The sequence below is a fragment of the Amblyraja radiata genome, chromosome 46 (assembly GCF_010909765.2).
Source record: "Amblyraja radiata isolate CabotCenter1 chromosome 46, sAmbRad1.1.pri, whole genome shotgun sequence".
Lineage (NCBI taxonomy): Eukaryota > Metazoa > Chordata > Chondrichthyes > Rajiformes > Rajidae > Amblyraja > Amblyraja radiata.
The window spans coordinates 6453177-6597355 of NC_046001.1; the positions used below are offsets into that span (position 1 = coordinate 6453177).

The following is a 144179-nucleotide window of genomic DNA, read 5'->3' on the forward strand; positions in this document are numbered from 1 at the left end:
GAGCATGCAAAAACATTGCTGATATTTTTAATGTTCCAGCCACTACAGTAACCTCCAGTTGTCTTTACTTTCCTGGGACATGTTCGGCACTTTGCCTTTTAATTTTAGCCACCGACAAATATATGTTAGAAAAGAAAATGTGCTGTTGATAGTTTCTGATCTCGACAAACTGAAAATGGACCCTTATAAACAAGGGTAGGTTAGTTAAGAGAGGCTAATTTCAAAACAGAAATGTATGTGTTTCTATGAAGTACAAAAATAAATTGCATTGTGCGATTTTGCTTCCCAAAACTTGCTTCTGCAGGAAATGTGATTGGATCAAGCTAAGCAACTGGGTTCTAGAATATTGCAAGGATTAAAAATGTGTAGATATACATGGCTTAATTTTTTGTACAAGAACCTCTCGACAATTTTTTAAAAATTTCTCTGGTTAAATTGGCAGAAAATTTGCTTTAGCGGTCATGTGAAACAAAGTAACTTTCAAGGGAGAAGCCAATAAAAGTATTTAAATTTAAAATATTCACTCTTCCAAAAAAGTACGGGATAGAACAGCTGGTGGCTATCTGTTTCGGAACTGCCACAGTGGCTTCCTGCTATGTCGTACATCTATTTAAATAACCATTTCTTTGTTCTAAATTTTCTGAAGACATTGCTTACAGGGTTTAATATTTTGTCGATGGTCTGTAGCTTGTAGGGATATAGACTTGCCCTAAAGGTATTGATTAATGCAATTCTCCATCAAATTTACTTGGAGGGCAAATCTTTTCCCTGAATAAACTTTAGAAATAATGAATGAATGAATGAATAATCAATCATCAACACTAAAATAAATAAGGTACATGTAATGTTGCAGAAATATGAAATGTGTGGAAACATGTTTGTTCTAAGCACAAAAATATATCCCCTTTCTCATGTTTAGTTTAGAGATACAATGCAGAAACATGCACTTCGGCCCACCGGGTCCGCATCCCGTACGATCCCTGTACATTAACACGATTTTACACACACTAGGGACATTTTTTACATTTATACCAAGCCAATTAACCTACAAACCTGTACGTCTTAGGAGTGGGGGAGGAAGCCGAAGATCTCGGAGAAAACCTACGCAGGTCACGGGGAGAACGTACAAACAGCCCCCGTATTCAGAATTGAACCCGGGTCTCCAGCACTGTAAGGCAGCAACTCTACTGCTGCGCAACCGTGCTGCCCTGTGCCACCATGTTATCTTAACATGTTATCTTAACATTCCCTACCGATATAACCGGCAAGAAGAGTCCTGTAGGTCAGTGACATTTTTCTGCTGAATACTTGCCATTTATTTAGATTAAGTAAAATTGATAGTGAGGTCGGGGGGGAGTTCCACCCATGTCATCCCGTGCTACCTGCTCCATGGTCGGATAGTCGGCGACTAAACCCGTCTCCCCCACGAGTTTGCCAGGTGAGGAGGGGGGCTGTGGACCCCCAGCAGGACCAAAAACAAGCTCTGTCAAAGCGCGGATGAGCTTCTAGCGAGCCGAAGACCATCCACACTTCAGTAGAAGTTGCGATCACTGTTGTACACGGCATTGTAAGGAATGATGATAAAGCACACACACCAAAACCCTATACTTCCAGTGGCGGAAGTCCGCAGGAACTGGAGGACGGAGATGTGTAGTGCGTCTGTCACCGCTCCTGTTGGAAACCAGCACCACTGCGCCGCTAATGTTTTCAACAATGATGGATGAATGAATGAAATAGTTATTCCCCTGGAAGAAACAATTAAGTCTAATTTTGTTTTAAATAAGGACTTGTTGGGTGAAAGCTGCTCTTGGCTTGATTCGTTGCTGCATATCTTCGCATTTCCCATCTCTGCCCTGATTTAGCATCTTCATTTACCTGCTCTCTCCTCCAATTACTGTCTACTTCAGTTTCTCTGGAGAGACAAATGACAAGGCTTCCCAGCACTTAATGTCAATACGTTTGGTGTGGAATAAATTAGTGAAATGGATTGCTAAATCCTAGTTTTATAGATTTTCTTCAAGTGGGGTATGCATGCTGATGGCAAGATTTTGAGTGAAGACTTGGTCTTGTCAAGGCAAATCTATAATTCGTTGATATGATGTAGAATATTTTGTGTGGGAATGACTGAACTGAAATTGCAGTGTTTCACTGCAGGTCCGCTGAATGTTTTTTTTCTTTCTCTGGATCAATAGCGTTCAGCATTGATTTCTGATGCAACTGAGGCCTGTCCTTGAGCAGTTCCACTGGCAAATGATACTAGCTGTCAAGTGACTACTGGTTCAGCGATTTAAAGGGCCGATAGTGTATGTGGAAACAAAAGTTGGCCAACACCTTGTCTAAAACACGAAAAGAAACTGAAACTAGAGGGGGGAAAAAGAGAAAAGGAAACCCATTTATAAAATGAAACTGACTATTGAACTAATGCCAAATCTCCAACACCTCCTTGATTCTCCCTGTGAAAGAACCATGGTCCCACCACTGAACATTAGGCCTTTGATAATCATGGACTTCCTTTCCTCTGGGGACCATCATCCCACAATCTCGTACAACTCACTCCTATCTCCTCCACAAGATCCACAAGCAGTACTGCCCTGGTAAAACCATTATTTCAGCCAGCTGCTGGCCAGAGAGCTAGTTTCTTCTCCCCTCTTCTCACTTAAATCTGACACCGTTTATGCCCTCCACCACTTGGGGTTTGTTGGTCACAAATTAGCTAATTTTCACCATGAATGTAGTCCATCTACACTTCCTTTCCATACCCACAAAGTCTGAGAGCCCTTCCTTCGCTGCTTCCTTAAACAGACCAACTAGTGCATTTCACCGCCACATATGAGCTTGTTCTCACATTGACTAACACTTCACTCCACTCACTTCCTCCACTCACTTCCTCCAAGTCAAATGTGTAACTCGAGTTCTCTTTTGCTTTCAAGTCAAGTCAAGAGTTTATTGTCATGTGTCCCAGATAGGACAGTGAAATTTGTGCTTGCTGCAGCACAAGAGTATTGTAAACAAAAATACAGAACAGTTCAGTTCAATATACACATAAATAAGCGGAGGAAGTTCCAGGATTTCGACCCAGCCACATTGAAGTGATGCTGGTATCTTGAGCAAAACACAAAGTGCTGGTGTAACTTGGCGGGTCAGGCAGCATCTGTGGAGGAAATGGACAGGCAACGCTTTCTTCCGAGGAAGAAGGGTCCTGACCCGAATTTTGTATGGCTTATAGAAGAACCTGCAGGTGGTGCTGTTCCATGTTATAGCCCTCAGGACTTGATGTTGAATTCAACAAATTCAGATCACCAGCTTTCCCAGATCTGATGAAATGTCATCAACCTGAAATGTTAACTGTTCTTCTCTGCACTCGTGCTACCTGACCTGCTGAGTAGATTCGCCATTTTCCGTTTTTATTTTGGGCGAAGTCATGCTGCTTTCTGTGATTGAATCGGTATTGGCACTGTTGAGGCTCGGATTAATATGGACGAGGTATCGCCTGACCCAATGCCCATGAGTCCTGATTAGAACAAGCTCAAATTAAGTTCTACAGAGCTGCCATATCTTGTAGTGAATAGTGATAGACAATGAAACAGTTAACAGGACATGGAGTGAGGGTGGGACCAGCATGTGAACAATTTGTATGTTCAGCCAGAATGACTGAGTAGAAGGTCAGAGTCAGCTATGCAGCATGGAAATGGGCCTTTTGGCCCAACTCATCTATGCTGATCACATTGCCTAAATTAGCTAGACTCACTTGCCTGTGCCTAACCTATATCCCTTCAAACCTATCCATGTACCTGTCTAAATGCCTTGGAAATATTGTTATTGTAGCCAACTCTACCACTGCATCTGGCAGCTTGTTCCATACACACACCATGTGTGTGCGGTGAAAAAAAAAAGCCCCTCAGATCTATTTTAAATGTTTTTCATCTCTCACCTTCCAGATTTAGGCTCCCTTACTGAGTAAAAGACTGTATCCATGCCCCTCATGATTTTATACACCTATGTCAGATCACCCCTTAGCCTTCTACTCTCCAGGGAAAAAAGACCCAGCCTATCCTTGCAGCTCAAACCTCCAGATCCAGTAACATCCTCAAATATTTTTAGCATCCTTTCCATTGAAATGACACCCCTCCTGTTGCAGGGCGACCAGAACTGTGTACAGTACTCAGTAATTGGTCATACCTATGTTTTTTTTTACACCTGTAACATGACATCCTAACCCTTGTACTCAACACCCTGACTGATGAAGGCAAGCATCCCAAATGCCACCCTTGCCACCTTGTTTACTTGTGTTGTCACTTTCATGGGACTATTTATCAACCCTGAGGTGTCTCTGTTCCACAACAATCCCCAGAGGCTGACCATTTGCTGTGCAAGTCCTGCCCTAGTTTGTCTCACCAAAAGGCAAAGCCCTCATTTATCAGAATTAAACTCCATTTGCCATTCCTCGCCCCATTGATCAAAAATCAATTTGATTTGAGGATTGTCCATGTCCGTGTGATGTCCATGTCATATCCTCAGAGATGTGGACTCCCAGGTATTTAAAGCAGCTTACCCCATCCACAGTATCCCCATTTATCCTCAATGGTTCGGCCGAAGCACTATGGGAACTTCACTCGCCCCTCTGCAGGAATTATACATCAGGAGGTGCAACTCCAGAGCCAGTAAAATCATGGGAGACCCCTTCCACCCCTGCAACGGACTGTTCCATCTGCTACGGTCAGGCAAACGCCTCTGTTGCCATGCGGTGAGAACGGAGAGGTTGAGAAGGAGTTTCTTCCCAGAGGCCATTAGGACTGTAAACTCCTATCTCACCAGGGACTAACCTTACTGAACCACTCTACTGCTTTTTTTTTTAAATTGCTGTTTTTTCCCCTTTTTCCTTCCGCCCACAATATTTAATATGAATTGTAGTTTGTTTGGTTGTTTGTGTTTGTCTTTTTGCACAAAGTCCGCGAGCATTGCCACTTTTCATTTCACTGCACATCTCGTATGTGTATGTGACGAATAAACTTGACTTAACTTGACTTGAAATCTTGGATACTGTTCTTCAATGTCCACTATACTAACAATATTAGTGTCACCTGCAAACTTACTAACCCTGATTCACATCCAAATTGTTGATATGAATAAAGATTTATTCTCCCAATACCTATGGGTCCTGATTATAATGTGCTCAAATGAAGTTCCACAGTGCTGCCACATTATCCTCCTGAGATCCCTGCCATCACAGAGCCAACTTCATTCAGTCCGTGTGAGATCAGGGAATGGATGGCAGTACTGTCCCACCAGAGTTGGCATTTAGGGCATGGTGGCGATAGAGTTGCTGCCTTCCAGTGCCAGAGACCCGGGTTCGATCCTGACAATGGTTGCTGTCTGTACGGAGTTTGTACATTCTCCCTGTGACAGCGTGGGTTTTCTCTGGGTGCTCTGGTTTCCCACGACATCCCAAAGATGTTTAGGTTTTGAATTTCCTTTATTGTCATTCAGACCTTTCAGTCTGAATGAAATTTCGTGCCTGCAGTCATGCATACAATAATAAACAACAGAACAGACAGTAAACACAAATTAACATCCACCACAGTGAGTCCACCAAGCACCTCCTCACTGTGATGGAGGCAAAAATCTTAGGTTCATTACCTTGGTACAAATGTAAAATTGTCCCTAGTCTGTGTAGGATAGTGTAAGTGTGTGAGGATCGGTGGGCCGAAGGGCCTGTTTCTGTGCTGTATCTGTAAACTAAACACCGGGCACAGCAAAGGCTGTGGAACCAGTTAGCTGTCGTAGTGAAAATCTGCACTGCAGAGCTAACTGTGCCTCTAGCAAAACTGTGCCAATGGTTTTGCTAGATCTCTGCCTTGGCCCAACAATGGACCAAAGGGCTGAATTGCAGAGGTGAGAGTGACTGCCCTTGACAGCAAGGCACTCGGTAAAACTGAAGTCAAAGGGGCTTCAAACATTCACGGTTTGGGGAAAAAAAGATTGTGGATGGGAGAGAGCAATCATTCGCAACCCCTGGGCATCTGAGGCTCCTCGGGGTAGTACCCTCGGCCTAACCATCTTCATCTGCATCTGCTTCATCAAATACCTTCCTTCCACCCAAATAGCAAAAGTGCAGATGTTTCCTGAAAGTTGCACAATGTACAACGCGAGCACAACTCCTCAGCTAATGAAGCATGACTAAACCTGCTCTGTACAAATTCACGTAATACCTCCCAGAAGCCAGAACATTTTTACACAGAGGGTGGTGAGGGTATAGAACGAGCTGCCGGAGAAGGTAGTTGAGGCAGGGTCGATCACAACGTTGAAGAAACATTTAGACAGGTGTAGTGATGGGACAGGTTGGGAGGGATATGGGCCAAACGCAGGCAGGTGGGACTAGATGGGGCAACTTGGGCAGTGTGGGCAAGCTAGGCTGAAGAGCCTGTTGCCACGCTGTATGACTGTCGTTGTTCGTGATTTACACATATATTAATACAGCGTGTCCCCAGTTATGCCATTGTGGGCGATTACCTCAAAGTGATAGATAAGCGGGTTAATGGCTTATTAACCGGTGGTGGGCGAGGTACAACGTGCAGCCACGTGCCTGCAGTTTGGCAGTCTGGCTGCAAAAGGGTCTCGACCCGAAACGTCACCCATTCCTTCTCTCCAGAGATGCTGCCTGTCCCGTCGAGGTACTCCAGCATTTCGTGTCTATCTGCCGTCTGTAAAGCCAGGGCGAGCTGGTTGTGATGGCGGCGGCGCCTGGGGAGGGGAAGGGGATTCCCGCGAGTGGGCGGCGCGCGCGAGCTCAGGGCCGGTGGGCGGGCGGGCGGTTGGAAATGGAACGTTGCCCGGTGGTTCGCACCTGCAGCTGAACTCAGCAGCAAACACTCCCCTGAGACCAGGCCGATGGAAATTAATCTTCAACTTGTAAACAGAAGATACAGCTCTCTGCTCCATATGGGAGGGCAACCAGCCTTTGACACATTTATCATGGGCATCCACAACCGCTGCCCAATGAGATTGTTCAACTGATCACCTGCTCCTCGTTTAACTGCTCTATAAGCAGTTTTGCAATGATGTTTATCCTGCATGTTATAGCCCATCGTGGGCTAAAGTTCAAACTGCACATGTGCCCTTTCTGCACTCTAGACTATGCTTTGTCTCCCTGCTGCGTTAACCCATTCAATGTATGTTTACATGAACCAGCATGTCACTTTTTGAAGCTCTTCAAACATTCCACATGGGCGCAGATTGCTTGGGCAACATTGTTTGTTTCCTCAGCTCTCCTGTTGTCCACTTTATTTTTTGACCATAAAATAAATCTAAAGGTATAAGCTGTTCAGAGTTATCGAGCCCCATTCAAGCCTCCAAAATTGGATTCTAGAATCACAACCCAACTCAAAGCAAAGACCGCTTCATAGTGATGAAGAGATAAAGTGTAACGGCAGAGAATTGACTAAGCACCATCAATAAATAGTATACATTTATCTGATAAATGCTTTGCATGTTCTGCTCAATTACTATGCGAGAAAGATCAGATTCAAACGTTGATGTCTTCAGGGCAGGAGGTCTCAACTAAGCACAGTCTCCACAGTGCTGGAAATGGTAACCATTCTCTTAGGTAAATGGTAAAGCAGGAAAGAGGGGAAAAAGAGCGAGAGGGGAGAGAAAAAAAAGAGATAATTTCATTCATTGTTCTTTATCTCTCCACATCACCATCTATATCTCTCGTTTCCCTTATCCCTAACCAGTCTGAAGAAGGGTCTCGACTCAAAACAGACTGCATTCCTGGAGAGAAGGAATGGGTGATGTCCCGCAATGTTACTTTCAGTACCTGGATTTCAAATGTACATTATTGTTAAAAAATAAATTTAAGAATAGGTTTGTCAAGCAAACTTTGCCACTCCACAATCAATCTTTCAAAGGTAGATATATCCCAATGTTTTCATTGATTAGCATTGTTTGGTAAGTTCCATCCTTCAGTGGTTCTTGCTCATGTCTGAAGCCCAAAATATGTTTCATAATTCAGTCTTGGTAATGTAGTTCATATTCTGCAATGCCAAGTAACCATATTTTTCTACTCCAGATTCAACATGTGGAAAGTATAGGAATCAAGAAATGAATATTGTCATAACATTCTCTTCTGATAGTCACTTCAAGGTCCTGACATCCTTCCTAAATGATATGCACCAAATTGGTAGGAAGGAACTGCAGGTGCTTGTTTACATCAAAGAGACAAAGTGCTGGAGTAACTCAGCAGGACAGGCAGCATCTCTGGATAGAAGGAATGGGTGACTTTTCGGGTCTTGATCCGAAACATCACCTATTCCTTCTATCCAGAGATGCTGCCTGTCCCACTGAGTTACTCTAACCTTTTGTGTCTATGCACCAAATCGGACTCCACACCGGCTGACAGCGACTGAACCAGCGATATTTTTGTCGAAGATCAGCATAACATCCTTGCTTTTGTACTTCCATGCACAAAGTAAAGGATACTTAAAAAAGAAACCCATTATCAACTAAAACTACCTAAAGACTGAACCCCACAAGGTACACATTGTGCCTCTCATAATTGTATCATATAGTTCATAGTGAGGTGAATCAAGGTAGCTTGGCTCAGCCTCTGTCAAGTACACAAGTCCCAGACCTGCAACAGCCAGATCTGGGAAAGGAGGCTCTAACCTTAGATTCGAATGAGAATTCTCAGCAACGAGCAAGGTAATCTCATCATTTATTTATTTAACTCATTGTTTTAATTGATTGAAAGATTGTTTTAATGTTCACTTTTAAAAATGAAAGCAATTAGGTTAAATGTCCTCAAATACAAGACATTTGAAGATTCTTATGAAAAGCTGTAACAGGAGGGGAGGTTGTGTCCCAACTGTGGCTCCTGTCAAAGGCCACCAGTGTTCTCAGGATACACTTCCTGAGGCTGATGCTGCCAAGGCCCCTCTTATCTCCCAGCTTAGGGGGGCACCTTGTGGGGTCCTCCACATCTAGCAAGGGGGAAGGCTACAAGTAAAAATCCAGTTTAATTTGGTTTATTGATTCGTCCAAATTTCATCCCTTCTCTCCATTAACATGACAGTGAATGACATGACAACAAGATTAACAATGAAAGTCACCTCAAGTTCCCTTTCCCCAGCTCCGAGACTGGTATTGAATATTGAGGAGGAAAGAACCACAGTTGTATAACGATAGTTTAGAATACAGCTTCTTTATTCATCAACTAAATTTTAAATACATGACACATGTCAAAAAGAGACTGGCACTAAGAGGGAGCAGCAATTCTGCTGCCTGAAATGCAGGCCATAATGTACCAGCAGGCCATCAATTGGAAGATTCAAATTCAAACATGCAAATTGGAATCAGTTTCATTTTAATTATTCCCACTGAGCACCAACTTATCTTTCAATTATTGGTCAGGTCCTGGGCTAACAACATTACATTGCTGAAATACCAGAAACAAAATGTTCCCATTGAATCTGTGACATGATCCCTTGCCTCAACATCAAATGGAGGGGTTAATCACAATAATCACACTTCAGCGAGCTGATTCACACTTCACAATAGCTTCCACCCAGGGCACTAAAAGTGAACATGGATGAAATCTTCAGCAAAATAAATGATACTTGATTCTTTGGAGAATGAAAGGGATATGGGGTTTGGCACCAAGGCTTAAGGAGTAATCGAAGTGGTTTATCTATGACCCTGAAAGGCTGTCTAGCCTCTCATCATTTTTTTTTTATAATGATCTGAACAACAGAAAAGTATACAAGCAAAGGCTGGGAGCATTTGATACAAACTAAATTTGAAAACATAAAAACTGTCAATATTCAAAAATCAGCATTACTAGTCTGAAGAAACAAAAAAAGACACCAACTCAATTTGGAAGATACTGCATTTTAACATAGTTCTTGATTTAAAAGGCTCTAGTTGATCTGTGCACTTCATTTTACTACTTCAATTAGAGAATCAGCATTACAGGCATACAATGGGCACAGTCCTAATCGCCATTCATGACTAAAATGAAGCAGATCATAGTGATCAAGCCAGAATTCACCTGTTTGAGAGAATAGGGTTTTTTTTTTAGTTTTTTTTTTTAAAGCAGAACAAAAATTCTACAGATGAAATATGATTAGTGTATGCTCCAAGTCCATCCATTCACAAGGTTGCTTACAGATTTTTCCAATTTGTTCTTTTTGGGTAATAGAGTTTGGAATTTAAACTTCTGTAGTGATGATGTCACCTGTGATCAGATTCCCCTCTCACCTGGGACTTAGTGGATCAAGGGCATGTTGAGACCTGCAGCAGATTATTCTCCAAAGGTTGTGTGTTAAACATTGAGCAGCACCACACACTCCTGCTACCTTGACAGTACACTTTAGAAGGAAATTGTGGATCACTTCAGATGCACAGTGGCAAAAGTGGGTTTACTCTAGTCAGAGCCAAGTGAATGTCTATTCCTATACAGAAACACCATGCAGCCAATACAAGTTAATTCAACAGCACAGATACAACTAAAACTTTCTATCATTCTTATGTGTTCACACATTTTCAATAGCAGTGGAAAGTATGTTTGGCTTCTCATCTACACCACACTAGCAGGATAATAATTTGAAGTCATGGCTGGAACTGCCCCCAAAAGGTGGAAGTTCCCTCATTGTGCCACACTCTGCTTCATGGCTCAGAATTCAGCTTTAGACTACAACGTCACTGTGAATGGAAATCAGTTTACATCTGTCTGCAGTCAAGAGTGGATCGTGATGTGAAGAGGAAGCAATGCTGATTTGGCATCCTGTGGCATGTTGTCTCCAGCACATAAAATACACAGTTGAAAATGTTCACTAAACGGTTCTATCCAAATACATGGCCATTATCAAAAATTCAGATAAAACAATCACGTGCCCTGCTACAATTCATCAGCAATCTCTAGTAGACCCAATGGCAGCAAAGTTTGAAGTTCTTTGGTCCCTTGTTTTATTTTCTAAGTGTAGTCTAAAAAAAACTAAGTGGTTGTGACATATTAAAGATCCAAGGCACTTTCATTCTGAACAGAGAGGTGCATAGTGATTTCTGCTAACTGATTTAGCCATGACAGATTAAGCAACAACGTTTAAAGAACGTATCTTGGGTACAGCTAAGTGCTGCTCCCTCTTCCAGAAGAGATTAACAACATAGAGACACTATCAATTAAAAAAAAAGAACATTTGGAAAGGTTAATCCAGAAATTAAAAAAAAAGGTCATTAGACAAATCAAAGGTGGCAAAAACAAAGTGAATGTAAACTCATTTTGGGGCTTAATCACATCTAGCTGGATGGCGTTGTTGTTGCTGGATGTCAGAATTTTTCAGGAGTTGACAGGAGCTTCATTTCCATCTGATCTTGGCCTACGTTGAGGAAGGGCATTGGCAGGAGCAGAAAGTGAAGAGGGCTGCCTGGAGGCAGAAGCTGTAGCTGTGCCATTGGGAGCAGTAGAATGCACTTGGGTCTTCTCGGTGGTAACGCTCTGAGGTGTGGGATGAGGGTTGCAGGGAGTTTTGGAGTAATTCCTGGGTCCATTGCGGTACCGATTCCTATCATCATTTCTTCCAAAATGGCTTTGGCCACTTATCCCATTCTCTCGAGATCGGTAACCCGATCTCCTGTTACCTTGGGGCACCTGTTTAAGGGAAAACACCTCAATTAATAGATACACTTCATATTTTATCCTTTCTAATAGCCTCACTGGAATCTCCTTTTGTTTTTACTGTCACATTCAATTCCGCCCAGATACATCCTTGGATAGTAATGTCTAGCCAAATGTGAAATGCACTTTCAGCAAGTCTGGACCCCAGATTGCATTGGGATGGGAAGCAGTAATAGGCAACAGGGTTTTTGGATTCAGTGTAGTAAAAAGATTATAACCTCGAGATTCCACTTATACCAGGTGAACTCCACATGGTTATTCCTTATCCATGTAAAACTTCAAGATACACTTCCAATCCTGGAATGAAGTCCACTAACTTGCTGCTCTGCAACTAGCTGCCTATGCTGTAAACCCAAAGATAACAATAACATGCATTTATGAAGTCTTCAATGTGAATAAATGCTGAAGTGCTTTAGTGGTATACCAGAAATTAATGGTTGCCTAAAATATAGTGCTTTTAAATTTCAATCCAACAAACTTTTTGGGCCTGTTTTGCTTTTAGTCCAGAGCCTCGATTTTATTAGTGAGGTTGGTCGAATGTATCTGAATATTCTCCCAGCTGATTATTGGTTATCACAAATAATCTACATGTTTGGATCAATTTGTGGTGAACCTGGAACAATAAATTGATATTTACCCAAGTCTGTGTTTTGTAGGTCTTGGTGGTTTGAAACTTAGTCCTATTTACATTCCTTGATTTTGTACTTACAGATAATGCACTCAAAACAATATTGTTCACAATGGCAGGAATTCACCATCTCCTTTGTTCTAAAGACTTCTTCATTGTCCTAAACTGTACCAAGGCGAAGGCCAATATGTACTTTCCTCACATTCTTTGAATTTACCACTAGGAGACCAATGAAGGTGGTTGAAATCTGCGTTACCTTTTCAGAAAGCAAATCCCTTCAGCTCGATGCTCTCTTCGACACAAATTTGAAATGACTAAATCAAGAGCTGACAACCACACACCAATTTACCCGTCGACTCACAAGTGATTTTTATTCACAGCCGTGCACTAATTAAAAACTATAGAAATACGTTAAACTAAATTTTCTTTGATGGTGGAATTAGTTTGGGGGGTGGGGGGGGGTAAAAACCCCCATAAACATTGGAAGACGACACTAGCAGCACATACCGATCGGTTTGATTGGAAAGTTCGGTTTCCAGAGTTTGTTGTGGCAGTGGAAACATCTCCTGAAGACTGGCTCTTCTTCCCTGGCTTAGTAAAGGAAGGGTCTGTTGCACAGTCAGGAGTAGTTGGTGCTGATGCATCGCTCCGGGTTGTCACAGACATGGATGACACAGAGCCACACCTTGATCTGGCAGAGTAATTGTTCCTGGGATGAGATACTATAAAACACAACATATATTGGAAAATCAGAACAATTAATATCTAGTAAAAAGTCTTGAGATAACTTATCCACTGGACATCCAAACAAGAAGTCCGTCCACATTTACCAGCTGCCCACAACATGCCGGCCCTTAAATGCCCAACTACTGTTTCCTGCTCAAACACCTCTCTCTTTTCTCTTTGATCCTAAATACCCTAAAGCTTCCCCCCCCCCCCCACCCACTCAATCCTAGAAATACTTTGCATACCCTCATAAGTAGCTGTGCTAGAGGGGAGATGTGGGGGGAAAATATGTTTTTGCCCAGAACATGGTTGGTTCTGAAGTGCTCTGCACAAAAAAAGTTTCAAGGGATATGGGCCAACGACAGGCAGGTGGGACTAGTGTAGATGGGGCATGTTGGTCGGCACGGGAAAGTTGGACTGAAGGGCCTGTTTCCACGCTGTATAACTCTGATTAAAGCAGCAGAAACCCTCAATACATTTAAAGAGTCTTTGGATGTGTACTCAAAAACAAATCAGTCACACAATAACTCCACATCTTCCTTCAGGTAAATGGTGGCAGTGAAACAAATTCCCTCTCCTAAATCAGTTTATTGAGAAAAAAAAAAAAAAGTCTTAAGGAAATGTTACTATCAAAGTTTCCATCTGACTGGCCCCCACCTGACTGGCCCTCTGTGCATAATACCTGACCTGCTGGGGATTCCAGCATTAGTCTGATCCTTACTGTAGATTTTCAGCACCTGCCGTATTTAATTTTATAGACAATTTACTTTTATAGGAGTAGGCCATTCGGCCCTTCGAGCCAGCACCGCCATTCACTGTGATCATCCACAATCAGTAACCTGTTCCTGCCTTCTCCCCATATCCCCCGACTCCGCTATCTTTCATTTTATTATGCCACTAGCATAATCAAGGACGAGTCTCATCCTGGTCACTTCCTCTCCGTCCCTTCTCCACTCTACCTTGCACTAAATTCCCTTAATCCTGTATCTGTACACTGTGGACGGATTGATATCATAAATCATGTATAGTCTTTTCACGGAATGTATAGCACACAACAAAAAAGCTTTTCACTGTACTTCAGTCCACATGACAAACTAAACTACTAATTTATGAAAGTACCATTTTTATGCAAAGATGACCCAACCTGACAAAAAAAAATGATACTGCTTTTGGATTCAAAAAATGTAATTGGTCTTTTACTAGTCTTTTTTATACAGCTGTGAAATTATATCCACAGGCAAACAGCCAGCGAGCCTGATACATAAATGTCAACTAGTGGTGATGCTGACAGCAGTGTTATGGGCACTGATTGCTGATTAAACACAACAGTACAGCATTGACGTGTTTGTCCAGTAGTCCTTGAGGCCACCCAAATATGCTCTGCAAACGCACATGCTTATTCACACTCAACAGCGTGTTCGGGTTGTCACAGGTTAGTTTGTGATCAGGTGAATAAAAATCAATTTGCATTTTTCTAATCGCACCTTTTCATAGCCTCAAGATATCACAAAATACTGGGCATGAATCGACAACGGTAACCTGCATGTTACGCAGGCAGCTATGTCACGCATTGGAGGAGCCCACTAACAGCAGTGAGACCAATGCCTTTGTTGGCCTTTTAGGTGGGAAAACTGGCTTGGACTCTTCGGATAGCACTATTGCAACTTCTCCATTCACACGAGCTGACAATGGAGATGTCTGCACATGTGTTTGCTGCTGCCGGCTCCCAACAATGTAACAATCTTCAACAGAAGTGTCAGTGAATATTACAAATCCAGGTCCTTTTGACTTTACTCTGCTCGAGAGCCACTGCTAAATTGAAGGTAATACAAAATTATTTTAATAGCCATCTTAAGTTTATGTCATTCTTCCGAATACTGGAACCTCAGTTTCAGATCCTGCCTTATATTTGATTTGGTTCCTAAACCGTCCGATGAATTTACTTTCCATGAAGCAGGACGGTAATGCTTTCATACTTTTTTCTTCTTATACAGCAGCTGTTTTGTGTCAGGTTACATTTGCAGTGTGGGAATCTCACTGTTTGCTTGCTAGTCTCACCCCCAGATCAAATTTTTGAGAGCAGATGTGTGCAAGACTTAGTGAACATATTGATAACAGTACGTGGCAAGTTTAACTGAATTTTTCATTCTACTTTATTTTCAGCAGTCCATAAATAAATAAACTTGGCCGTGGAGAAGTCTTCCTACAACAAAGTAAAATAATTAAGCGAACCTTGATGTCCAACCAACAGCCTGGCAATTCACAAAGGTAACATTTTTACACACTGAAAATGTCAACATTTGTTCAGCTTGTAAGAAAATCAGCGTAGGCTTGCGTATCCAACATTTCTTATTTACTGCAAAACGTTGCGCAAATCTTTGCGCGCGGAATTTGTGCGCAGCTGTGCGACCGTGGCTTTCTCTGCCGGCTCAAGGTACAATTGCACGTTGCCAAATAATTGCTTCACATCCATAGGGCAGAAATTGTTCATGTAAATCACACAATTGTGAAACAAACGCCTAAATGCAGAAATAAGGAGGGAGGGAAGAAAGGCCAGACGCCTGGAGAACCATTCTAGGGCCAACCAATTCACTTCGCAACTGAAGCAGCAGAGTCAAGAATTCTAGCAAGTCTGAAGAAAGGGGAGAAATCGCTCTCCTCACTGCTTGCGTTTTAAGATGTGACACGTATAACAGATGCTTTGGTGGCCTGCAGAGTGAGATTTATAGTGCAGAAACTTACTCACATGAGGAATCTGTGGGAAGTGCTGTGGTTTTACACAAGATTGTGGAATGTACACACTGGAGAGAACTTCTAAGTCTTTCAACCTAGTTTCCCCATGAAGCTGGAGCTATGAAAGTACACAGCCAAATCCTGGACCTTACCCAGCATATTCATATCAAAGCTGAGGAGCCATTCATTGAACTAAACTCTCATCGTCTTGAACATGCGGTTGCCTCAAATTCAAGCCAGTTTTTACGCCTCCACTTAGCATTCTGCCGCTTCCACTGAAATAGCTCGGAGTCACTTGGCATCTTCTGCATCTGTGACACTGGCAATATCACACTTTGCCACATCCACAGCCATGAATAAAGATGACCACAACATCCTCCTCCTCCACCCTTCCCCTGCCATCCAACTAGCTGGCCCACACTTGACTGCTTTCATTCTCATCCATTAACTCACCCACAATAGCTTCTCTTCCAATGCCCTCTGGTGTTACCCCAGACATCCATCCTTGGCCTGCTCCTATTCCTCATCAATATCTTTCACAACTCAGCATCAAAACACAACACACAATTCCATGTCACAACCCAATCTCATAACATCCACTTATTGCTTCCATGAATGTTACATCCTTCATGTCCTTCAATAATGTTATATTCCCAAGCCTGTAGCCCATCAAAGTTCACTGACTACATTACACATCGTGCTATGCTGCACCCATTTCTGATGGTCAGACATGATCAAATATAACTAATAATAATGAAATTATTATTACACTTATCTGTAGCTTTTCCAGGAGTGGTTTGTCACTCAAGAAAATAACAAGTATTCACAAAGTAATGTGTGCCATGCTCAAATAATTGTTAGCTTTAACCTCCCACCCAGAGGCAGTCAGCCCCTTCCGGGAAGAGCCAAGCGTCTTGCAGCAAATAATATTTCTGATCAATTCAGCTCTTTCCTGCAACAAGATGCATGGATATTGGGTACACACACACACTCTGAGATGGGCTTTATTAAACACCATGCAGGATGGAAAGGTGGAGAAGCCTCGGGACTGAAAATTGGAGTTGAGGGATTCAGAAACTTGAGAACATAGTGTCACATTTGAGGCGGATAAATGGTGGTGACATGAGACCATGGAGAGATAGGAAGACATGAGAATTTTAACCTGCTTCTGGTTAAGGAAAGCCCCACTGTGGTTCACTGGGGTGATGGATGAATGGGACTTGACACATTACCATACAGCCAATGGTGTTTTGGATGATCTCAAGCTAAAGGGTAGAATGAAAGCAAGGAATGCATTGGAAAACTGAATCTTATAAGGAAACAAAGGCATGGATGACAATTCCCCAGTAGTTAGGCTGAGACCTATGCATTATTGATTACACCTCAAAACTGGAGCATAGAGATGGTATCGATATGGAGTCTCAAACTTGTGGGTAAATATGACACAAAGTTTTCAATCAGAATCATTTAACCTCAAACATTTGGCAAAGAGGGGGCTGAAGAGTTTACCAGGGAAGAGTTTGTGGGAGGAAAATGAAGAAAACTACTTAATTATTTCCAATATCAAGTTGGAGGATATTGTTATTCACACAGTACTGAATGCCGGACAAGAAGTCTGATCATTTAGGGACAGCGAAGGGATATAATTGTTATTATTCAAGAGAAGTCAGGAGAATTCACCAAGCGGCACAGCGGTAGAGTTACTGCCTTACAGCGCCAGAGACGCGGATTCGATCCCGACTACGGGTGCTGTCTGTATGGAGTTTGTACGTTCTCCCCGTGACCTGCGTGGGTTTTCTCCGAGATTTTTGGTACCTCCCACACTCCAAAGACGTACAGGTTTGTAGGTTAATTGGCTTGGGTTTGTATACTTGGTATAAGTATAAATTGTCCCTAGTGTGTGTAGGGGATCGCTGGTCGGTGCAGACTCGGTGGGCCAAAGGCCGTGTTTCCGCGCTGCATCTCTTAAAAGTAGTGCTGAGTTAAGCAAGGGTTGTCAGCATGTATGTGGAAAGCCATTGTTACCGAGTAGCAGCACGTAGATGAAAAAATGGAAAGAAGTTGGGATCAAACCTTGGGGAATACCAGAGGTAGAAGTGTGGGATTAGTGGCATTCTGGTGATTCTCCAGCTATGACAGATAAGAAAGCAACCAGGTAAGTGTCCCACCCAAAGAAACGGCCGAACAGAAGCTTCAGAAGATAGCGTGCTCAACCACAACGGATGAAGACAGGTCGAGAATCTCAAAGGATATCACAATCACACAAGACCATCAGAATCTTTGGTAAATCCATAATTAGCAAACTTTTGGCATCTCAAACAGAAGTGGCAGCAATTCATCCTCAGTGAGTACAAACCCGTTCCCACTCTGACACTCGCAACCAGTTCCAATGACTTGTTCCAGTGTCTGCAGCACAAACTATTGAGATTAGAAATGCCCGGTGCCCACTTGTAAGGTAGATGCAAATATCAAACAGGTTTTAATAACAAGATGTTACGTGACCAAGCCTCAGCTTACCTTGTCCAAAGGCTTGGATACTCGCTTTCAGTTCTTCCACATCACAGGTAAACTGTGCGCATCGGCCCAGGTCTTCATCATATTTCCGTTCACTAACAAAGTGCTAGAATAATACATTTTAAAAAACTCTAGCAGGTAAAATCCAAGCATATGGTAGCTTAGCTTTTTAAAAATTATACAATCATGATTCTAACTTGTACAATTGGCAATTTGGATTAATAGAATGGTGTAAATTTCTTGTAAATGATTAAAACTGTGGCAATACTATATCATGCATCTACCAATTCCATTTGCGAACATTAAGTAAACAGAAAACATAAATCAAGGAACAATTGACGGTGTATAACTCCCAGTGACTGTTTAATCAAGCGCACACAATTATAACATGCAAAGCACAAACACCTTTTTCATAACGTTCCTGAAATAATGTCTTGTTATAAAACAACGCTAGTTGTTGATGAATCCTACATCGACAATTTGGCACCATTTTAGCAGAAGGCAAGGCAAGGCAACTTTATTTATATAGCACATTTCATACACGAGGCAGACTCAAAGTGCTTCACATAAAAACATGTCATACAATAAATGAAATAATAAAATGAAATAAAATAGAAGAACTAAAAGAAAAGAAAAGCAAAATTAAAAATGCATTATAAAAAGTGCAAAAGTTAAAAGTGCAATGTAGTTAAGATTTAGCTGAAAGCTAAAGTAAACATAAAAGTTTTCAGTCTTGTTTTAAAAGTGGTCAAAGTTGAGGCAAGTCTTAAATCTTCAGGAAGTTTATTCCAGCTATTTGTTGCATAGTAACTAAATCCTGCTTTCCCATGTTTTGTATTTACTCTGGGAATCACTAGCAGATTGGTTTCAGAAGATCTTAGCGGTCTAGAAGGCTTATATAGTGGAAGCATGTCAGTGATATACTTTGGCCCTAAACCATGTAGTGATTTATAGGTGAGCAGCAGGATTTTAAAATCAATTCTCTGACATACAGGGAGCCAATGTAAGGATTTAAGGATTGGTGTAATATGCTCAAATTTTTTGGTCTTTGTTAGAACTCTAGCAACAGCGTTCTGAACAAGCTGTAGATGCCTGGCAGTTTTTTTTGGAAGACCTGCAAGGAGACCGTTGCAATAATCTAGCCTACTATTAATAAAGGCATGTACAAGTTTTTCTAAACCTTGAGATGACATGAGTCCTCTTAATCTTGCTATGTTTTTGAGGTGATAGTAGGCCGATTTTGTTACTGATTTGATGTGACTGTCGAAATTTAAATCTAAATCCATAATGACCCCAAGATTTCTGGCTTTGTTTGAAGTTTTCAGGGACAGAGAGTGAAGGTGTTGGGTTACTTTAAGCCTTTCTTTTTTAGCACCAAAAACAATTATCTCCGTTTTGTCCTTATTTAGTTGGAGAAAATTTTGGCACATCCAGTCTTTGACTTGCTCAACGCACTGGCACAACAGATCTATGGGGCGATAGTCATTTGGTGATAGCGCTACATAGATTTGAGTGTCATCGGCATAGCAGTGGTGGTCAATATTATTATATCGCATGATTTGCCCTAGTGGGAGCATGTAGATGTTGAATAAAGAGGGCCCTAAGATCGAACCTTGCGGTACTCCACACGTCACGTTGGTTGGTTCTGATACAAAGTCGCCAATGGAAACAAAATAGTTCCTATCTTGTAAATATGACCTGAACCAACTTAAGACTGTGCCTGAGAGCCCCACCCATTTTTCCAACCTGTCCAAAAGTATTGAGTGATCAACAGTGTCGAATGCAGCACTGAGATCTAATAGCATTAATATTGAAACTTTGCCAGAGTCTGTGTTAAGACGGATGTCGTTTACAACTTTAATAAGAGCGGTCTCGGTGCTATGAAGAGGTCGAAATCCTGACTGGAAGTTGTCGTAGCAGCCAGTTGAAGCCAGGAATTGATTAAGTTGCTGGAGGACAACTTTCTCAATGATTTTACTTATGAAAGATAGGTTTGAAATTGGTCTATAGTTGTTAATAATAGAGGCATCTAGGCTCCGCTTTTTTAAAAGAGGTTTAATAACTGCAGTTTTCAAGGCTTTTGGGAAATTGCCTGATTGAAGAGAGCTGTTAACTATTTGCAGTATGTCTATTGCTAGGCAGTCAAAAACATTCTTAAAGAAGTTGGTAGGTAAAGCATCAAGGCAGCAGGTGGATGGCCTTAGTTGTGTCACCGTTTCCACAAGAGTTTTAGAGTCTATGACATTAAAGCATGTCATCATTGCCACGTTACCTTTGCCTAAACAGGGTGGTGATCCAACATTTTTGTTTGAAGCGGTGATATTGATGGCACGTCTGATGCCTTCAATTTTATCTGTATAGAATAATGCAAACTCATTGCATTTCTGCGTGGAATGGAGTTCAGGTGGTAATTGTGTTGGGGGGTTGGTCAGTCTGTCAACAGTTGCAAATAGGGTTTTTGCCTTATTAGTGTTGTTGTTAATGATATTGGAGAAAAATGTTTCTCTAGCACTTTTTAAGTCTAAATTGTAGGCACGGAGGCTCTCTTTATAGATGTCATGGTGAAGCATTAATCTCCTTTATGAAAATGGGCCAAAATTTAACAACTCAAAGCGTACAATACAATACAAGTTTATTTGTGTATTGCAGGTAATTAAGTACTTAAATGATACAAATGTGGGATAGGAAATCTCCATAAAACAATGTTGTGTTTAATTAAGCAAACTTATTCCAGCAGGTTTGCTCCATAAGTTGCACATTACTTTCTTCCAAAAGTGAAACACTACAATGTCAATGAGCAGAATGTCACCTGTTCTGAATAATGAACACAAAACCTATACACTATATTTACTATCACCTCGTCAGCCAAACATTGGGAAGAGGAAAATACAATGTGCACACACACACACACACACAATCCCCCATCAGGTCTGATTTTTATTTTATTAAAAATCCAGTTTGAACAACTTTTGTGCCAGTTCCCAGTGGGCATCTTCTGGCAATGTAAAAACTGTGGCAGGAAATTGTCAGTCTCATTCATGGGCCAGAAAAAAAATGTCTCACTTCAGCACCAGAAATGCCACATCACTGCAGAGGAAGCATTTGGACAGGAGCGAGATAAAATGAGTATGTGAGTCTTCCTTATGGAGCTTTCCACCTGATCTAAGTTGTATTAGACCAGAAATATGCATGCCAGATGTAGAAGTGGAAAAGTAGTAGGAACCAAGAATACAAAAAGAAAACAAAATGGAATGCCTTCAATTACCGACCTCATCAAATTTTCTGAGGTGTGGGGGGGGGGGTGGTGGATATTTGATATAGAGCCTGGCTTCGCAAATAAAGTTTAATGGAACCCAGCTTGGTGTCAGGTTCATGATTATCTAGGAGGCTTGAAGACAAAAACTAAAAAAAACGGTATTCAGCACGGCAGAAAGGGAATTGCATAACAATCAGTTATGTTGGTCACTATAAATTTAGACTCTGGAATAATTTTTTTTTTTTCATTTGTAGATATCACCAAATTGGGGAGATAGTCTACAATGAAAGAATGACATTAATACCTTTGAAGATTGGGCAAATGTGTTATTCCGCATAGTTGAGTTAGGCATCAGATTTTGATGAGGAAAAAATTGTTAAATATTACCTGGAAAAGAAGAATCTAAGGATCGTGGATGACAAATAGACAAATCATTAGAAGTGGTAAGTTTGATAATGTAATTAAAAGAGTCAAATCGTGCGCATTGTTTCTAGAAAGAATGGTATGAAATGTAGAGAAGTTATGGTTCACCAGACTGATTCCTGGGATGTCAGGACTTTCATATGAAGAAAGACTGGATAGACTCGGCTTGTACTCGCTAGAATTTAGAAGATTGAGGGGGGATCTTATAGAAACTTACAAAATTCTTCAGGGGTTGGACAGGCTAGATGCAGAAATATTGTTCCCGATGTTGGGGAAGCCCAGAACAAGGGGTCACAGTTTAAGGATAAGGGGGAAATCTTTTCGGACTGAGATGAGAAAAACATTTTTTACAAAGAGAGTGGTGAATCTCTGGAATTCTCTGCCACAGAAGGTAGTTGAGGCCAGTTCATTGGCTATATTTAAGAGGGAGTTAGGATATGGAGAGCAGGCAGGTACAGGATACTGAGTTGGATGATCAGCCATGATCATATTGAATGGCGGTGCAGGCTCGAATTTTCTATGTTTCTATGCTCAAACATTGGCTGAACGACACTTGGTTTACGGTATGAAATTCTGGTCACCAATGGGTGCAATGGATTTTACAAAGATCACAGCAGATAGATGCGATTACACCCATCACATTAGGTTTCTGTTGAAAGAGAATGCTGTGAGGTGATCCCATTAAAGTTTTTTTTATTTTTTAAGAAATTGGTCAATGTTTTGATGCCATCAATAAGAACAAAGCCAGAAACCATTAAAGCAAAACATTCCCCAAGAAATTAAACAGACAATTTATCCAGACGAAAGAGAGAATGTGGCACGCTACTACAGGAAGCAGTGGAGGTATTAGTATACATACGTTTCAGACAAGATAAGCCTAGGATGGACAAGGCAAACAGAGGATTCTGCTGTTGACTTGGTAACAATGGGAGGAAGCTCAAGGGGAGCATGTGGCCTGCTTGGGCCAAGTGGCTTGTGGACAACCTGTATCTCAATGAGCACCATTTATCAAAGTGAAAAATCGCACTTTTAGTTTACAGCCTAGTGTCTTGACACAAAATTAATTTCAAGCACTTTTATTTACTTTTATCAAGTCATTCACACCATCCCAAAGCAGTCAACATACAATTTTGATGTGTAGAAGTTTCTGATAAGGCAAATGCAGCAGCCATTTTGCGCATTGAAAAATCACCCCAAACAGCAAAATAACAATATATATTGTCCTTGATAGTCGATTCTAGAAGACATTCAGGCCAGAATATTGGCTACTTTTCCAACAAGGTGCTATTTATCATTCACCCAACAGGCAGATGGGCACCATTAGAAGGATACTCAGCCAGCACAGCATACAATCCTTTGTTGAAATGCCCATCTAGAACAGATTAATGTTCAAAGTCCTGGAAAGGGGCCAGAACCCACAAACTTCAATTGAATGCAAACTCCAAATACTGAGACAAGGTAGACAATAAATGCTGGGCAAACTCAGTGGATGAGGCAGCATCTATGGAGAGAAGGAATAGACGACGTTTTGGGTCGAGACCCTTCTTCAGACTGCAGTCTGGACCCGAAACGTCGCCTATTCCCTCTCTCCAAAGATGCTGCATCACCCGCTGAGTTTCTCCAGCATTTTTTGTCTACTTCTGATTTTTTCAGCATCTGCAGTCCCTTCTTCATCTTAAACACCGAGACAAGGTGACAGTTGGAACACAGGGCAGATAATTCAATAGTTCATGTGGGAAGCTACCAGAGATGAGTTTTTATATATAAGAAATAAGTGGTCACATCATAGGGAACTCCTGTACCCACCCTACCACCCCAGTGGCTAGCAGTAAACAACATTTAGCAATGTGCCCGATCCTTTATATTTAACTAAACAATGTTGTGCGATACGCAAGATTAGACGATGGAAGGACAAGATATTCACAAAAAGGATGAGAGATCCAGTGAATAATTAGAAAATGGAAAAACCCAATAGATCAGGTTTGTCCTCACTAAGGATGGAATTGGCAAAATAACATTATTTATGTGGAACTGATGAATATTAGTGTCAACAATATTTAAATTGGCCTGCAGCCCTCAACGAACACAATTACTGGAAGGTAGACGTGGTTTGGTGGTCATTGAGAAAGAGTATACGAAGCTCAGAATAGAATGCAAAGGAGTCATGTACATGTGGCTTGTGGATTGTCAGTTTTATTCGGCATAACAGTTCCACATTCTTCAACAGGTTATTTATATACTGCAACTGATCAGAACAAAACCAGAGCAAAACGTTCCTTCCTAGCAGAACCTGCTTGACAGGTTAAATTCAAATGTTGAAGAGCACCAACTTGGCTAGTCCATATTCTGTATCCAAGAGAGGTTGGCCATTTGGATTTCAAAATGGACTGTAAATACTAAAAGGTGGGCTTGGCTCAAGGGCGATAAATCACACAAAGCTTACTTAAAGTGTTCCACCTTTGTGGTTTTTTTATAATGATGCTTAAGTAAATACAATAAATGTACCTTAATATCAGCTCGAAGCTCCACTAGTTGTTCCTCCGACATACGGACGGCATTGTCTGTCATTCTCTTCAATGTTTCAGCTCTCTTCTGGCGGCTGTCCAGAATTTCAACTAATGGGAAGCAATAGCACATTTAGTGGAGGCTTCCACTAAAGAAAACTAATCCACATATGGTCAGAACCAAGCTAGAATTACAAAACATCAGATTTAAGCAAAACTTGTTAACAAAACAGGTCAGATCTTAATAGAACATAGAAAATAGGTGCAGGAGGCCATTCGGCCCTTCGAGCCAGCACCGCCATTCAATGTGATCGTGGCTGATCGTCCCCAATCAATAACCCGTGCCTGCCTTCTCCCTAACTCTCTCTTAAATCCATCCAGTGATTTGGCCTCCACTGCCCTCTGTGGCAGGGAAGTCTACAAATTCACAACTCTGGGTGAAAACGTTTTTTCTCACCTCAGTCTTAAATGACCTCCCCTTTATTCCAAGACTGTGGCCCCTGGTTCTGGACTCGCCCAACATTGGGAACATTTTTCCTGCATCTAGCTTGTCCAGTTCTTTTATAATTTTATACGTTTCTATAAGATCCTCCCTCATCCTTCTAAACTCCAGTGAATACAAGCCTAGTCTTTTCAATCTTTCCTCATATGACAGTCCCGTCATCCCAGGGATCAATCTCGTGAACTTATGCTGCACTGCCTCAATCACAAGGATGTCCTTCCACAAATTAGGAGACCAAACTGTACGCAATATTCCAGATGTGGTCTTACCAGAGCCCTGTACAACTGCAGAAGAACCTCTCTACTCCTATACTGAAATCCTCTTGTTAAGAAGGCCAACATCCCATTAGCTTTCTTCACTGCCTGCTGTACCTGTAAGCCAACTTTCAGTGACCGGTGTACAAGGATGCCCAGGTCTCGGTGCACCTCCCCCTTACCTAACCTAACCCCACTGAGATAATAATCTGCCCCCTTGTTTCGGATAACCTCACATTTATCTATATTATACTGCATCTGCCACGCATCTGCAGAACTATACACTATCTTTCAACCCACTGTTGAAAAGCTATTCAATCGCGATTGAACTTGTCAAGCAGATTCCCACTTGGCTGGGAAAAAAATCTGACTGGGGACCAACGTCTTAGCAAGAGGTGTTACAGCACAGAGATGCCAGAGGAGTGCTCATTCACTTACTTGGCACAAAGGGGAGCAATGACAACTTTAACACATATTTGCATGAGGAGGATATTTCCATCAAGACCAGCATTTATTTCCTCTAACCTACAGGTCTCAATGTGCTGATGGGGAAATAAATCCTTGAATTACTGCAGTCCTTCCAGTTGGGAGTCCCAGGACGATGAACCAGAGATATTTCCATATCGGGATGGTGTGGACTTGGGAAAGGAACCTGGAGGTGGTGGTGCCCTTGGACACTAGTTGCCCTTGTTTAGTTTATAGATACAGTGCATAAACAGGCCCTTTGGTCCACCAAGTCTGCACCGACCAGTGACCCCAGCACATTAGCACTATCACACACACACACACACAAACTAGGGACATTTTTTACATTTATACCAAGCTAATTAACCTACAAACCTGTACATCTTTGGAATGAGGGAGGAAACTGAAGATCTCGGAAAAAAATCCACGCAGGTCATGGGGAGAACGTATAAACTCCGTACAGACAAGCACCCCAAACCCAGGTCTCTGGCGCTGTGAGGCAGTAGCTGTACTGGTTCGCCACCATGCCACCCTGATGCAGTTGTGACAGGTGCTGCCAGAGTAAGTGGGGCTGGTAACCGCAGTGCAGTCAGTTGACAGTACGTACTGCAGATGAGATTACCAAATATTAAGATGAAAGTGAAAGCAGTTTCTCCAGATATGGGAAGGAAAGTTTTATTCCTGCTGGTCCCCATTTCATCTACTTAAAGAGAACAATCTCACATCAACAATATTTTGCCACGTTGAGTTAGTTTAAGATGTTAAAAACCAAACACAGCAAATTTCCATAGTCCAGCACCCTCAGGACTATATCAGTGCTAGGGTGGCAGATTTTCTGGGCTATTGCATGCTAGACCCATTAATACTCCAACACACTGAAGTTTTTAAAATAAACTTTATGATAAATTTTGCCTGTTGACGACTGCAATATTGACAAACAGGCTTTTGCATACCTCAATAGTCATTTACTTTCACACAAATTCATGAACACCAAACTTGAAATTCATCATGCCAGACTAATCAAAATAGTGAGTTTATGCAGGGAACAGGTAACAACCACCAAGATCAAGAACAAACAAACTTCAGGAAGGGAGCCAACCTCCGCCCCACGCTCACAAGGTGCTCAGTCTACACGGAACAAATGATGGAAAATATTTAATCACACATTTTTCACAGATGCTTTCAAGAGAGTTAGATAGGGCTCTTAAAAATAGCGGAGTCAGGGGATATGGGGAGAAGGCAGGAACGGGGTACTGATTGGGGATGATCAGCCATAATCACATTGAATGGCGGTGCTGGCTCGAAGGGCCGAATGGCCTACTCCTGCGCCTATTTTCTATTTTTCTATGAAATACACTTAGTTTATAATCGCAGAAGATCTGCTTTTCTCCCATCAGTGGGTTTCACGCTACCGTTTGAAATTTGCGCAGCAGTAAAATGCTACTAACAATCCCAGCTACTAATTTAAAACAATTAGAAGTCTTTATCTCTAAGCCAATTTAGTTTTCTCAAGATGCACAATGCTTTCCCTTGACCGAATTGCACCATCTGAAGAGTGTTAATGAATGACTTGGGAGAGGCTTTGGTATAGAGTTTATCCATCCTAGTTGGGTAACAAATGTGGATCTACTTTCTCAGCTCTAAATTAGTTAAGATCTGCAATTTATTGAAGATAATGTTCAATTATTAATAGGTTGCTTAAACTAAAAGCAAAGACTTGTGCTCCAAGATAGACACAAAGGATAGAGTAACTCCGTGGGACAGGCAGCATCTCTGGACAGAAGGAATGGGTGACATTTCAGGTCAAGACCCTTCTTCAGAAGGAGGGTCTCAATCCAAAACGTCACCCATTCCTTCTCTCCAGAGATGCTGCCTGTCCCACTGAGTTACTCCAGCATAGTGTCGATCTTCGGTTTAAACCAGCATCTGCAGTTCCTTCCTACACATTTCGTCTTGCACTTCAATGGCACATTTTACATACCTTTCTAGATGTCGAATATCAGTTTTTCCTTGTCTTTCCTAAGCTAGAAATAGCGTCTTTAAATACATACACACTGAAGGATTGAAACTTAGAATATAGTAAACTTTAGCATGCCTTGGGAAACATCTCTGCATCCATTTGAAAGGGACCACTTCATACACCTTTAACAAGATTGTGAGTTTAACAGCCCAGAAACTTCCCGAGCAATGCACAAATTACCGAAGCAACGACTCTCCTGAAATGGGATATTATAGACTGCAAAATAGTCACTTACATGCTGCTGCTTTGACTTTGTCCATTTCTCCCAAAAGCGCCACCTCCCTGTCCATAAAACTACAAGGAAAGGAAAGAAGATTTATCAACTTCTGTAATTATAAAAGTGAGACGTCACTGGGATGCAGCTCAGTTCAGTTTAGTTTATTGTCACGTGTACCGAAGTACAGCAAAAAGCTTTTTTTGCGGGCTAACCAGTCGGCAGAAAGACAATACATGATTCCGTATTCAATATTTTCTGGTGCCGATAGTCTTCTCAAGGAGCTATCAAAGCTGGGCTATCACAAGCATCTTCAACGCCACCTGTGAAAACTTGATAGTACAATGGTGTGAAAGTTCAAAATCTGGGCACGATGATGAAACTACCACCAACAATTTCAGTCGCAAATGTAATCACAGTATTTTGATATACTACAAAACACTTATCAGGGAGATTTCAAGGCTTAAAATGAAATTCCGTATTCAGACATTAACCTAATACAATTCCAGTAATCACAATCTTGTTGATAAGTGTATACTAATTGCCTAGGACTCCTCTTAACATGAAAAAGCTTTTGTTACATGATATTTGCTTTGATCACAGCAGATCAACCATGATAACAATAAGCAGAAAACACCACTGATATATTACAGCATCTCGGATTTACAATTTTCATGAATCAACACCCATAAATCTACACAAGAGGTTTTGAAAGAAATATTTGCATAATTCCTTTGAACACAGATAAAAATAGTTTTGCAGCAATGAGATATGGACCAGAGCATCATAAATACAGCTGCAGAAGTCACTTTGTTTCTTTTGTGTGCATCAAGATGAGGTCTTTTATTGTAGGGAAATACAACATTGCTCCCCATTTTAAGCACCCAGTATCAGCGTCAAGCATTTCCAGGTTAGACATATCACGGTGGGACGAAGAGCAAAGACCCCTCATCTCTGCACCAACAATCTGGAGAAATCATCCCACTGCAGTAAAACATTGTTCCACCTCCCATACCAATCTGCCTTATCCGAATGAGAATGTTGCCCGTGTCAATTTGAAGACATGCCTACAGGGAACAGAGTCAAATTAATTACGAGCTAGGAAGATTTTCATGCCCTTAAAACACAACACCTGTGACAGCTCCTAATCGAGAGGTATGACAACATAAGCCCTGGGGTCGGTCAACACAGCTTTGTAATTTGCGGTGCCACTATTTGCTTTTTCTTTCTTTGAAGGGTAGGGGTTGGTGGCGTTTGATGGTGCCAAGCAGGAACTGGAAACAAACTGTGACGCACCAATTTTAGATTTTATCTCAGGGCATGGTCATCACTGACTTGCAGCTTCATCTGCAAAAGTGGCCCATGCACACGTGGGCTAGGGTTGAATCGGTGTGTGACTGGTTCATTTTCTGGAAGCAGCACAGCTTTTAACAAGTTCAATTTCACTCCACGTTGCTAGCCCAGTAACCTAAACTCTGAGCTACAATCCCATCAATCATGCACACAAATGATGCTCGCCCACTTACTATAGCAAGAGGGGTGGACATTTCAGATCAGACTCACCATGATTCTTGCAGAGGGTAGGGTCCCTATAGAATACATAAAGGGCTTGTATTTGTAGCTCATTTCATGGATATAAAGTGCAATATAATCTTTCCTGAAGACCGGCCACCTTTTCGCTCTGGAACAAGTCTTCACTTGACCAGTCAGCATTTGACAGATTTTTCTTAATCTGCTTCATGTCAGTGACAATATCTGCCAAAAGGTGGTGAGCAACACATTGCTGATAACAAATGTAAAACCAACAATTGTGATAAATGTTAAGGAAGGGACAGAAGTTGTTTTTTTGTTTGAGTAGAACAGACACTTGCACAATGCTCCATTCACCCTTTGTTACTTGCAAGATAAATAGTTGTAATCTCATCCACTTGGGAAACTAAATCCTGGCAAAATGCAAATACCACCACAGAAATCTAGGATTCTCAAATGAGATGATAAAATCAGTTTAGATGCTGTGACTGGGCAAAAATGGCACACGGGCTAGAATTTTAAAATGGCACAGCTCAGGTACAGCAACGTATGCAGTTTGTGCTTTTGTGAGATTCTTAGATTTTCTGAATTTACAAAGGATTAAAAATAAATATTCCTGGCATGTGAAAAAACACTTTCAACATGAAGGCAAGTAGCAGGAAACAAAAAGATGCTACAGAAAGAGAATGATGCTTGGTTAATAGGAGTCTTTTGATCTTATTGGTCCTCATCCCCAGTGGGATTAATGAAACGTAGACTCAAACAAATGAGCAAGAGTTAAAAATGACAGCGACCCGCAACGACAGGCCGACGAGCACTTTATGTAACACTTTCACTGCAAGATCTGGCACTCTGCTAGTTTGATTGAGAGGAAATTGTTGGTTAGGATACCAATGAGGACTCCCTTGTGCTTCTTTGTATATTAAAGGACTTTAATCCATCCAGCATAATAATACCTTGCCTAAAAGACACCACCTGACAGAACAGCACTCTGTTATTGTGCAATGGTGCCAAGCTAGATTTGTGGTGCAAAACACATAATCTAACAGTCCAGATATACAAAACCTTGAATACACACCACTGACGACATTAATTCATGTTCCTGTATTTGGTTTGAACATTATCTACTCCATCTGATTTCCCCCACATACCCCACTTTTATTCGCCCCTCTCATCTCCACCCTACGATATTGCCCTACATTTAACTGGTGATTCTGTGCTGAAAGTAGCATCAGGATGTGCCAGAGGATGGAAATTTTAAATGCCATACAGTCGACCCGGTAGTCTTATAATTGTTTCCTGTGCTCCTGTGATGATTGATCAGATTGGCTCATTAATGGAACCCAAAGGACCAGACACTGCTAGCGGCATCTTATTCAACTCCGAAAATGCCCCGAATGATTAGATGGCCTGGCTGGACGATTAGCAGACAGTTTCTATCCACATAGTCCTTGAGACTTCTTAAAAATCAGCCATTTCAACAAGTTCCCGTGTTCTTGCCCGAGTTTTTTTTGAAACACCAGCAATCAATTTATTTTAACCAACAAATATTGTAGTTCTTCTGTTAGATTGATAAAATGGCTTTTAACAGTCCACTCAATGTTGGTGTTGTAGATTTTGATATACGATTTCATTTATATTTCCTTCAATTGATAGCTAAAGATACTGCCGTAAAGTGGATCAGAGGGGAATTTAAAGCTTGTAATCTAATCTCAGAAGGCAATCGAGCATTGTGATGTTATTGATTGAGGCTGACAGATAATATGGAGTTGGTTACAGGGAAATTGCATATTCATCCTGGATGAATGTTTGGTTCATGGAGTTTAAACATTATATTCTTTTTCAAGGAATTAGCAACCGGGGAATAACACCCCAAATGTACATTGTAAATGGGAAATTGAAACCAACAAACTGAACTGTCAAACTGGTTGAATTTGCACTAAGTTGAGCAGGCAACAGATTGTTTCGGTAACATGTCAGAGTTAAAAAAAAAAAAAAAAAAAAAATCATAAATAAAAACACACATCTAATTAAATATAGCAATATGTTGGAGCAACTCAGCGGGTCAGGCAGCATCTCTGGAGAAAATGGATAGGTGACGTTTTGGGTCGGGACCCTTCTTAAGTCTGACTCGACCCAAAATGTCACCTATCCAAGTTCTCCAGAGAAATGCCTAATCCGTTGAGTTACTCCAGTATTGTGCGTCTACCTGTGGTAAAAATCAGCATTGTTATTACCCGATACCATCTCAAGTTTGGTTTTTCATAATCGTATACAGTGTCACTATTAAGACTAATATATAACTCCAACTTCTCTTATTGAAGTGTAAAATAGCGTATGCTTTAGTCATTCGCTGATTAGATAAACAGCTTATCCAACAGCTCCAATGGCATTTTCCCTAGACGTCAGCAAACAGTCTTGGTTTCTATTCACGTCATTTTTCTGCTCTCAGGGCTCTTCCACTTCCCACAAAGAACAAAGATCTGTTCTGAGAGATCGTATTAAAGGAAAGCATTCTGTGCAGCAGAAACAAAAACAACCTTCTATACTAAGAGGACATTTTTGTAGGATACACCTTTTATTCTTATTGTTGCCCCTTCTGATTTCCTCAGATTTGGCACCTCTTGAAACAAGGCAGCTGATTAGCTTCCAGACATCTGTTAACATCGTTTCTCCAGACTCTGCCGAATGGGACTGCAACAATTAGGTTATAAAATGATTCTCCCTTCCCCGAGGAAACTAAATCAGGATGCTCAAGCTCTGGAAAACTGCATGAAGCTGAAGTGTTAAAGTTCACAAAAGCATTTTACAGTTTTCAAATGGTCACGCCCTTCCAATTAATTTTGAGTTTCGTTTTGAAGTAAATCACATGACATTTGTTTGAACCAAGTTGTTACTTGGCAGGTTTGCTCAAATTACAGGTATCTAGAAGACTTATACAACAAAGCAAATAACCCCAAATAGAAGGAGGAGCTAGAGTCACCATTAAGTTTGGAAAATGCTCCAAACCTGACATGCAATCTGTCTCAGCCACTTTTATATGCAATTAAAATAAAACAATCGCTTCAATCTGTGTGAGAGATCTAATGGCTGAAGGTTAGCTCTTGATTTTACTCATTACAACATTGTGGATTATTACCACTTTTGTGCTGGAAATACAAGACATTACAGAATCTGTAGATTATAACTTCACAGTTCTCATATTTTTTCCCACATGACATAGGAGACGGCCATTTGCCCCATCAAATCTCTGCTGGCTCTCAAGAGTAATCCCATCGTTTTCATTTTCCCATTTATTCCCTGTAACCTAACCTATCACGCACTCTACTCCCCGCCCAATTATGCTTTGGGGGTAGTTTACAATCAACCCAGCAACCAGCTGTCTTTGGGGTGTGGCACAAACGCCGTCGCAGGAAGAATGTGCAAACTTCATGCATGCAGCACCCAAGGTCAGGTTTGGAACCAAGTGACTGGAGCAGTGAGGCGGCAACTACTTGTTGCACCACTGCGCCCCCAAATATTGAATATTGAAGGGTGTCTCACGACCTGACACAACAAAACAAAGGAAAGTTAAAGGGGTAAGGGGCTGTCCCATTGTACGAGCTAATTCAAGAGTTCTCCTGAGTTTGCCCCGATTCGAACTCGGGAGAATTACGGTAATAGCCGCTCGTCGGTACTTGGGGCTCTCGTGGACATTTTTCAACATGTTAAAAAATACTCCATGTATATAGGCTATGGAACTTTATTTTCACACATGGCACTTGTCATATTTTATGCTTTGTTGTCCAGGCAGTTTCCATTTTTTCTGCAAGGCTTTAAAACCCACACTCTCACAGGGCTCTCAAAAGAAGTGGAATTCCAAGACATACAAGGCAAAACCTCATGCAAGATCTGACAGGCGGGTGGCACAGCGGTAGAGTTGCTGCCTCACAGCGCCAGAGACCCGGGTTCGATCCCGTCTACGGATGTTGTCTGGACAGAGTTTGTACATTCTCCCAGTGACCTGCATGGGTTTCCCCCAAGATCTTCGGTTTCCTCCCACACTCCAAAGGCGTACAGGTTTTTAGGTTAATTGACTTGGTATAAATATAAATTGTCCCTGGTGTGTATAGGATAGTGTTGATGTGCAGGGATCGCTGGTCGATGAGCCGAAGAGCGCATTTCCATGCTGCATCGCGAAACTAAACTGGTCCAAGACTGCCATTAGATTCAGCGACTCCTCCGTTTAAACATTCACTTAAAAAGAATGAGGCAGCGTTATTCAACCTAATTGAAGACTTCATGTGGGGGTTGAGAGCATGCCTCTAAAGTATCCGTGTACTCAGCATTTGATGATATGTCTGGCAGATTCACCTGGGGGATCCACTGATCTAGCATCATGATTTTGAATAATGGGCTGGTCAGTGTCATACAGCAAGTACACATCACGTGTAGTCTTATGATCTTGAATGTCTCAAGTGATATCGATTGGAAAACACAAGAGGCATGGTTTGTATAAATATTTGAACGGCTCCTCTTGATATTCGTCTATCATTCCTAAACTGTAGATTAAATTAGCATTGGCAGGGCAAAACATCGATGCAATTCCACAGAAATTTTGAATGCAGGCAAAGCTCCATTTGACATTCCAAATTGCAGCAGATGCCGAGATCAAGGGAAACCCAATTTGAAGCTAATTCACAAACTGGACAGGTGGATACAAGCTAGACAAGAAATGCTGGAGAAACATCGCCAATTCCTTCTCTCCATAGATGCTACCTCACTCGCTGAGTTTCACCAGCATTTCCCGTCTACCTTCGATTTTTCTAGCTTCTGCAGTTGTTTCTTAAACAGATAGATACAAGCAACAGGTCACGTCCTTTAGATATGGTATGTGTAAATATAGCATAAAGTGGCTCGAAGGGCCTACTCCTGCATCTATTGTCTATAAAGCATTTAAAAAACATTTACTCAACTATGCATACAAAACACCAGCTTGAAAACAGACCGAGCAGAGGACAAATAATTTGCAATGAGCACAGCGGAAAGGTTGTCAGTTTAGTTTACGGACTGTGCAGGGTTAATTGGATGGACAAATTGGTGTAAATGTGCCGAAAAGCTGGATAGACAGAAGATGAAGTAACTCAGCAGGTCAGGCAGCATCTCTGGACAAACAAAAAGTAGGTGACGTTTCGGGAAAGGACCCTTAAGACAGAACGGGTAGAAACAAGCAAACGTTCAGTGTCCTTTAGATACGGATAGGTTGGGTTTGTTTTTCCATGGAGCAGAGGTGGAGGGAAGACTTTCCCCCCCCATAGTGGAGATGTCTAAAACCAAGGGATATAGGCAAAGGTGAAGAGGGATAGAGGGGATCAGAGGAAAATTTGTTCTCACCCAAAGAGTGTCTGCAGTGTGGAACACACTGCCCGAGACAACGATGGAAACAGGTACTCAGCATTGAAAAAAGTATCAAGGCGAGCACTTGAATCACCAATTCATTGTAGGCCAAGGGCCATGTGGTCGCAAAAAGGGATGAGCGTGAATGGCACTTGACACTGTGGGCTGAAAGGCCTGCTTCCAACTCCAAAACTGGAATCGATGTTTATTTTCCTTTCAGAAGTTTTTTCTGCTAACTCTTGGTGGAAACTGTACATGCAGGAAAGTCAAAGGTTTGGTATGTGTTGCAATGCCCCAAATAGTTGAAAACCTGTCCGCACTAAATGCCAAAGGCCACTTGACTGTCGTCTCGCTGGAATTCAGGGCAGGGTTGAGAGGAAGAGGGTGGTGCTGACAAATTACAATTAAAACTATGCAGGATCATAGGCTTTCATAATTTGGGAAAGGTAGATTCCTGAAGTACTCAAGTGTAATTTTGCTTACATTTATTGTACTTAAAGGTGTGGTCTGACAACAGGATATAATTAAATAACAGATTCAAACATCCGCACACCTTTGTCTTCACTAATCACCTCCAGCCTTGGTGACCGTTTCCATGCTTTTCTCTCCCCCCCCTCCCCTGAATCATCACCTAATCAACCCCTCCTTACCTGGATCCACCGATCACTCGCTAGCTCTTGCCTCACTCCTTCCAGTCGCATCTCTCTACTATCCATCTCCCCCTCTACTCCATCAGCCTGAAGGGTCTTGGCCCGAAATATTGTCTGTCCATTTCCCTTCCACAGATTCTGCCTGACTCACTGTGTTCTTCCAATGGCAAAGGTCATTTATTTTCACTGATTCACCTACCAGTTCTGTATTTCAGCAAATGCCACCTTCATCTTCTTTATAGAAACGTCCATTTCCTCCTTAATAAGTGGCCGATATCTGGCTAGAGACACAGTACATCGCTGCAAGTCTTTTGCCGACTTTTCTATGTTAGTACCTGGAGAAAACAAAAATGAAAAGTGAATTCTAACAACTTGCATTTGCAAACTGCTCCAAATTCTGAGAAAACAAAATGCTGGAACAACTCAATCCTAAGTTTTTTCTGCTTCTATTGATGTTTCATTAAAAACAAGGGTGGGTGGGGGTGGAAAGAGAAGAAATGTTTTTGTGTCTATCTTCAGTTTAAACCAGCATCTGCAGCTCCTTCCCACACAAGAGAAATGTGGATATGGGAAGTTACAAAACAACACTACTAATGCAGCAGAAGTGGTATGGATGCTTATATTAAAGCTCCTCACGCAAGCATACAGTTATGATTATGATGCAGAGAGAACAATTATCAAAACATCACATAGCTGATCCCATAATAAAACTACATTCCTCACCATCAGGCGCGGAGATGGAGGCGGAGTTGTTGCCAATCTTTTCCAATATACTACACTAACAGCAAATACAGCAAATATACTACACTAATACAGCAAATAAATGTATTGTATTGTATTGTATTGTATTACATTAACAAAAACATCCATTTCAACTTTAATGCATCAACCGTAAAAGGTAACTTCAAGAACAAACTTGCATCCTTTTTACAACCTCGGGGCATCCCAAAGTCTTCTGCAACAAGCGAGCTACATGAAGTCATTGTGTGCATTGTCAGTTCTGGCAAATAATTCACCCACTGCAAACTCCCATAAACAGTCACGCAGCAATGACCAGATCATTTGTTTTGGAGATGTTGGTCGAGGGATTTTGGGCAGGACATGGAGAATTCCCGCTTCTTGATGTCTAAATTGTACCATGCATCTTTTACACCCACTGGGTTACTCCAGCTTTTTGTGTCCATCTTTGGTTTAAACCAGCATCTGCAGTTCCTTCCTGCACATTTTACACTTAAGAGTCATGATTTAACCATTCATTCAAAAGGGAGCATCACTGACAGTGCACCACTTCTTCAGTTCTGTACTACGGAGAAAATTTGTGTTAGCTCAACACATTACTGGGGATGTTCAGGATTTTTAATTTTTTTTTTTTTTTTAATTTTAAAATTTAAAATTAAATATAAACAGGACATCCCACAAATCAGTGTTTTCGTTTTCATTCTGAGTTTGTTTGAGCAAGGAATAACAGACAAAGACAAAAAATAAATCAAATCCCCAAAGAGAACTATGCAGAAGCAGTTGGTTCTGCCCTGATACCATAATATCTAGCGCAGGCAGCATGGACTAGTTCCACAAGATAAATAGATGACATGACTCTCTGGAGGCCAGTGGCCATATACAATACTGGTCATTAGATAAATGCCTTTGTTTGAGCGCTAGCACAACAGATTGTAAGTGGAAATAATAAAAAGATGTCTAAAGTTTGAGTCCAATAATTAGAGAGAAAAGCCTTTGGGAAAGAGGGCCAAAGAGAATCCCTGGAGGCAGATGGTGATGATGTGAGACAGAGAAGAACAACTGGTCATGACCATGAAAAGTTGACAAAACCAAATAAAAGTTACAATGACCTGGGTTTAGGTCATGATTGATTTTGTAGACAAACATTTGTAAATAAGAGATGTCCATGAGATAATACTATCTGGATCCGCTTCTAAAGGGAGCTGGGACTAAGTTTCAGTTTAGACATTCGTTAAGGATTGCCTGGTTTGCCCCACAATATATTGAGATGCATTCGCAATATGTTCCTGTGGAGCTCGGAACATAATCAGTTGTAGTCATGCACAGGACTGACTACCTGAGCAGATTTCTTCAATGTTGTAAAGGGTAGATTCTGGCATGGAATAGGCAAACTCATGTTAAATCCACTGGTCTACATGACACAGCATTGTACTGAATCCTACTGAATCCAACAGCAAGAGCTATAGCTTTCCACTAACTGATTAGTAAGGGTGTCAAGAGTTATGGGGAGAAGGCAGGAGAATGGGGTTGAGGGGAAAACATGGAACAGCCACGATTGAATGGCAGAGTAGACTTGATGAGCAGAATGGAATAATTCTGCTCCTAGAACTTGTGAACCAACAGGCAAATACGGTATTCATAGAAGTTTAAAGGTGTGTAAATCCTTTGTGTTTAAATATTAGAGCCAAATATTGAATGTTATCTGCTAAAGAATTAAATAGAACATGGATTAAAAATGCAGATTTGGATCTTAATTTGAATACAAACCGGTTAATCCTCCTTAGCTCTGGCAATAACCTATCAGTGTACATCTGATTGCACGGGAACCAGGATCTGAACACATAACAAACTTCACAAGATTTTTCCATTCAGCATTTGCAAATCTTGGGTCACAGCTGGTCCACAGCTTGTGACTCAGCCGTGAGCACAAAGGGAAAAAAAAGGTCAGTATTTGAAAAGTGGGTTTCAATAAATCCACTCATTAAACATTCAGTGAAATCACTGGCCTAAGATCTACATATCATAGAAACATAGAAAATAGGCGCAGTAGGCCATTCAGCCCTTCAAGCCAGCACTGCCATTCATTTTGATCATGGCTGATCGTCCCCAATCAATAATCCGTGCCTGCCTTCTCCCCATATCCCTTGACTCCACTAGCCCCTAGAGCTCTATCTAACTCTCTCTTAAATTCATCCAGTGATTTGGCCTCCACTGCCCTCTGTGGCAGGGAATTCCACAAATTCACAACTCTCTGGGTGAAAAGGTTTTTTCTCACCTCAGTCTTAAATGGCCCCTGGTTCTGGACTCGCCCAACATTGGGAACATTTATCCTGCATCTAGCATGTCCAGTCCTTTTATAATTGTATATGTTTCTATAAGAGCCCCTTTTATAATTTTATATGCTTCTATAAGATCGAAGCCAATTGGACTACACGGAAGAATGCCGTTAGTCTTGATGTTATAGTTTTAAAAAGCTATCGGCCAGAAGCATTTTGTTCAATTCTTTGCTGCAGCAGCAACACAGCTGGAAGGCAGGATGAATCAAACACGGTCTGGCTGCTGTTAATTCAGTCTGTCCCTAGCCTCTCAAAAAACGAGAATTATCTGATAAACCATTTTAACGCCACTGGTGCTTTTTCAATTAGAACAAAGACGAGTAGACTGTACCAGTCTGCAAGCATCAGGCAAAGCAAGACTAGTCCGAGTTGCATCGCCTCTTGTGGGGCAGGACGGGGAGAACACAACTGTGGCTTTGACAGGAAGGAGACAGTGACCATCATCAATCTTGTCTTTGCTTATGGTGATGGACTTTCGTGTATTCCTTTCTCAATGCTCAACTCAGAAGATATTCCCTTATCCCTATCAATTTCTTTTAACAATTAAGAATGAGATTTCAACCCACTACATGATTTTATGAATTAGATCTTAACACCGAGGTACAAAATAACCCAAAGTTGGTGCTACACCTCAAATCAATCCAACATAGTTACTTCAAAAGTAGAGGGGTACTCGTACTTTATTTTTGTAAAACAACCCATCACAGCAGTCAGTTCTGATGACAATTTTGTCAGAGGGTGGTGAATCTGTGGAATTCTTTGCCACAGAAGGTTGTGGAGGCCAAGTTAATGGATATTTTTAAAGCAGAGACAGGTAGATTCTTGGGTGTCAGGGGTTATGGGGAGAAGGCAGGAGAATGGGGTTAGGAGGGAGAGATAGATCAGCTATGATTGAATGGCAGAGTAGACTTGATGGGCCGAATGGCCTAATTCTGTTCCTATTACTTATGACATGACGATAGTCAATCCAACATAAAAATACTCTGATATATTGTGTCATGAATGTGGACCTACACAGGATTTGCCCCAACCCTCCAAACTTTAAAAATATAGCCTTGTGCAATATAAATACAATAACCTTAGTTGCATGACTTTGCCCAGCAGCTTAATGGTTCAGTAATTTCAAATAACCAACTTGGCAATTTCACATCTTACACCTGCACACTTGAATGGCTTGAAGAACATTACCCGTTGTCAAGCAAATGGCAGTTTCAGATGCGACTGTTTGGCAGCGTTTAAAAGCTGGATAATGATCTTGCTGGATAGGAAGATCACTCGACGCCGATACTTGGAGCAATGTTGAATTCTTTAGAATTGACCAGGTGAAACTAAAATTTCTGGCAACACTCAATTATTCAAAATTACTGCATAATATTTTTATGTTGTTTCAGGATCAACCTTTCAAAGAATGGTTTATTTGTAAATTGGGACGTCATACATGCTAATATATGAAGAGAAGCTTGGTTACTAATCCCACTTGTTGCTAAACATTGGAACGATTCCGAAATGGGAAGGCAGTTTGTTCTACGATTAATTATAGTGATCAATGTACAAGCACAACTACAATTGGTTATATGCATGTTACCTTGACATATGATCTTTGCAGACCTTTAATCCCTTATTTAACCCATTTGATGCAAACTGGGACAGGCTTTCATAAGTTAATATCACAGAAACATAGAAAATAGGTGCAGGAGTAGGCCATTCGGCCCTTCAATATGATCATGGCTGATCATCCAACTCAGTATCCTGTACCTGCCTTCTCTCCATACCCCCCGATCCCTTTAGCCACAAGGGCCACATCTAACTCCCTCTTAAATATAGCCAATGAACTGGCCTCAACTACCTTCTGTGGCAGAGAATTCCACAGATTCACCACTCTCTGTGTGAAAAATGTTTTTCTCATCTCAGTCCTAAAAGATTTCCCCCTTATCCTTAAACTGTGACCTTGTTCTGGACTTCCCCAACATCGGGAACAATCTTCCTGCATCTAGCCTGTCCAACCCCTTAAGAATTTTGTAAGTTTCTATAAGATCCCCCTCAATCTTCTAAATTCTAGCGAGTACAAGCTGAGTCTATCCAGTCTTTCTTCATATGAAAGTCCTGACATCCCAGGAATCAGTCTGGTGAACCTTCTCTGTACTCCCTCTATGGCAAGAATGTCTTTCCTCAGATTAGGAGACCAAAACTGTACGCAATACTCTAGGTGTGGTCTCACCAAGACCCTGTACAACTGCAGTAGAACCTCCCTGCTCCTATATTCAAACTCAGAAGAAACTAAAAGATATGAAACTTTATCCATTTTGCCTTGCCAAATAAGGTTGTTGGACATTTAACCAAGATTGGAAAAAGTTAACCAGAGACGATGTCAAATTGGGGAGGTCACATTAACTTGATGTAAATTTATGCTCCTATTTGTAGATTTCCAAACACCAACCTATTTGTGCTTCTAATATTAAAATAATCTATTGCTTAAATACAAACTTGAAAACATCTAATCAATATCAATCCATGTGCAGAAGCCTGCAAGCATATCTGAAATTCAATCGACGAACAAATTGACCAATTTGCTGTGATTCACCACACGTTTAAGAAATGCAGAGTCTGGGTAGTCCTGTTACACGACATAGCAAAAGAGCCCAAATAAAGCTTGGAATGATCGCAAGTAATTCATTAGGAGACCACACACAGGGATAATACTCACCTTTGGAATTCTAAAAGAAATAGGCATGGATAGTCTCAAACTAGTTTACAGTGGACCTGGGTTCAAAACAATATTCCGCAAACAAAATCCTCATGTCATCAGGACAGCTGGCAAAGTTGGGTAAAATGTAGGGGTCTTGAGGCCAGAGTTAATATCTTCTTGTATTAGAAAATAAGTGAGCTTTAAGTTACAGCGGAAATCAAACTAATCTAGCATGAAAGTGGTCAACGCTGATAAGAGCGGCAAAAACTGGGATGTTCTTGAGCTCCACACAAGCGAAAGTCCAAGTGCAATTATGCAGTAATATAGAAATGGAACACAAAGCTGCAATACATTCTCATAAAATAATGATTCTGCCTATAATTGTACAGTTTTCAGTTTATGGCACTGAAGCAGGATATGCAAGCAAACATACTAAGCAAAAGCCTCAGATTCACTTATATAAAGGTTAGGTTATATTAAAAAAAAAAAAATTCAGAGGATGTGTCAGCTCAGAGTTCTGTTGTATATCTCACGGTTCAAAGACACTGCCAGAGCGCACGTAGCACAAACAAAGTGATGCTGCAATTGCACCGTCAGATCTTTCATGAATCCAACACTGAACATAATCTGAGGCGTTACATAATACTCAAGTTATTTGTTGAATTCCACCCCAAAAAAAGCTGCTCTCAGAATGCTGTCATTTGTACACAGCTGGCCATTATTTGAGTAACACGTCCAGCTTGTTGGCACAAGTCTAGCTTTATTAGTTCTCTCCAAGCTCTTGACAAAACTAGATTGCTTTAGGGGGGTGGAGCCAAGAGTGAAACAAAGTGTAGAAAAGTTTTGCATCAGAACAGAGGATAAACCCACCCAGGAAGAATAAAAAGGCCAAGTCTCCCCCTCTCTGCTCCTTAAACACGAGGTCATCCAAATGCATCATTTGACTTGATTCACTCCACCACTGGCAGCCATGCTATCAGGTTCCACATTGCTGAGCTCTCCAATTCCCTCCCAAAACCTCTTCATTTCTCAAGACAAGTACTGGTCGGACTGAATTCATCATTTCTTTGACATACAGCCCGTTATTTTATACAAGCAAACTCCCTACCCAGTTGCACAATATTTATTTGGCATATGTGGAATCACCACACCCAGCAGTGAACCACACACATATGACCAACATACTTTCCCCCCCCCCCCCCCCCACACATACATTGATGCAAATTGAAACACAACTAGTTCACCAGGACATTTCAGTATTTTATATCATGCAAAATGCTTTGGAAATACCCCTTACCTATTTTTTTATTTTTAGATGAAACAAATGCACCATCATCTGGCATGACTAAGGAAAGAGAGGCAGAGGACTGTGAACCCGAAGAAGCTCGTGATCTGGGCTTGGCTGCATGTCTTTGTTGCTGTATTCTTGAAGAATGGGCACTATGGTGGAATTGTTGACTAGGCTGGTGCTTGGATTCAGATTTACACTTTTTATTTTCTACTGCAGATTCTGAAAAATAGTAGTTAAGGGAATTGTCAGGATGAAGGCTGCAATCAAAAACAAACATTTTTAATTATGGGGGGAAAAACCAAAACCCTGTTTTGACACCTTCTCCATATTATGTTAAGATACAAGAGTTAGAAAACTCAAAAGTTGTGTCATTTCAATACAGTTTACAGTAAACAGACAGACTTTAGGCAAGGAAACGACCTCATTCGATGATTTGCCAGATAAAGAGAAAGTTTTGTTTTAGACCAAGATCCAGCTTAGTTACAAAGTGATCTGATCAAAAGGAAGTCAGCATCTGCAGGAGTAATGCACAAACAAGCAAGCTAGTTTCCCCCCCCCCCCCAATTGAAAGGGGGAAATTTATGAGGGTACCAAAACTAAATTTTAAGCAGACAACAATTAAGACTACACAATTCAAGCATTCCTCCTTGTAGCAAAAAAAAGAAGAAATTAGCATAGAAATTAGCATATAGACATAAATAAGTTGGTAGTGAATTGCTGGTGACAAATCAGCAAAGTTCATAAATAATTTGCAAAATCTGTTTCAATGCTTTAAATCACTGTCAGCACAAGTTTTTTTTTTAATGTACTGCATGTGTACAAAGACATTTTAATATGGATCATTTTTTACTTTTGGATCATTCTGTGCGAAAAGTATTCAAGGCTTAAATAGCATTGATGTTCACATCATGAATACAAGGACCAAGGAAATCAAAAACACCACAAAACCATTATTAAGTTTTGTTGTGGCAGTGGCTGGATTACTGAAGTCAGAGCGCATCATCATTAACAAGTTTCAGTGTTCTATTTAGTTCAGTTTGTATAACGTGAAACACTTTCAGATTAGAGTCAACCCACCACCAAAAACAAACCTAGATGCTTGCAATTATTTGGGAGAGATGAAGAGTCTAATAAAAACAAAAAAGAGAATTAAAACATTGTGGGGAAAACAGTATTTTCAAAACATAAAGACAAATGTATTAATTAGAACAAAATTTACATGCATCATACCATCTATTTCAGGAGTCAATGATTCGGAATCTTCCAGCTCTTGGGCATCCACGGAAAGGGTCTCCAGTTGTTCAGTGAGAGAATCCACCGACTCATCGTCGTTTACAGACCCATTGAGGTGATAACCGTTTATTTCCTCCTTCTCAGAAGAAGCTGCAGACAGTTCACCGCCATCAGCTGTACTTTTTTCTGACTGCAATTGCTCTGGTTCTGCTTCAACTTTTGGCTTTGGTTTAATCTTCTTCTTCTTGGGCTAGGTATTGTTAAAAAGGAAGATGCTTAAAGCATTGTTTAAAGACAGTCAAATCTTGAAGGTATTATTTTTATTTGCAAATCACAATTAGCTGTGGCAAGTTTGCATAGCTTTCCCAAGATTGTTTTGTTTACTCTGCATCCAGTGCCAATATAAAGGATTTCTTCTCGGTATAGGGATCAGGTGAAAGACAGGATATCCTTGCCCTTTCCTTACAGACCCACATATATAAATTTATGATTCTAATTAATTTTATACGTGTATATATACGCACATATATACACACACACACATCCGATTTAATTTAAATTTAATTATAATCACATACGCACGCACACGCATTTACTCATCAAAACAGCACCCCAACAACATTTCTGCCATTCAAATAGCCTTCAACTGACTACCCAGTTTGGAGCTGGGTTGTATTGTAGAAGTCACTGTATTAGCACCACTGCCAGATTTAAACACAGACAGATCATTAACACACTCAAATAGATTTAATTGATTATAAATTGAAAAGATCAAATCTGCTAGATACAATCTGCTGAGTTTCTCCAGCATTTGTGTACCTGCTAGATACAAATCCAGACTGCAGAGCCAAAAAGGTCCCTAATAACTCTAAGGGTTCAAACCATGCTGCAATTTAATATCAAAGCAGTAACACATGGCAGTTTGCTCAGCAGTCAACATGGACATTAGATTGCTGGTAGCTACAAGGGCAGATTCAGCTTTATAAAACACAAGTTATTTGTAACTGGTGTACTGTGTCCAATTCCAGGCAACTCGTTTTAAGAAAACTGCAAAAGTCTTGAGATGAGAGGGTGCAGAAGCGCGTTACTTACAAACATAATTCTAGGAATGAGGGATTTCAGTTAATTGGAAAGACTTGGAAAAAACTGGGATTGTTCTCCTTGGAGCAGAGGTGGTTATGAGGGAATCCAATTGAGGTATTTGAAATCATTTAGGGCATAGACAGGGGGTTGAAACTATGCCCACTGGTAAAAGGATCAAGAACTGGGAGAAATAGAGTAAATGTCTATAGACTAGAACAGTGCTTCATAAACTATTTCAGTGTCATTCACCCGTTAGTCTTGATCACAAAATGTCATTCACCCTCGACTAAGTTTTCTTATGTCTTTTGGTAATTTACATCTTATTCTCCCTTGTGTATAATTTATATCATTTATTTTGTCACACGAGCAAAAAACATTAATTAACTCATTTCCTAAGTGTTTATTTTCTTCAACTTTTTGAACATCCTAAAAATGGAAAGAAAACTAGGAGTGAAATAAAAGTTTAATTACCGCTGGAGTTGGAAAATCATTCTATTAGAATGATAAAAAAACATTCCAATGTCTAAACACTGGGCTTCAGTCCCATCCTACCCTTTCGGGCTTTGATTACTGCAGGTTTTTTTTCCTTGAAAAACTAGCTCAAAAAACCATGGGCCATCATTCACCCCAAGATAACGTCATTCGCCCTTGGGTGAACCATTCACCAGTTTAAGAAGCACTGGACTAGAACTAAAGGAGAGATTAGACAACAGTTTTACATTGCTCATGGTTAGAGTCTGAAGAGTACCAAGGACGTACCAGACATACTAGTGGAAGCAGTCAACTGTGGCTTTCAAAAGGAGATATCTGGAAGTACTGTGCAGGAAGGAACTGCAGATGCTGGTTTAAACCAAAGGTGAAAACAAAATGCTGGAGTAACTCAGTTTGACAGGCAGCATGTCTGGAGAGAGGAGAGAAGGATGGGTGACGTTTCAGGTCGAGAAGGATCTCGACCTGAAACGTCACCCATTTCTTCTCTCCAGAGATGCTGCTCGTCAAGCTGAGTTACTCCAGGATTTCGTTTCTATTTGGAAGCACTTGCAGGGATAATAGGAAGAGGGCAGGTGGCTAGAACGCTCTTCCGTGGAAGCTGGCATAGACTCCCAAGGGATGAATTAACTCCTATGTTGTAACCATTGTATGATTTCATTCTCTTGCAACAGTTGGCTGCTTTAACCACTGCTTACCGCTTTACAATTAGGAAGTCTAATAAGGTTGAAAATTGGTTGGGAGGGAGGAAATTTTAATCCGGATTTAATTGGTGGGATTTAACAAGGGTTTGAAGTGCAGATTAACTATGATCCATTTGAACAGCAGAGCAGCCTCAAGGGGATGAGTGGTTTCCTCCTGTTCATACGTCACGTTCCGTACCTTCTTTTTTCCTGTTACGCTCCATTCTTTCAGTATCTCTGTGGCAGAACCTTGATTAAATTAAAAAATCATTAAATTACAGTAATTCTTCAAAAACCACATCAAATCATTAAATTACAGTAATTCTTCAAAAAGCACATCAAATATCATGATGCAATTTTCAAAACATCACAAACAGATTTTAGAAACCTTCTCATTGTTTCGGTTGTTATCTTATTGGCACGACCAAAATATATGAAATATTAGCATTTTGCACTGGTGATGATTATTTGGCGTTTTGGCATTTTGTAAATATGCTACCATATTTTGATAAAAACCCAAAAAGGAATATTAAAAAGGTCAATAATGTTTTCATATTGTAGATGTTAGCAAGAAGTCTGCTCTAAAAATATGTACATTGGATGACCCAGAGGTTCTAGTCGTCTGTCCATGTAATTCTCTGTCACTCAGGGTTGTTTTTGACAACCTAATCTGTTGCAATGATGCCCGACCCAAGCCCTTCCCATCCTCCTTGGCCTCACCGATTTCAACAATTTCAGGCAACTAGCACTTTTCTTCCTCTACATATATTGCTGTACAATTTCAATTTGTTCCTTTGATGCTTTTCTCTTGGGTTTTTAAAAACTGTTGAACATTCATAGTAATGTTTGGGTTGACAACCATGGTCCGCACCACGACACAGAAATTGTTGCGGCCTTCCCCTTTTACATCTTAAATCGCACTCATTTTCTCACTTTTCCAATTATGCGGCAGAGTCATTGACCTGAAACACCGACCGTCCCTCTGCTTATCTGTGGAATTCTCTGCCACAGAAGGCAGTGGAGGCCAATTTGCTGGATGTTTTCAAGAGAGTTAGATCTAGCTCTTCGGGCGAATGGACTCAAGGGATTTGGGGAAAAAGCAGGAATGGGGTACTGATTTTAGATGATCGGCCATGATCATATTGAATGGTGGCGTTGGCTCGAAGAGCTGAATGGCCTACTCCTGCACCTATTGTCTATGTTTCTATGCCATCTGACCTTTCTGCTTTCATTCTGGATTTCAAATTTCAGCTGTTTTTTTACTGCTATGTCAGCATGATTTGGTGATGATACTCAGATAGGCTTAGAGACAGCTGGTGTAGGAAATGGAAATACCTCAGCGGTTTCTAATAGTTAAAAACTACAAAAATAAGGAAAAGCAGTGAATAGATCTTAATATTATACGACATTACAATCTGGATATCTGGGGGCCCAGTTAGTGTCAACCTCCAGTACCAGTCTTAGTCTGAACTAGATTAGCATCAAAGGATAATGTGTGGATTTTAGTTTGAAAATGCTATGATCCATGTTCAACACTTTGATTTGTCTTAAAACTTATTTGAAGCCCTAGCAAAGGAGCCCTAAACCCTTTGGGGGAATTCGATAGTGAGAAGGGAAAAGAAAAGCAAAGCATACAGATTTTTTTTTCTTCATAAATCTATCTGGAAGTCCATCAGGAAACATTGATAGGAGGAATTCTACAATAGGTTTAAGTCTATTATTATCACAAGTACCGAGGTACAGCAAAAAGATTTGTTTTGCATGTCATCTAAACAGATCACCTAATGCTCTCTCAGTGACGCGTCGGGGGATCAATTCTGTCAACAGGTTGGATGACGATGAAAGTCAACAGCGAGCCATGCGTCGTCTGACACACGAGCGAACTAACCTAATGCTCTACTTAAATATAATAAAATCAGCCATGATCATATTGAATGGCGGTGCTGGCTCGAAGGGCCGAATGGCCTACTCCTGCACCTATTGTCTATGTAAGCTCGAGTACAATAGAGCAAAAGGGAAGATACAGAATATATTTTGGCATTGTAGCACATCAATTGTGAATTGGGAAATACTTCTGAGGGGTAGTTGGCAGAACTCCTGATGACTAATTCTGCTTTGAAACGCAGAATACAACACTTAGTGAGAAAACAAAATGGAAAAAACCTGTTTTAAGACAACTGGAACACAAATTCTAAAATTTTAATGCTAGATCAAAAAGTTAAGAATACAGCAAGTCACTCTGTGCAGGTGCCAGGGACTGACTGCCAACGTGGAATAAAGCTTCAGGTTCCAGGCTGTCATATCAGAGTTTGAGCAGCTGTGGGGCAGACACCATTTTAGGCCTACATTTACATTACGTCATTAGAAATAGCTAAAGGATGACTACTATTCAAAATGCAACAGATTTATTGTTGGTTTAACCATAAATTGTTGTTTGCTCCAACATTCAAATTTAATAAACCACGGCAGCAATTGAAGTTTGAATGCAGTTCACGGAATCACTAATAGTTTACTTTGTATTTATTGCACACATTTCAAAGCTATACAAAAAGGTTCAACAATGAAAAGATTTCCATTGTTTGTCCAGATTCAAAGTATCACCAAAAACATAGATGAATATAATGGATCACTGAAGAAGCGAGCTAACTATACGACTCCTGATTTGAATTTATACTGATGCTTCACACACCTTAGTGCTTATACTCCTGATCTTACGCTTCATTTGAATAGCTATTGGCACTGCATTTGGTTGGAAACAAATTGAAATTAGTTGCATAGAATATTCAGTGAGAAAAAGGACAAAGTCTTACCTTCCATAAAAGCTTGTACGGCCTTGTCTACACAATTGTCATAATGTTGCAACACTAGGATGATCTCATTGTTACTCCTGTTAGGAACTATTGCACGAACGGCAGTAATCTGAATAGAAACACATCACAGATCATATCAAAAGATGACCTGAAATACAACTCTGGATCACATGGTATAAAATGGAAGGCCTTACAAATGAAATAAAGGTTGCAAGCTCTGCTTCTGTATACAATGACAAAACTATTACTTAATTTTATAAATGGCAATATACACACAAATGCATTGGCCTCTGGACGCTGGATTGAAGGCTTTGCAAAGGATAGATTAAATTAACCTCTGATACATAGTGCAAAGAGAGCATCGGCAGCATGCTCTTCACTCCATTCAAATGTTCTTTTTCCATCCAGCTCTGTGCTGCTGCCTAAAGTGAATTTCATCTCCAGTAATGAAGTTCCCAATTAAAAGCATTGATTTGTTTAAACATTACCACTAGTTCTTGCTGAATTATTCAAACGCCATGGTCATTAGTTCTCAGAAAGCAAAAAATAAAATTGTAAGAATAAAAGGCCTCCCTTAATCACACTTACAAGTTAGGATAAAACCCACTCCAGAATGGAAGAGTTGAGTTGAATGCTTCACACAGAGGTCAGTGGACATATGGAACAAGCTGTCAGAGGAGGTAGTCGAGGCAGGTACAACATTTAAAAGACATTTGAACAGGTAAATGGAGAGGAAAGTTTTAGAGGGATATGGGCCAAATGTGGGCAGGTGGGACGTGTTGATGGGCCGTCTTGGTCAGCATGGGCAAGTTGGGCCGAAGGGCCTGTTTCTGTGCTGTTTAACTCTGACTAATACCTGTTGGTGGTCTAGAAGTCTGAATGAAAGTAGTTTTTTGGGAGGGTAGGAAAAGGAAATAATGTGATCATAAATGAAGCATTAAACAAACAGTCAAATAGATGACAGCAATTTATATCCATAGTTCCCAAAGAGTATTTATTTGATGGTCAAAAATACATGAAGAATACAAACATGTTTTGTTCAAGTTCAAGTGAGTTTATTGTCATCAAAACCAAATTTGAGATCAAAATATAAGTTAGTTTTTTAAATGCTTTGCATGTGAAAAGGGAGTACGTCTCAGAGAAATAAAGACCTTTTTGAAAATGTTATATGATGACATCTGAAAGAACATATGAAATTGTTCATATGTTATTACTAGTTATTGAGTCAACAGACTGATTTAGTCAGTTTGAAGGGTCCTGACCCAAACCTTCACTTATCCATGTTATCCAGAGATACTGCCTGACCCACTGAGTTACTCCAGCACTTTGTATGCTTTATTTGTGATTATTTTAATCAACTTGTTGGCACCTTCAAATGTTTATGCATGTGAACCCTCATCTCAGTGTTCGTACACTCCCTTTATAATTGTGCCATTAGTTTATGGTGTCACTCTTTTCCCCCCCAAAATACACAAGGCAATTTTCATTGTCGTTTAGAATCAGCAATGGATTTGCAGCAAAATTACTTTGCTATTTTCAGCAGCTAGGTCTCATTAAAGCTGGCAGCAAGTCAAATTTACTTCCATTCAAAAGGCTACAAACTTTGGAAGGAGACGAAGCTTTGAAACCAACAACGTTTCATCAACAGTATTTAAAATGTAAAACAAAGGGCCACAGTCCTGGAAATACCCACATCAGGCCAATTAGTTGAACGCAATAAGCTTTCACTCTGAAAGGCACTGCAGACAATGGTATTTCCCAATAATAATGTTGAATGAATCTATAACAAAAAAACAGCTATAATGACAGGACTGGTGATTTCAATTTAAAAAAAAAAAAAAAAGTTCAGAAAAGCTGTTACCTACCATGGGCTGTTTTACCCATCATAGCCTAATGAACCCGATTAAATTATAGCACAACTAGTAATGCTAAATTTAAAATACTTCAGGACAAGAGAGTATTTTCTTCCTACTAACTACTTGTTTGCTAAACATAGGTTATAAAGTGACGGGACATTTACTTAAACATGTATTGGATTTAGTGCTCATGAGATCTCTTCAACAGTGAGAAAACCAAATGCAGATTGTTTGAAAAAAATGGAGCCTTTAATATTCATTCTCTAGCTCACAATGAATCGCTCTCAATCTCTGGCTTCTACATTGTTTTAATGCCCAATGCAAGCTTAAGGAATGGCATCTTGCCTTCCATCTGGGTACACGGACTTCTGGACTCAATATACAGTTGAACAATTTCATGTAACCACTTGGTTTTACCCCGCTCTCTCCTAAAGATGCGGCCATTTCAATTTGTTTGACTTTTGACTCCATCTGCAAGTTTTTTGTTTTTTTAACGCAAATCGTAATCTTAACAACTTCAGTCTCACCTACATTCCAAAACATTCCTTCTATACTTCCCCTCCTTCTCTCTGCACTGTAACACACTTGGAAATGCACTTTCAGTTCCTACGATATCCACTTGGTTTCTCTTCATTACCGTCAGGTGTTTCTAGCATTTGTGTTTTTTTCCCCTCCAATAAATCCAAGTTATTTGAAGCCAAGTACACAAAATATCACTACCTTTTCTTTTATATTGTCATTGGATCCTCCCTGGGCCATCACAGCTTTGGATCGCGTGTCAAACACAACTCCAGTGGGATCTGTTCGGGAAAGATTAACAGAATTATAATTTTCCACTATTACACTTTTACATTTCGCACTGCTACACCAACATTACACAGATAGGTACTTGGTATCAATATTGAAGGAATAACACAAGAAATTGCCACAACCAGAAAATTACATTCAAATTAGCTGAAGGGTCTCAGCCCAAAACGTCACCTATTCCTTCGCTCCATAGATGCTGCCTCACCCGCTGAGTTTCTCCAGCATTTTTATCTACCTTCAAATTAGCCGTTCAGAATCAATCAAATTTAAAGATTGGATTAGTGAAAATGATTTCATATGAAAATGCACATATAGAAACATTGTTTTGTCAGTCAATTATATTTGTATAGCACATTTAAAAACTCATGTTGACCAAAGTGCGGTACATCAGTGCAGCTACTAATGTGCTACATACAATGGTCTAGGTGCTGCAACCGCAAAAGCGTGATCACCCCCGAGCTTAAACCTAGACCGCGGGATAGTCAGTAGCCCCAAGTCGGCCGACCTGAGGGACCTGGAGGTAGATAGTGGGTTAGAAGATTTTTGATATAGGAGGGGGACACAGATGTTGCTCTTTAAAACCGTGATAGAATTATTCAAACCAACCAAAAACTATTCTGAACTATGGAAAGGTTTGAAATAAGGAACCTTTTAAAGTACATTTGTACCTTGTTAAATGGCACTGACTCAATGCAAACGCCCTTATCTGAAGCAAGTTTGCCAAATATTGGGAGATCAATCAAATCAACGTCAGGAAAAGGGGAGACACAATGTACTGGAGTAACTTAGCGGGTCAGATAGCCACCCTGGAGAACATGGATCGGTGACGTCCTGGGTTGGGACATTTCTTCAGACTTACTAGGTCCCAACCTGAAACATTAGTTACCCGTGCTCTCCAGTGATGCTGCCTGATCCGCTGAGTTACTCCAACATTTTGTACCTTTTCTTCTATAAGCCAGCATCTGCAGTTCCTTGTTACGTCAGGAAGAGGGGATTCATTTTTAGTTTATATTGTGCTCTAATTTGAGCTTGAAGTCCATTATGAAGTTCAGGAGCTAATTTGAGATACTATTAGCACTTCTGAAAAACTTTGGCTTTTTCCTCAATGTTTTGTAAATACAACGTTCCCAATAAAGGGCCTATCCCACTTTCACGACCTAATTCACAACCTTTTTTTACTTGTGGACATTTTTCATCAGGCTAGAAAAACGCCCCGACCTACGACTAGCATCACGACCTACCTATGACCTCCTACGACCTCACTGTGAGTACGAGTCAAGGGCAAACCTGGCAGAGGTCGTGAATTAGGTTGTGAAAGTGGGACAGGCCCTTAAGGCAGTAACTCTACGGCTGCGACGCTGTCACATAGAAATTTTGGGGGATTTTCCGCACAGCACTATGTTCGCACTTTTATTTGCATTGCTTTCCTACCTGGCCAATAACATTCCTTCAGCCGTTCTGAATTGCCAACACATCTCTTAAAGAATGATTACAAAGCACATGTTTAAATCAATGCAAAATCTAAATGTACAGCTTTAATTGTGAAAGGAACACATTGTAGAGCGGGCCTTAGTATAATGAGGGAACACATTGGCCCCGATGACCAAGGTTGTGATCCTTGGATGCAAGAATTCTGTAGTCTGTACCAGAGGAGTTGTAGCAGACATTGGACAAATACACAGAAAAGCTACTTTGCAGTACTGCAGAGTACAGAACATGCTTGTTAATGTGAACATTCTGCTAAAGAAAAAATTTCTAAGATTAACTAATTATTACCTCGGACCACGAGCGTCACGTTTAGAGCAGTTTAGTCTGGCATTGCCAAACATTTTTTCTCTTTTAAAGATAACTTTTTTTGGGCAAGGCGGCAATTATCTACGACAGCGGGATTCCATGATGAGAAATGAACTGGACATGTGTGCAGTTCTGGCCTCCCCATTACAGGAAGGACGCAGAGGTGGTTTACCAGCATGCTGCTTGGATCAAAGGGTTTCAATAACATGCAGAGGTTGAATAAACTTGGATTGTTTTCTCTGGAACATTGGACGTTGAGGGGAGACTTGATAGAAGTATATAAAATTATGAGAGGCATATAGGGTAGACAGTCAGAACTTCTCCTCAGGGTGAAAATGTCCAACACTAAACATCATAGCTACAAGGCTGTCCATCAACAACCAGCCTTCTCCTATTCAGTATCATTATCAATGATCCGAAAGATTTAAGTACCAGGCGCTAGTTTTTAAATGACTGGCTTTTTAAAAGTTTAGTTTAGTTTACAGCGCAGAAACAGGCCCTTTGGCCCACTGGGTCCACGCCGACCAGCGATCTCCACACATTAACACCATCCTACACCCACTAGGGACAATTTTTACATTTACCAAGCCAATTAACCTACAAACCTGTACGTCTTTGGAGTGTGGGAGGAAACCGAAGATCTTGGAGAAAACCCACGCAGGTCACAGTGAGAACGTATAAACTCTGTACAGACAGCACCCGTAGTCAGGAATGGAACTCGGGCCTCCGGCGCTGCAAGCGCCGTAAGGCAGCAACTCTACCGCTGCGCCACCGTGACCGCCCAATTCTCATGACATTTTGCAGTTTTTAATTTTAGGAATGTAGTAACATTTAAGTCAATTTATTTAAAGTGTAAACAGAAAAAAATGTATGAGCAATTAACCATGTTTTAAGAGCAAAAAATAAAATCCCAAAATGATATGCACCCCAATCTTAAGTTACTGAAACGTGCATACTAAATAATGCATTTCATCTGTAAATAAATTGCAATGTCATCGCTGCATTGTAACAAATGGATTGAGAAGTTTAATGAAAGTGTTAACAGCACAGAAAACAATGGACACTTCAAAGAAAAATTATAAAAACAAATAAACCAAGCAAAAACCTATATAACAACACTCATAGATAAGAGAACAAAGCGCAAAATTGTGATTCGGAGACATTAACCAAATGTTTTAAGAAAATAACTTAGTTAGCAATTCGAGTCCCAGAGTAAAGTTCTACAAGATCACTTTAGTTAAGGGGAAGGCTGTTGGAACAGGAACATTGCATAAGATACAGGGAGAGAATTTAGTTTTTTTTTAAATTAAAGTCTTTAACAGGAATAGGCAAACCAAGCACAGAAGATACTAAGCTTGTTGAATGTAGTATTAACAAAAGCACCAGTGGATATTTTATTTCTGATCCACGTTCATCTATCCTGATTTGCCTTTGACTTCCCTGAATTTGTTCACAATAATAATAGATTTAAAAGTTTAAAACTTAAATTACAGAATAGATACAAATTTGAAACAGCAGCTACAAGGTACAGCACAAGGGCCACAAGAGATGCCTTACTCAAGAATCCGTGAGGAAGTTGGTAAGGACACACTTTATGTGCTTAAGTAGCTCCATAAATATACAGCATGTACAAGTCGGTGGTCCGTGTAATCCAGATATTCAGAACCAAGAAAGAGACAAATCAAAGAGTCACAGACCAGTAATGCAGAAAAGACTCAAAGTTTTACAAGATGCTATTAATTTTCATCTGCAGTGTACAGTAGCCCAAAATAGTCCAAATTGATTTCAAAACAATAAGCTGGATTTCAGAGATTAAAAAAAAACAAATTAGGAAATATGGGCAGTTCGATTTTCAGAAGAAAAAAAAAAAAAAAAAAATCACAAATTTCTGCATTGGTTTGAAAAAGGAATTTCCATTAAATGATCAACAAATTAGCTAGACTGAACACCATTTTTTGCCAGTTTTGATTAAAAAGTCACCAACATGCACTGTAACGCACTCTCTGGATGCTCTCTGCCATAAATGTTTAGCATATTTTTAGTTCAGGCAGTGTAGATAAAGAGTAAAGCTGAGAGGTGAAAGCAAAACTCACCTGTGGAAACAGCAATAGAATATGTGAGCATATGGAACAAAGCTCTGAATTAATACTTCACATTTGTCTGTATAATTATAGCAATTAGAACTGGGGAAAATGAAATATCTATTTAATTGCTAAAACACACTAACATGAAAACGGCAAGTCTGCAATAGAGTTGGAAATGTTCATCATTTTCAATACTTTAACTACAAGCAAACTCCAGATTTTAACCTGCAAGCAATTCACAAGCTTGAATGGATTTTAAATAGTAGCTAAGGAATACCACAAATTCCATCTCATCTAATACCCTATACTATCTTTTTTCGAAGCACAAAGTTATAATACAAGAATGGGAGCATATTGAATAAGGAGAATTTAAACCGTGGCAAGATTAAGGTGAATCCCAGGACATTCTATGAGTACTTGGGAGCAAGAGCATAGCCATGGAATGAGTTGGTACCATGGTAATCCATGTGAGGAACCAAGCAATGTCCTAAATTAATATTTATCTGCTCTTGAAGATAGACATAAAAAGCTGGAGTAACTCAGTGGGACAGACAGAATCTCTGGAGAAGGAATGGGTGACATTTTGGATCGAGACCAGAGTCTGAAGAAGGGTCACGAACCAAAACGTCACCCATTCCTTCTCCCCAGAGATGCTGCCTGTCCCACTGAGTTACTCCAGCTTTGTGTCTATCTTTGGTTTAAATCGCCAACTGCAGTTCCTTCCTACACTTATCTGTCCTTATTTGAGAATACGTGGAAGACAATGAGTTCACAGGGAGATAGATCCGGGGCAAGGCAGGATTAAGGAGGAGGTGCTAAATGTTATGCAACAAGGGGTGATAAATCCCCAGGTCCAAGAGAAATCTATGCCAGGTTGCTATGGGAAAGAAGGGAGGAGGTAGTAAGGGTTAGATGAATATTCTTGCATCTCAAGAGTAGAGGGCAGCATTGGCAGGATGCCTTTCGGATTGGTAGTCTGTGACCAGTTGGGTACCACAAAGATCAATGCTGGGACCATGTTAGTGCTGTATATTATCGACGTGAATGTGAAAGGAGAAGATATAGTTGCCAAGCTTGCAGATGGGTGTTGTGGGCATTGAAAGTTGTCCAAGGCTACAGCAGGATACAAATCAGATGGAAAGTTGGATTGAGTATCAATGGAATTTGTCAGTGCAGAAATCATGAGGTATACATAGGGCAGGTAGTCAGAATCTTTTTCCCCAGGGGTAGCAAAAACAAGAGGTTTAAAGAATGAGGTTAAAAGCAAGAGGAAGCTGTTCTAAAGTTGATGAGGGGAAAGCCTGTGATTGAGATCTCAAACAGCCTACCAGAGAAGGTAGAGTCAGATACAATCACTATGTTTAAGAAACATTTAAGCAGGTATTATCACAGCATAGATAAACCTAATGCGGGCATAAGGGATGAGGAAAGGTGGGCCAATAAATTAATTGGATGTGGTGGGCCAAGGAGCTCGTTTCTGTGCTGTACAACTCTCAAGATTCTAGCTCTGGGTTTAAGCACCAGCACGAGAGACCAAAAGAATTGTTAAAGTCAGTACCAAAGAAATAAAATGACCACTCCTGATTCATACCGAGTATTGTCGTGGACACCAACCAGCATATTTTTCTACACAGCTCGGAATGACTCAAAATTTAGATTGAACAGAATAGACAAAGTAACAATTCACACCATTTACAAAGTTAACCAATCAATAATGCAATAATGACAACAAATGATGGAATACACAGGCTTCCTACAAGTTTTGAGCCACAGGACTTCTGCCAGGAGAAACACGACAGGAGGGGCATGGTGAAACGACTTGAAATATAAAAATGCTATATCTTTTTTATTGTGACAATTCACACAATTAAAGCCAAAAGGCTCCTTTATTGAAAAACAAAAATCATGCATCCTAATTTAATTTTTCTATGTTAAGAAACATACCTACTTTCTTGGTAGCTCTAGAACAATCCACTCTGCACAGCTCTATGGAAGTTTTGAACTGGAACTCTTGCATTTTTATAAGGATTTCAGAATAAACTTTGGATGTATTCCAAATTTCACATTATAGCTGTGCACTTCAGTTCCTGTTTGGCCTGCCTCTAATACTTCTACTTAAAACTGTTGGCATGTTGCCAACAAGGATATTGCATCCCCTTCCATTGAAGGAAAGCATTGTATGGGCTCATCATTTTGGCCACAAATGTCTGGGTTATTCACGACCGTGCGCTTTAGAATCTGGATTTTACTTTTGAACCATGAACGCCAAACAAGCCTAACAATAGAACGGCAAACTAAAACACATTCTTCATGGATCTGAAAGCAATACTTGTGCAAAGACAAACCCCAATCAGAACCAAAGCTAAAAACAGAAACAAGATTCCCATCATTATTGCACAAGAATAAAAAGACAGCGTCATTAAAAAGTGACATTAATTTTCCAACGTGTACGGTATATCTTCCTGAAAGGCGCAATTGCTGTGGTTGACCAGGATTACAGGTTAGTTCTGTCATATGCTTATTTAACCCTCCTTTCATTCAACTGGTCTTTGCCACAAACACCCTGCCAATGTCAAGAATGAACTGCCCAATTAATAAAAGCATTTTTTGCTGCCTTATGTGGCTGGAACACACTGCTGAAATCCACTTCAACAGAAAAACTCCAGCTGCCAATTATTCTTGAGAAAAATGTTGTCCTAGTTTTAAATTCCAAAACCTAGCACAGTCGGTTCAGAATTGGGGAGAAACAAAAACTGGCGCGGGGAAGGGAACAACCGGTATAAACGTCGTATTTCAAAGCATAAAAAGACTGCAGAATGGAAAATTAAATGATTTTTTTGGGAATGATTATGAATTAAAAGAATCTTAGATGCATATCAAATATTGTAATATATTGAAATGCCAACCTCCATCAAATTGCTGTAACACCTAGAAAGAAATGTTCTGAGACGTACTGTCAAAAGTCACTGCAAATCCAGATAAATGATTCATGAACACAATCTTATGTAATATCACTAAATGCTCTGTGACGTACAGAACTGCTCTGATGCATACCATCAGCAGTCACCACCTTTCTCAAACATGGCAAACATAGTGACCCTTTGGCAAGAACCTTGATCCTGTTTCCAAAATATTATCAGCTGTTGGGAGACAAAGTTAAAATTAACGTAACCATACGTCAACAACAAGCATCCACCCAGCAACCAGGACAACAATTGCTCTACCTGTTTTGAAAAGGTGCGCAAACACCAGAACCGGAATTAGCCATTTAGCTTTACACAATGGTTTACCATTCAATTAGATCCTGGTTGACTTTTCGTTCACTTTAAAAAAAAAACGTCGATCTAAAGCTTGCAAATTTCAATCGACTAATCGTCCAGTTTTGAGAGTGCAGGTTCCAGATTTCCACTGCACTTTATGAAAATGTGTTTCTTGCATTAACTCCTAAATCGGAGGGGGTCGAATTTTTAAGATTGTTCTGCATTCTATCAGAGGACATTGTTTCTCTATATTTAACATCACCTTTCATGTATTAGAAGTCAAAAATGTGTAGCACATTATAATGCAAACCTCAAAGCCACGTCATTTATGATGCAACTGCAACGCACCCACTCCGGTGCCAATATACTCCCCCTGAAATGAAGTGTCCAAAACTGAAGTGTTTCAGATGGAATCAGACCAATGCCCAGTCAACTAAAGCTCAACTTCCTGCCTGTTCGATGCCAGTGCCCTCAAAATAAAAATCTAACACTTGATTAGTTTGACTTTAGACTCATGCACCAGCTTAGAATGATGTGTGGTGTTTCATAAATTCAGGAAGACTTTTTGGCCAAAAAGCTTTAAGAAAGTGATCAACTATGCTACCCACTTTTATCATTCCAACAACAAAGAGCTCAAATGCCATTCCGTCGGATAAATAAAATGCAGAAGTTGGCACTAACAAATAGTTCCTTAAATAACCATTTGGCCAATCAGACAAGTATCACAAAGTTTCATTCTTCAGTACCTTTCCAAATCTACTAAATTCTGCACAATGCAAACAATTTCAAATAGATTGGGTGAATGCACAGATACTTTTACCCAGAGTATGGGGATTGAGAACAGAGGTTTAAGGTGAGTTGAAAGATTTAATAGGAATCGGAGGGGCAACTTTTCCACGCAGAAGGTAGTGGGCATATGAAACGAGCTGCCAGAGGAAGCAGTTGAGGCATGTACGATAACATTTAAAAGACAATTGGACATGTACATGGATAGGAAAGGTTTAGAGGCATATGGGCCAAACGCAGGTAAGTGGGACGACTGTAGATGGTGCATCTTGGCAAGCTGGGCTGAAGGGCCTGTTTCCATGCTGTATGACTAACAACCGAATTAATCAAGATCCAACTCAAACACTCCTCTGTTCACCATCAACATCAATAATAGTTTCAAAATTGAAAAGATGGGATGCCTTCCCCAGGTAGGTCTTATTTGTGTGGTAAATATAATACAAAAATTAGCTATGACACCCATCAACTACCCACTGAATATTTGAGCTCAGGAAATAAAATGTAGCAACATATTATTTTAATGTTCATTTATTTCACATAATTATTAAAGGAATGGTCTTGGAAGTAAAATGTAAACACTTGGACTAACGCACAATTTACAGTGTGAACTTACTAACATCTTTAAAATATTAATCATTAAAAATAAATGGATTACATTTGCAGGATATTTGAAGGAGGCAATAACCGGATATGATTAAGTAATAGTACTTAACTGACATCAAAATTAATATTTGGAATTAATTAGTATCAAAGTTAGTTTCTGAGATGGAGGCAGAATGATATTTCCACTGGATAATTTATATGTTATTATTAAATACAATTTCTATTTGCAGTCAAAGCAAATAAATTCTTTGAATTGTCATCTTCATAGATGATTCCACACAAGTTAGAGCAGTATTGAGCAGCTTGTGGTTTGCTTAACCTCTGACTTTTCATTTTCTTGGAGGAAATGCATGCCAACGTTTAATTGTTTTTGAAAACTACGCCACGTCCACATTTCCCTCTCAGACAAAGCAATTAATACTTTGGTTGATACAAACAAAATTTGATTTTATAATTCCCTGCTTACTAATGTCAGTGGATCTGCCAAATCTTATCTGAAATTTTAAAGATCAAATATTGTTTCATTCAGAGGATTTCTCTTCCATAATTGCAGATTAAAATAAAAAATAAAAATCAACATTTATACTTTGCCAATGTTTATAGGTTGTCAAATGCTAATACATTTTAAATGCTCATCAAGTGTTAATAAACAATCAGGCAAACTGGGTGGCCAACTACACATGAAAATACACAAAAATGCTGGAGAAACTCAGCGGGTGCAGCAGCATCTATGGAGCGAAGGAGATAGGCAACCCTTGGTTTCGGCCCGAAACGTTGCCCATCTCCTTCGCTCCATAGGTGCTGCTGCACCCGCTGAGTTTCTCCAGCATTTTTGAGTACCTTCGATTTTCCAGCATCTGCAGTTCCTTCTTAAATACACACGAAAATCACTAGTTTCAAGATAAATCATCATTGCTGGGCAGTTATCTCACAACTAAAAATGGATTCTCAATAATTCATTAATTTCATTAAGCGGTGAGTTTACGCAAAATAAATAGAGTTCAATATATGCATTTCATTATTCAACTAAGCAATTTTGCAAATGTGTGTGCAATTACTTGAAATGATTTTTGATCAAGCAGTTCAAGTCAAGCTACCAAATTAGTCTCTGTGCAGGTGTTCATTTTAATACTTGCACAAAAGGTGCCCGGAACCAGATGAAAATAAGTTGTAACCACACAAAGCTAAGATAGAATTTATTTTGACCAAATATGAATCATTTGCTTTACAACGATCCATTTTTTAAACAGTCATTCCGTGCCTCCATCTTCTGCGACAAGTGACCCTCCTAGTTTCATATATTTCTGACTGGAATCAAATGACAGGAGACACTGTATAATAATCTCTACACAAAGCAACTCCGACAAAGGAAAGTAATTGGAACATAGTTGAGGTTGGGCAAGAAAACCAATTATCTGTAACTAAATGTTTGGAATCAGAATAGCAACACTTTCAATGGCAATCACATGGTGTTGTCCTTTCGGGAGGACACCATGATGTCTGTATCCAGGCAAGTTTCCTTCACCTTTTAATTACTATACACGAAAACTATCTTTATATTTCCCCTAATCCAGAATTAATTGGCATTATATTTTAGATAGCGATTAGATATTAGGTTGACAGTAATTAAGAGATCATCATCTGAGCAGACATTGCAGAGGAACCAAATATAAACGGGAGAGTCTTTAAAATTCAAATGCTATCAATGCACGAGCAGAGTATCAAAAAACACCTGGCTGAGGCACTCCGTTCATAAATTGAATCCAAAAATCTGCCCGAGTTGCCCATTAAGTCCTACTCACTCACCCATCCTCTCCAACATGGTCCAATACAGATTATTTTCAACATAGCCTTAAATTTGTTGGAGTACAATCCATTCTTTCTCCAATCTCATTTTTTAAGTGGTATGCTAATGTTACACATTGTAAAAACCTCACAATTTACATGCGACCGAGTCACAGATTTCAATGGTTCATGCACGTCGTGTTAGTAAATCTTTAACCACAAATTTAAACATTTGTCAAAATTTTTAAGGATTACGACCAAAAGTAATTCGGGTAAAACACACGTTAGTCCAGTTGTTCCCAATTTTTTTTTAACATTAACATGGCCGTTTGCAAATACATTGGATAAAAGATACCAGAAAAAGTCCAACGATTCACACAACCCTGTCAGTTTTGACATTCAAGCAACATTGATTTTTACCACCTTACAACAAGCCATTCTAAGATGTGAAGTTTTAAATTAAAATAAATGCTTCAGATGTCTGGGCCAAGAGCAGACCTTTTAAAAATAACTGCAACCCTTTTCTCTTGGAACAAGCCAGTCTTTGTTCAAATGTAGACTTTATGGCAATAAAATAAAATCACTCAGAAGCTTAACTGCTAATAGATTTTGCTGCAGTTCTTTGGAAAACAAACTGTTCAGGGTTTTAGAGATTTAACACTCGTGGTACCAAAGCAATTTACCAGCATTACAAAAGGGCTCCTTGGCTACAGGAGTTGTGCCAGGGGATTGAAGGACCGCTAACATACTGTTGTTTATAAAGGGAACAAATTAAGTAATTACAAACCAGTTAGTTCAACATCAGTGGGATAAGTGTTGCAATGATTTTAAGGGGGAGAAAATGCTCCAATTAGAACAGCTCAAATTAAATCAGGGTCAGCCCCACAGAATTGCGAAAGGAAGGGCCTGTCTGATGACATTGATTAAATTTGTTGCGGTGGTCAAATGAACTTTGTTTGATCTAGTCTACATGGACTTCAGCAAGGCTCTTGACAATGTTCCATAAGGCAGGATGATTAGGAAGGTAATACCCTATGGGGAAACGGAGGGTCGCAAACGGGATCCAAAACTAACAGTGACTGACAGGAAGCTCTCCGATCAGAGTTCTGCAACATCATCGTCTACATCTCTCGTTTCCCTTTTCCGTAACTAGTCTGAAGAAGTCTCGATCCGAAACATCACCCAATCCTCCTCAGAAATGCTGCCTGTCCCTCTGAGTTACTCCAGATTTGTATGTCTATCTTTCATGACAGGAAGCAATGGTTGACATTTGTTTTGCAACAAAGGCCACAGGGTTCAGTACTTGTCCCTTTTGTTTTCTAATATATCCATATCTTAGATGTGTATGTTGGGAATAGGAGATAGAAATTTCCAGTTGATGAAAAAAAATGCCATATGGTTGACAGTCAAGAGGACAGCTTTAGATTACAGGAAAATATAGATGCAGGAAGAGGAGTGTTAAGTGGAATTTAATCCATAAAAGTGAGGTGATCATTTGCTTGGGTGTAATAAGATAAGGAAAGGCAATATATTGAGTGCTGTGGAGGAAAAAGGAACAGAGTGCACACCCTCAGATCCTTTAAGGCAAGAAAATGGGTCAATAAGGTGGGATTCGGCATATGGGATGCTTTAACGGATGAGGCACAGAATACAACAGCAGGAAGGTTAAGCTGGAACTACATGCATTACATGTTAGACCAATGAGTATTGCACAGCCCATATTACAGAATGCTGAGCTTACACCAAAAACACAGAGGTGATTTACAAAGATGTTGTGAAGACTAAAATTGTAACCAAGAAGAAAGATTGGATCAGCTAGGATTCTTTCCTTCGGGAAAAAAAGCAGGTTGAAGGGAGATTTAAAGGAGCCGTGTAAAATGATGAGGGGCCTCAGAGAAAATAGCATGGGCTTAGTTCTCTTTGCAGAGAAGATTCAAATCTGGAGGCTCAGGGTTAAAGAGAACAAGGAAAAATATTTTCATCCAGAGAGGTTGGGATCTGGAACTCTCTCCCTCACAGGACAGGCGAGACAGAAACTTTCACCACCTGTACAAATGACCTGGGGTGTGTGCTTGAAGAGCTGTGTGCTGCACACTACAAACCTAGTGCTCAAGGCAAGATTAGGCTCTTCTATGACCTGCATGAACAATGGAAGAACAGACATCCATATCATAGATTTTGATACAATAATACCTGCACTGACCTTGCTCAAACAGTTTGTTGTAAAATCTCTCAATAGCTATATAATTTTCTACCCAAGTCTGAAGTGAATGGATCCAGTTTCCATTCAGCACTTTTATCCCCCATTCCAGATCAAAACTGAGGTAAGGTATTAGCCACTATTTTGACCACAAATTTATGAAATAAATTGTCTACTCCCCAAATTCTTATTTTGTGTTTTTTCTGCACACACATTTTGGTTTGAAATAATTTATTTCCCAACACATCATCAGGCTTCTCTCCAAGGCACTGGCAAGAAATTTGCCATTGTATATCACTGCCCAACCCCCAATTGCCCATTATAATGAAAATTTGCAAATTTTATGTGTTCATTACTAAATTGTGTTTATTGCCAGAGGTTTGGGTTTATAATTGTCATGTACATTGAAGTACAATGAAACACTTTGTTTTGCACCAATCAGATAATACTATACATAAATACAATTCAAATCAAACTCAAGTACAATAGGTAGAGCATAGGGGAAAATACAGAGTGCAGAATATAGTTCTCAGCATTGTAGCACACCAGTTGCATAGGAAAAGAAATTCCAATATCCGCAATGGGGTAGAGGCAAATCAAGGACTGTTCAGAAGGCTGATAATGGAGGGGAAGAAGCTGTTCCAGAGTCTGGTGGTGCACGCTTTCAAGCTTCTGCCTAACAGGCGTAGGAGCAAGAGGAATGACCCGGTTGGGACAAGTCTTTGAATGAAGGAAGTGAAAGTTGAGTTTGTATAGCCGCAGCTACTTATTGGCAAAATCTTGAAGATCAAGAACACCTCCAGCAGATGAAAGGAACATTTAAGACCTTGTTTGAGGTAACTGGATCATCTTGGCTGAGTGAGCTAAGGAGCACATTACGTCACCAATTGTGAAATAGCTCAGGATTCTTATTTTATGAAATGTAGGGTAATTCACACATTATATTTCAAAAAGGAAAAAAAAAAAAAACCCATTGACATTATCAATGCCGAGTTCGCCACCATCTTGTCCGAAACTACACTATTCCAAATATAGTTAGGTTTCAGAAAAAGATGAAAATGTTATCTGTAGATGCCACGGAGCTATTCAAGGCCTTGCGACACAAAATTAACATTTCCGTTTAAATGCATGCAACAAGAAAATACAATTCTCACCTCATCAGCTGATACAGAAGCACAACCAGTTTTTGAAAAAACTATGGCCTAAAAATTGGATCCCACCACACTGCTTTACTCAGCACAATGGGATCCAATATGGATTGTTCCGTGGCCAAAAGAGAGCACTCTTCAGTAAAGCTGTTCAGCCATTGTTTTTCTCAGTAATCTCAAAATTAAGTCTTAAATTAAACACTTCCCAAAAGCTCTGGAGACCCTTTTGCATCCATGATTCTTCTTCTTGCGTATGGCATGGACAGCCTAAAAGTTGTAGGACAATTTGTTCTATTTGATTGTGTACACCAGGTTGATTGCATTCATCGAAACAGGGCGGACCACGTGAAGGTTGCAATTTCCATGATTAATTATGCAGCAAATAAATTTTACAAGTCAAACTGTTAAAATCCGTCAGGCGGTTTTAACTTGGAGACATAAGCAGAGTCTTGACATTATAAACATTATTCAGACATACGGTCTTGCTAAAAAATAAATTCTACCAAATTACAACTGAACTTTTAATCTTTTTAGAGCAGAATCACAGCTGCTATATCCAAGCATCCTGTTTCAGCCATAAAAATCTTCAAATCTCTCAGCAACTAGACTTATACTGTGCTTATAACACCTGCACAGCAAGCCCCACTGCTACCATAACCATTAAAATGTACTGTGGCTATAAATAATTCAAGTTCTTCACTGTGCTTATTTAGTTTGAGATTTAGAGATCGTAAGTAAGTGCTATTAACAATCACCTTTTATTGAGATGTCAGAGGTCAGTATTTTTTTGAACAATGGTAATGGCATTAAGCTTTAGGGTAGACACAATCAGCTCTGTCAGACTGGCAAAAATTACTTAACACAATTACGGAAGGAATGCAAGAGCTGGCAGGATTGATGATGGAAAGTGGAAAAACAAGTCCATATAGGTAGGAAGGAACTGCAGATGCTGGTTTAAACAGATGACACAAAATGCTGAACTCAGCAGGACAGGCAGCATCTTTGGAGAGAAGGAATGGGTGACGTTTCGGGTTGAGACCCTTCTTCAGACTATGTTATCTGCCTTAAGTACATATAGGTAGTTCTGCTATAATGTTTAAGAAGGAATTGCAGATGCTGGAAAATCGAAGGTAGACAAAAATGCTGGAGAAACTCAGCAGGCGAGGCAGCATCTATGGAGCGAAGGAGAGCTATAATGTGATTGTTACAATCGTATGAAAATGTGTATTAAAGAAAATGGTATTAAAAAAGCAATTATGTCACTGGGAACAAGGATTAGTGATTCAGATTCACTATGACCAATTTGACCTGGTCCAAACAGATTGATACTATGGCTAAGGAAGCACACCGACACCTCTACCTCCTCAGAGGAAATCTGGTATGTGTCAAATGTTTCTGACCAATTTTCATAGAAAGCATCATACCACAACGCATCAGTTTGGTACGGCAACTGCTCTGCCAAAGACCACAAAAAAAATTGCAGACAGTCATGGACGCAGCCCAGTCCATCACACACTCCAAGCCATCCTACAATTAACGGTGCCTCAGGAAAGCAGCCAACATAATCAAGGACGGTGTAGGAAGGAACTGCAGATGCTGATTTACATCAAAGATAAGGCACAAAATGCTGGAGAAACTCAGGACAGGCAGCATCTCTGGAGAGAGGGAATGGGTCGAGATGCTGCTTCTCGACCCGAAACGTCACCCATTCCCTCTCTCCAGAGATATCGCCTGGCTTACTGAGTTTCTCCAGAATTGTGTGTCTATAATCAATATCTATAATTCACACCCTGGTCATTCTCTCTTCTCCTTTCTCCTGTCAGGTAGAAGATACAAAAGCTTAAAAAAGCATAAAAACAGATTCAAGGACAGCTTCTCCCAATCATCAGAATCTTCAACAGACCTCAACGGCCAAGGGATGCATGAGCAACCCTCCAATCTACCTCATTGCGGAGCATACTTTTAAAATCTGCACCCTCTTTGTAACCAACACTTTATCCTGCAAGGGTTCCTTTCACTTTGCACTACATGTGGTACTCGCATATACTGATTGTAATCAAAGAACGCTTTTCACCTGGATAGCATGCGTGTGATAATAATTCCAATGCCAATTTCAATGGACTCTCATGGTGACACTAGCAGCTGTGTTCTTTAGAGGCATTTGTGGCTGATTACTGCAGGGAGGTTACCTGTAAAGAGGTTTTTCTTCCAACACCGATTTTTTCCCCACCCTGCCACGACAACTTACTTTTTGTTTGTTGACTTCCAAAATAACTTTCAGTGGTTCTTTAGCTCAGGATCGAAATTATGTTATGATCTATTCACCTGCATAATGCAAATAGTGTTCCCCAATTCATCAGCTGCATTATAACCAATTAATGTTATGGAAACACATGCAGCCGCAGAAACAGCTGCTCGAGTTCTGCCAGTGTGCTGAAAAGGCAATTTTGTTGATCCCTGGGTGCATTTTCTTTTAAATGCCCCTTACAGTTCAAAGTTTATTAAAGGCAAATATTTGCACAAATACATTTCCTAGAAGCAATCATGCATACAGCACGACAAGAGTGATCTTCCACTGTTCACACAGAACTGTGCCAAGACTGCAACCCCCCCCCCCCTACAAACCAACCAAAAACTCTATTTACAAAGACACAGGTGCAAAGACAGAGCAAAAGCCGCTTCTAGTTAAAACCTAGAGGAAGGTCAACATGTCCCTGCTCTGCTCTTTGACTGAGACCTTAAAAGAGATCGAGCAGGCTGCTGCTAAACTCTCCACACCCATGCCCACACCAAGGAATTGCTCACTCGTAGCTGCTTTCAGGTTTGCACTTCTCCGCTGCTGCAAAATATCAGTTTGTCCAACAACGGATGCACCTCTCAAGTGTATCTATCCACTGAACAATGGCTGCTTGCAGAAGAGAATCCACGTGGCAGTGGCAAAGGCAGGGAAACAGACAGCACAAAGGAGTCCTTCTGCCCCACCTCATCCATACCAATCACCTTGCATATCTACGCTAATCGCATTTGCCCACATTGGACCTGTACCCCAATTACACCTTTCTTGTCCAGGTACTCGTCCAAATGCTGTTTCCCCATTGCACAATCTGCCCCCAATACCTCCTCTGGTAGCTTGTTCTGAATAACCACCAGCCTCGATGGAAAAACTCTGAATCTCCTTTAATTTTCTTTCACCCAAAACCTGTGCCGTCTAGTTCTAGGTGTTCCTGCCCTGGGGGGGAAATTCTGAATATAGATCCTATGCCCCTCAATTTCATAAACCTCTACGAGGTCACGCCTCAGCCTCTTGTGACCCAGTGGCAATAAACCCAATTTATGCAATCTCCCCATATAACTACAGCCCTCCATTCCCAGGAACATCCTGATCAATCTCTTGGCACTCTCTTGATTACTACTACATCCTGAAGTGTGGCAATCAGAACTGTACTCCAAATGCAGCACAACTGGCTACACCACATCCCAATTATTGTACTCAATGCCTTGTCCTAGGACTGTAAGCATGCCAAATGCCGTCTTTACTAAGCTGTCCACGTGTTGTCACTTTCAGCAAGTTATGGACTTGCACCTCAAGGACTCTGTACACTAATGTCCCTGCCATTTACTCCATGCCCTACTAGTATTTGATTTCACAAATACATTAATCCACACTTAGAACATAGAAAATAGGTGCAGGAGTAGGCCATTCGGCCCTTCAAGTCTGCAATATGATCATGGCTGATCATCCAACTCAGTATCCTGTACCTGCCTTCTCTCCATACCCCCTGATCCCTTTAGCCACAAGGGCCACATCTAACTCCCTCTTAATTATAGCCAATGAACTGGCCTCAACTACCTTCTGTGGCAGAGAGTTCCAGAGATTCACCACTCTCTGTGTGAAAATATTTTTCTCATCTTGGTCCTAAAGTATTTCCCCTTTATCCTTAAACTGTGACCGCTTGTCCTGGACTTCCCCAACACCGGGAACAATCTTCCTGCATCTAGCCTGTCCAACCCCTTAAGAATTTTGTACGTTTCTATAAGATCCCCCCTCAATCTTCTAAATTCTAGCGAGTACAAGCCGAGTCTATACAGTCTTTCTTCATATGAAAGTTCTGACATCCCAGGAATCAGTCTGGTGAACTTTCTCTGTACTCCCTCTATGGCAAGAATGTCTTTCCTCAGATTTGGAGACCAAAACTGTACGCAATACTCCAGGTGTGGTCTCACCAAGACCCTGTACAACTGCAGTAGAACCTCCCTGCTCCTATACTCAAATCCTTTTGCTATGAATGCTAACATACCATTCGCCTTCTTCACTGCCTGCTGCACCTGCATGCCTACTTTTAATGACTGGTGTACCATGACACCCAGATCTCGTTGCATCTCCCCTTTTCCTAATTGGCCACCATTTAGATAATAGTCTACTTTCCAGTTTTCGCCACCAAAGTGGATAACCTCACATTTATCCACATTATACTGCATCTGCCATGCATTTGCCCACTCACCCAGCCTATCCAAGTCACCTTGCAGCCTCCTAGCATCCTCCTCACAGCTAACACTGCCCCCCAGCTTCGTGTCATCCACAAACCTGGAGAAGTTGCATTCAATTCCCTCGTGCAAATCATTAATATATATTGTAAATAGCTGGGGACCCAGCACTGAGCCTTGTGGTACCCCACTAGTCACTGCCTGCCATTGTGAAAAGGACCCGTTTACTCCTACTCTTTGCTTCCTGTCTGCCAGCCAGTTCTCTATCCACATCAATACTGCACCCCCAACACCATGTGCTTTAAGTTTGTATACTAATCTCTTATGTGAGACCTTGTCAAAAGCCTTCTGAAAGTCCAGATATAACACATCCATTGGTTCTCCCTTATCCACTCTACTAGTTACATTCTCGAAAAAATCTATAAGATTCGGCAGACATGATTTACCTTTCGTCTGGGTCTGGGTTAAATACCACCTGCTACCACTGCACCCAAGTTTCAGGCTGATCTATGCCCCACTGCATCCTTAGACAATCTTCTGATCCATGTCCTAATGTATCCTTCGACAGCCTTCACTATCTGGAGGGCGGCATCTTCGGCCTGGATCGATCGCCTCAGCGCAGAGGGAGAACAAGGAGGGAAGAGACGGAGACTAAGACTTTGCCTCGATCACAGTGAGGATGTGCTTGGTGAACTCACTGTGGTGGATGTTTAATTTGTGTTTATTGTATGTTTTGTTTTTATTGGTTCTGTGTATGACTGCAGGAAACATAATTTCGTTCAGACCAAAAGGTCTGAATGTCAATAAAGGAATCTAATTCTAATTCTATCTACGCTTCCACCAATGTTAGTGGCATCTGTCTGGTATGTTTTGTACAAGCAATTAAATGTATACCCTTCAGGCTCCTCATGACAAGATGTTACGAGTGAGGATTCCTATGTGGTTCCCACATCCCGCCCATGGTATTTTGTTACTTAATGTCTCAAACTCTCTCCAAGGCTTCCTTTTCATGAGTTGATCTGCATCCTCTTGGCTTTTTAGTTGTCAGGGGGAAATACTTAAGATTGATATTAACTTCCTAAAATCTTTACAAATTTCCACTTCCCCTTTTAAAAAAAAAATTCACTCTTTTCATTTTCTGGTGCAGCTGATTAATTGATCGGAGACAATCTGATATATTGACCAATTGCCGTTCACCTGAGATTCCACATTCTTGTTCCAGCACAATGACGACAGATTTGAGATGAAAAGGAAAAACACAACACACAAGATTAGAATCTCTGGTGAACACACAAAAAGATCCCGCAGCCATTGGTGAATGACAGCTTAATTTGCAGCAACAGGTGTCAGAATTCATTTCAGGGAACCACAGAAACAGCATGCGGATGCAATCACCATTGGAAACAGCCGCATCAATTTCCCACAGATTTTGAAATGGCCAGTTGGGGGGAGAAAAGCAAGGTTGTGGAATTGACATTCGACCACAATACAAGAGCACACTAAAATGGAAGCCCACCACTCAGACAAGTAAAAGGAAAAAATATATACACACACACATCTCATTAAACTTGCCTCGTGTGACAATGTTAATCTAATCTTATTGGGCACACTAATTTAATATACTACAGGAGAGATTACTGTCCATTTTGGACCAGATGAGCTACCTCCACACAAGATTCCCATTTCAGTCTCCTTCCTGTTTCATCATCACAATCCTGTCATGCAAACATCAGAGAAAGATTATTCAATTATTCCCAATCAATTTAAAATGTTCCCATTTGGTTCAAGCAATCATTCAACTCAAACCTACCATGCACTTTGATAAGTACCCACAACCTGAATAAGTATAAGTACAAGTATCCTTTATTGTCATTCAGACCTGAACAAAATTTCGTGCCTTGCATTCCATACATAGAAAAAAAAACAAGAACAAAAAACACAATAAACACTAATTTAACATCCACCACAGTGAGTCCACCAGGCACTGTGATGGATGGCAAAAGTCTTAAAAGTCCCAATTTGAACCCAAGTAATCAGCTATTATTTAGCCAAGTCGGAGAAATCTCCTTAACATTTTTTGTTGGTTTTGTTGATAAAGGAGTATTAACATAGAAACATAGAAAATAGGTGCAGGAGTAGGCCATTCGGCCCTTCGAGCCTGCACTGCCATTCAATATGATCATGGCTGATCATCCAACTCAGTATCCTGTACCTGCCTTCTCTCCATACCCCCTGATCACTTTAGCCACAAGGGCCACATCTAACTCCCTCTTAAATATAGCCAATGAACTGGCCTCAACTACCTTCAGTGGCAGAGAGTTCCAGAGATTCACCACTCTGTGTGAAAAATGTTTTTCTCATCTCGGTCCTAAAAGATTTCCCCATTATCCTTAAACTGTGACCCCTTGTCCTGGACTTCCCCAACATCGGGAACAATCTTCCTGCATCTAGCCTGTCCAACCCCTTAAGAGTTTTGTAAGTTTCTATAAACCCCACCGATACACATCAAATCCGCTGATGTCATTGTGTTTTGTTGTAGTGCTCATAATAGTTTGTACAATGTCTGGCTCATTTGCACATTTTTAATGGAAAGAATATTAGACTGAAATAAGGAAGCAATTTCCCACATCTGGCACAATTCAACCAAGACTGCTGAACCAGAATATAATTTTTTTTTTTTTTTTTTAAATACTTAAAAATAGTTTCCAAGTTACAAAACGCATTCAATAGCTGGAGTCTCTGATAAAAGATTGTTGCTAATGTATTCCATGTGATAGATATTTAAACCTTAATCATTATCTACTCTACATAAAAGACTTTAATTTATAGTTTTGTATCAATGCACCAGCAAGTCTAATTATTGCTGTGATGTAGAAAATGACGCAGCCAAATTAACCACAGGCCCCCAAAACTGAAAAATGGACCAATTTTAATTATGTCAAGAGATAAATATTGTCTTGGTGAACAGATGCAGCATTTCTTTGCTGTTCTTCAAAATACTGGCAAGGAGCCTTAAGTTCATGAGTGTCATCCTTCCACATCTCAGGCAGCCGCTTGGAATAGACGATGACTTGTTTCTACCTCAGTTCAGAAGAGCAGAGATGCCCATGTGCATTTTTTTCCCTTTTTCTTTAAGCATAGGATGGTCCTTGCACACCAGTCATCACGTTGTCTTTGCTGAACCCTGGTTCAATGGCAAGGACGTCCAAGATGATTGGAGATCAGGCTCTGCCCCAAACAAATAAAAATCTGATCACACCCTTTTTTCTGCCTCCCTCGATTGAACTGCACCATCTTGATAATCTTCCCTCCTTCAGTCCCTCCACAACCTACCCTGCTCTCCTTCCCCAAATGGCCTATCCTTTTCATTAGCTCTCAATTCCACCACCCTCCCATTCCATACCTTTGGGTTATCACCTTATCTGAAAGACCATAACTCTAACAATATAACACTCCCTTAATATTGCACTGGAGTATCTTTTATGTTCAAGTCCACTTAGTGGAACTTGAACTCACACCCTAGAGTCACAGCTGACATACATTGGCATCACCTGATAGAGTCAGAATTATACAGCAGAGCCAGCTCTTTGGCCCAATTAGTCCTTGCCAACTAAGATGTCTATCTAGGCTAATCCCATTTGCCTACTTTTGGCCCATATCTATCCAAACCTTTCGTATAAATATACCTGTCTAAAAGTATTTTAAATGTTGGAATTGTACCCACTACTGTTTCCTCTGGCAGCTCGTTCCATCTACCCACCATCCTGCATGAACAAGTTACACCTCAGTTCCTTTTTTAAATCTTTCCCGTCACCTTAACTCTATGCCCTCTGGTTTGACTCCCCTACTCTGGGAAAAAGACTGACCATTCACTTTAACCATGCCTTATGACTTTATGTATATCTCTATAAAAGGTCATTGTTCATTATCCTACGCTCCAGGAAAAAGAGTCCAAACCTATCCTTATAACTCCAAGTTCACCAGTCCCAGTAACACCCTTGTAAATCTTTTTCTGCATCCTTTCCAGCTTAATGACATTTTTCCTATTGCACAGCGACCAAAACTGCACAACACTCCAAGTGTGAAGTCACCAGCAACTTGTACACTCGTAAGATGATGTCCCAGCACCTGGAATCAATGCCCTGAAAGATGAAGGCAAGTTTGCCAAATGCCATCTTGGCCACCCTTTCTACCCATTGTGCCACTTTCAGGGATCGGTGTACCTGTAGCCCCTGGTCTCGCCATTGTACAATATTCTCCAGTCCCCTACCATTTACTGTCCAAGTTCTGCACTGATTTAACTTACCAAAACGCAACACCTTGCACTTGCCAGAGTTAAATTCCACCTGCTATTCCTTGGCCTACCTCCCCAGTCATCCAGACCTTGCTATTATCTTTGATAATCTTTTTCATTATCCATTACTCCCCCCCCCAGAGATTCGAAGGGCCAGGTAGCATACTCCTGCAACTTTGTTGTGCTTTAACCCACGTTTCAACCATCTTGAAATTAATAGTGTTGGTCGCCTTTAAGTTGAGCTTTTTGAGCAAGCTTTGTGCAACGCTTACATATTTACAGCTTATCCTCACATTATCCTTTCCAGTTTCAGCCCAAATTTTACAACAGAACCAGCCTTTTTTTGTCTGATTAAATTAAACTAAATTCAATATTTACGTCCATTTGGATATGCCCCATATTTGATTAATTACCAGCATGCTAATTGATGCAAAACACTTGGACAAGGACAAGTAGCTTACATCGTGCCCGGAATGGTGTTTTGGCCCTCGGAGTCCATGGCAACTGGACAGCAATCAAATCTCCAAAGAAATTCAAGCTGCTCTCGTTTATATTGTTTTTGCTTTGAACTGGTCCCTGCAGCCAGCACAACACTGGATTCATGATTTTCTGTATCAGACAAGACGCAACATGATATTTGGAGAACAGCACTCCCTTCATTTCAAAGTATCTTTTTGGACCTGGAAACTTTGTTTTTGCATAGATGCCACCTGATCTGCCGAGTGCTTCCACCATGATTTTATTTCAGTACTCCCTCAATATTATTAGCCTTGATTATTTGCTAATACTTGGAGGAATTTAACCAAGAACCTTTTGGTTTAGAGTACTACCATTGCAGCAAAGTTGATACCCTTTATTCAACTCTTATGCTTGCTCTTTTATTCTTTTTCAACTTTTATTCTTGCTCTCTTCGGAAATACATTGGGACTCGTGCATCTTATATAGTAGTTTGCCCTCTCTCCACCCCTACCCCTTCCTTCTCAAGGAAGGAATTAAAGAGGCACTCAGGGAAAAAAAGAAATGTATTCAGAGAGAATGCAATGCTTATCTCAGCTAGAGGGCGGGTGTTCACTAACAGATACATTGTATCAAACACAAAGTGCTGGAGTAACTCAGGTCAGGCAGCATCCCCCACTTCAGATCAAATGTTAGCTGTACATTTCCTCCAGAGATGCTGCCTGACCCACTAAGTTTACTGAGTTTTAGCACTGAGTTTTGCTTGATATACCAGCATCTGCAACGCATTGTGTCTACATTGTATCAAAGTTTGAATTATCGAGCAACTATGTCTGGTGTCGTAGATATTGCTGCATCTCTTTCGTATTAGACAAATTCAAAATTATGATGGCCCAAAGATGGAATGCATAATTCCAATAAAGATGGGAAAGGAAATCACCTTGTTTAACTTATTGTTCAGAAACTTTTGACAACCATAAACACTTTACATCTGAAGTACAGAAAATTGGTTTCACCATGTCTAATTAGCAGGCAATTATAGACAGAAAGTGTCCTCAGATGATTAAAAAAAGTATCTCCTACTTTTCATGGGACTGTACATGTGTAAACTTTGCAAATCGTTACTTAAGTTGATAATCTCCATTACACAAGGAAAATTAATCCAACTCAATTGAACAACGCAACTGAATTAGATCTCCCCTCAGCTTTCGATGTTCCTGAGAAAACAATCCAAGCTTGTCCAACCTCTTGTTACAGCTAATGTGCTTCCACAACTTTTCAGATTACATCCCAGATCTTAAGTCTGCATAAAAATCACAAATCTCTTGCAGTTCAAGCTGTGGTTCAACACCACCTTCTGAAGGATAATTAGGGGTACAAAATAACATGTTCACAGCATTAAAGTGAATTTAAACAAAAATCCCAGATGTTTGACCAGGTCTTGGGCAATTTTCATTTTTTAGTAAGCTCCTGTTATTTTTATGCAAAGTTCTAATGGATGTCAAATTCAGCAGCTTAAAATAGTTGATTAATGATTTACCAATTGCAAGCAAGTATTCTATTGACTGCCTTCTGACATCAACCAGTATACTGATAAGCTGATTTTGAAGATAGTGTTGGCAAGATTTCTAAATTCCAAAGCTTTAGGATCCATTTTCCAGGCATGACCAACAGAACACAAATGTGACCCACAAATTCATTCGAAAGCTACCAAGCTGCAGGACTTTACAATGGGAATGAATGGATTAATATATGTGTGTGCCTATTCAGGGGACAGCTTATTGTACATTTGCTCTGATATTTAATTGCAGAACTCTTGGCATGCACATATAACGTTAATAAAATTAGAGATACACAAACATTGCTAAGGTTACTTCAACAAGAACCATTCTTAAACACAATTGAATAACCAGTTCAATATTAAGCAATGGTGCAACAGATCAGATTGTTCTAATTAGTCTAACAACAATTAAAAACAATTGTGGAGTATCTGTTACATTTAAAAAAAATCAAATCTATGTGTGTTTGAAACTTTACTTTCAACCAAAGTAAATCACAAATTCAGAAGATAACTGGCAGGAAATGCAAAATAAAAAGATTTACACAAGTAACTGCTTGTTACATCCACAGTTGGACGTACTGATGCAACGGTGTTGCATGAGGGGAGCAAATACATTTATCCTCAGTGAATAAATAAAATTTTCAGTACATTCATTGCATTTGTGAACAGTCCGCTTGAAATTATATGCTTGAGTTTAGAGCACGGCAAAGCACTGAGGGGGGTGGGGGGAAATCACGGACTAAACAAATAGTTCTTTGTATTTGAAACATCTAACAAAACGTTGTTGGTAGTCTTTTTCTGCTCCAAGATTGAATGAGGCTGCAGCTCAGGTCTATGAGCTTCACTTAACGATCAGTGGAATAAAGTAGTTCAATCAGGCAGCAAACTGGACTACGCCAATTGATGCAACAAACCTGTGGATTGCAATTCTCAGAATGCAGCTTAAACCAGAGTTTAGTTGGGAGAGGAGAGGGAAAAAAATCACAATATGAAGCTGAAGGCACATTGGGTACTTAAAGGATCACCAAGGGACTGGCCAGAGAGCACACCATGACATGTAATATTCTGGGTACTGAAGAAAGGTCACTGGCCTGAAACAGTGACTGTTTCTTATTGCACATATGCTGTCTATGCGTATTTCCAGTATTTTTAGTTTAAAAAAAAAATACCAGGACTTGCTGTGATCTCCACATCCTTTTAACAATGTGCACTCACTAATGGGCGAGAATTTCAAACCAGCAAAACAGAGTTAGGAAAAAGAAGCAATTCAATGAGAATTAATTAAGTATAGCAAACACATGAACAGTGCTAACTTTGACAGAAAAACTGGATATAATTACATTTGAAAGATAGTTCTGCAATTACAGCATGTTACTTGATTTATTTGCGCCATGTGTGAGGCTTTGCACTGAAATTCTCCCTGGGTTGAACATCATTGACTCTTAAGGTGAATGCAAAGTCTTTTCCCCGAGATATGTGATTCCCGAACTAGAGAGCATTGGTGCAGGGCTGTCAAACTACCGGCCCGCGGGATGATTTTTGGGGGGGGGGGGGGGGGGGGGGGGGGGGAAGCTGTTTAGTTTCTCCCGTGCAGATGGTGTGATAGGTGAGACACAGCAGTGGTCCCAGCACCCACCCCCAAGGCACCGCTCACACCTCGCACCCTCACCTCCGGCAGCTCTGTGTCCGTCAGCTGCTCTGTCCACACCCTATGGAGTTCCAACCCCGGCCCGGAGCCAGGAGCGGACCGGGTGAGTGGGGGCGTCACTGAACCTCACCTCCCCCGGACCCCAGCTAGACACGGAGCATCTGGGCCGGCCCGCATTCCCGGGGGGGAGGGGGAAGAAGGAAACGCTCCCCGGGCATCGCCAAGTCCCCGCTCACTCCGGATGTTGTTGCCACTTCACTGATACACACTCTCACACACACACTGGCACACACAAGGCTTAAAGGGATATGGGCCAAATGCAGATAAATGGGACTAGTTTAGATAGGGCATCTTGATCTGCATGATCAAGTTGGGATGAAGGGCCTGTTTTCATGCTGTAAGACTATGACACATTGTAGAAAGGGTGCAATTGCTCTGGAGAGGATCCAGGGGTGATTTATGAAGATGTTGGCAGGGCTGGAATTTTTTTTTTTTCATTTTGAAGAAAGATTTGATAACTAGGATTATATTCTCTGCAGCAACAGAGGTGAAGAAAAATCTTAGTTGAGGTGAATAATATTATGAGAATAGGACCCATTTCGCTTAGCAAAGAGTGTAGGAAGGAACTGCAGATGCTGGTTTAAACTGAAGATAGACACTAAAAACTAGAAAACTCAGGACAGGCAGTATCTCTGGAGAGAAAGAATGGGTGATGTTTCAGGTCGAGACCTTCAGACGGAAGAAGTTGAAAACCAGCCATAAAACACAATGACTGGAGATGTGTGTTATCCAACTAAGGGCAGAAATCAGAATCATGTGTTCATCTTTATTGACATGACACCATAATAAATATATTACAGAAAAAATAATTTAATGGGGTGGCATGATGGCGCAGCAGTAGAGTTGCAGCCTTACTACCACATGGGTTTTCTCTGGATATTCCGGTTTCTCCCACATCCGAAAGAAGTGCAGGTTTGTAGGTTAATTGGCTTCTGTAAATTGTCCCTGGCGTGTGTAGGATGGAACTGGTGTATGCTAGATTGCTGATCAGTGTGGACTTGGTGGGCTGAAGGGCCTGTTTCCATATATATGTTTTACATATATATATATATATTAATTTCATTGAACCATATACAATTGAATACGTGTCATTATTTTTGTCTTGTTTCAACAGTCAAAGGGCAAGGTTGTTTGATTTATTTTTGCAGAACAGTGATAGATAGATATATATATATATGCATAACCGCATGAATTATAATCTGATTTCCATACATGAATATAGTTATTTATGTGCTGCACCTGTTGATCAGAGCCTGGCTCAACTGTGGAATGTTATTAGGAATGTAATTTAGCCTAACCTTATTCATACCTAATCCAAATTAAAGCATAAATGTTGCATTCAAGTGTCAGTTAAAAGACTCGCTACAGTATGCACTAGATTGCAAAATTTCAAGCTGAAAAATGCGAAGCTCCCTACCGTGGGAGGGGGATACCCACCCTCCCCCCCCTTCGGTCGCTACGCTCCCTCGCAATTTCTCACTCTCAACTCTCACCCAATGTTAGCAGCCCTGCAATACTTCGCTCATTTTCCAGATTTTTTGTAGCCCTTTCCTTGTCCTATCTGGCACATATGACAAAAACTCTTGACTCTTGTCTTGACTTTGTTGTAACAGTACAACCTTTGATTCAACTATGCATAATAAATATGCTCTTTTTTAAATTAATTTTATTACTTGCCTAGATGATAAATAGATAGTGGAAAAAGACAAAGTGACAGGACAGGGCAATCATCCCTCCAAAAAATTGAACGGTGAAACAAAAACAGGTGTACACAAGAGTATCAAACAAAATATGCAGTTTCCTCGTGTATGTATTCGGGAGAGTATCAACGTGTTGCCAATGAAATTCAAAAGCCATTAAAGTCGATCTAATCTCCCTATACAATTGGTTAGCATTGCACACAAGTACTTCCCCCCCTTTCTGAAATATGCTCAATCTCCTGCCTAAAAGACTGCTACGTGGTTATTTACTTCCTTCGTAAATTCTGACCGCAAGAGAACCAGACGGGAACGTTCATTAATCGTGTCATATCTGTGTATCTATTTACCATTTTCTACCAGAAGGTCTCTTTCTTGAATGCTATAATTTTACACAACCCAGTCACAAACTTTGTTGACAGTTTCTATTTTTAATTTTTACATGGAACAATGTTATTAGCATGGCAACTAGTACTTCCTCATTTAATAAACCAATATATTGACAAAGAACAACCTTGAACATACAACAGAACCCCCCTCCCCATCACATTATTACACTAATCAGACTATACTAACCATAATAGGTAATACATACATGTCTAACTGGTCTACAAATTGCGCCCTCAATTTATTTTCTATACTGTAATATATGCCCACTAGACTCTTTCCCAAGCTTGAGAAACTACACAAATTGTCAAAATTCACCAACACCACACTGAATGGAGTAACACCAACTAGGGATCGAAGTTGTACTTCTGAAGTAATCCGAATTCAATTATTTGGGTTCAGGGAAAAATAACTATTCTCGTAATATAGGATGAATGTGAAATTAAACAGATTGCGTTTTTAGAAAGTGGGTATAACACAAAATGAATAGACAAACTTCTCAAGATGATTGTAGCTTAGAAAGGAAAGCCAAAAACAAATTAGTATTGGAGAAACGCATCGTATTATTCTTTTTTACTCACCTTTTTGATTTTGCTTTTTAGCCATCTCCGTTAGTTGTTTCTTTAAAGTAAGTAGGTAGTCAACGAGTTTGACTAATTAAAGCGAGAGCTCACCAAGCACCCTTGCCAAGTCTTCCAAGCAGAAGATACAGCTTCCGTCAAAATATCTCTTCACTCTCAGCGGCGTTTCTGGGACGTCTTGGAAACGCTACAAATCGACAATGATCAATAATAATCATTTGTGTCCCATCTATTACAGGCTGGCCAACAAAATTTACACCATTAATGAACACTCCCGTCTTTGGTTCTCTCTTGCGATCAGACCGCACACCAAAAAAAATGATAAAGGAACCAAATTGCCACGCAACCAAGTATTTTACAAAAGAGAGGGGGATAGACAGAGAAATAACGTGTGGGATAACCGAATCTAATTACCAGTGGGGTGCGTGTGTCACAAACACAGCCTTTCTTCTTTAGGGGGCGATTCTGTAGAGGGCCCAGTGGTCAGTCAGCACCAAAGATCCTAGAGGAGCTCCTCTAGTATCTTTGGTCAGCACTTTGTCTCTTTTTGTCTTACAACCCCCCTCCCGCCTCCCAACAAATCAAGCTTCCAGCCAGTCGCCAGCTTCCTTTCTTCGTCTTCGGTTGCTTTCTTTCTTTCTTCCCCCCCCTCCTCCTTCTAGATCGGCTAGTTTGGAAGAAAACCTTTTGTCCTCCCTTTTTCTGCCAGCTCCCCTCACTCTGCCTAATTAAAACAACCAGGTGGTCTCAGCGGGACTGGTCTTACAGACTGAGTGAACCCGAGAGGAATTTTCTTGTGAGAAAGAGAAAGAGAGAAAACTCACCCACCCAACTGGTGATTTTTTCTTCTTCTTCTCTCTCTCAATTGTTGAGGCTAAAGAAGATTTGTATGAAATGATTTCTTTAATTTTGGAGTCCAAAAGGCGTGAACCTCCTCCCTCAGGACAACCGGTACCACCAGAAGCACTTCTCAGAATGGGACTCGCAAGCAAAGAGCTCGCAACAAGGAGGGAGGAAAAACTCTCAGCAACTCGGCTGCGCCGCTCACTCCCAGTGCGTCACTTCCGGTTGACGAGGTTTCCCGAGTGATCCCGAAGTCCGGGGGCGGGGAGGAGGAGGAGGAGCAAGACCGACCGACCCGACTTCATGAACATGTGTTCAAAAGGGAACTGCAGATGCTGGAATATCGAAGGTACACAAAATTGCTGGAGGAACTCAGCGGGTGCAGCAGCATCTATGGAGCGAAGGAAATAGGCGACGTTTCGGGCCGAAACCCTTCTTCAGACTGATGGGGGGTGGGGGGGGGAGAAAGAAGGAAAAGGGGAGGAGGAGGAGGAGCCCGAGGGCGGTCGGATGGGAGGGTGGGAGGAGACAGCTAGAGGGTGAAGGAAGGGGAGGAGACAGCACAGGCTAGCCAAATTGGGGGAATTCAATGTTGATGCCATAAGGGCGCAAGGACCCCAGACGGAATATGAGGTGCTGTTCCTCCAATTTCCGCTGTTGCTCACTCTGGCAATGGAGGAGACCCAGGACAGAGAGGTCGGATTGGGAATGGGAGGGGGAGTTGAAGTGCTGAGCCACCGGGAGGTCATGTAGGTTAAGGCGGACTGAGCGGAGGTGTTCGGCGAAACGGTCGCCCAACCTACGCTTGGTCTCACCGATGTAAATTAGCGGACATCTAGTGCAGCGGATGCAGTAGATGAGGTTGGAGGAGATACAGGTGAACCTTTGTCGCACCTGGAACGACTGCTTGGGACCTTGAATGGAGTCGAGGGGGGAGGTGAAGGGACAGGTGTTGCATTTCTTGCGGTTGCAACGGAAAGTGCCCGGGGAGGGGGTGGTGCGGGAGGGAAGGGAAGAATTGACGAGGGAGTTGCGGAGGGAGCGGTCTTTGCGGAAGGCAGACATGGGGGGAGATGGGAAGATGTGGCGAGTGGTGGGGTCACGTTGGAGGTGGCGGAAATGGCGGAGGATTATGTGTTGTATTTGTCGGCTGGTGGGGTGAAAGGTGAGGACCAGAGGGACTCTGCCCTTGTTGCGTGTGCGGGGATGGGGAGAGAGAGCAGTGTTGCGGGGTATGGATGAGACCCTGGTGTGAGCCTCATCTATGGTGGCGGAGGGGAATCCCCGTTCCCTGAAGAACGAGGACATTTCCGATGCCCTAGTATGAAATGTCTCATCCTGGGAACAGATGCGGCGTAGGCGGAGGAATTGGGAGTAGGGGATGGAGTCTTTACAGGGGGCAGGGTGGGAAGACGTGTAGTCCAGATAGCCATGTGAGTCAGTGGGTTTATAATGTATGTCGGTCAGGAGTCTGTCCCCTGCGATGGAGATGGTGAGGTCAAGGAATGGTAGGGAAGTGTCGGAAATCGTCCAGGTGTATTGGAGTGCCGGATGGAAGTTGGTGGTGAAGTGGATGAAGTCAGTCAGTTGTGTGTGGGTGCAGGAGGTGGCACCAAAGCAGTCGTCAATGTAGCGGAGGTAGAGGTCGGGGATGGGGCCCTGGTACGCATCGAACAAGGATTGTTCAACGTACCCGACAAAGAGGCAGGCGTAGCTGGGGCCCATGCGTGTGCCCATAGCTACGCCTTGTGTTTGGAGGAAATGGGAGGAGTCAAATGTAAAGTTATTGAGGGTGAGGACCAACTCCGCTAAGCGGAGGAGAGTGTCAGTGGCTGGGTAAAGGTTGCTCCTCTGGTCGAGGAAGAACCGGAGGGCTTTGAGGCCATCCTGGTGGGGGATGGAGGTGTAGAGTGACCGGACATCCATGGTGAAGATGAGGGGGTGAGGGCCCAGAGAGTGGAATGCGTGGAGGCGGCGGAGAGTGTCTGAGGTGTCTAGAGCAAAGGTGGGGAGGGATTTGACCAAGGGGGATAGGATGGAGTCAAGGTATGTGGAGATGAGTTCGGTGGGGCACGAACACGCAGAGACAATGGGTCTGCCGGGAGAGCCGGGTTTGTGGATTTTGGGGAGAAGGTAAAAACGGGCCGTGCGGGGCTGGGGAACGATGAGTTTGGAGGCTTGGTCAGGTAGGGCGTGGGAATTGATGAAGTCGGTGATGGTGCTAGAAATGGTGGCCTGGTGCTCGTCAGTGGGGTCATGGTCCAAGGGTAAGTAGGAGGAGGTGTCCGAGAGTTGTTTAAGAAGGAACTGCAGATGCTGGAAAATCGAAGGTAGACAAAAAAAATGCTGGAGAAACTCCGCGGGTGCAGCAGCATCTATGGAGCGAAGGAAATAGGCGACGTTTCCGGCCGAAACCTCCCCCCACCCCCCCAATTATTTACTTATTTATTTATTATATATATTTTTTAGCCATGGGAGTCAGTGGGTTTATAGTGGAAGGTAGACAGAAATGCTGGAGAAACTCAGTGGGTGCAGCAGCATCTATGGAGCGAAGGAAATAGGCGACGTTTCAGGCCGAAACCCTTCTTTATAGTGGATGTCGGTCAGAAGTCTATCACCTGCGATGGAGATAGTGAGGTCAAGGAATGGTAGGGAAGTGTCGGAAATGGTCCAGGTGTATTTGAGTGCCGGATGGAAGTTGGTGGTGAAGCGGATGAAGTCAGTCGTGTGTGGGTGCAGGAGGTGGCACCAAAGCAGTCGTCGATGTAGCGTCTGAAGAAGGGTTTCGGCCGAAACGTTGCATGTTTCCTTCGCTCCACATAGATGCTGCTGCACCCGCTGAGTCGACTTCATTAACATCACCAAGGGAGACACAGTGTAAAAAAAAACACCAAAAGGAATTTAAATTAGTCCAATGTCTCATCTTGACCCCTTATTGACATATTGTTTTTAATTGTAAATCGGCTTTGCTTCTGTGAAATGCAAGTAAGTAGATAGATAGAGTTTAAAACAATTAAAAAGGCTCAAGGAACAAGCAGCTTCGTGTATAAGATGGACACAAGAAGCAGGATTAACTCAGCGGGACAGGCAGCATCTCTGGAGAGAAGGAATGGGTGACGTTTCAGATCAAGACCCTTCTTCAGTCTGGGAAGAAGTCTGAAGAGGGGTCTCGACCCGAAATGTCACACATTCCTTCTCTCCAGAGATGCTGCCTGGCCCTGCTGAGTCACTCCAGCTTCTTGTGTCTGTTTAGCAGCTTCATAAGTTGCGCCGAGGATATGGAAAATTCGAGAAAGGGTTAATTGTTCCACAATATTTCCGTGGCTGGACACCAAGGCATGGAAGGATCAGCTTGACATTTGAACATGAGGTTTTTTTTTTAAAGCCACTTTTGGGATACACAGAAAATAAAACATTTAATAAATACAGAGCCGTTGGAGATGACACGTTGCTCTCTCTCTCAGCCATTGTGAGGCCGGTTCTGAGGGGCAGCAGCACCACCTGCTGGGGCCAAGCATGGTGAGATTCTCTGGGAAGTGGGAACAAATGAACTGTATTCAACTTTTATTTAATCAACGTCTGCTTTGATTTGTCGTTTTCACACTTTACCCCTCCATATCTCTAGTTTCCCTCTCCCCTGACTCCAAGTCTGAAGAAGGGTCTCGACCCGAAACGTCACCCATTCCTTCCCTCCAGAGATGCTGCCTGTCCCGCTGAGTTACTCCAGCATTTTGTGTCTATATTATGAACTCTGTATCTTTCCATTCACATTACCTATTGTACTTGACTTTGGCTTGATTGTATTTATGTAGAGTATCTGAATGTATAATTTTACTGTAGAAGCAAGGAACTGCAGATACTAGTTTTCACAAAAGGACACAAAGTGCTAGAGAAGCTCAGTGCATCAGTTTGCACTTGTCAGAATTAAATGCTGTCTGTCATCACTCCACCCAACTTTGCAGATGAAATATGCCCCATTCTATCCTTAAACAACCTTATATGCTATCTCTACTCTACTAATGTTCATCTCATCTACAAATGTACTCATCACATCATCCATATTCTCATTCCAGTCGTATATATATTACACACAACAAAGGTCTCGGTATTGATCTCTGCAGTGCACCACTTGTTACACATTTCCAGTCAGGTAAAACACCCATCCACCATGACCCTCTTCCAATCACCAAGCCAATTTTGGATCTAGTTTTCCAACATACCACAGATCCCCTTCGAGACCAGCCTACTCTGTGAGACCTCGTCAAAAGCATCGCAAACGTCCACGTAAACGACATCTATCACTCTGCCTTCATCAATTTATCTTAGCTATTAAAATCCTTTTTGTTACTTGATACTGTTCATTTATTACAACCTTTGGTATATCCCCTTCATTTCTAGTCGGAATGTTTTTTACCTCGTATCTCATGCATGACATATTTAAATAGCTAATATCTTTAGGGCAGCTCATTTTAGTGTTGCTGTTACTCAATTCCCCATTTAACTTCAATTTGTTTACTTGTCTGCTTTGCTTCCCAGAACCATGATCATGCTTGGTTGGAAGTAGAACATGCTAATAAAGCAAAAAATAACAAATGCTAGGTTCTCTCCTTTTTATTTCATGCTGTATTTAGATATTTCAAAGTTAGAAAGATCCTATCATTGCAACTCTGTTTTTACTGTGCATATCTCGAAGTTAGCTTGATTTCTCTCCTACTCTATATATAATCTCAATATTGTAATTAAATTCCCTTTTTATTCCTTCGCTGAAGGTGGTCTTCTCATCACAATACTTATTCTAATTGAAAGACCATTATGTGAATTTAGGTTCCTTTTTTTTCTTAACGTCTCCCCATGTGCTGTCAGAAACATTTCTCCCTTGAGCTTAATACTTTAAACTTACACCCACGCCTATATCTATTTTGGGTTCCAGTGCTACTTTTTTGAACTCATTTATGCCGGCTGCTTCAATTGTATTCCTTGCTAACTTAATTCAAGATGGTATTATACTCTGCCAAGTCCCAACCTTTAAATAATACAGCATTGTAATGAAAGTACACAAGTAAAAGTAACCATACCTAAAATATCATAAACATTGATTTTTCTTTACAAACTGTTATGTTTCTGGCACTTTCTCTTTATAGCTTTGTAGACCTGCACCTCAACAAAATGACAAATTTCATGACAGCAAAGGGGAAATACAGTGAAGGACAAAAAGACTGTAGTGTAACTTCCTTACTAGATGTGCTCCTTGCAACTTGCACACTGAGCAGAATCCATAGAATGAGTAATCTGTGTGTATAGCACAGAGACATTTTATTCTGACTGCCATGTTGACAACATGATTCATTTGTTATTTACATTTCTATTGGTTGTTATTTTTAATACATTTTATTTTATCTATTCATACTACTGTATTGTAATCTTTGTTAATATTCGGACAAAGCAATACAAGTCACTTAAACTAAATACAAAATGTAATGTTGGCCTATGTGTCAATATGTGGACTCTATGGATCGCCTGGCAGCCATGATTCACTCATGATGAACGGAATTAATATTTGGCATGATGGATACAGTTCCAGTGAAGCAGGTTAGGGAGGTCACGGGATAAGTTACCTGCTGTAGGATGCCCAGCTTCCTCTTCAGTATTTCTGAGGCTGGTCCAGGCTGGTCAATGTTGATCCCTTGGATGTTGATGGTGGGATTCGATCCCAACTACAGGTGCTGTCTCTACGGAGTTTGCACGTTCTCCCCATGACTGCATGGGCTTTCTCCCACACTCCAAAGACCTACAGGTTTATAAATAAAAATGTAAATTGTCCCTAGTGTGTGTAGGATAGTGTTAATATGCGGGGATTGCTGGTTGGCGTGGACTCGGTGGGCCGAGGGCCTGTTTCCCCACTGTATCTTTAAACTAAACTAAACCACTGTGCATATGTATGGAGCTCCATGGTACAACCTACCATTGTGCACCAGTGGAAGTACTGATTTATTTTAACAATAATTTAAGCATAAACATAATAACATAGAAATGCTTTACTGTGTGAATTTGGAAACCATTTTGTTTAAGCACGGACTAAACGTGGCAGGGCATGAATCATTGTTCAGCAGACCACTAGCAGAAGCAAGGCTCAAGCAATTAAACTCTTTTTCTCTGAGATAAGGAAACTGAGAAACTACTAATATCGTAAATGCTTTAGGTTTTGGATGGCGAGCTATAGTAAGAGAATTAAGGGTGTGAGCTGCCTGAAAATATACTTGAAGCAACCACTTTTGAAAAGACTGACGGTGAGGAGAGAGGCAATAAAATCCCCCTCGGGTTCCATCTAAACCTACCCTTTTCTTAACTTTAAATCTTTAGGTTTAGGTATATTAATGTCTTGTTTACTGAGGTACAGTGAAAAGCTTTGTTCTGCATGCTATCAAAACAGATCAGATAATACTACACATAAATACAATCAAGTCAAACTCAAGTACAATGGGTAGAGCAAAGGGGAAGATACAGAGTGCAGAATACAGTTCTCAGCATTGTAGCGCATCAGTTCCAGAGACAAAGTCCAATGTCCGCAATGGGGTAGAGGTGAATCAGATAGTACCCTAGCTGATGAAAGGAGCATTCAGAAGCCTGATAACAGAGGGGAAGAAGCTGTTCCTGAGTCTGTTGCTGCACGCTTTCAAGCTCGTGTACCTTTTGCCGTGCGGTGGAGAGGTAACATGGCGGATGCAGAGTGCACGGACTGACTCCACCTGGGGCAAGCAGAGAACGTTCCCTCATACACCAGAGGGTCTTGTGGAGTGAGTTCCAAAGAGCATGCCCAAGATAGTTGAAGGAAAACAAAATAAAACTGCTGATGGTGGAAATCTGTAATAAAAAGAGAAAATGCAGTATGGTTCTGACAAAGGGTCCACAAACTGAAATGTGAACAGTCTCTCTTTCTACAGATGCTGCTTAATCTGCCAAGTGTTTCCAGCTTTTTCACTCAAGAAAGAAAGAGGTTGTGGAGGTTTTGTGGGGCAAAACATTTTTATACAGATTTTATGATAATAGGTTCAATGCATTGACAGAAGGGGAGACACTAGCAATTGTTAAGGGGAGCGGTGCAGTAAGTGGAATTTTGGATAAATTGAAAGGTGCTCATTTTAAAAGTGGGCTCATTTTAAAATTTCACATTTTCTTTGTTTGAACCAGATTTTAAAATAGTACGCTGCTAAATAAATAGTTGCTAAGATAATAAAAAGCACAGTTGTAATGAGACGTTAAAGCTAGTGATACTATCTCCTTGACATTGAGAATGTAAAATATCTAGTGCCGTGTACTGGAAGAGTATGGAGTCTTGTCAATGTTCTAGCCTTTATTTTCTCGACCCCCAAAAGCATATTAACTGATCATTTAGCTCATTTACTGTTTGTAGAATCTTTCTGTGCATCAATTAGCAACTATATTTGCTTTCATAGTAAATCTACTTAACAAGTACTTATTTGGGGATGAAGCACTTTAAGAAACATTTAGAGTATGGCAAGAGTGTAAATGCAAATGTTTATTTTTCCATACAATTTAGATGCTATCTGTAATAAAACAATAAGCACAGGAAATACTCAGCACCATTCACACTGATGAAAGGTCATTGATCTAAAATGTTAATTGTTGTATTTTCTCTCCACAAATATTGCACGACCTGCTGAATAGTTCTAACTTTATTTCATATCACCATTATATTATCGGGGGTGACTGTCTGACTTGGCAGTGGAATAGATACCAGTCAACTTGCCTTGTTACAAAATGCTTCTATCTGTGTAGTGAAGTAACATGTTAATGAGGGACCAAGGGTTGATTTTGTAATGCACAAGCTTCTTTAAAATGAGGTTCTGCATTATACGGTTACTTTTGGAATAGCAGTTAAAGATTCTATCAACAGCGTGATCTTGTACTATCAAACCTAGCTGTGAACATATTGTTTAAGAAGGAACTGCAGATGCTGGAAAATCGAAGGTAGAGAAAAATGCTGGAGAAACTCAGCGGGTGAGGCAGCATCTATGGAGCGAAGGAAATAGGCAACGTTTCGGGTCTGAAGAAGGGTTTCGACCCGAAACGTTGCCTATTTCCTTTGCTCCATAGATGCTGCCTCACCCGCTGAGTTTCTCCAGCATTTTTGTGTACCTGTGAACATATTGTATCTGGTGTGTTCGCTCAAATTGAACAATGCTGCTATAGTACAAATTCCAACAGTAGGATAAATATCCTGCTGATTATTTTTTTGGTGCGTAACCCAAACATCCTGATTCAAGCGGATTGTAATCTTGTGTAAATGTTGTGCGGGATCAGCTTTAACTATTTACATCAACCACTGATGGACTATAATCACATTAAAATGTGGAAAGAAGTTGTTCCCAGACTCCTTATGAGTACATCTCAATAGCTGACTTAAGATTGGCATTGATGAAAAGAGAAGAGTTTGATGCCAGTTACTACCCATTCACTTACAATGGGAACCACTGAAATACCAAATTAATTCCAGAAATGAGGTTGTCATGCTCCACGATGCTAGATCAGACGCTCACCTGTGCTTCACCTACTATTACTTACAGCTGCCAGGTGCTGAATAGCCACTTGTTGATTTGGCAAAGACAAGATCGTGAGGAAAATGGAGAATTCTAGTGCCTGCTAAATGTACATAATTTGCGCTTGTTTCACACAAAGTGGCATAAAATGGTAAAAACATTCAATGCGAGGTCAATTTTCTTTTTAAATAAGTGTTTTTGTATACATTCCAATGTCAATTTTATTCCATTTCCTTCTGTCTGATCTGGCATTGTGGACCTTGTGCTGGAGAACAAATTGGATCATTCTCTAATGTAATAAAAAGGATGATAAAATAACAACGTAATAAAAAATAAGCCTGAAGAAGGGTCCCGACTCGAAACGTCACTCATCTATTTTCTCCAGAGATGCTGCCTGACCCGCTGAGTTACTCCAGCACTTTATGCCTATCTTTGGATCATTCTTGAATCAAATCTGCCTTGGCTCATCTACCCACTGGATGAACCTATCGAGCCATTGAAGAGGTGGAGATGAGGCAGGGACTGCAGAGGTAAAAGAATGTAGATACATTCGTGCTGGTTTACAAAAAAAGACACAAAGTGCTGGAGTAACTCAGCGGGTCAGGCAGCATCTCTGGAGAACATGGATAGGTGACGTTTCACAGAGTGCTGGAGTAACTCAGCGGGTCAGGCAGCATCTGTGGAGAACATGGATAGGTGACGTTTCACAGAGTGCTGGAGTAACTCAGCGGGTCAGGCAGCATCTGTGGAGAACATGGATAGGTGACGTTTCACAGAGTGCTGGAGTAACTCAGCAGGTCAGGCAGCATCTCTGGAGAACATGGATAGGTGACGTTTTGGGTCAGGACCCTTCTTCAGAAGAGAGGTAAAAAAAATGTTTGCTATTTACATATAGAGCTAGTACATATGTTCTGCATCATTGAAGAAGTTTTGCTTGCCAGTAGATGGCACTCATGCTTTGCAAATGATCCATAGTAAACATTATCGAAAGTGCAGATAAAACATAGAACGGTACAGGACAAACACTGTTCCTTCAGCAGATGGCATCATTCAGTTACAAACCAAGAAAGTAATTTTACGTAGAAACATATTTAGAATCTAGAAAACAATCAATACAGTGATACATGCGCAGTTTGTTTAATGACTAACAAAAGGCGTTAATGCCTTACAAATTCTGGTCTTCATGTACTATTGATAGAGCAATTTGTTCTGAGGTTACAAACAAAAAATATTTTTGAGTTGAATCATTGTAACTCAAAAGTATGCGTGACATTGAGCAGACACCGTTTTGATGTAAATGAAAAGAGGAAGTGTGGCCATTTGGATTTGTATAATAATTACCTGTATACAATGGCTTGCAAAAGTATTCATACCCCTTGAACTTTTCCACATTTTGTCACGTTACAACCACAAACGTAAATGTATTTTATTGGGATTTTATGTGATAGACCAACACAAAGTGGCGCATAATTGTGAAGTGGAAGGAAAATGATACATGGTTTTCAAATTTTTTTACAAATAAAAAACTGAAAAGTGTGGCGTGCAAAAGTATTCAGCCCCCTTTACTCTGATACCCCTAAATAAAATCCAGTGCAACCAATTGCCTTCAGAAGTCACCTAATTAGTAAATAGAGTCCACTTGTGTGTAATCTAATCTCAGTATAAATACAGCTGTTCTGTGACGGCCTCAGAGGTTTGTTAGAGAACATTAGTGAACAAACAGCATCATGAAGCCCAATGAACACACCAGACAGGTCAGGGATAAAGTTGCGGAGAAGTTTAAAGTAGGGTTAGGTTATAAAAAAAATATCCCAAGCTTTGAACATCTCACGGAGCACTGTTCAATCCATCATCCGAAAATGGAAAGAGTATGGCACAACTGCAAACCTACCAAGACATGGCCGTCCACCTAAACTGACAGGCCGGGCTAACTCTGGAGGAGCTGCAGAGATCCACAGCTCAGGTGGGAGAATCTGTCTACAGGACAACTATTAGTCGTGCACTCCACAAATAAGGCCTTTATGGAAGAGTGGCAAGAAGAAAGCCATTGTTGAAAAAAAGCCATAAGAAGTCCCGTTTGCAGTTTGCCACAAGCCATGTGGGGGACACAGCAAACATGTGGAGGAAGGTGCTCTGGTCAGATGAGACCAAAATTGAAGTTTTTGGCCTAAATGCAAAACGCTATGTGTGGCGGAAAACTAAGACTGCACATCACCCTGAACACACCATCCCCACTGTGAAACATGGTGGTGGCAGCATCATGCTGTGGGGATGCTTTTCTTCAGCAGGGACAGGGAAGCTGGTCAGAGTTGATGGGAAGATGGATGGAGCCAAATACAGGGCAATCTTGGATGAAAACCTGTTCAAGAAGGAACTGCAGATGCTGGAAGTTCGAAGGTACACAAAAATGCTGGAGAAACTCAGCGGGTGCAGCAGCATCTATGGAGCGAAGGAAATAGGCGACGTTTCGGGCCGAAACCCTTCTTCAGTCTGAAGGGTTGATTAGGGTTAGGGTCTAAAAGATTTGGAGCTGATACCTGATTGGAAAGTTCAAATTTAGGATTGTAGGGAAGGATTGAGAGTTGACATTTTTCAGGCTGTTGATAAGAAAGTAGATAACGGGAAGACATTGATAAAAATCAAGGTGTGTCATTTGCTAATCATTTGAGAAAATATCAACTTAAAACACTTTGAATTGTCAGGAGGGATATGTTCCTAAAGGCTCTGTCCCACTTTCCCGAGTTACTCACGAATACTCCCGAGTTTTCCCCTTGATTCAAACTCGGAGAATGTCTGTAACGAGTCCGTAGCGAGTCCGTAGATATTTCGTAGCAGCTCGTAATGCCAGCCGTTAGTACTCGGGGCATCAGGTAAGTCGGGACCTTTTTTCAGCATGTTGATAAATGTCCACGAGAAAAAAATATAGCCCCGAGTACCTATGGCTGGCATCTCCGAGTTTGAATCAAGGGGAAAACTCGGGAGAATTCGTGAGTGACTTGGGAAAGTGGGACAGGGCCTTAAAGGGCATTAACTCCTCAAACTGAAGGCCTGCATCTTCCGTAAAGATTATTGCTTAAGTTAAGAGCACACAGGATTAGAGTTAGATGACAAAAAATGTTAACCCAAAGAGTGTTGAGCCTGTGGAATTCTCAACTCCAGAAAAAGTTGAAGTCAAATCATTAAATATATGCAGGAAGGAGTGAGATGCGTGTATCTTGGTTAAAGAGATGAATGGATACAGGAAGAGTGCTACAGGAACAGGCTATTGAATTTGGATGATCAGCCATAATTGTATTGAATGGTGGAGTCGGCTCAAAGGGCCAAATGGCCGACTGCTCTAATTTTCTATGTTTCTGATTTCAAAGCTGGCTGAGGCTCCAAAATGGAAGTCCATTTAAACTGATATTATTTGGACAGGTAAACCTGTTTGGGAAAGGAAGCATCTTGAGTTGGCTGATGAATGAAGTAAATCTAGGCAGATATAAATAATATACCTCGACAATGATATTCCTATCTGTCTTTTTAATTTGTATAATGTAATCTTTGGAGTGAGAGTTGGGGGAGGATTCATTAGCTGTAATGCAGATGTGGCATGGATACTCTGGCTAATCAGGAGAATAAGGAAAAATAATTGAACATTTAACCCCAGTTCACCTTTATTCAATGCCACAATTTTAACAAATTTGTACCATAAATTGCAACCAGCTATAAAACCAGTTTATCTTAATATTTTTTAAGTGGTGTCACAGCTCTAGCGTGTCACTTGTAACTTGTTTTTTTAACAAGTAATTCATACGCTGCCTGGATCTCAAGGAATTGTTGCTCCGCTTCATTTAAATTATGTTGGTTGTGGTCAGGGTGCCAGCGTTTCACCAGCTCTCTGTAACTTTTATTAATTTCTTCCAAAGTTGCTTCCCGGTGTAATCCCAGCACCTGAAGGAAATACAAGTCTTAATTTAGAAAGAATAACTCAGCAAGACCTGTATGCTGTTTTATCAATTTCACTGCATTTTTTACTATCACCTTGTATCCTCGCCAAAACCAGAAAGAACCAGATCTATCCGGGATTAAGAATTTATGTCACAATGAATTACATTCTTTGTCACTTTCTTCAAACAGTTTTCATCTGGGAAAACATCTGGATATCAGGCAGTTGATCTTACATCTTTTTCAGAAGACTAACTGGGAGAATAGCTGTTTCTGTAATGAACATCCATCTTTTTTGCAGGGCCATTGCAGAGAAAAACAAACGCTTCAGTTATACAGTAAAAGATTAATGATCTGGATGAGGGAATTGAATGCAACATCTCCAAGTTTGCGGATGACACGAAGCTGGGGGGCAGTGTTAGCTGTGAGGAGGATGCTAGGAGGCAGCAAGGTGTCTTGGATAGGCTGGGTGAGTGGGCAAATGCATGGCAGATGCAGTATAATGTGGATAAATGTGAGGTTATCCACTTTGGTGGCAAAAACAGGAAAGTAGACTTTTATCTGAATGGTGGCCGATTAGGAAAAGGGGAGATGCAACGAGACCTGGGTGTCATGGTACACCAGTCATTGAAAGTAGGAATGCAGGTGCAGCAGGCAGTGAAGAAAGCAAATGGTATGTTAACATTCATAGCAAAAGGATTTGAGTATAAGAGCAGGGAGGTTCTACTGCAGTTGTGCAGGGTCTTGGTGAGACCACACCTGGAGTATTGCGTACAGTTTTGGTCTCCTAATCTGAGGAAAGACATTCTTGCCATAGAGGGAGTACAGAGAAGGTTCACCAGACTGATTCCTGGGATGTCAGGACTTTCATATGAAGAAAGACTGGATAGACTCGGCTTGTACACGCTAGAATTTAGAAGATTGAGGGGGGATCTTATAGAAACTTACAAAATTCTTAAGGGGTTGGACAGGCTAGATGCAGGAAGATTATTCCCGATGTTGGGGAAGTCCAGAACTAGGGGTCACAGTTTAAGGATAAGAGGGAAGTCTTTTAGGACCGAGATGAGAAAATCATTTTTTACACACAGAGTGGTGAATCTGTGGAATTCTCTGCCACAGAAGGTAGTTGAGGCCAGTTCATTGGCTATATTTAAGAGGGAGTTAGATGTGGCCCTTGTGGCTAGAGGGATCAGGGGGTATGGAGAGAAGGCAGGTACAGGATACTGAGTTGGATGATCAGCCATGATCATATTGAATGGCGGTGCAGGCCCAAAGGGCCGAATGGCCTACTCCTGCACCTATTTTCTATGTTTCTAAGAGAACATTTAAAAAAAATGTTTAAAAAAATTACACCCCATTTTAAAAAAAATGAAACAAAAGGTTTGAATTGAAACATCATAAAATATGCCACAGGCTGTCAGACTCCCTAGGTTACCTGGGGAAACGAGGAACAACAATTCCTTCAATTATGCCCTCTCCACCATCACCACTCCCACCTCCTGTGATTCTTCTGTTTATCATCCACACTTCCCATTTACCATTCCCCACCTGCCCTGAAGTCAACCACATTTTCCCAATCCTTTTTGAGTGTCTACTTGAAGATATCTTACAACATCTACCTAATATTGCCATGGCCATCTTTAATGGAGATAACTATTTGCTTTCCTCAGATAACCAGCACCATAATAATGGGGCATAAGGTCCAATATACCTTAGTGAGCTTTAAACCCATCTCTTGTTCTAGATTGTTTTAGGTTATTTTTTTTGAAGGCATTGAGAATGCTTGGGTAAAATAAAGAGCAGATAGAGAGGTGGAGGAGGACACGGCAGTCTACATTAATCAACATTATTGGTTTGTTTATAATTACCTGATACGCTAATCTTTCTCGGTCAGTCTGTATGGCAGAGATGGATGCAAATATCTTTTCCCATTCCTGAGTGTTTCCATGGGCCAATCCAGTTCCACCGGTACACAGTTTCCATGAATGATATGGAAGAAGTAATATAGACTCAAGGAGACCACTAACCCATGGGAATATTCGGACTGAGTCCAGGATAAAGCTGATGGTGTCTGTGATATATGTAATTGTAACTGTGGTATTGTGGAATATACAATAGGAGATCGGCATTGTGAAAGCCAGCCAAGCTAAACCCAATCTGTAGAGCCGCGCACTTAAATTGTCTGCTGTGTCGTTTGGAGTCTTGTAGTGACGGTGTTGCGTGGAGACAACGCTAGCAACAATACTGATGGGTACTGTCGCAATGGGTCTTCCAAAGAATATGATAGATGTAACAAAGGAGCCCGACATTGTTGCCTTTATATTGGAGGTTTCCTCACCAACATTAGCTACAAGATGAACACCCAGTGTGATTGCAAGTGGCAGAACCATGATGTAGAAACCACTCAATGGTGATAGACTTAAGAGAGTAATGATACCAAAATAAACCCCAACTACAAATTTGCCAAGAGGACGGATAATTTTCATTGATGGTTGTGGGTCTCTTTTCCTTTGAATCTTTTGGTAGCGAATGTTTGCATTTTGCACGTATTTTGGCAATTGCCAAAATTCCCGAATCCATCCAATCCCAAATCCACCAAATGTCACCATCCACAGTAAGGCATGGCTATCTCTCCCAAGGTAGATGTGATGGATACCTAAAGGTCCACCCAGTGCCCAAAGAACGTATGTGATCAGTAAACCTTTGACCATTTCCACAGTCTAAACCTGCAAATATTGAAACTTGCTGGTTAGCCAGGATTAGGAAGACTCTGCTTAATACGTTAAGAGGTCAGTGCAAGATTTGACAGATCATTCCATATCATTAATTGGATTCTTGATTGAAACATGTCCTTCATCTAGATTTTCATTTTATGCGTTCTGCAGAAAGACAAAATGAATAACATTAAGAACTTGCCAATGAAGTTATGGTGAAGTCTCTATGTCTGCACTCTGGATAGAAGCAATGTTCATTTTGTATTTGGTTACAGGTTCATGTGTACCTGAATGGAGAGATGAAGAAGGGTCTCGACCCGAAACATCACCCATCCCTTCTCTCCAGAGATGCTGCCTGTCCCGCTGAGTTACTCCAGCATTTTGTGTCTATCTTCGGAGGGATCCTAGTCTGTGTGGATGGAAAAATCTCTCCAAGTTCCATCGATTTAGGGTGTCTTGTTAATCATCAGCTGTGTTCTGTGTTCTGCAGACTACCTTGGTTATGTGTTAGATTATTCGATTGGTTCTGAACTTCAATGGCCAGAGCTCTCCAATGTCAGGGATCTCATTTGCTTTGCGCATCAATCCTTCCCCTAATTCTTAGTTCGTTCAGAAAGTTGTTATATGTGACTTTGATCCCACTAAAGGCACAATCATGTCTGACAACATATAAACATAGAAACATAGAAAATAGGTGCAGGAGTAGGCCATTCGGCCCTTCGAGCCTGCACCGCCATTCAATATGATCATGGCTGATCATCCAACTCAGTATCCTGTACCTGCCTTCTCTCCATACCCCCTGATCCCTTTAGCCACAAGGGCCACATCTAACTCCCTCTTAAATATAGCCAATGAACTGGCTTCAACTACCTTCTGTGGCAGAGAATTCCACAGAATTCCACAAGCACAATGACCACACAGTATTCACAAAGTGTGCAAGTACATTGCCATATTCCACCACATATCAGTGTGGACATGGATACCACTAGTTGGAGACATGATGCAAGAGTTTTCTCAGTAAAATCTAAAGATAAGCATATATTTGCCACAATGTATTACACAGTATAAAATTCCACTGCTTTGCTGAAGCATGCAGATTTATATGGTTTTCAATACATATTAGTAATGCTAAATTATTAAAAATGGAACTAGTCATAATATTAATACTTTGTGCCAACTTATTGCAAACTATATATTCCTACTTACAAGCACACAGGTTTTAAACATTACATTCCCAAACACGTTTGATTTGGGTAGGCCCTTGAAAATGGGTGGATCCCAATTTAAGAGGAATCAATTTTGCCTCTTCAATTAAAACTTAGTCTATCATTTATATAAAAATGTCACCTTAAGTATTTAACAGTTTTTTGTCTTAAGAGTCCAATGTTGTTAAAAGGGGAATCAGGCAACTTTGAAATAAGAGATATTTTGGAACAAGCTTACCAGACAATGTTGTGTAGTGTCTGTTTAAACCGATGGGACTTTTGCCCTCTGAGGCCTAACCCTATGTTGACTCAGAGCACTTCACTATTGCGTAAAATTAGAATAAACTAATGTAGCAACTTACTTCAGTAATAGGGTAGAATATTAACTCACCAGGTGCTAACACGAAAGGCACTATACAGGTGAATGAATAAAGTCAATCTTAATGATAACTCTAATCAGTGTGAACCTTGACTCAAGTTAGAATGTAGATCAATCCCGGGTTAACCATTGAAGAGATTTCAGTTTCAATGAAGTATGCTTTAAGTATAAATTGTTTTAGCACTAGGTCAAACATTGGCATAAACATTTAATGCTAGGAGTTGAGTCGTAGATCATTGTCTTCCTTAATAACCCGACCTAATCACTTAACTGCAAGGAACTGTTCTGTTGTGTCCAATTCCCATTCTTATCCTCCGGCCAGCTACCAACTCTTCTAGTTTGAATAGAAGACTGAAGTGTGCCATTTAAATGTGTTCCAGCAGTTAAAACTTCCCTCCATCCAATGTTTGCCATGTTGTATTGTTTGCCATATGCTTCACCTGTTCAAAATCAAGGGCTAGAGTGCTACCTCTTCCCCAATTCTGGGGCCTTGATTATATTGAAACAATAGCTACATTTAGTAACATTCCATTATTATTTTTCTTTTTAATTTTACTTTGTAATTGTAACCTTGATATATAGAAAGAGATAAATTATCAATGGTGATTGGAAGATCATTTTCGCATTTTCCCAATTTTCATTTCAGAATGAATAAACTGGAAGAGAGCAAGGGCTCCACGGACACTGTGAACACTGTGCAGCATGATCTGAAAGAGGTGGGAGCGAGATCAGTATAAATAAATCAGTAACACGGTCAGAAATCAATTCATGTTTTTGAGGTGTGGGTGCCAAACGTTCCATTTTTGATGTTGAATCCCATGAAAGAAGACTGGGGTGGAATGGGAGCTAAAATGCTACAGACCACTTCTGTGACCGACGTTCCCCCAAGCTTGCACTGAAGTCCTGTAACATAACCTCTTGTATATTTGAAGAGTTTGGGTGATAAATGCTTCCTGATGCTTTTCTCCTGCTATTGACGCCATTCATGATCTCCTACCACTGGCATTTCATCACGGACTTGAATAGCTTCCTGGGCCCTGTGGTGGAGAGAAACACACGCTGGCATAACTTCCATTAAGCCTCCCAAAGCTTTGGAATGGCTTCCCGTTGTGGTTGGATGCAGTGGTCACCTTCCCTTGAAGAGATTCACACATGGGTTTATCAGTGCAAGCTATGAAATTACGCATTGAAAATCAGCATTAATACTGTTATTAGCATGGTTGCTACTGGTTTAATCAATGATGAGGAGGCCGGGGGAGCATGGGTTTTAAATGAGATCTCTACCAGATGAAACTAGTGCAGGTTAATTTCTATTGTGGTTCCAGCACAATTTAATTTCCCAAATTCTTCTGGGGAGAAATGCTCTAATTGTGAGACCTGGCTGTGTGCAAGGTAATTGTTGTTTCCTATATTACAACAATGACTTCATTGGATTTAAAGTACTTTGTGATATCTTAAGGTCATGAAAGGTCCATTTTAAATAGAATGATTTCATTATACTCAAAAAAATATCTTGTAGTCTGTTCTCTATTGAAAATAGACATGATTGGTGCACAGATGATCAGGGAAGCTTGGTAGAAACTTCCCATGTCTCATTAAAACGGAAAGAAATTTGATTGAATTCCAAACAGTCAAAGTTTAAATTGTGACAGTAACCAATGTTTTGAAATCAAGCTATTGATTTTTGTTTTGATCATACTTGAAGTTATAATAGTCCAGTTTAAATGCTCTTGAAATTAATCTTGACGGCTTGAGAAGGAGCAAGAGCCTGATTCAAATCAGTACAGCCGCATACAGGCAATTGGGTTTTAAATGCAATTAGCTTACATTATATCAATTAACTGAATGCAAACAACATTCCACAATTAATTAACACTAATTTATTAGAATGAAAATTTTCAATTGAGATTGACAGATACTGCAACCTATCTGTGCTTGCATAAAGTCTGTTATCCAGTTGTCAAGATGGAAGCATTGCAAGTGTGTGCACCAATCGGCACTTAAATTTAATTCCTTCAAGATGCCTGTACACTATGTCCTTTAGTAGCTTGACACCCTGTTTTACTTATATTATTTTAATAAATGTTCAATATCTGATTTCAAGGAACTTCTAATGGTCTTTTGGATCTGTACAATTAATTCCTTAGGGGGCGTGGATCAAGAATTATTAGAGTCATAGAGTGATACAGTGTGGAAACAGGCCCTTCGGCCCAACTTGCACACACTGGCTCTCATGTCCCAGAGACTGTGTGCATCTACCTGATCTATTCCTCTCATGATTTTATCTGTACACAGACAACACCCGTAATCGGGATCGAACCCGGGTCTCCGGCGCTGCATTCGCTGTAAGGAAGCAACTCTACCGCTGCGCCACCGCGATTGCCCGTCACGATTATATAGACTACAATCAGGCAACATGGCAATGTTTCTTGGAAGGATTTCCCAGACTCCAATCTCCATCAAGTAGAATGATAAGGACAGCAAATCCATCTTGTCCTATTCTCTCACTGTCACTTCTCCTGCCTGCCTCAGCCTTGCCCTTCATTGTCAAAACCCTGAAACTCTCTACCTCGTAGTTGTGTGAGGTCTTTCACCACACTTGTGGTGTTTGAAAACACGCGAGTACAGGAGCAAGAGTAGACCATCAGGCTCTTCTAGTCTGCTCCACCATTTAATATGATCGTGGCTGATCTATGGTGGCCTCAGCTCCTTTTCTGTGCCAATTTGCCCTACCCTCCTTGATTTATCAAATATTTATCCACCTCCACTTTAAATGCTTTTAACGATCCAGCTCCCATCACCCGCCTGGGAAGGCCAACCATCACCTTCCCGGGGAAACTGAACACACAGTACAAACTGACCTTTACAGCAATGGCCACATCCCAAACATTTATTCTGAAAATCTTAACAAAGCTTTAGAAGAATTTTAACCTTCCTCATTTGTTAAAATACAGTAATACTGCTGATTGTCTTACGCCAAGGGGAATGAATTAAGCCAATTCAGTTCAATTAAGCCAATTCAGTTCGCCCAAACACTAATGTCATGCTCTTTCTGCAGCTCTCAAACCTTGACAACTCTTATAAAATGTAGATTGAATGCTGCTGCTGTCTCCGTATAAAAAATTAATAGCACCGAAAATGCCAGCAATTGGAATATTTCAAAATTATACAGTCATGAAGATATGTTAGTTTGCTGTGTTTACACAAGCTTCACTGTGTTATTTCAATAATTTACATAGATTACTGAAGGTCAGACAGCGAAATACAATCCAATTTGTACTAATTCATTATTAAACAAAGCAATCTACCGACACTGAGAGGGATTGGCAAAGATTTATCCTTCCGATTGCTTATTATAAAGTGGAAATATATTCCAGTATTTTGGGCACATAGCATGTGATTTTAATGAAGTGATGTTGGGCTTCGTTACAAGATTAGAAAGTGATAGATTTTAGAAAATATTTTAGAAATGATGTGAAAAACTTTAGCAGGGAAACAGTAATGAATAAAAACACTTTGCATTCCTTCCCTTCGGTGTGGATATGAGGCGTGAGGCCTTTCGCTTATGTTGAAGAGGATCAATTGTTGTTATCTTTTAATAATAATGCAGCTTTGTAATATGCTTTCAATGGTAGTTTTAAATAATTGTTGGATTTATCTAGTGCAAGTGTTGTCAACACTAGGGAGGAATTACGAATGACATTTAAGATCTGCGGAGCTTGAAAATCCTTTTAAAAAGATGAGGGCTAGAAATGCCTGTGAGCAACGTAAGCTTATGAATTGCTAACTTGCTTGTGTCAAATTCCTCTAACTGCTCTTCCAACTGATTTGTATAAAATATATACAATTTGGAAAAACAAGGCGTTGGATTATATTTTCTGGCATGAAAGAATGGAAAGGTGTAGGGTAGGAATCAGGAAATTAAACTTTTTTAAAAAACTGCTACTAATTCTTTTATTTAACAGGCAAGAAAGCCTGGGGGCAAAATTTGATAGTGTGTGAAAATGAGCGTGGCAATTTCAACAACTGATTCTGAGTGATGGGTTCTGATGAACGGTTATGGAACTGAAATGGTGCCCTGGTTTCTCTTTCCACAGATGCTGTGGCATTTAAGGTAACAGGTAGAAGGATTATAGAGCAGCTGGGGAAATGTTTTTCAGCCTATGTGGGGAGAGGTGGCATGTGGCAAGGGGTAGGGGCATCTGGTACTCACTACCTGAAGTGGTGATGAAGGCAGAAACTCTGTATTTGATGCAGAATGGATCAAGCAGAACCTGTACATCAAGTTCAAGTTCAAGTTCAGGTTTAGTTTTTAGTTTACTTTAAAGATTCAGCGCAGAAATAGGCCCTTCGGTCCACCGAGTCCACGCCGACCAGCGATCCCCGCACATTAACACACACCAGGGACAATTTACATTTATGCCAAGCCAATTAATCTACAAACCTGTACGACTTTGGAGAGTAGGAGGAAGCCAATGTTCTCGGAGAAAACCCACGCGGTCACGGGGAGAACATGCAAACTCCGTACAGACGGTTTATATTGTCATATGCTCGAGTATGATGAGGTATAGGTACAACAAAAAATCTTGTTTGCAGCAGCATCACAGACACTTGGAGCCCAAACATATAGGTCACTAAAATTGGCAACACAGGTAGATAGGGTGGTAAAGAAGGCAAATGGTATGCTTGCCTTCATTGCTAGGGGCATTGAATATAATAGTCAGGAAGCCAAGCCAATTAACCTACAAACCTGTGCGTCTTTGGAGTGTGGGAGGAATCCAGAGATCGCGGAGAAAACCCACGTGGTCATGAGGAGAACGTACAAACTCAGCACCCGTAGCCGGGATCAAACCTGGGAATCCAGTGCTGCAAGAGCTGTAAAGCAGCAACTCTACCGCTGTACCACCATGCTGCCCTTTTGCTTCACGTTACCACCAGCTAAATGAAAGGAATAAGAAAGTCTGGCATGTTTATGCATTCTATAAAAATTGCTGTCTACTTCAAAATAAATGGCAAACCTTTTTCAGACAATGACTTGCAGATTTACATTTTGATCTGGAATTAACATGATAATCTTATGGAGTGGAAGCAAAAGAAATCAAGTCTACTTAAGTAAGAAGGACAATATATTCTTTGAGTATTGAGTATAGGAGCAGGGAGGTTCTACTGCAGTTGTACAGGGTCTTGGTGAGACCACACCTGGAGTATTGCGTACAGTTTTGGTCTCCTAATCTGAGGAAAGACATTCTTGCCATAGAGGGAGTACAGAGAAGGTTCACCAGACTGATTCCTGGGATGTCAGGACTTTCATATGAAGAAAGACTGGATAGACTCGGCTTGTACTCGCTAGAATTTAGAAGATTGAGGGGGGATCTTATAGAAACGTACAAAATTCTTAAGGGGTTGGACAGGCTAGATGCAGGAAGATTGTTCCCGATGTTGGGGAAGTCCAGAACAAGGGGTCACAGTTTAAGGATAAGGGGGAAATCTTTTAGGACTGAGATGAGAAAAACATTTTTCACACAGAGAGTGGTGAATCTGTGGAATTCTCTGCCACAGAAGGTAGTTGAGGCCAGTTCATTGGCTATATTTAAGAGGGAGTTAGATGTGGCCCTTGTGGCTAAAGGGATCAGGGGGTATGGAGAGAAGGCAGGTACAGGATACTGAGTTGGATGATCAGCCATGATCATATTGAATGGTGGTGCTGGCTCGAAGGGCCAAATGGCCTACTCCTGCACCTATTTTCTATGTTTCTTTTGCATTTTAATCTGGAAGCTTCAGATTTGGACTGATAAGCCAAACAGCACATCGCACTGACAGCAGTGAGCTTCTATTTGGCTTATTTTTGTTGAGTCCATGACATGGTGCTATTGACGTGAAGACAAAGTTATCACATCCAGTTGTCACATGAATGAATTCTGCAACAAAGACATTACAACCTGTCATTAACTCTTCCATCCTAGATGGTATTCTTACATGCTGATTATCAGATTTAATATAAGAGAAGTTGGAATCAAATGCTTGAATAAAAGTTGCCTTAAAATTGTTTTTTTTGTTCAATTTGTTGGGGATTGTTATTTTTTGTAACCGTCGATTGTACATTTGGCTCGAAGAATTGGTCTCTCCTTCATGAGGGCTAAAGCTTCATTATGTTACAAATGCTACTACATTATAATAAAAACAGAATATTCTGGGAGAAACTGGAAATGTGTTGTTGATTAGAAGGACATGAATGTCCATGTCACTGAACTATTCTGATTGAAGGTCTCAGACCTAAAATGTTACTTTTCACAGTTGGTGTCTTATCTGATGAGTTTTTGGAGCATTTCCTGTCCTTATTTCAGATTTCCATTGTCAATAGCTTTTTGATTTTCACTTCAGTGAACATTTTTTGTTTAAAAATATTGCATTGAATTTCCTTTTATGTTCTTACAACCCAGTTTTCTGCACGATACATTGGCCACAAACATTAGAAAAATGTTTTTGCCTCTGATCACCAATCTTCGTTTCTGAGATGAGAGCCATGTTCAGAAAACAAATTATTTCCGTAGCCTGTACCTGACCCATGAGTCCTTTAAGCAAAGATCCCCACAGGGAGTGTTGGATTGGTAAATATTCTACCAACTTCAATGTTAGGGCAGCACAGTGGCGTAGCAGTAGAGCTACTGCCTCACAGCGCCAGAGTCCCGGGTTCGATCCTGACTACGGGTGCTGTTTGTACGGAGTTTGTACGTTCTCCCCATGACCTGCGTGGGTTTTCTCCAGGTGCACTGGTTTCCTCCCACACTCCAAAGACGTACAGGTTTGCAGGTTAATTGGCTTCTGTAAAAATTATTAATTGTTCCTACTGCGTCGGATAGTGTTAGTGCTAGCGGGGGTCGCTGGTCGGCACAGACCTGGTGGGCCAAAGGGCCTGTTTCCACACTGTATCTCTAAGCTAAGCTAAGTTATTCAATAGACAATAGACAAAAGGTGCAGGAGTAGGCCATTTGGCCCTTCGAGCCAGCACCGCCATTCAATGTGATCATGGCTGATCATCCACAATCAGTACCCATTCCTGCCTTCTCCCCATATCCCCTGACTCCGCTATATTTAAGACCCCCAATCAAGCTCTCTCTTTAAAGTATCCAGAGAACCGGCCTCCACCGCCCTCTGAGGCAGAGAATTCCACAGACTCACCACCCTCCGTGTGAAAAAGATGTATCCAAAGACTAGTATTAGTTTCCAATTTCTGTTTAGACAAAATAAATTAATAAATCTAACCGGTTTTAGACCAAATGCCAATTACCATGTTCCTCTTCCTTGCGTTCAGTTAGTTTTGATCATGCTTTGTGCAATGTCCACACAACTCTCTCCATCTTCAGTCCAGTTTCTGTGCGAATGGAACTAGCCATTTGCTTGATTAAATAAATCAAAATAATTCTATTTAAATGTCAGCTTGAATTTGTGTCTCGGTGGTAGATTTGACTAATTAGGGGCACGGCATTTGATGTGAAAAGAGTCTTAAACATGGCTGAGTAGAATTCATTCATAGGTACACAAAAATGCTGGAGAAACTCAGCGGGTGCAGCAGCATCTATGGAGCGAAGGAAATAGGCAACGTTTCGGGCCGAAACGTTGCCTATTTCCTTCGCTCCATAGATGCTGCTGCACCCGCTGAGTTTCTCCAGCATTTTTGTGTGCCTTCGATTTTCCAGCATCTGCAGTTCCTTCTTAAACAGAATTCATTCATAGCTTGCATAGTGTCCTAAATAGTGCTTTGTCTTTCGAGTCCATGCAATAAGATAGCAGTGATCTCCAAAGAATTCAAGTGTGCTGCTGATTTGTACTTATCTTGTTGTTTTGTTTACTGGTCTCTGTGTATCAGGTCCATCAGGAAACTAGCCCAAACCTGCACAACTGTTTTTTTCTGCTCTTGAACACCGTATCAGAACGTTAACAGGCTGATGTACTGAACCAAGCCAGTAAATAATTACTAGGTGAGTAAAGGAACTCTTTGTTCTGACAGCACATCTGACCCACGGAAAGGTGGGTTTCCACAGCCAGCAACTGCGTGACAATCAATCTTGTGAGTTAATGGTCGTGAGGACCACAGGTTGGATGTGACCAGAGTATTAAAGATAGCTGTGGTTCTAACCTTGGATTTTAAATCTTTGAACAAGTCCATGGCAAATCTGAAAAAGGAATAAAAAAACACTTTTTGGAATTTCTCAGAATCTCTAACACTGCCAGACTGTGTATTCGAAATGTACAGAAAGTAGTTTATCCAGACATTAAATGTTAGAGAAGCAAATTGCATAAACCTTGCTCAATGCCAAGACCCCATGATTACTCTTCACTGAATATCTTGAAGCAAAAATGGTGGGACCTGCCAGTCATGCAGGAAGGTTTGGGAGTCAATCAAATGTGACATCACATGAAATTGACATTCCCAGATGACACTTAAACCAAATGAATCACTTCACCCTCAGCCAGTTTGTCACAATTATTCAGCCGTCACGGCAGTCAATTGTTTTCTGAAAATATTCTTTAACAAACTCGGGGGCTGGAAGGGCTTTTAGTCTTTGACCTTGGGTGGTCCATTCAAGGATGAAATTACAGAACATAGAGGACTTGGGAGGGTAGGAAATGAGTGTTATGTGTTTCTGATATTGCTGGTAGGACGCAGTGACTTGGGTTCCTAGAAACCCCTTTACCGTGAAAATATAGTGAGGAACAAAAAGAAATGACAGTATAATATCTCAAGGATAGTTTATTCACAACCTCAGAACATCCCATAGCATTTCATAAGTTTATACGTTCACACGTGATAGGAGCAGAATTAGGCCATTTGGCTCATCGCCTACTCCACCATTCAATCATGGCTGATCTATCTCTCCCTCCTAACCCCATTCTCCTGCCTTCTCCCCATAACCCCTGACACCTGCACTAACAAATTCATGAAGAAGTACTTCAGAAGTCCAGTCGTTCTTACACTTCGGAATTTATCCAGAATAAGACTCCATAAACATGGAGTTTATGGAAATAAAGGGCAGTCACGGTGGCGCAGCGGTAGCGTTGCTGCCTTACAGCATCAGAGACCTGGGTAGATCCCGACTACTGGTGCTGTCTGTACGAAGTTTGTACGTTCTCCCCGTGACCTGCGTGGGTTTTCTCCGAGATCTTTGGTTTCAAGTTCAAGTTCAAGTGAGTTTATTGTCATGTGTCCCTGTATAGGACACTGAAATTCCTGCTTTGCTTCAGCACACAGAACATAGTAGGCATTTACTACAAAACAGATAAGTGTGTCCATATACCATGATATAAATATATACACACATGAATAAATAAACTGATAAAGTGCAAATAACAGAAAGTGGTTATTAATAATCAGAGTTTTGTCCGAGCCAGGTTTATTAGCCTGATGGCTGTGGGGAAGTAGCTATTCCTGAACCTGGTTGTTGCAGTCTTCAGGCTCCTGTACCTTCTACCTGAAGGTAGCAAGGAGATGAGTGTGTGGCCAGGATGGTGTGGGTTTTTGATAATCCTGCCAGCCTTTTTGAGGCAGCGACTGCGATAAATCCCCTCGATGGAAGGAAGGTCAGAGCCGATGATGGACTGGGCAGTGTTTACTACTTTTTGTAGTCTTTTCCTCTCCAGGGCGCTCAAATTGCCGAACCAAGCCACGATGCAACTGGTCAGCATGCTCTACTGTGCACCTGTAGAAGTTAGAGAGAGTCTTCCTTGACAAACCGACTCTCCGTAATCTTCGCAGGAAATAGAGGCGCTGATGAGCTTTCTTGATAATTGCATTAGTGTTCTCGGACTAGGAAAGATCTTCAGAGATGTGCACGCCCAGGAATTTGAAGCTCTTGACCCTTTAAGAAATAACACTCACATTCAACTGAATGGTTCTAACTCACAAGCACCTTAAAAACATCCTGAATGTACTTAACCATTTGCACTACTATATAACTGTATATAACTGTACAACACCGAATACCTCAGCTGCTATTGTTATCTATCTGTAATTTTTTTTAATATGTATATATTTTTACCTTTTCTTATATATTTAAAATTGTTCTTGTGAATCGCACCGTTGGATTGACTTTTAAATTTCGTTGTACCATGTGCAATGACAATAAAGAGATTCATTCATTCATTCATTTCAACCATCGACCCGTTGATATAAACGGGACTGTGGGTCCCCATCCTACTCCTTCCAAAGTCCACAATCAGTTACTTGGTTTCGCTGGTGTTGAGGGCCAGGTTATTGCGCTGGCACCATATGGACAGTTGCTCGATCTCCCTTCTATATTCTGACTCATCCCCATCAGTGATACGCCCCACAACAGTGGTGTCGTCAGCGAACTTGATGATGGAGTTCGCACTGTGACTGGCTACGCAGTCATGGGTATAGAGTGAGTACAGCAGGGGGCTGAGCACGCAGCCTTGAGGTGCTCCCGTGCTGATTGTTATCGAGGCTGACACATTTCCACCAATACGAACAGACTGGGCTGTGAATGAGGAAGTCGAGGATCCAATTGCAGAGGGATGCGCAGAGACCCAGTTCTGCGAGTTTGGTAACCAGCTTGGAGGGGATGATTGTGTTAAATGCCGAGCTGTAATCGATGAATAACAGCCTGACATATGAGTTTTTGTTGTCCAAGTGGTCCAGAGCGTAGTGGAGGGCCATGCGAGATCGCATCTGTTGTGGCGGTAAGCGAACTGCAGTGGGTCCAGGTTTTTGTCGAGGTAGGAGTTGATTTGCTCCATGATCAACCTCTCAAAGCACTTCATCACCACTGGCGTTAGTGCCACTGGTCGATAGTCATTGAGGCACGTCACCTTACTCTTCTTGGGCACTGGTATAATTGATGCCCTTTTAAAGCAGGTGGGGACCTCAGACCTCAGGTTTTTAGAACACGACCGGGTATACCATCAGGTCCAGGTGTTTTTCGGGGGTTCACCCCTCTGAAGGATTTCCTGACGTCGGCCTCTGAGACTGAGACTGAAATGCCATCACAGCGAATGGGGGATCGGGAAGGCACATCAGTATTCTCCCTATCAAAGCGTGCGTAAAACGCATTGAGCTCGTCAGGGAGTGATGTTTCGCCGACATTCGAGCTGCCTCCTGGTTTCGCCTTGTAGGAGGTGATTGCATTCAGGCCCCGCCACAGCTGTCGAACATCTGTCTCATCCTCCAGTTTGGAGCAGAAGTCCCTTTTTGATGGCCTTACCAAGGTTGTATCTGGACTTCATGTAGGCCACTGTATCATTGGAAGTGAATGCCCTGTGTCTGGACTTCAGAAGAGTGCGGATCTCAAAGTTCATCCAAGGTTTCTGATTGGGAAACACTCGGAAGGTTTTTGTAGGGATGCAGTCCTCCACACATTTCTTTACGAAGTCTGTAACGACTGTGGCGTATTCGTTCAAGTCCGTTGCCGAGTCCTTGAACATTGCCCAGTCTGCAGAAGCCAAACAGTCCTGGAGTTATTCTTCTGCCCCCCCACGCCGAACAGCTCTGTACTGTCCTCACTTCTGGGGGTGCGCTCTTCAATTGCTGCCTGTAGGCAGGAAGAAGCAGCACCGCGGTATGGTTGGATTTACCGAAGTGAGGGCGAGGGATAGAGCGATAGGCATTCTTGATGGTGGTGTAGCAGTTGTCGAGGGTGTTAGGTCCTCTGGTGCAGCAGGAGACATGTTGGTGGAAGTTAGGGAGTGATTTCTTTAGGTTTGCCTTATTGAAGTCCCCGGCAATGGTGGTAAATGCCTCGGGGTAAGACGCCTGGTGTTTGTTGACCTTATTGAAGTCCCCAGCAATGATGGTAAGAGGTCTGTGTTTGGAGTCCTCCCACACTCCAAAGACGTACATGTATGTAGGTGAATTGGCTTGGCGTATATGTAAAAATTGTCCCTAGTGTGTGTATGATAATGTTAATGTGCGGGGAACGCTGGTCGGTGCGGACTCAGTGAGCCATAGGGCCTGTTTCCGTGCTGTATCTATAAATATAGGTAAAAAGCATAGAGGATCACGGGGTTTATAAATAGAGGCATGAAATGTGATTGCATAGAAGTCATACTAAACCTTTATAAAACATTGCTTCAGCTACGTTGAGTATTTTGTCCAGTTATGCACACCACTCTTTAGGAAAGATACAAAAGTTTTAGAGAAGGTGCAGAAGATATACCAAAATAACTACAGAGATGAAGGATTTTAGTCCTGTGGATAGTCTGGAGCTGCTGAGTTGTCCACTTTGGTCAGAGTAATTTATGAGGTAACCCAGTAGAGTTAGGTAAAAATCACAAAGAACATGAACAGAATATATCGACAGAAACTGTTCCCCTTGTCAGAGGGGCAAGATTAGAGGTCATGGAATAAAGCCAATTGGCTAAAACACTAAAAGTGTCAGAGGAAAAAACTTTTTACACTGTGAGAGATGAGGATCTGCAATGCACTGTCAGTAGTAATAGTGAAGGCAGGTAGTTTAGTCTAGAGTTACAGCACGGAAACAGGCCCTTCGGCCCACCGTGTCTGCACCGACCAATGATCCCCGCACATTAACACTACCCTAGACACACTAGGGACAATTTTACATTTACACCAAGCCAACTAACGTACAAACCAGTACGTCTTTGAAGTGTGGATGGAAACCAAAGATCTCGGAGAAAACCGACGCAGGTCATGTGGAGAAAGTACAAACTCCGTACAAACAGCACCCATAGTCAGCAGCGAACCCGGGTCTCTGGCGCTGTAAGGCTGTAGCTCTACCGCTATGCCACCGTGCCAGGGTATAATTGCAGGATTTAGGGGAGAGCTGAATAGATATCTAATAGGAAGAACCTGTTGGGCTGTGGGGAGAGGATGAGTAAATGGGACTTGCTGATGTTCACTTCAATGAAGCTAGTACTATTTGGGTGGGCCATATGGCCTTTCTCTCTGTTGGAACTATTCTATCAATATTGCTAAAAGTCTGATCTTGACCGCTTTTGGCTCACTGTGCTGCGATTTCCGAGAGAACGCCGCCACCTACGGCCGTCATTTTTGGCCACCTCGCTCAGAGCCCCCCTCTGTCTTCCGGGACCAGAGGATTTTTCCCATCAATGGAAAATCAGAGAGATATCAATGTTTTTTTTTTAAATTAGCCATTCTCTCTGCTGCCCCTGCTGGAGGGAGGGGGAGGGACTATAAAACCAGGAAGTGGTGTGCCTCACAGTCTCTGCAAGATGGAGGAAGCCAGAGGGTCACGTCTCTCTGAGCTCTGAATAACACTAAACACATGTCTACTCAACTGTGAGTGCCCTTAATGTGGTTTGAAAATGAAAATATGGACATCAAATATGTTTGAAACATTACATCTGGAAGAGATGAGATTCCTCTTAGCAGGTAAAGCAAACCAATTCCAAAAGACGTGGTCTACGTTTATGGACCTATTATAAGCATGAGGTGCAATAGTAATTTTAAAAATAAATAAATAAATAAAAGGTATCAGGACCTGGCAATGGGAGGTAAAACAACAAAAACAGACTTGGTTGGTAGTCCCCTTTCTGCGGAGTTTAATGTTATAATAGAGCGATTGTCCTTACTTTCTTTTTCTTTCTTTTCTAGGGTCTACTTTCTTACTTCACTTCCTTCTCTAACTTCTTTTCTAAGGGGCTTTCTTTTCCCAACACTCTCTTGCACTTCACGATTCTTGCGCACCTTCTTTACTTTCCTTACTTCTATCTTTTTCTTAAAGCTTAAAAAAAAAAAAATGAAGCGGTACAAAAAATGTATTAAGATATATGTGTTGTGTGTTATTGTAATTTACCGTACTTCTAATAAAAAAAATAAAAAAAAAAATGAAAATATGGTTGGTTTGAAGTAAAAATGCACTGCAAATGGTTGTTTGGGTTGAAGTAATTGGTGGAGAGGTGGAATTGGTGGAGAGGTGGAATATTGCATCGGGGGACCAGCCCTCCCGTGTGAACATGGGACCCAACGGGTCCCACTTAATCTAGTGATTATCTAACACTTACATCTCTCACTTTGATGACTGTCTATTACTCAATTTTATAAACAAGATTGGCACATTAATTTAAAACCTGAGTTTGAATCTAAGAGCTGAGTTAAGATCTAATCTGACATTTAAAATATTGTCTCATCGGCATTAATTTTGACTGTCAAATGACGTATCACGTAAAATTCAAAATTCATTGAAGACCACAATAGCCCAAAGATGTCTTTTATCATGACACCTTTTGTGGGTGACATATTTGGGAAATGGGTTAACATATAAACAGCAAAAGTTGCCAATGCTGGTGATGAGTAGAACTTCTTTCACAAGTGAAGTGCTTCAATTTCATCAGTTCTGTGAAAGAGAAACAATGAATGGTGGTACGTTAATGTCCTTTGTCCTCCTATCCAGCAGCTACCATTTGAAAGAAATACTCTGCCTAGAGGGACGACTGATACAGTGTAAAACTCTCAACCTAAAGGGCCTGTCCCACTTTCACGAAGTAATTCACGACCTTTTTTACTCGTGGACATTTTTCATCAGGCTAGAAAAACGCCCCAACCTACTTGATGCCACGAGTATCTACGACTAGCATCACGGCCTGCTACGACCTACCTATGACCTCCTACGACCTCGTGACGACTATGCTGCGAGTATGAGTCAAGGGCAAACTCGGCAGAGGTCGTGAATTAGGTCGTGAAGGTGGGACAGGCCCTTTAGGTTGAGAGTTTTACACTGTATCAGTCGTCCCTCTAGGCAGAGTATTTTTTTCAAATGGTAGCTGCTGGATAGGAGGACAAAGGACATTAACGTACCACCATTCATTGCTTCGCTTTCACAGAACTGATGAAATTGAAGCACTTCACTTGTGAAAGAAGTTCTACTCATCACCAGCATTGGCAACTTTTGCTGTTTATATGTTGGAAATAAGCAACACTTGCAAAGCTAGCATTCATTGCCTATCCCCAGATTCATAGAGTCATACAGCATTGAAACAGGCCATTCAGCCCAACTTACCCATGCCGACCAAAGTCTACACTAGTCCTACCTGCCCATATCCTTCAAAACCTTTCCTGTGCATGTACTTGTCCAAATGTCTTTTAAATGTTGTTATAGTACCTGACGTAACTACCTCCTCTGGCAGCTTGTTCCATATACCCACCACCCTCTATGACAAGGGTTCCCTACCTGGGATAAATTTCGCCCACCCAGGAGGTAAATTTGTTGATTCTGGATTTGTACATATTTATTCTCATTGACTGACTGTGTTTGGTTCTGTTATACCTGGTATATTCTGGTATATCTGGATAATGGTTCTGTTCATCATTAGTTGTTCATAAATAAGTGAAATAACATTGTTATTTGCTATTAAAGTTGCCTGGGGTAGACAGGATGAAATAGGTAGACAACCCCTGCTCTATGTGAAAAAGTTGCCCCCCAGATTCCGATAAAAATCTTCCCCGTTCACCTTCAACCTATGTCCCCTAATTGCCCTTTAGGTGGTAATTGTGAGCTGCTACCCTTGAACTGCTGTGGCCTGTGTTGTGAATGTGGTCCCACGGTGCTGTTGGGCAGATAGTTCCAGGATTTATTCCCAGTGACACAGAAGGAATTGCGATATATTTATAAGCATGTGTGTTTTGGAATGGAACTTGCACTTGGCAGCATTCCTACACTCCTACTTTTGGCCCGGCTCTTCTTGATGGTCGGCCATTGGTTTGGGAGGTGTTGAGCAAGCTTTTAGAATGTATTTTTAGATGATAAACACAGTAGTGAGCTTGTGGTAGAGGGGGTAAATGTCCATGGTGGGCCTATTGTGGATGTCATTCGAGGGGGGCGGCACGGTGGTGCAGCGGTAGAGTTGCTGCCCTGCAGCACCAGAGACCTGGGTTCGATCCTGACCACGGGTGCTGTCTGTATGGAGTTTGCACGTTCTCCCCGTGACCGCGTGGGCTTTGCCCGGGTGCTCCGGTTTCCTCCCACATTCCAAAGACGTGCAGGTTTATAGGTTAATTGGCTTTGGTAAGGATTGTAAATTGTACCTAGTGCGTAGGATAGTGTTAGTGTACGGGGATCACTGGTTGGTGCGGACTTGGTGGTCAAGGCAGTAAGACTTCTGGTGACATTCAGAGCTATTGGAAAACCATGGCCTCCTTGAACTGCAGGCAGCAGTTCCTTTTGTAGCCGGGTGCATTAGTCCACAAACTGGTCTGCAGAAGACCTGCTGGAGAAGGATTCAAAAGATCTTGGTCAGTACAGTATAATAAGCTTCCTTTCCGCAGACTCTTCTGGCCTGGTGCTTTCTACTAATGTCTTCTAAAACCAGTTGTTGAAAATGCTGCTGTCCTTTTACTGCAACCCAATAATTCATCTCGATCTCGGCCACAATGGCACCCAAGTTAAGTGAATCAAGCCTTCTAAAACAGGATCGTAGAAAGGAGCAGGTTGAAAGCTCTCTTCCCCAGCTAACACAGATCCTGTGATCCCTTTGCCTGCACATAAGTGCTTCTTTATATGTAGTTTTGAGTGGATCTCAAAGACAAAAGCTGCTGATAGATAGCTTTACTGATAGATTAAGCACAAAGAAGGATTTCTGTGATTTAGGTGTAAGGGCAGGCGCAGTTAAATGCCCCTTGTGCAAGACTGTTCAAGAAGACTGCAGTACCACTTAAAGTACGATCCTTAATGTTATTAATTTGCACATGTTTTTAAATATGAATTTGTATTCTGCACAGTTGCACAGGACAGAGCTTTAGTTATGCATGCCAGAATCAGGTAGACTGGGAAGCAGTCAATTAATTCTGAGCTTGTTTTCACTGGCTAACCCTTTCATTAGGGCTAAACGTCTGACGAGGCAGAGTGATTGCTCTGTGCTCACTTCTTGCACGCTTGGCTGCTGCCGGGCTTTAGGATTTGCCCACAGGAGAGTAACAAGCACCCCCATGATTGATCACTAAAGATGCTGGCAGACAGCGAAAGGGACCCGCTCAGGCTTTTAAAAATGACAGACTGACCCCAGGGGGTCGCAGGTCAAATGATTATGTAAAGAGATGACACAGAATATGAGTCTTCAGGGTTGATTCTCAGTCTTTAAATCAGGATTGGATTAAATAAATTACCCAAAGGAAGTTGCCAGCAAAAATTAAACATTTTAGTACCATCAGAAAATTTCAATTTCAAAAAAAGAGAGTTTTAATATTAAATAGGTATTTACAATTCCCTTCAACACTTCAATAAATAATTTATAAACCTGGTGATTGAAGCTGCACAACTTTAAGACAAAAATCATTGTGCAGACAGCAATGCCGGGCAGGTTTTATTTACACACATAAGCAAACACAATTTTTTATTAAATCCCATTCTTCCCCCCCAGCCCCTTCTGAACATTCATCCTTCTTGCAAGGGGGAGGGGACCAGTGAAGTGCAGGGGTCTGATGAATAGCTCACAAGCACTTTAGTTTCAACTGAACTCCATGTTTTCCTGTGGTTCCTGAGATAATAGGAATGGATACAGGCATGGAAATTGATATCGGCTTAAAGCCGCACACCCATGGTAGTCAAGTCTCAGGAGTGTGGTATAGGGCATGCAGACCACATGCTTCCAGATCTGACCTCATTCCTGATGGGTAAAAAGGAAAAGAGTGCTAACATGGTCAAATTATGTGGCCCACGAATTGAGATTCTAATATTTGAAAGGGACTTGCCTGACGATGCTGGAAAAAAAATGCATTGTCATCTCTGATGGATAGAGAAGGATGAGACAGCAGAGAGGACGTTGGAAGCTTCACTTCAAGGTAAGTAATTTTCTTGGTATTTGACCTCCATGAAACTTTTCCTCCATGCATTGGCAGTGCTGGATTTTGCAAAGGAGGACAGAGTAACAGATTACCTGTAATGTGAAAGGGCAATTACAGCAGACCACTAACTTGCTCCGTGACAGTGGAGGCATGCCAAAGGAGGCTTGGAATACAGAAATTGATAAAGTAGGAGCACCTCCTTCATGAAAAGTTGCAAAGTGTGATGCACTGGCAGTGGCTATCAGTTTTTGTGTATCAGGTTCCTTACATACCAGCTCTGGTGCCATTTACAGCATTACCCAGTTCACCGTCCATGGGGAGACCAAGGCTGTAGCTTCTCCATTCAGTGGGGCCAACAACTTCATCTATTTTATTGTCGGTCAGTGACAAAGTAGGTTAATAGTGTAGGAAGGAACTGGAGATGCTGGTTTACACCAAAGATAGACACAACATGCTGGAGTAACTCAGCAGGGCAGGCAACATCTCTGGATAGGAATGGGTGATGTTTCTGGTCGAGACCTTTCAGAAGAAGAAGGGTCTCGACCTGAAACGTCATCCATTCTTTCTCTCCAGAGATGCTGCCTGTCCCGCTGAGTTACTCCACAATTTTGTGTCCATCTGCAAGGGTAATGCATGTTTTCCAAAGTCCAAAAGGTCAGATTGAAATTGCCATGTCAGCATTCAACATAATCATGCTGTGCTCTGTATGGTTTGAATGAAGAGGTGGAATTTCAATGTGAACACTTCACAAACACCAACAAAGAAAAATGCAGCTCCTTATTTAATTGATATGACTTTCTCTTATTTGCAAAATAGGTTACTTTTCCATTAAACAATGGACAGAGGAAACCATATGAATGTGCTAAACCTTCCTACTCATTCCAGAAAAAATAATGACTGGACTCTGACTTATTTATTTTCATCAGGAGTGGAAAACTGTTAAATTACTTGAAAAAAGTTAAGAACATCAAATAATTACGTTAACTGAATAAAAGGGGATCAATATTAAATTAGTTGAGCACCCAAGAGAAGAAAATTAATTATGTGCTATTTTTATTATAAATTCAATTGACTAACAGCAGAAATCTTTCAAAATAAGAGTCAAATTCTTGTGGCTGGTACAAAATCTTTTCAGGTCGAGACCCTACTATCACTCAGCACCGGCACACCACAGGGCTGTGTACTAAGCCCCATGCTCTACTCCCTCTTCACTCACGACTGTGTTCCTGCATTCGACACCAACACCATCGTGAAGTTTGCAGACGACACAACAGTGATTGGGCTGATCACCAACGGTGATGAAACAAAATACAGAGCGGAGGTGCAGAACCTGGCGGACTGGTGCGCACGTAACAACTTGTCAATAAACACCTCCAAGACCAAGGAGCTGATTATTGACTTCAGGAGGTCACACAATGGAGAATACGCCCCAATCTCCATTTACGGGGAAAGTGTGGAGAGAGTGTCCAGCTTTAATTTTCTGGGCACTCACATTTCAGAGGACCTCACATGGTCCACCAACACCGCTGCGTTGGTCAAGAAGGCACAGCAACGACTGTTCTTCCTGAGGACATTAAAAAAGACTAGTCTGCCCCAACAGCTGCTGACAACGTTCTACCGCTGCACCACAGAGAGCATATTAACGTACGGCATCTCTGTGTGGTATCTCAGCTGCACGGAGGCGGAGAGGAGAGCTCTTCAGCGCGTCGTCCACAGAGCGCAGAGGATCATTGGGACAGAGCTACCAGCCTTGGAGGGCATCTACCACACACGGTGCCTCAGGAAGGCCGTCAGCATCCATAAAGACTCCTCACACCCTTGTAACGGACTGTTCGAACTACTTCCCTCTGGCAGATGTTACAAGGCCTTCTACGCCCGAACCTCCAGACTCAGAAACAGCTTTATTCCCAGAGCTATAGCGGCTCTGAACCGGCCCTGCTGAGTGCCCCCCATCCCCCCTGGACTGTCTCCCTCGGATGGTCACGTCACACAGCTTATTTATTTATTTTACTTTTCTTTTACATCGGTTGGAAGCTGCATACTAAATCTCGTTGCACTGAAGTGCAATGACAATAAAAGATATTATTATTATTAGTGTTATTAAATTGGATTATGATGTGAATTTGCCTATATTTCTGGATATCCAAATAAACCAGTTACTTGCCTGGCATTAGCCTTCCACCCTGGTAAAACTTTCTACCACAGAGTAATGGAATGCCCCTGTCCCACTTAGGAAACCTGAACGGAAACCACTGGAGACTTTGCGCCCCACCCAAGGTTTCCGTGCGGTTCCCGGAGGTTACAGGTGGTTGCCGGAGGTTGCAGGTAGTGGAAGCAGATAGGGAAACTGACAAAAACCTCCGGGAACCGCACGGAAACCTTGAGTGGGGCACAAAGTCTCCAGAGGTTTCCGTTCAGGTTTCCTAAGTGGGACAGGGGCATAATAAGAAACAGTTCTGGCAGGTGTTCAGCCCCAAAGAAGCTGCCAGGAGGCCTTTGGTGGCAGACATCCATTATGATAGAGAGATGAGAATCTATTTAATAAAGTCCCTTAAATTTTGAAGTCTTGAATTTGGAAAATGTTTTGAGTGTCAGCATATTTCTGAATTATTATATCTTGATAAAGTTAACAAACAATATTAATCTTGATAAAGTTAACGGACAATATTTCAGAAGAGATGACAAAGGTACCCAGTTAATTAATATATTTTAGGAGAGTAAGCCTGCTGTCTTTACTTAGCCTTGTGATTCCAAACCCACACCAATGTGATTGACTTAAGTGCTCACCGAAATGGTCTCGCATTCATTTCAATGGCAATTCGGGATAGATGTTAACATAGAACCATAGAAAATAGGTGCAGGAGTAGGCCATTCGGCCCTTCGAGCCTGCACCGCCATTCAATATGATCATGGCTGATCATCCAACACAGTATCCCGTACCTGCCTTCTCTCCATACCCCCTGATCCCTTTAGCCACAAGGGCCACATCTAACTCCCTCTTAAATATTGCCAATGAACTTGCCTCAACTACCTTCTGTGGAAGAGAATTCCAGAGATTCACCACTCTCTGTGTGAAAAATGTTTTTCTCATCTCGGTCCTAAAAGATTTCCCCCTTATCCTTAAACTGTGACCCCTTGTTCTGGACTTCCCCAACATCGGGGACAATCTTCCTGCATCTAGCCTGTTCAACCCCTTAAGAATTTTGTAAGTTTCTATAAGATCCCCCCTCAATCTTCTAAATTCTAGCGTGTACAAGCCGAGTCTATCCAGTCTTTCTTCATATGAAAGGCCTGACATCCCAGGAATCAGTCTGGTGAACCTTCTCTGTACTCCCTCTATGGCAAGAATGTCTTTCCTCAGATTAGGAGACCAAATGTTGGTCTTGCTTATAACGTTCACATCCTGACAATAGAAACAAGAGAGGACATCTTTCAGCTCAAAACTGATCGTCCTCTTGTCTAATCATTATGAGCAGCAGCAGAATTGCATTCACAATCTGTAAACATGTGGCCTGGCATTTCTATCATTAAGCCAAAGGACTAATCCAGTTCCAATAAGGAGTATATTAAAGACATAGCTGAAGTCGCACTTGGGTTTACCTAGGTGCCAATCCAACTAAGTTTCCGCAGATGCATGCTGAACAGCATGCAATAGACCGAATAAACAGTTCCATGACCAACGATCTAAGTTCCTCAGGGCTGCAACATCTGGTTGTGAATGGTGGTAGATGATAAAAGAGTTATTGGGAAGAGATAGCTCCAAGAGTATTCCCATTCTCATTAGTGCTGGAGTCCAACGTATGAGTGTGAAAGCAAAACTTGGTGCGGTTGCAACAGCCATCAGTCTGAAATAGCGATTGAATGAGGGCAAAAAAGCTGGAGAAACTCAGCGGGTGTGGCAGCATCTATGGAGCGAAGGAAATAGGCAACGTTTCGGCCCGAAACCCTTCTTCAGACTGATGCAGGGTGCGGGTGGGGGGGGGGGGGGGGGGGGGGGGTGGGGGCGGGAAGAAGAAAGGAAGAGGAGGAGTCAGAGGGCTGAGGGAGAGCTGAGAAGGGGAGGAACAGCAAGGGCTACCGGAAATTGGAGAAGTCAATATTCAGGCCACCGGGATGCAGACTGCCCAAGTGATTGAATGATCTATCTCCACATCCTCCTGAGGTCAATGCCATTGCAGAAGTCCTTCGTCGATCTGAACAATTTAAAGGAAATCTCTGTTTATGCTCCAAAGATTTCTCCCATGTTTGGCGATCTAATTTTTGCATTGATCAAGGCGTGTGTATTGAAGCATATAAATGCGAGACATTCCCATTTTAGAAATCCATTGTTACCAAGGACACCGTCCTCTACTGTCATCAGAGGGAGAGGATTTTCCTTCCAGATGTCTGAACTAGCAAGAGCCTGGTTTTGAAAGGTGGAAGTACACATATTTAATTTGCAGAAAAGGTTTGTTTCTAAAGTTTGTGATAATGATTGTGGCAATTTCTGTTCACATGGGGGCTTTGTTATACTTGTTAACAATCAGAAACCTCTTCTTTGCATTGACACGTGATGAGAATGCACCATTAAACATGCGTATTAGATACATTTAACTTCTTTAAATCACCAATCTTTATTATTAATGAGGATTTTTTTTTGCTGCGGTATGTCTAAATTGCTAATATATTAATTAATGAAAAACACCAAGTCTGATGAGCAGTGAATACTCCAAAAACTTAAAAATGGAAGAGATGGAATCAATATTTTCCATATATTCAGTTTTATTGTTGCATTTGTGCTACTATCCCAGTGATTAATCGACTCATCTACCAGTGATATCATGGTGGTAACTTCATTTTATGGTATCACCATGATATCGTGATATAATTTCACTGGCTGACCAGGGAGGAAATAGGGTCCTAAAAAGTAGCATCCTAAAAATTGTAAGGGAAACTTAGCTCCTGTTGACAGCACTCAAAAGAGGTCTTAAGACCGAGTGGCTAGGGCATCACTTATTTTCAGCAGCGGATTGCTTCCAATACACAAATCGAGGTACTAAAATGAACAAAACAGACTGGGTGTCACTTTAGATTGAACTGAATGAAGCATGCACTTGAGATACCCTGTCCAATGTAGAAACAAAGGCTGCAGTAACTCAGCGGGTCGGGCAGCATATCCGTAAGAAAGCATGGGTGACGTTTTGGGTCGGAACCCTTCTTCAGACTGAAAGTAGGGAGGGGGTGAAGAGCTGGAGGCGAGAAAAGACCAAGCCCAATCAGGACCACAAATGACCTTGGGTAGGGAGGTGCCTGGTAGGCCCATTGTTGGCTGGGGAAGATGTGCTCTCAAGAGGAAAACAATGTGGAGAACTGTGGAACTGCTAAAACGACTAGGGTGGAGGAAGGGGACAAGGAGAGAGGGGAAGGGAGTAAGTAGAAGTCAAAGATCCTATAGCGGAGCAAGATAGACCACTCCTGCTAAATACAATGGGCTGACGTGTAGTACGCAACGGAACGGAACGTGGCCTTTTTATCATCCATTTTCGTAACCCGACCCGACCCGCCACGCAGTGTAATCAACGTTGCGAGGGAACAGTTTGTGTTAATAAATTAAAATACTGAAAATGAGGGGAAGATTTTTACCAAATTACTTTTATTTTTACGAGGATGTTTCCGTAACCGGCTTCCGTCTCCGCACTAGTATCTTTGCTCCGCTATGGGATCTTTGGTGCGGAGACGGAAGCCGGTTAGGGAAATGGGGCCTAAAATTACCCATGAATCTGCCCATGGCCGTACTACGTCTTTTTCGTCGAGTGATCTATCTTGCTTGCTATAGGATCTTTGGTAGAAGTTACTTCAAATTAGAGAATCCAATCTTTTTTTTAATCTTGCAAATCCCCACCCTTTAAAAATAAATCTTATCTAATCTCTTTAGATCTGGAAATTTTAATTGTATTTTCACACAGTCACACTCTGAGCTGGTAGCTTTGTCTTTTTCATTTCAGGTTAGATAATTATCTAACTGCATGACCAAGCTTACCTGGTACGTTACCATTCTCCGCGCTCCTGTCTCCCCCCATAATAGTCCATTTTGCTGAATGAACAAAAAATAATTGACCAGGAAATAACATAAATAAATGTTAAAATAATTAAAACAGAATTAAAATTAAATTAATATAAATGAAATAGTGATGGTTACTGTCTTTTCCTTCCAAAAAAAATCACAAAATATCCCCGGTAATAAATTTTAATTTATCAATTAATTTATAATTTTCTTTAGAAGTCAAATGTATTCATATTTGAGCCTGTGTGTCTTATACAGTTCAGCTTAAATGAGTCAGACGAAGTGCTCAAAGCTTCTTGTGAAGGATTACTGCTCCTTTTAAATGGCCAATTTAATCAAAATCTCTGCAAAATCGCAGTAACCGTCACAGCACAAAAGTGAATTAATCATTTTTTAATCATTTTACTGCGGCATGGTGACTTTTGAATATCTCCCTGAGGAAAACGCCATGGCTGCGATGTGAGAATGACGGCCATATTGAAGTCCTTTCATTATCACTCCCCACAAGTTGTCATTTTTCTGACAAAAAAATAATTATTGGAGCACCAGAATTACATTGCAATTCTGAGGAACATTTGCAGTTTCAAAACATCAAAAATAGTACGTAATATCTAAATTCAATTGAGTCACGATTAGTACGAACAACCTATCCACTCATTTTATGCTTGGCTCTGGTTGATGGCACGATTAAGGATTTCTGAAGCCTGCATTTAAAATCAGCCAACTCGCAATATTTTTACACCAGTACCTAGATGTATTTAATCAGTAATTTTATAATTTACATTTAAATCAGAAAGCGGGAGCTATTTCAATATTGTATAGAGTTTGCATTACAGGATCACAAGCTCAATACAAAATGGTCTTTTGACATTCAATGTTATCCAAGAACATGATTTCCCAGCATAACATCTAGTGGGAATCTGGGGTGTTTCCCAGGGGATTCCAGCTATTCTACGACATTCCCTTCGTTACTCTCCCATAATGTCTGGGATGTCCCAGGAATGGACCTCCCTGGGATGTCAGGACTTTCATATGAAGAAAGACTGGATAGACTCGGCTTGTACTTGCTAGAATTTAGAAGATTGAGGGGGGTTCTTATAGAAACTTACAAAATTCTTAAGGGGTTGGACAGGCTAGATGCAGGAAGATTGTTCCCGATGTTGGGGAAGTCCAGAACAAGGGGTCACAGTTTAAGGATAAAGGGGAAATCTTTTAGGACTGAGATGAGAAAAACATTTTTTACACAGAGAGTGGTGAATCTCTGGAATTCTCTGCCACAGAAGGTAGTTGAGGCCAGTTCATTGGCTATATTTAAGAGGGAGTTAGATGTGGCCCTTGTGGCTAAAGGGATCATGTGGTATGGAGAGAAGGCAGGTACAGGATACTGAGTTGGATGATCAGCCATGATCATATTGAATGGCGGTGCAGGCTTGAAGGGCCGAATGGCCTACTCCTGCACCTATTTTCTATGTTTCTAATGTCAAGCAGTACAGCAGTGCAGCAGGTAGTGCTGCTGCTCACTGGCTCAGCATCCCAGGTGAAGACACCCTTTTAACAAGATGTAAATGCAAGGGGTGGAAGGGCTACACACAGCTCATGTCCAATGCACCACTTGCAATACAGGTATTGTAAGTACTGGCTTGACCTGATATATTCCTTCTAGAAAGGCCTGAAACTTGACTTAAAGACAACAGAGATCTGATCTGAAGGCTTTCCATCCCTTTGCCCTTGACAAGTTCACAAGTTATAGGAGTAGAATTAGGCCATTCAGCCCATCGGGTCTACTCCACCATTCAATCATGGCTGATCTCTGCCTCCTAATCCCATTTTCCTGCCTTCTCCCCATAATCCTTGCCACCCGTCCTAATCAAGAAATTGTCCATCTCTGCCTTAAAAATATCCACAGACTTGGCTTCCACAGCTCTCTGTGGCAATGTGTTCCACAGATTAACTACCCACTGACTAAAGAAGTTCCTCCTCACCTCCTTTCTAAAAGAGCGCCCTTTAATTCTGAGGCTATGACCTCTGGTCCTGGACTCTCCCACCAGTGGAAACATCCTTTCCACATCCACTCTATCTATGCCTTTGACCGGTGCACTGGGGTATAATGCTGACCTCCTGCATACTTGGTCCTTCCAATCTCAAAACGGAACTATATTGTGTAAAATGTTATTCCTACCAAGATTGTAAGTCTGATTATTAAAGAGTATGAGGTTAATGTGCATTCGATTTTATCGCGTCTTTCTCTCTTGACTAGCCCAAGAATGCTAAACAATGAAATATGAATAATAGAGAAGCAATTTCAATTGGAATTTTGCATTTAATTATCGTAGCAGGATTTTGTGATTCTATATAATGGAAATTAATAGGGAGTTGATTTAATCCTGTGCAACAATATATATAGAGAACTGCAGAAAATGATTAGGTTGGTTGGATCTGTATGCATTGGCATGAAGCAAATTATTTGATTGATTAGAGCTGTAATAACAGAAGTGATAAATAGGCAATCTCTTAATTCAAGAGATAGTTAGATCGAGCTCTTAGGGCTAACAGAATCAAGGGATATGGGGAGAAAGCAGAAACGGGGTACTAATTTTGGATGATAAGCTATGATCATATTGACTTGGGGTGCTGGCTCGTGGGGCCGAATGGCCTACTCCTGCATCTATTTTCTATGTTTCTATGAAAGGCATATATGGGGCAAATACCTTGCATATCATGGGACTGGTTAGGAAGTGACTTGATCCATACCATTGAACATGTACAGGTCATCTCAGTACAGAATCTGTTTTTTTGTTTTTGTTTTACCCCGTTTGTAAATTTGCATTTCTCAACTTGATATGTCTGGCCCATGTTGCATTGCTCAACTTCCAGTCTTAAGTATGTTAGCATTTGAACTGTGGAGCATAGGTCCTTAAAGATAATTAGTTGTCTGATTGTCATAATATTTTGTTAGGTCAGGAGTCGTCTCCAATTAGTTCAACAGTTCAAGTAGTAATTTAGTTATTAAAGGCATGAAAGTTGTACATAGGATTAAAAAAAAAACAACATTCTATTATTTTTACACAAGGTAGAACACAGTCAGTTGTAACTCAGTTGGCAATACAGGCTTTGTTTCCTGAACTGCAACAGTACTCCAGTGGTTACATAGTGCTTTGGGATGTCCTAAATTTGTGAAAGGTGTTACATAAGTTTGTATGTATTTAACTTTTTACCTGTCTGGAAGAACAAAGTTAAATATATGCCTGTGTTTTTTCCACCTGCAGCGATGTTCTATTGCATATGAAGCTCGAGGCATTGTGAACAATTGAATTAATCTTGCGCATCAAAACATGTACAAAGGCCATTTCTCCATTATGGACCATGTGGTGGAAACTGGGTAGGTTGAGGTCATGAAACGTCGAGAAGCTGAGTAGATATTGAGAGAGACTGGGGCCGGAAAAGTCAATCTTTTAGTTTAGATCAAGGACTTGGACATATGCTGGGAAGGAGATCAGGACCTTTGGAACCAGTTCAGGGATGTGATCAAACCAGGATTTGGTGATGGTGCTCCTAATGTCATCTGCAATGAGAGAATAATGGTGGTGGGATGGTGGGTGTGGGGCTGGAGCCTAGAGTAAGAGCCTAGATTCACAATGCTGGCCTCCAGGTCCATGAGTCAGATCAAGTTGTTTCTCTTTAATTAGCACAGAAGCAGGCCCCGCTAGTTGTGTGAAGACCTGTTTCAGTATGGATGACCTGGGCCATTAGTGGGCCACACATGTGCAAATAGTTTTTATACAAATGATGTCAAAACATGTCACCGTTTGCAAATGCCCAGGCAGCTCTGTGCACAGGCACATCATATGCACAAAGCAAGAATACATTTAGTATTCTATGGGATTCTCACTGCAAGTACCCAGTCAGTTTGATTGAAATCTTTCACATTGATAAACTAGTGATGGACACATAGCAACATTTCAAGCCCCTTGATTACATAGAACTACACCGTAGGAACAGGCCCTTCAACTCACACTGTCTGTATTGAATAGGATTAAACTAATCTTTTCTACCTGTGCATGATCCATGTCCCACCAGCCCCCCCGCATATTCATGTACCTATCTAAAAGCCTCTTAAGTGTCACTTTTATACCTGCTTCCACCACTGCCCTTGGCAACATATTCCAGGCACCTATCACTCTCCCTGTGTAAATAGAAAAGCCCCACACATCTCCTTTAAACTTTTGGGTCTGAAGAAGGGTTTCGGCCCGAAACGTCGCCTATTTCCTTTGCTCCATAGATGCTGCTGCACCCGCTGAGTTTCCCCAGCAATTTTGTGTACCTCCTTTAAACTTTTCCCCTCTGTCCTTAAACCTATGCTCTATTGACATTTTTCACTTTGGGGGGAAAAGCACTGATTGTTGACCCTATCTATGCCTCTCATGATCTTTTTATACTTCTATCGGGTCTCCCTTCAACCTCCAATGTTCCAGAGAAAATAATTCCACATTTCTCTAATCTCTCTTCATAACTAGTTGAATGAAGTTGTGAGAATAACAACAAGTAGTTTAACTTCATATTAAATTCTTTATTAACCACGAGGCAGTCAGACTGTGACAAAGCCTCCACATTCCAAATAAGTCTTATCATGTTAGAGCTACTCCTGGATAGCACGCATGCGCTAGATAACATTCCACATAAGCAGTCTATACAAGCACCCGACATGGATCAGGAATATAGAGAGTGATCTACATCCTCCTTCTACATCATCTCAAAACCCTCAATGTCCTTCAAATAATGGGGCGATCGGAACTACACATTATACTCCAAATGTGGCCTAACCAACGCTTTCGAAAGCTGCAACGTGACTTTGTGAATCTTATATCCAATGCCCTGATCGATGAAGGTATGAAGGCTGATCTCAGGATGATATGGGTGTCGTCAAGGTCAGGACCCAGAATCGTATCTGGCTGCTTCCAGATGCCGGTGGGGAAAATAATGAATGAGGTTGTTCTCGCAAATAAGACATCCGTCAGCTGCTTAATGAAAGTATACCATACCGCTTTTTTTACCATTTTACCTTCCAGTTACCATGCCCCCAAAAACCCTTGTGATTCCTATCTTTCAGTGAACAATGTTTAATGGGTGGAAATTGTTGGAAGAATGGCTATTACTGTGAATGGCCTTCTAACACCTGGTAAATAAGCCTAGATTTATTTTGGTTTCCATGCTGTTTTTTTGCCAATTATAATTCATTGATTATGAACCAGCGTTGTGCCTCTTCTCCATGGGCTCTGTGATTTTCACCACCTATCTAACATTTTTATGACAATGGGAACTACGTTGAATGTGACTTGATGCAGGAAATCATGATTTATTCAAAGTTCTCTTCAGTGAGCCACTGCAAAAAAGCACTGTCCATTTAAGCCTACATTTTTGCCACTTACTGCACCATTATGCTGAAAGTTTTCTTCCAAAGATAACTCCATATTTTGTTCTCTATTACACAACAAAAAGTAATGCATCCTATAACAAACTACAGTCACGAAGAACTAGTTTTTAACGACTTACCGATTGTAAGGCTGAGACACGTAATGGGAGAGGAGAGGATAGGTGCCAATAACATGGTGGAATACAAATAGCTGCTGTCAGGAAAGTGGACACAAACCTCCATGATCCCTGGGTGATCATTACTTACCAATTGAGCCTTAAACGAAGCCCTGTAATTAATGAAAGCAGTCGTACTATGTGAAGGAATCCTCAGGGTGATATGGGTGGAGTCATTGACCTGGACTCAGAATGCTATCTGGCTGCTTCCAGGTGCCGGTGGGAAAAGTAATGAATGAGTTTGTTCTCGCAAATAAGGCATCAGTCACCTGCTTCATGCAAGCATGAACTCCAGGCTGACTGATGTTACTGAAGCCCTGAGCTCTACTGACACGAGAAATTCTCATGAATATTAATTTCGGTAACTTTTTTTGTCTTACTAAATTATTAAATGCAAGAGGGAAAATTGTCATGCCATTCTGATTGAACTGTTTAGGATTTATCAATTATTGATAAGATAATGTTTCATTTCATTAGCAAAATTACTTGACATGTATCTTGGCTCCCAAAGTGCCAACTTTGTGTGTTTTATATTAATTAATCAATTTTTTAAATTCAAAACGTCTCTCTGCAAGACAGGTCAGCAACAGCATTTGATTAACAGCGCTATCTCATTTTGTGATAGATAGATACAAAAAGCTGGAGTAACTCAGCGGGACAGGCAGCATCTCTGGAGAGAAGGAATGGGTGATTTTTCGGGTCGAGACCCTTCTTCAGACCTGTCATCCATTCCTTCTCTCCAGAGATGCTGCTTGTCCCGCTGAGTTACTCTAGCATTTTGTGTCTATTTTTGGTGTAAACCAGCATCTGCAGTTCCTTCCTACATATCTCATTTTGTGATGCTGCCAGCCTGTGAAATGGACAGTGAGTTTATTCCACAGGTTACTGAAGGTGAGAAAAATAATCCACTAAATTCTTCTAGTGTTTGAATAACTCCAAAGTTAGAAAATAGAGTACTTTGTATTTTACTGTTCATGCCCATTTTGCTTCTTCCCTCATGTGAAACTGAGGTACAGTTCCACGAGTATTTGTTGCTTTTTCTTGACATAACTAAGTGGCTATTCCAGTGGGCAAGATGGCGGGTGGAGAATGTTCACTGTCCTGCCCAGTCGCTTTGGGCAGTTAATTTTAACTAACAGCTTCTTTTGGCCCTTTTCAGTTGTGGAGCTGGCTGGTGGTATAGAAATGAGTCCCTGGAGTTAATGTCCATGTGCCTCACTAATCTGCAATCTATAATCAAACGGACCGTTAGGAAAATAGCGTGACACATTTACAGCTGTACGTTTGATGGTGTAATGTGCATTTTCAAAACCCATGTTTAACACCATGCCTAATTTACTCACAACGGTATTTGCATAAATTAGATGTAAAGCAATATCTAATTACAGGAATAAAATTGGTCTGACAGTGTTTATTTCTGTTTCTACATCTAGATGAATTGTTTTTTGATGGGTTAGCGTGCTCATTTTCATCCAGGGCAACTATTATTGTTGAAAACAAGTCAAGAATAAATTCCCCTGTTCATTTTACGTTAGTTTGTTCACGTACTAAATGAAAAAATGACCTGGAAACTTTGCTACTGTTTGCTGCCCTTTAGAATCAACCTCACAAAGCAATTCCTCGTATATCTCGTTCATTTGTTGGACTGAACTAATTCAAAGCAAAATTTCCTTTCATGGTAATCCATTTTCACAGTGTTTATAATTTGTTAAGGTTGTTGCAAACATATAGATAGGTTCACATCTATTCTTTTACACATAGGTGGAGATATATTGATACAGCTGCAATTTGACTGCCTCTGTTCATCGGTTAAAGTGCTCACACCAACTCATTATTCACTAGAAATTCCTCTGTGGCAAAATGGAACCCAGAAGGAAATTAAGGTGGCAGAAACTCTGCTGTGAATATTAATGCATTAGTTGCTTGCATTTTCATATTCCTTACATTTTCTCCCCATTGCTGGAGTATTAATAGAGAATCTGTGAGGGGTTGCAATTAAAGTTGTGTGATAGCTATAAAATATCAAGTCAATTCAAGCAATATTTCTGTGCTTTCAAGTTAGTGTATTTTATGTGTTTCAGTCGATATTTCAGTTTACTGATTCTTGTTCCTGAAGCGTGCAGAATACTAGAATTTCAACCTGGTCAATTAAAATGACCAGACATTGAAGTGGGATTGGATGGGATTGTACTTTCATCTCGCAGTAGTACGGGTGCCGCGTACAATACCACAAGTTTGAATCGTATGGAGAATTAGAAAAGGGTCACGTTGAATAAAGGACAAAGGACAAGTTGCAACTGTCTGCATTTGGTTGAAAAGAAATAGAGTATTCTACTTTACTTTTTTACTTTGTCTAATTGAATAGTTGTGGGTTTGAGTATTTACATCTATTGTACCAGCTATCATTTTAAAGTAGATGATATGTTGCAATGAACTGTGGATTTATTTTTTGAAGTAATATTTCAGGAATAATTATGAATACTGTACATAAACCAACACACCACCAAAAATAAACTAGCACCGTGTTCACCAGACTGATTCCTGGAATGGCAGGACTTTCATATGAAGAAAGACTGGATAGACTCGGCTTGTACACGCTAGAATTTAGAAGATTGAGGGGGGATCTTATAGAAACTTACAAAATTCTTAAGGGGTTGGACAGGCTAGATGCAGGAAGATTATTCCCGATGTTGGGGAAGTCCAGAACTAGGCGTCACAGTTTAAGGATAAGAGGGATGTCTTTTAGGACCGAGATGAGAAAATCATTTTTTACACAGAGAGTGGTGAACCTGTGGAATTCTCTGCCACAGAAGGTAGTTGAGGCCAGTTCATTGGCTATATTTAAGAGGGAGTTAGATGTGGCCCTTGTGGCTAAAGGGATCAGGGGGTATGGAGAGAAGGCAGGGATGGGATACTGAGTTGGATGATCAGCCATGATCATATTGAATGGCGGTGCAGGCTCGAAGGGCCGAAGGGCCGAATGGCCTAGCCCTGCACCTATTTTCTATGTTTCTATGTTTAACATATACAACAATAGGCCAAACGAAGGCAGATGGGACTAGGTCAGAAAGACATCTTGGTCAACATTGAGGAGTTGGACCGTAGGGCCTCTTTCTGCACAGTGTAACTCTATGACTCAACTTTCACCAATGCTTTTTTTTAAATCAACAGTGATGTGGTTTAGTGGAGAGTGCCCTTTAAAGACTAGGGCTCTGACATCGATTAGCATAGGAATGGGTTGGCAGGTGGATAGCATTGAGCCATTAATCATCGTGACCCTTGTATTAACAGCTTAGAGGCAGCGTTGCGTACTCAAGGCAGAATTAGACATTTTCACAAGGTTTGCAATCAAATACCACCTAGGTTAATTGGAAAACACAGATTTAGCACTCTTATTTAGGAGCGATACCAACTCTAGGCAATTTGATATTAACTATATTAAATTATATTTAATAAATGTAATTAATTGTTATGATTGTATTTAATTCTTTCATTGTGCAAAAAAGAAAGCATTAGTTCAACTGAAGTGATAATGTGATCTGCATTGCTTATCAAAATGCTCCTTGGGGGCTATCAGTTACTCATGGGGTTCTGAACCTTTTTAGCTTTTTACATGATCAGTGTTTAGCACGCATCGTTACATGAATCAACGGCATTTATGATACTGGCAGACAGTCCGTTTATTGTTTGCTTGACTCAGTAATCCTATAAATTAATAACCCCATAATTTAGAGCACCAAACTTGTTATCAGTTTTGACCTCTGGACAGCTGACTAGTGGAGGATGATGGCCAGCCACTCATCCCATCATCTTGCAAATCTTTATGAGCATATTACGGGGTGGCACGGTGGCACAGCGGTAGTGTTGCTGCCTTACAGCGCTTGCAGCACAAGAGACCCGGGTTCGATCCCGACTACGAGTGCTGTCTGTACGGAGTTTGCACGTTCTCCAAGATCTTCGGTTTCCTCCCACACTCCAAGGGCGTACAGGTTTGTAGGTTCATTGGCTTGGTCTAAATGTAAATTGTTCCTAGTGTGTGACTAGGATAGTGTTAATGTGCGGGGATCGCTGGTCGGTGTGGATTCGGTGGTCCTGTTTCTGTGCTGTATCTCTAAACTAAAAGAACATTCGATTTTAGCCAGATGGTGACTTGTATCTTTCCAAATGAAATGCAAGGGGTATAATTCTGTGGGGCTCACATTGAACTAGTTGTCATGATTTCTCCATTCCAAATAACCTGGACATGCCCAATGGGAATGGTGTTTCAGGCTGTGACATAAAACAAACGCAGAAAATAACTACAAACTTGTACACCTTTGGAGTGTGGGGAGAAACCGAAGATCTAGGCGAAAACCCACGCATGTCACGGGAAGAACGTACAGACAGCTCGGGGCTGGAACTGTGCTCCCGTGAGGACGGCCTGGCGAGGGGCTGAGACTCTCCCGTGAGGGGCTGTGGCACTCCCGTCGGAGTGGCCCAGCCCGAGGGAGGAACGGCACTCCCGTCGGAGTGGCCCAGCCCGAGGGAGGAACGGCGCTCCCGTCGGAGTGGCCCAGCCCGAGGGAGGAACGGTACTCACGTGAGGGCGATCCGGCTCGGGGCTGGAACGGTGCTCCGGTGGCTGGGACGGCGTTCTGGCGGCGGTGACCTGAGTCCGGGGTTGAGCCGCGGGCCAGCGGCTGCGTACGCTGGACTGGAGGGCGGCAGCTTCGACCATCCCGGGCCGCGGTGTTTGAACCGGCCCGTTTGCGGGGTTCGGTGAGCCGCGGGATTGTTTGTGCCATCGCCCGGTGGGGAATCGCCTCAGCGCAGAGGGAGAAGAGGAGGGAAGAGACAGTAACCCTAAGATTTTTGCCTCCACCACAGTGAGGAGGTGCTTGGAGGATACACTGTGGTGGATGTTAATTTGTGTTTATTGTTGTTTTTTATTGTATGATTGTATGTATGACTGCAGGCACGAAATTTCGTTCAGACCGTAAGGTCTGAATGACAATAAAGGTATTCAATTCAATTCAATTCAATTCAATTCAACAAGTGCCCATAGTCAGGATGGAACCCGGGTCCCTGGCACTGTAAGGCAGCAACTCTACCATTGTGCCACTGTGCCACACACTTAATGGAACACTTTTTCACGAGTCGGAAATAGTGGACAGCTGACTTTTTTCAACATAAACAACATTCAGGTTGAACGTTTGGTAGTCTTGTTAAGCCAGGAAATTAAAAATGAGCCAATACTCTACCTTAGTGACAAGCATATGTATCCTCATGGGGCCAAAACACATGGATGTTTGAAATCCTACTTCTCCTTTATAAGCAGGCTGACTAATGAATTAACCCTTCACATTTTTGCTAAACTGAACAAAACTCAAGTTTCTTTTGATGCTAAGACTATCAAGTATTTTTCTGAGGGCCAGGACTCTGTGTAAAGTAAAGGAGTATCACTGCCTCAAACTTGATTTATTCACCAGTTTATTCTTCACACAGTTCTTTTTGCTCAAGGTCCAAGAATTACCATATTGCTCTTTTTTGAACCTTCACCTATAAATCAATGGAAATGAATCTCTATGGAGGACCTACCAAGATTCCATTATTAGTTCACTGGATAAATCGAAAAGTGATCCAAACTCCATTTTGAGTGTTTTTCTGTTTTGTTTGTGGACTATTCAAATAAATTTACACCAGGTGATCAGGAGACGATGTAGAGATTTGCCTTTTGAGAATTGGATACTAAAATGGTACACAAAATATCCTGTGGCTTTGAAAACAGAAAGGATAACCTATCGTGGATACCGTTTTACTTCCTTTAGCACAGACGGAGACCACTTGATCATCTGCTTCCGCCAGGGAGTAGATGCTGGAGTTAAAGATGATAAAGTAACTTTACAGAAAAATAAAAGAATAATGCATTTATAAAAACAAAATGAAAATTATAATTAAATCATCTTTTTACTTGAATCAAACACAAAAGTGAAAGAAGAGGCACAAGTTACTGCAGATGTTGTAATCTATAGTAAAAAGCAAATTGCTGGAGGAACTCAGTGGTTCAGGCAGCATCTGTGGAGGCAAAGGATAGTAGATGTTTCAGTCGGATCAGGACTTAAGACAGGGTTTTGACCTGAAACATCGATTCCAGAACAAGGGGTCACAGTTTAAGGATAAGAGGGAAGTCTTTTAGGACCGAGATGAGAAAATCATTTTTTACACAGAGAGTGGTGAATCTGTGGAATTCTCTGCCACAGAAGGTAGTTGAGGCCAGTTCATTGGCTATATTTAAGAGGGAGTTAGATGTGGCCCTTGTGGCTAAAGGGATCAGGGGGTATGGAGAGAAGGCAGGGATGGGATACTGAGTTGGATGATCAGCCATGATCATATTGAAGGGCCGAATGAAGGGCTCGAAGGGCCGAATGGCCTAGCCCTGCACCTATTTTCTATGTTTCTATGTTTCTATATTATCTATTCCCTCCACAGATGCTACCAGTCCCACTGAGTTTTTTTTCCAGCAGTTTGTCTTCTGCTCAAGTGAAGGTAGAATGGAATTCATACATTGAAGAACAACATTGCTCTGTTTTCCTTGTTGCATTTAAACTTGGGGAATACTACAAGGTACATTTGTTCAGCAGAGGCCATAGGAGCTGACCTAAGGTTGCTGAATACAACGTATGCTCATTTCTGCTAAATGCTAAGAGTCAGGCTTATTTTGGTCTTTTAAAACAAATGGAAGAACAATTATGTGAACAATTTAAAGTCCATACATATTTTGCTACACATTTTGAAACAGGATGCTAAACAATTGTGCAATTTGTCATTTCTCACAATTCAGTTGAGGGCAGTCAATTAACAATTCTGACAAATGATGTTTGTCAGTTTAACCACACTTTGTATATTTATTTCCTTTGTCCTTTTTATTTGTGTTTTTACAGCTTTGCGGTTTATTTCTCCAGGTTGTCAGCTGGATGACTTTGATTTTTCTCAGCCTTCAAATGTATTCATGTGTGCCATGCAAACACTGCTCTGAGCCACTGGGACAGAAACATCAGTTTCTTAAACGCTTCAGTGCAACCTGAGTAATTTTACTTGGCAGAAGAGTTTAGCTGTAGGATGGGTGGGTGGAAGGAAAGATAGTTGTCTATTTTTTTTTAAACTTCTTTGTGTTTATTCTTTCTCTCCTCAATATACACTTTTGCCCCACATTATAAATCTTGCTCTCTTAAGATTTGTGCAGGGAAATAAATTCTGGTAAGCATCTATCTGAATTTTCCAAATGGCATCGCTCATATGTGTCAGCAACTACAGTTATAATGGAGGGGGAGATACAGTAAATCTGGTTTGAAAAAAAAGTCAAGCTTGAAAGGATGTTGTGAAATACTCATGAATAAATGCTAAGATTATCAGCCTGAAATTGCTCCATATGCTATTTCATTGGGTTGTTAATTTAACCAGAAAAGCTATTGTCTTCATGAAACTACTAAACGAAGAAATTTTAGAAGAAAATGTACCTCACAATGCAATCTCAAATCCATGGATTATTGTGGCTAGTGGCCGCCAAAAACATATCTGGCTAAAAAGTTGAACCATTTAGGTACATTAAAGAGCCATGCAATAGATTATAAATATGTTGGACACAGCACATCTTGAAGAAATGCGATTCCTCCTAACAGATAAACCAGACCAATTCTTAACGAGTTGGTCTCCATTTATTGACTTCTTGGAAGCATATGGTGCAACTAAATCGTAAAAACCAACTGTTTCATGACTGGGTGAAAGATGGCCAAGAATATAAATACTAATCTCATATCTCCTATTTTCTACTCTCTCTCTCTCTCTCTCTTTCTTCTTTTTTACTTCTTTTCCTCACCTACTCTCTCTTTTCTTTTTCTTTCTCACATACTATACATCACATGTGTTTCTATTCTCTATTACCTAGTCTCTCTTTCTCTCTTTCATTTAAAAAAAATAAAAATAAATGAAGCTGTACATAGAATGTAACATGCTAACATATATTTGGCACCTGAAAAAAGGTACCACAGTATTGTACTTCTAATAAATAAAAAAATAAAATAAATAAAGAGCCATGCAATGAACACAAGTGCTGGTTCGAATCCCCATTTTAGAAAAAAAGGTAAAATTGCTTTAAAAAAAAAAAATCGTTTTGTCTTGTTCCTATTGTGAAAAAAGTGGTAGGTCCCGAGATATGTTTCCAAAGCAGGGGGTCCAGAGAATTATCATGACTGCCACGTCTTTGCTGAGCTGTGCACAGGAAAGGTTGGTGCATCTTCAAAAGACTTCTTCCCCATGGGAGCTACAGACCAGCTGCATAACATGAAGCCTTAGATGTGGGGGAGAAAAGAGGGAGGACTGTGCAATCTACAGTGTGTATGGCTAATCCCCTCGCAATTAACGGGCAAATGGTCTCATGCACAATGAAGCACGAGCTAATGCACCGAAGCACACAAAATAAAGAGGCTGCAAATGACCACGGCGCAATAAAAATTGACTAGACAAACATTTTGACCATTGGAGTATGACGATCAGATGTTATGATCAAAACTTCAAAGCCAGAATGGCGAGCTTTTATGTCATGTTCCATTGAAGGTTTTAAGGGCGAGGATCCCATGCTTTTTTGTGTGACTGTCATATGACAGTCATTCGCCAGACATGGCAAGGAGGGGATCAGAGATGTGGTGCCAGTAATGTTACATAATTGTTCTGTTCAGCTCAGTTTAGTTTATTGTCACGTGTACCGAGGTACAGTGAAAAGCGTTTGTTGCGTGCTAACCAGTCAGCAGAAAGACAACACATGATTGCAATCGAGCCATTTACAGTGTATAGATACATGATAAGGAAATAACGTTTAGTGCAAGGTAAAGCCAGCAAAGTCCGATCAAGGATGGTCCAAGGGTCACCAAAGAGGTAGATAGTAGTTCAACACTGCTCTCTGGTTGTGGTAGGATGATTCAATTGCCTGATAACAGCTGGGAAGAAACTGTCCCTGAATCTGGTGGTGTACGTTTTCACACTTCTATACCTTTTGCCTGATAGGGGAGGGGAAGGGAGAAGAGGGAGTGGCCAGGGTGAGACTCGTCCTTGATTGTGCTGCTGGCCTTGCCGAGGCAGCGTGAGGTATATACGGAGTCAATGGAAGGGAGGCTGGTTTGTGTGACGCTCTGGGCTGCGTCCACGATTCACTGCAATTTCTTGTGGTCTTGGATGGAGCTGTTCCCAAACCAAGCTGTGATGCATTCTGATAAAATGCTTTCCATCGTGCATCTGTAGAAGTTGGTGAGAGTAGTGGTGGACATGCCTGCATGCCTTACGCTGTGTAGAGGTCAGATATGTCAGCATGGGTTCCAACTGGAAGTGCCTGGGTCATTTTCACCAAAATTGTAATTCCATCTTAAAACATTGTTGACACAATTCCCTTCTGCTAAAAACAAAGCGTGGAAAAAATTATTTGCAATGAGATCCGGTTTCTGGACGACCCTTTACTGAATATGTGCTGTTTGTCATGCACAAGGCTCCCTAAAAACCCCGTAGATTCTCCATACAAGTGAAATATAAAACAGTATCACACAAGCACCTACTCTATCATTTCCAGCAAAGATAAATTTTCAACATATTTCAAATGGATCAATAAATTAAATCATAATTCTTATTTTCTGATGAGTAAAGCAACTCTTGTGTATTCTCGAAAATCAGCTTAGATTAATCAACACAGAGGGATTGTTTGATGATGAAATATGTTTCCGGGACCTGCAGTTGCATGTAGATTTGACTGAGGCAACTGGATTGATTTGAGCAAAGGGGCTAAGGCTTTTTTTTTTTATCCTTCAATCATTGCTGTCTCATCCCTCATCTTTGGACCGTCCGAACTTCTCCGTATTCCAAGCACAGCTCTTGTCACCGGGTGGTTGTGTTGCCAAGAATTTACATGATATGCCAGTGGAAATAACAGTTTACATTTCATTGCCATGAACCCTCTGCGGATATATATAGCGGCTGGAGACGTTATAAGAAGGTTTTGCTAAGCTAGACTATGTTTTCATCACACTTTAACTGAAGAAATGGAGATACACAAGGATCAACACAGACAGATTTCCAATTACTGACCTGTCGTTACTCAGTGCAGCTTCAGGAGACATAACACACAGAAATAATTGTTACAAACGCTTAAAGAAAAAAACTGGACAGTATGTAGAAGATTCAACTTTTTACTATCATTTTGAAGAACGCCAACTCCATCATGGTTCAGCTATAGCACAGTTTAAATGCTTCTCATTGGCGTTATAAAGTGCCAAGTATCCTGAGCTCAACCACCTTCAGCTGCAGCCTCAGTGGACTTTGCTTCTATCATCAGGTCAGAAGTGGGGATGCTCAAGTTCATCTGCAACTCGTCAGAAAATTAAGCGAGACCTGGACCAGGTAAATATGAGGGCCGCTAATGACATTTAACTCAACTCAACAGACCCTCCAGTGTAGATCCAGCCGCTGTAGACCACGTTCCTCAGAAGCTGTCACTGGATGACATTGACCTCCCCTCAAGCCTGTGTGTAGCCATCGGCCAGACCAGTTGTGGCAAAGCATCAGGCATGGATGGAATCCCCCGCGGAGATCTACAAAGCAGCAGGTCCCGGGGCTCTGAATGCCTCCCATGACATCCTGACAAGCATATGGGAGATTTAAATTATGCCTAGCGAGTTTCGGGATGCTACCATCGTCTCCTTGTTCAAAAGAAATAGCCAACAAAGCGATGTGTGGCAACTGACAAGGCATCTCCCTACTGTCCATTGCTGGGAAGATACTGGCCAGAGTGTTCCTCAACCGTCTGATCAGCAGTGTCTCAGGAGAAAGTAAACGGTGACCTCTCTGCACCCTTCAACATCTCCAATGTAGTCAAACAAGGCTGTGTTCTTTCCCCAGTACTGTTCAACCTCTTCTCATTCTGCGTCATGCCCTCCAAGATCTAGATCGTTGGGTCTTCATCGAGTACTGACTTGATGGCTCTGTCTTTGATCTACGTAGACTAAATGCCAAGACCAAAACTCTTGACCGCCTCATCATCATCTTTGCGGATGATTGCACTCTCATGGCACACACAGAGTCTGACCTCCAATTTATGGTGCCCAGATCTGCAGAAGTGACAGAGCTGCTTGGTCTTAATATCAGCCTCAGTAAGACAGAAGTCCTCCACCAACCAGCCCCAGCTTCTTCTGCATCACCTCCAAGTCATGGCTGATCTAACCCCATTCTCCTGCCTTCTCCCCACAACCCCTGACGCCTGTACTAATCAAGAATCTATCTATCTCTCCCTTAAAAATATCCATTGACATGGCCTCCACAGCTTTCTGTGGCAAAGAATTCCACAGATTCACCACCCTCTGACTGAAGAAATTCCTCCCCATCTCCTTCTGAAAGGAACATCCTATAATTCTGAGGCTATGACCTCTAGTCCTAGACTCTCCCATTAGTGGGAAACATCCTCTCCACATCCACTCTATCCATGGGTAGTGCTCAAAAATAAGAAAGGTGCAATCATTCCATTGGGATTATACCATCAATCCCTAAGGAGTAGAGGAACAGATCTGTAGACAGATTATGGAAAGATGTAAAAGTAACCGGGAAGTGATAGTGCTTGACTTTAAGTTCCCCAATATTGACTGGAGCTTCCTTGGTGCAAGACGCTTAGACGGGCAGAATGTTCTCGGCCCCTGGTCCTTTTCACTCTTGAACTGTCACACGAGGCTGCGCTTAGAGGGAATTCTCTTGAATTTTTTACCCCTACCTTCAAATGATGTAACTGACCTCATTGGGATAGGCAGAACTATCTCTGTGGCTATCAGCGTGCTTTTAAAATTAGGTACAGGGATGTCTTGTTTAAATGTTTTGTTTCGGGGTGGCATGGTGGCGCAGCGGTAGAGTCGCTGCCTGACAGCACTTGCAGCGCCGGAGACCCGGGTTCGATCCCGACTAGGGGTACTGTCTGTATGGAGTTTGTACATTCTCCCCGTGACCTGCGTGGGTTTTCTCCGAGATCTTCGGTTTCCTCCCACACTCCAAAGACCTACAGGAGGTTAATTGGATTGGTGTAAATGTAAATTGTCCCTAGTTTGTGTGTGTGTGGGATTGTGTCAGTGTGCGGGGATCGCTGGTCGGTGCGGACTCGGTGGGCCGAAGGGCCTGTTTCCGCGCTGTATCTCTAAACTAAACTAAATAAGTGCATTTATCATGTCTTTTATTGCAGACTAAGGCACTTACAGGTACATTAAATGAGAATGGATTGCAACGTCTGGTTGGGATCATTTTATAACCATGCATTAGTGACGAGAAGCTTTGAATGTGATTCAACAAAATATATTGTTGATTGGTCAAGGATCCTGCTGGCATGGCATAGCATTTCAAGCAGCACTTGTGGACTTGTTGTGCACTCTGATGTACTGGGACTGATTTTGGCTCACTATGATAACCAGACAGGTGGTAAGCATTGCAATTATGTCACTTGGCTCCGAGAAGCCACAGGAGGCCCAACCTGTCTTGTGGTCAAGCATTTTTAACACAAGGCTGGCAACTGGTTGCAACTCGCCAGTTTGTGAAATCGGGCAGATCCAGTACTGGCTCTGTGGTGCTGTTTCTGCTGCTGCAGATACTAGTTCTGGGCCAGAGCATTTTTGTATGGTTAGGGGGAGTCCCATGAAAAGGAAAATCACTTCCTCAGTTTTGAAGTGCCCTCTCTAAGGACCGCTGATTTGGCAATGCCTGGTCTACCCATTGACTCAAGGAAATCACGCCAGGACACCACATCTGGCATAAGATCATAATTCTAATATTTCATTAAGGCATACCCAAAAGCAAAATATGTAAATTCTGGAAATTTGAAATGAAATCAGAGAATACAGGAAAGACTCGGCAGTGGGAATCACCTGTGGAGAGAAAAATGTTTAAGGTCAAATACTTTCATCAGGTTTTAGTAAATATGGCTTTCTTGCCCAGGTCCTCCTTTGATTAAATGCTTGCTGCAACCAACATCCTGTTCTGTCAGGGGTACAACCCTTGTGGCCACACCTCCAGTTCAAGCACAGGCACCTGTTTATAGCATTGTCAGTGTGGGATTCACAAAGTTGTCCACACCGCTCTTAACATGGCAGGCGCCAATGTCCGTTGGACGCCATTGCCACGTTCACTCTATTATCTCCATCAATTTGGTCCTAAAACATCAACATCAATAGAAGCATTGCTGCGAGAAGATCAATGTCCAAGTTAGAAACATAGAAAATAGGTGCAGGAGTAGGCCATTCGGCCCTTCGAGCCTGCACCGCCATTCAATATGATCATGGCTGATCATCCAACTCAGTATCCCGTACCTGCCTTCTCTCCATACCCCCTGATGCCTTTAGCCACAAGGGCCACATCTAACTCCCTCTTAAATATAGCCAATGAACTGGCCTCAACTACCTTCTGTGGCAGAGAATTCCAGAGATTCACCACTCTCTGTGTAAAAAATGATTTTCTCATCTCGGTCCTAAAAGACTTCCCTCTTATCCTTAAACTGTGACCCCTTGTTCTGGACTTCCCCAACATCGGGAACAATCTTCCTGCATCTGCATCCAGACTCCGCCCAGGACAGGAAGGCTCTGCAGGAACGGAAGGGACGTCACGACCGCGGTGCCACAGGTGCTGTCGCCGAGGGAGGACGGACGGAGCCGCGGCTCGAGAGACTAACAGAGACTAACAGAGGCAAAGAGGTTTGCCTCGCACTGCAAGGGAGCATTGGACCAGACAGGAAGAGCGGACGGAATTACCACTAGACAGCCAAACCAGTAGGTAATTTACGGCTGGGGTGAGTACTTTCCCATTTATAGGAGGTAGGATTATATAAATAAGGGGTGTATCAATACAGTAGGGGATTCTTAAACAGGACCAGTTAATTACCTATATAAGATGGGCGGTCAGGAGATGTGCCAATACTGCGAGATGTGGGAATTTGTCGACACCATTGATGTAGAAGATCCCTACAGCTGCAGTAAGTGTTTGAGGCTAGAGGAACTCCAGCTCCGCATTGATGAGCTGGAGACCCAACTTCATACGCTGCGGTACATCAGGGAGGGGGAGTATTACCTGGATGTTTTGTGCCAGGGGATGGTCACACCGACCAGTTTAACTAATTCAGTAGGCAGTGAGCAAGGAAAGGAAGGTGTGGCCATAAGCGAGGCAGGTAGGGGGAACCAGGAGGAGATGCGGCAGGAGCCACAGCCCTTGTCCCTGACGAGCATGACCGAGGCACTTACTCAATGTAAGGACGGGATCAGGGGCTGTGGGAGGGATGAGCAACCTGGCTGCAGCACCGTGGATCAGGAGGCCATTCAAGAGGGGGGAGTTAGAAGAAATGCCGTAGTGATAGGGGATAGTATTATTCGGGGGGTAGATAAGGTTCTCTGCGGCCAGCAGAACATGTCCCGAAGGCTGTGTTGCCTACCCGGTGCTAGGGTTAAGGATATCTCTGCGATGCTGGAGAGAAATTTGCAGAGGGAGGGGGAGGATCCAGTGGTCGTGGTCCATGTGGGGACCAATGACATAGGAAGGACGAGGAAGGAGGATCTGCTGAAGGAGTTTGAGCAGTTAGGGAATAAATTAAAAAGCAGAACCTCGAGGGTACTGATCTCCGGATTGCTACCTGAGCCACGGGCCAAATCGGCGAGGGTACGTAAAATTAAAAAGCTAAATGCGTGGCTCAAAGACTGGTGTGGGAATAATGGGTTTGGTTTCTTGGGCCACTGGCACCAGTACTGGGACAGGGGGGATCTGTTCTGTAAGGACGGACTTCACCTGAACGGTGCTGGGACTGGGGTCCTGGCAAATCATATAACTAGGGCAGTAGAGAGGTCTTTAAACTAAGTAGCGGGGGGGAGGTATCAAGGGGGGTAATAACAGCAGGGGTAGAGGAAATAGAGCAGGGTATCAGTGGGGAAGCGGAAATTCAAAATGTGACAGGAGACAGAATTTGTGAAGATAAAGATCTAGATGTAAAAGGGGCAAAAACGGAAAGGAAGGGGAGTAAAAATCATCTGAAAGTGCTTTATCTAAATGCACGGAGTATTCGTAATAAGATAAATGAATTAACGGTGCAATTAAGTATATATAGTTATGATATCGTGGCCATTACGGAGACATGGCTGCAAGGAGATCAGGACTGGGAGTTAAATATAGAGGGGTACTCGACAATTAGGAAAGATAGACAGGAAAGAAAGGGAGGAGGGGTGGCCCTTTTAATAAGGGAGGGAATAACGGCAATAGAGAGGAAGGATATTGCGTTGAAGGATCAGGATAGTGAAACAGCTTGGGTACAGATAGAGAATAATAAGGGGAAAAAAACACTAGTGGGTGTAATTTATAGACCTCCAAATAGCTGTGACGCTGTTAGTCAGAACATAAATCTGCAAATAGTTGACGCATGTAAAAAGGGAACTGCTGTAATCATGGGGGACTTCAATTTTCATATTAATTGGGCAAACCAAACTGGGCAGGGTAGACTAGAGGAAGAGTTTATAGAATGTATTAGAGACGGGTTCCTAGAACAGTATGTCACCGAACCGACAAGGGGGGAGGCAATCTTGGATCTGGTCCTGTGTAATGAAGCAGGATTAATTAAAAATGTCATAGTTAGGGACTCGTTGGGAACAAGTGACCACAATATGGTCGAATTCCATATTCAAATAGAAGGGGAGCAGGTTGAAACTCAGGCTAGGGTGCTTAGTCTAAATAAGGGGGATTATGAAGGTATGAGGACTGAGCTGATCAAAGTTGACTGGGATAGCAGACTCAAGAATAAGACGGTACATGAGCAGTGGTGTACGTTTAAGGGTATACTGTATAACCTTCAAGAAAAATTTATTCCTATGAAGAAAAAAAGGGGTAAGGGTAAGAACAGTCAGCCATGGCTCAGTAAAACTATAAAGGATAGTATTCGGCTGAAGGCAAGGGCATATAAGGTAGCCAGAGATAGTGGGAGGGTAGAGGATTGGGAAGCATTTAAAGGTCAGCAAAAAATAACTAAGAGATTAATTAAGACGGGGAAAATAGACTATGAAAGGAATTTAGCGAACAACATAAAAACTAATAGTAAGAGTTTTTATAGCTATATAAAAAGAAAAAGGGTGGCTAAGGTGAACGTTGGTCCATTGGAGGGTGAGACTGGAGAGTTGTTGGTGGGGAACATGGAAATGGCAAAGGCATTAAACGAGTATTTTGTATCAGTCTTCACCATAGAAGACACAAAAAATATTCCAACGCTGGATAAACAGGGGGCGGTAGGAATGGAGGAGCTAAATACTATTAAGATCACCAAGGAGGTGGTATTAGGGAAATTAATGAGACTGAAGGAGGATAAATCCCCTGGGCCTGATGGATTACATCCAAGGGTCTTGAGGGAGATAGCGGTGGGGATTGTGGATGCATTGGTGATAATTTTCCAAAACTCCCTGGAGGCAGGAACGGTCCCAGTGGATTGGAAAATGGCCAATGTAACACCTATATTTAAAAAAGGAAGTAAACAGAAGGCGGGTAACTATAGACCGGTTAGTCTAACATCGGTGGTGGGTAAAATGTTAGAGACAATTATTAAAGAAACACTAACGGGGCACTTGGATAAACATGACTTCATCGGACAGAACCAGCATGGTTTTGTGAAGGGGAAGTCCTGTTTAACGAATCTGCTCGAATTCTTTGAGGAAGTAACAACCCGGGTGGATAAAGGGGAACCGGTGGATGTGGTATACTTGGACTTCCAAAAGGCTTTTGACAAGGTGCCACATAAGAGACTATTGCTAAAAATAAAAAATTATGGGATTGGGGGT

General features: G+C 41.4%; 2 protein-coding genes and 1 long non-coding RNA gene across 5 annotated transcripts; 1 reads left to right on the plus strand and 2 right to left on the minus strand.

Moving 5' to 3' along the window:
• Positions 1–9183: 9183 nt before the first annotated feature.
• spats2 (spermatogenesis associated serine rich 2) lies at positions 9184–81362 on the minus strand. Of its 3 annotated transcripts, none has more exons than XM_033015727.1 (13): positions 81132–81344; positions 80308–80494; positions 51392–51471; positions 48816–48924; positions 46205–46254; positions 43748–44000; positions 42524–42736; positions 35666–35801; positions 27932–27990; positions 24457–24566; positions 18276–18378; positions 12807–13021; positions 9184–11644 (listed from the first exon to the last, which is right to left on the minus strand). In XM_033015727.1, the coding sequence occupies exons 2-13, from the start codon at positions 80330–80332 to the stop codon at positions 11333–11335; spliced, it is 1665 nt and encodes a 554-aa protein (XP_032871618.1). In that variant the 5' UTR covers positions 80333–80494; positions 81132–81344; the 3' UTR covers positions 9184–11332. The 3 variants fall into 3 exon arrangements, with proteins under 3 accessions (XP_032871618.1, XP_032871621.1, XP_032871620.1); XM_033015730.1 differs by lacking the exon at positions 81132–81344 and adding an exon at positions 80722–80862; XM_033015729.1 differs by having other exon boundaries at positions 9194–11644; positions 81136–81362.
• Positions 81363–87743: 6381 nt separating this feature from the next.
• On the plus strand, positions 87744–93267 carry LOC116968804. The gene is made up of 3 exons (XR_004410534.1): positions 87744–87845; positions 92519–92521; positions 93258–93267. It is a non-coding gene; the product is annotated as an uncharacterized LOC116968804 (long non-coding RNA).
• Positions 93268–93339: 72 nt separating this feature from the next.
• dnajc22 (DnaJ heat shock protein family (Hsp40) member C22) lies at positions 93340–97842 on the minus strand. Its single transcript, XM_033015693.1, has 3 exons — positions 97793–97842; positions 95504–96514; positions 93340–93641 (listed from the first exon to the last, which is right to left on the minus strand). The coding sequence occupies exons 2-3, from the start codon at positions 96344–96346 to the stop codon at positions 93468–93470; spliced, it is 1017 nt and encodes a 338-aa protein (XP_032871584.1). The 5' UTR covers positions 96347–96514; positions 97793–97842; the 3' UTR covers positions 93340–93467.
• Positions 97843–144179: the final 46337 nt, after the last annotated feature.

Coding starts and splice junctions, on each gene's coding strand:
- dnajc22 (XM_033015693.1), bottom strand. CDS start 96,346: ATGGTCAAAGGTTTACTGATCACATACGTTCTTTGGGCACTGGGTGGA. Junction 93,642..95,503: donor GAGAAAGATTAGCGTATCAG/GTAATTATAAAC, acceptor TATTTCCTTCAG/GTGCTGGGATTACACCGGGA.
- spats2 (XM_033015727.1), bottom strand. CDS start 80,332: ATGGCTAAAAAGCAAAATCAAAAAG. Junction 24,567..27,931: donor CAAAGTCAAAGCAGCAGCAT/GTAAGTGACTAT, acceptor GCTTCCCATTAG/TTGAAATTCTGGACAGCCGC. Junction 11,645..12,806: donor CTTTCCAATCAAACCGATCG/GTATGTGCTGCT, acceptor TCCCTTAAACAG/GTGCCCCAAGGTAACAGGAG.